This window comes from Carassius auratus, chromosome 14, assembly GCF_003368295.1.
Source record: "Carassius auratus strain Wakin chromosome 14, ASM336829v1, whole genome shotgun sequence".
Lineage (NCBI taxonomy): Eukaryota > Metazoa > Chordata > Actinopteri > Cypriniformes > Cyprinidae > Carassius > Carassius auratus.
Genome location: NC_039256.1, coordinates 13597853 through 13742031, shown reverse-complemented (window position 1 = coordinate 13742031; position 144179 = coordinate 13597853). Strand labels below are relative to the sequence as shown.

The 144179-nt window shown below is 36.6% G+C and overlaps 10 protein-coding genes across 19 annotated transcripts; 4 read left to right on the top strand and 6 right to left on the bottom strand.

The window, feature by feature from the left end:
• Positions 1-10328: 10328 nt before the first annotated feature.
• LOC113114472 (homeobox protein HMX2-like) lies at positions 10329-12371 on the bottom strand. Its single transcript, XM_026281397.1, has 2 exons — positions 11870-12371; positions 10329-11130 (listed from the first exon to the last, which is right to left on the bottom strand). Exons 1-2 carry the CDS (start codon positions 12129-12131, stop codon positions 10583-10585), a joined length of 810 nt encoding a protein of 269 aa, XP_026137182.1. The 5' UTR covers positions 12132-12371; the 3' UTR covers positions 10329-10582.
• A 5919-nt stretch (positions 12372-18290) lies between these two features.
• Positions 18291-20723, bottom strand: LOC113113711 (homeobox protein HMX3). The gene is made up of 2 exons (XM_026280142.1): positions 19841-20723; positions 18291-19415 (listed from the first exon to the last, which is right to left on the bottom strand). Exons 1-2 carry the CDS (start codon positions 20124-20126, stop codon positions 18808-18810), a joined length of 894 nt encoding a protein of 297 aa, XP_026135927.1. The 5' UTR covers positions 20127-20723; the 3' UTR covers positions 18291-18807.
• Positions 20724-37578: 16855 nt separating this feature from the next.
• Positions 37579-42190, top strand: LOC113113710 (zinc finger protein Pegasus). 5 transcript variants are annotated; one of them, XM_026280140.1, is made up of 4 exons: positions 37579-37898; positions 38260-38442; positions 39582-39755; positions 39851-42190. In XM_026280140.1, exons 2-4 carry the CDS (start codon positions 38310-38312, stop codon positions 40798-40800), a joined length of 1257 nt encoding a protein of 418 aa, XP_026135925.1. In that variant the 5' UTR covers positions 37579-37898; positions 38260-38309; the 3' UTR covers positions 40801-42190. The 5 variants fall into 5 exon arrangements, with proteins under 5 accessions (XP_026135925.1, XP_026135921.1, XP_026135924.1 ...); XM_026280136.1 differs by having other exon boundaries at positions 37580-37930; XM_026280139.1 differs by lacking the exon at positions 37579-37898 and adding an exon at positions 37943-38091.
• Positions 42191-42423: 233 nt separating this feature from the next.
• On the bottom strand, positions 42424-50278 carry LOC113113709 (deleted in malignant brain tumors 1 protein-like). 3 transcript variants are annotated; one of them, XM_026280133.1, is made up of 23 exons: positions 50187-50278; positions 49927-50071; positions 49554-49738; positions 48523-48621; positions 48311-48349; positions 48094-48192; positions 47869-47934; positions 47612-47707; positions 47425-47463; positions 46774-46869; positions 46579-46620; positions 46315-46410; positions 46119-46184; positions 45765-45863; positions 45611-45658; positions 45233-45328; positions 45091-45117; positions 44806-44956; positions 44328-44539; positions 43918-44093; positions 43337-43728; positions 42883-43127; positions 42424-42594 (listed from the first exon to the last, which is right to left on the bottom strand). In XM_026280133.1, the coding sequence occupies exons 1-23, from the start codon at positions 50239-50241 to the stop codon at positions 42587-42589; spliced, it is 2577 nt and encodes an 858-aa protein (XP_026135918.1). In that variant the 5' UTR covers positions 50242-50278; the 3' UTR covers positions 42424-42586. The 3 variants fall into 3 exon arrangements, with proteins under 3 accessions (XP_026135918.1, XP_026135919.1, XP_026135920.1); XM_026280134.1 differs by lacking the exons at positions 47425-47463; positions 47612-47707; positions 47869-47934; positions 48094-48192; XM_026280135.1 differs by lacking the exons at positions 45765-45863; positions 46119-46184; positions 46315-46410; ... (1 more) ...; positions 46774-46869; positions 47425-47463.
• Positions 50279-52728: 2450 nt separating this feature from the next.
• On the top strand, positions 52729-70200 carry LOC113113708 (pleckstrin homology domain-containing family A member 1-like). Of its 2 annotated transcripts, XM_026280132.1 has the most exons (13): positions 52729-52854; positions 57116-57306; positions 57379-57435; positions 57533-57578; positions 59082-59179; positions 60880-61002; positions 61784-61924; positions 62020-62088; positions 62595-62659; positions 63289-63352; positions 63585-63674; positions 65702-65772; positions 68256-70200. In XM_026280132.1, exons 2-13 carry the CDS (start codon positions 57166-57168, stop codon positions 68458-68460), a joined length of 1170 nt encoding a protein of 389 aa, XP_026135917.1. In that variant the 5' UTR covers positions 52729-52854; positions 57116-57165; the 3' UTR covers positions 68461-70200. The 2 variants fall into 2 exon arrangements, with proteins under 2 accessions (XP_026135917.1, XP_026135916.1); XM_026280131.1 differs by lacking the exon at positions 65702-65772.
• A 5918-nt stretch (positions 70201-76118) lies between these two features.
• LOC113113707 (serine protease HTRA1A-like) lies at positions 76119-94045 on the top strand. Its single transcript, XM_026280130.1, has 9 exons — positions 76119-76584; positions 84184-84286; positions 84398-84602; positions 90759-90953; positions 91121-91153; positions 91824-91938; positions 92041-92098; positions 92326-92421; positions 93442-94045. Exons 1-9 carry the CDS (start codon positions 76119-76121, stop codon positions 93608-93610), a joined length of 1440 nt encoding a protein of 479 aa, XP_026135915.1. The 3' UTR covers positions 93611-94045.
• A 4721-nt stretch (positions 94046-98766) lies between these two features.
• LOC113113706 (cysteine-rich protein 2-like) lies at positions 98767-106567 on the top strand. The gene is made up of 7 exons (XM_026280129.1): positions 98767-98881; positions 101427-101521; positions 103035-103092; positions 103705-103845; positions 105197-105271; positions 105676-105770; positions 106095-106567. The coding sequence occupies exons 1-7, from the start codon at positions 98839-98841 to the stop codon at positions 106227-106229; spliced, it is 642 nt and encodes a 213-aa protein (XP_026135914.1). The 5' UTR covers positions 98767-98838; the 3' UTR covers positions 106230-106567.
• On the bottom strand, positions 106248-112483 carry LOC113113705 (solute carrier family 22 member 7-like). 2 transcript variants are annotated; one of them, XM_026280126.1, is made up of 10 exons: positions 111971-112483; positions 111390-111511; positions 111102-111256; positions 110840-111008; positions 110610-110733; positions 110404-110510; positions 109690-109904; positions 107285-107393; positions 106935-107141; positions 106248-106719 (listed from the first exon to the last, which is right to left on the bottom strand). In XM_026280126.1, the coding sequence occupies exons 1-10, from the start codon at positions 112349-112351 to the stop codon at positions 106641-106643; spliced, it is 1668 nt and encodes a 555-aa protein (XP_026135911.1). In that variant the 5' UTR covers positions 112352-112483; the 3' UTR covers positions 106248-106640. The 2 variants fall into 2 exon arrangements, with proteins under 2 accessions (XP_026135911.1, XP_026135912.1); XM_026280127.1 differs by having other exon boundaries at positions 111390-111493; positions 111971-112481.
• A 1607-nt stretch (positions 112484-114090) lies between these two features.
• Positions 114091-119502, bottom strand: slc22a7b.1 (solute carrier family 22 member 7b, tandem duplicate 1). The gene is made up of 10 exons (XM_026280125.1): positions 119065-119502; positions 118726-118829; positions 116294-116448; positions 115792-115960; positions 115601-115724; positions 115407-115519; positions 115078-115292; positions 114679-114787; positions 114379-114585; positions 114091-114208 (listed from the first exon to the last, which is right to left on the bottom strand). The coding sequence occupies exons 1-10, from the start codon at positions 119443-119445 to the stop codon at positions 114142-114144; spliced, it is 1644 nt and encodes a 547-aa protein (XP_026135910.1). The 5' UTR covers positions 119446-119502; the 3' UTR covers positions 114091-114141.
• A 3834-nt stretch (positions 119503-123336) lies between these two features.
• On the bottom strand, positions 123337-142883 carry LOC113113703 (tau-tubulin kinase 1-like). 2 transcript variants are annotated; one of them, XM_026280122.1, is made up of 15 exons: positions 142730-142883; positions 140040-140183; positions 139048-139195; positions 138204-138277; positions 137984-138124; positions 137786-137890; positions 136815-136880; positions 136527-136619; positions 136228-136353; positions 135517-135671; positions 135165-135375; positions 134880-135055; positions 133421-133931; positions 126057-127369; positions 123337-125448 (listed from the first exon to the last, which is right to left on the bottom strand). In XM_026280122.1, the coding sequence occupies exons 2-15, from the start codon at positions 140145-140147 to the stop codon at positions 125013-125015; spliced, it is 3663 nt and encodes a 1220-aa protein (XP_026135907.1). In that variant the 5' UTR covers positions 140148-140183; positions 142730-142883; the 3' UTR covers positions 123337-125012. The 2 variants fall into 2 exon arrangements, with proteins under 2 accessions (XP_026135907.1, XP_026135909.1); XM_026280124.1 differs by having other exon boundaries at positions 135168-135375.
• Between the last annotated feature and the right edge of the window lie 1296 nt (positions 142884-144179).

Sequence of the window (144179 nt, the reverse complement as noted above, 5' to 3'; positions counted from 1 at the left end):
AGCAAAATCTGCCAGATTGTGTGTGTGTGTACCTACTTAACCATATTTTGGGGAAAAATTTGTACAAAAACCTGACATAATCACCAACAACCTCAATTTAGGGACGTCCTCATTTGTAAAACTGGTACAAAAATAAAATAAACGTTTTTTTGAAAAGTTTTCTGTGATGGTTAGAGGTAGGGGTGGGTTTAGCTTAAAAAGTGTTTAACTATCTTTATATAAAAACAAATAGAAGTAATGTCCCCATTGCTAAGTAAACGTGTGTGTGTATGTGTGTGTGTGTGTGTGTGTGTGTGTGGACACAAGGACATATATATACTTTACAATATATCTGTTATTTTCTACTCCTATTGATTAGAAGATGTTTGTAATGATCATGAAAAGACATAAACGTAACATTGGCTCAAATAATGTCCTCTCAGTTTGTTTCAATATATATATGGAAGTACTTATGGCAGGACAACAGGTTATTGATTGGAGTTCCCGATCACCCCTATGGCCCAGTCACAACTAATCAATAATTGGCACCTTTTTTCTTCTCCGGAAAGTATGTGTTTGGTTGCTTGTTTGCATTAATTTACACATGTGGCGGTGGAAAAGAGAATGGTAGTTTAACACATTAAGTTGCCGCCAACACCCCTCAAGTATGTGCTCATCCCTGTCAGATGTAACAAACGATTGGCTACCAGCAGTAAAGCATGTGTAAGGTATTTGATTTCATGCCAGAAAAGAGAGCAAGTAAATATATCAAGGGCAGCATGTTCCTATTATGTCTATTATGAAAGAGGACAAGTGGAACTTCTCAGCCTCTCTGAAAGCTAACGGGTGGCGTGAGAACACTTCTTAATGACCGATGGAGAAGTGACATCCAAGACCCATGAGATCACACTGCTCCGAATAAAGGACAGGAGATGCATGTATGACTTTACAGAGTCCGATGAGATCACAGAACAAGATTCATGACCTACGTACATGCTTGAGAAAAGGCTGGATATTTTTTAAACATCTATACAATGAGGGCTACAATTAGCTTGTAAAATGAAATACTTGTAAATTAATATTCAGGTGGAGCATGTTCCTTTAATCCTGTCCATCCCATCAAAGGGGCATTTAAACAGCCACTTCCTGGGGAAATGTTTCTGGCTGTGTTGCAGTTTGATTGTGAGTGATGAGATTTATAATAATAATAATAATAATAATAAATTCAATTAAAATAATAAAAAAATAATCAAAATTAAAAAGAAAAGTGTTTAATTCTAAAAAGCAAATGTCAAGATAAGCTTTGAATGTTGGTTTGACAAAGGCTTATTTGAAAGTTATGAAAAATGACAGAAATGTGTATTATGGGGTCAGTAAAAAAAAAAAAAAAAAAGAAATTAAAAAAATATATATTCAGCAAGGATGTGTTACATTTTGTAATTTTGTTTCCATTCCTTGAGCACCAAATTGGCATAATATAATTATTTCTGAAGGCTTGTGTGCCTGGAGTAATGGATGCCGAAAATTCAACCTTGCCATCACAGGAATACATTTATACTGTTAATTAATATTCATGTTTATATTATATTATATATTTAAATAACATTATATTTCATGATATCTCTATATTATATTTTATTAATTTCCTAGAATTATATTATTACCTCTGTTGAATTTCTTTACATTAAATGTAATCAAATAATTTTTCCCGCCATAGTTGATCTTTTTGTGGAGAACAGCCAACTCAAAGTGCAGCTCATAAATTGAATTGAAGCCAATTATTCAGTTCAGAATTTCATACCTAACTCTGTGAAAACAGAAATAGAAGAGCATCACAGGCTAAAAGTTGACAGAAAGACGGCAAGTGATTGACAGCCATAATGGGGTCCTTTTCAAATGCACCATTTTAAACACACACTGGACAGTCGCCCTCGGCTGTTATGTCTTCTGTCAGGGATACAGTGTTTGAAGAGTAGTATCCCACAAGACATGTGCCCTCTGTGTGTGTGTGATTGAGAACGCGAGAGAGGCTCCGATGAGTGTTCTTTAAGCTGTCAACTGTCAAAAAAAGAGAAAACCATTGAGTTCAGTGGTTCAGACCAAGCATAGAGATGATATATAGACCATATTGATTTCATTTTCCATTAGATCTCTTTTTTAAAAGTAAAAGAAAACGACAAAGTATGGTCTGCCCAGTAGTTCTTTTGTTTACCTTTGAAACAGGGCTAATTTTTTCAGGTTAAAAACTGCACACAACAAATCCCAGAGGCCCACGGGCTCAAGAGTTCTTATTTTTGTTGTTTTTTGTTTTGAAAACAACCCCATCATTAACTTCTTAAGCACTTACCTCCTCAAGGCTAAATATGTCTCATTCCCTGTGTGTGTGGCTACCCGTGGAGAGCAGACTACCAATAACCCAGCACCCCAATAAAGCTTGTAATGGATCTGAAGGTTTTGTTCCCTCTCTCTCTTTCTCTCTCTCTCTTTCTTGTTCATCATCTCTCTCTACAGTCTAATCTGCCCAGGGGTTCTTCGACAGCGAACACGTAACTCAACACTGCTTTAGTTCTGCTTAGCTAACCGTGAATGCTAATTGCAGGAAGGACTTCACTCCCTCTTTTTCCTCCCTTGCTCTATATATCCTCTCTTTCTATTTAGAACCCTTCTATCCATTCATTCTTTGGAAGTTTGAAGGCGCAGTGTAGCAGTTTGCAGTCTTTCAGTGGGGATCACAGAATGGAATGGGTTTGACAGTTACTCTGTCTCACAGGAATATGATTTGATATGTGAGAGGTGTCACAGGCAAGCTGTAAATTTTGCCCATAGCGATCTGTGACAGGTGATGACATCGTAAAGACTTGACCAATCACTCAGCACACTGTTGACTCTAATCCTCCATAAAGCCTTCAGATCTGTTCTCTTTTTCTTTTAGATCTTTTTCTTTGGCTGTGGATCTCCTCCTTTCTCTCGGTGGCTTCAAGCCTCATAGAGATTGATCTCGTTTTGCTGGGCTAATGGCTGCAAAGTGAATTTGGCAAAACCAAGGTTTAACCATGTTATATCACAGTGTGTTTTAATACAGAAAATACTGTTTAAAATGTTAAGATGTTTCAAGCCAAGCTTATTAAAAAAAAAAACAGTTTCATGTAATATTTCGAACAAAAGAAAGATGGATTTAGTTGGAGGGTGGAAGAGAAATAAACACTAGTTCTGATACTGATACTAATCTTAGGTGAAGGTCAAAGATCTGTATTCACTCTGAGATGGCAACTCCAGCTCTGTGTCTGTCTCTGTTCCTCCAAGCCATGAGTCAGAGGTCAGAGGCCTGATCACAGCCTGTGACCTTAGCCAATGAGAGGCCAGAAGCCCACAGGCCGGTCCGGAGCTTTATATGCTTTTTTGTGGTTCTCAAACCTGGTGGTCTGCAAGTATATCAAATGATCCGCAAGTTGATTAGCTGATAATAAAATAATAAGAAAAAAAAAACACACACGCATTCAAAGTGTTATCTCCCAGTAACATAACTGGCCTTACAGTGTAAATTATATATATATATATATGTATGTATGTATGTACAGTAGTCAGCATTTAAAGTGGATCAAAAAAAGTTCATCAAAGTTGATCAAAGACAAAAATGCACTTTGGTTTTAGTTTAGGACAATTTTGATAAAAGGTTCAGAATATATGGTATAAATATCAGTCATTTGTACACTACCTAAAACTGTAAATAACTGTTTTGTTAATTGGCATGCATCCCTGAGCTTTTGTGGTGGGCTCAGTTTTGTTGTTTAAAATGGTCTAAAATCTAAAAGAGGGCCACTTGTCTTAACTAAGATTTAAGAACCAATTTTATCACCTTTACCTGTTGCTCTGAAACTCAATGAGAATAAAGCAGCCTCTACTTCTGTGTCATCATGATGTCATTGTTTCCTTCTTTAGTGGTTGGTTGGCCCTAAATCTGCTTCGTTCCCTGTGGCTTGATTACTATCACATGACCATGGCTTCTCTCTCTCTCTCTCTCTCTTTCTCTCTCTCTCTCCCCAGCAGGCAGAGTGGAGCTTTATTGTAATGAGAGGATTCCGTTACAGAGGTGAGGATCATCCTCTCCTTCTGTGCTTCCCACAGGTCTGTACCTTTGATCTGTGACCTTTCACCTTTCAGGTTAAGCTATGCTCTGCTAATATGATTCTAATATGATAACTGTCTCCTTAACGAGGACTAAGGGTAAGTGGTGACTTCAGCCACTTGGTTTAGTGCGGACCTATGTGTGTGCGTGTGTGTGTGTGTGTGTGTGTGTGTGTGTACTGTTGTACTGTGTGTGTCTTTTTTTACCTCTCAAAGAACCCTCAAGACCCTCAAACACTCTTTGAAGTTAGAAATACAAGCTCTATTTTGCCTAAAAAATCTACTTTGAGTGAAAAAAGGACTGGATGGATAATCTATGGTAGCGTGAATCAGTCCGTGGAGCATTTCTGTATTATTCTTTACCAGGCAGGTAGTTGGACTGAATTAAAACCGTGAGCCAGAGAGAAAGAACAGGGAAATTTGTGTGAGATAAAAAAAAAAAATCACATTTATTCATTAAGACCACACACACCAAAAACTGCACTTAAACAACCACAGATTATCAATTAAAGCAATCAGCCTGACTTTTACTTCAAACGGGTGCTTTCAAAGTCAAGCGCTAATGCCTCAAATTGCCATTTTCCCATTCTGTCAAATTAAATGTACTGAAATGTGAGGGAAGTTTTCCCTTTATAGCATATATCTAAAATGTCACATTTGTTAACCTGTAATTTTTGTTCTGCTTTTAAAAGGCACTTAGTGACTCTCTCACTCTGTGAAACAGAACAAGCCACAGTAAATGTGTTAAATGATTACGAAGACGTGTAAAGACGGTGGTATGACAAGGCTGTCGTCTGCATTTTTTTCTCGTCAAAGACAAAATACTCACATGCTTTTCTTAAAAGGTACTTTGAACTGATGCGAAACAAAAGCAATTGCACACACACTACTTGTGTATGTATTCTGCAGCAGTAGCTTCTGTTGGCTAGCCAGAGAGCTTCTTTGCCCCTAGTGCAGTACTAATTACTTAGTAATGTAACGACACTTCTTTTGAAGAGCTGCTTTCTCTAGCACCAAATCTTCTTAAAAGCCTCCCCAGGGCTCTGTGGGGCCACGGAGAACCACAGCCATGCTGGAGGAAGGGCTCGGGTTACTCTTTATACCCAGAATGATGCATCATCTGCGGGACGAAGAGGCACCAGAGTCTCCTTCCACTAACATGGAGCTTCAGGACACACATATACACTCGGATGATGCTGTTAGCTCAGAGACGACACGAAACATGAAACAGGAGACCCAACTAATGGTTACAAATATGTTCCTAGTGAGAAAAAGATCTCTAGTGGGCCTCCCTAGTACATACACACACTCTCTCACACACACATCTGAACTGTTACTCAGCCGTGGCGCTTTATTCAGAGATGTCTCAAAAACTGAGTTGCTTGTTTACTAAAAACACCATCAGTCAAGTGCTCTCCAGGGCATTTGCAACATAAACCTCATCTTTTTTTGTTAAAGTTAAACACTGCCTAATGCAATACTTAGCAAATACATGTCAAGTTATTTTTAACAAAGAAAAAAAAAAGATATATATGACACTGAATATCCCATATATATATATATATATATATATATATATATATATATATATATATATATATATATAGGGAGAGAGAGAAAGATAGTATTAAGCTTATAAATACATAAATTCACACATAAAAGTTAGATTGCACTCATGTTTCAGTCACATTATCACTCAAACTGCTTCTAAAAAACAGGTGTTTTCACTGTTTTTGTTCCTGACTAGCCTCACACCTGAGTGACCCCTGCCTCCTAGTGTCTATAAATCTCTCTAATCAGGTTTCTCTTTCCATCTACACAGGTGAGTGTGTGGGTTTACTTAGGGGACAAATGTTTTTTAGAGATGGATGCATATTCCTATTCACTAGGAAGAATTTAAGAAAAGTGTCATGTGTGTGTTTGCTTATATATATTCATATTATTGATGTTATATTATTTTTATATTTCATACATTTTTATATATTTAATTTTAATTATATTTATATTTTTTATTTATAAATATAATATTAATTTTATATTAAATGTACTGTTATATATTATAAATATTTTATTGTATATTAAAAGACTATTTATATCATGCATTACTCCTAATTCTAAAATAAGTATATTAATAAGAAGAAGAAAAGCAATTATAACGTGATATTATTAGTCGTATGTATTTAGATAGCTAGGTATGCAATGGCTTGTTTTTGGCATAAAAAAGAGAAAAGAGTAGAGTGTCAAGTTACGTAAAACCACACCTAATCAAATACCTTACCCAGGTATCACATGTAAGTTCATTTCTAGGGAAAGGCTCAATAAGTCATTGTTCAAACAACAAATATTTACTTTTCTCTCTGTTGGTTTATATAGAAATACTCTTAAGTGAGTTAGTGAATGCATAATCAACTTCTACTATACAACATGAATTTCAATGAATGAGTGAGCTTATCTGGGCATGTGGGTGAGAGAAAGAAAAGAGAGCGAGAAAAATCAACAGAGAGCAGAGGGATGGCAGACGGACTGGCTCTACATGCAGTTGTTAGAGCTGTTTAAACGAAGTGATTGAGCACAACTGATTGTGTGTGTATATGAGTGTGATAGACAGTGTTTGTGTGTGTCTGTGTGTACTACTGTTTGGCTGTGGCTGTTTTGCTTAAAGGGGGGGAGTGGGCTCCAGTGAATGGACATGTTCATTTATCCAAACCACAAAAGGGTCTTATGTTAACACCAACCAGCCGCAATGACCTTCAGTTTCCCTCTTTCACAGCATTCGCTTACGAGCTCAGACATACCCCAACCCCCCATGCATCTACTATAAAAAAATATTGTTTTAGTAAACAATAATGAAACAAATTTCCAACACACCATACTAAATACTCTATTCTGTCTGTTCATTGTCAAAGTAACAGCTATATTTGGTTCTTGACAATTGGCCAGATCATTTAGGAAAGACAGTAGCAGCGCTCATGATGGCCCAGTCTTCAACCCCACTGCTCTGCAAACTTCATTTTCCAATTTACAGGAAACACACAATGGCAGGAAACCTCCCCCTTCCAGCTTTCCTCTCGCTTCCATCCCTCCAAGAACCATGGGTAAATATTCCTGAAGAAGCGAGATGCCATGTTGAATTAAGACGTATCTGCATCAGAGACGTTCGGGCCCGCCTCATTACAACTAATTATGGACCAATTAGAAACATCATTTAACTAAATGAGCAAATAATGTTCAGGATATTGAGGGAGGCTGGCTGTGTCTTTGTGGACTGCAGCAAAAGCCATTACTAAAATTGTACCTCTTAAATAGAATAATGACCCCCCACCCCCACCTCTTCTCTTCCAGTACGAAAAAAGCAGGGTCTGAGAGAAAGAGACAAAGAGTAAGATAGTACAGATGAGATGGAGGAGAGAGAAGAGAGAGAGATTAAACAACTGTTGCAGTGGCTGCATCATCTCAATGATATTTCATGTGAGAAAGGAAGCACTTTTTTCTTGCATTTATTTAGTAGTTTAGTAGTTTGAATGCAACGCAACTATTTTTAGGGGGAAAATACCTTTTTATTACCTTATTCTCTACTAAATAATAATAATAATAAAAAAAACTTTTTATTTTGGTTACTTTTATGTTTATTTCTCAAATGGTGTTCCTAAAAAAATCAACAAGTGTTAAAAATATATATATAAAATAATTGTTTTTTAAATATATAATTTTGTCTTTACAAATAATCATTTTTTCAAAATAATAATTCCTGCAACTTTTGTTGTGATACATTTCAGTTTAAAGAAAACATGAGCAATTGTTCTGCACCTATAAAAACAGCTAATCAAGCTTTCATACATCTGCACAATCAATGTAAACTAATGGATTAAATGTGATCACCTTTCATCTCTGAGAGAAGTTCAGCCGTATGAGATACTTTTATACCATGATTATTGATTCTGCTTAATGTATTGGACTTTCTTTCCCAATGAAATAAGTGATCACCCTCACTGGATTGAAGACATTAGGGAAGCGGAGTAGTTTTCATCATCACTTGGGGGAAAAAAAAATTACTTTCAATTTATATACATATATAAATAGGATAAATACACATACACACATACATCATATAATATATATGAGAGAGAGAGAGAGAGTTGTGAATGGTACTCACACTAAGACACTACATCAATTAAATGTTAAACTCTGTCATACAACTGAAAGTTATCCCAGTGTGCATCTGGAAATTACTAAGTGGCTTTCATATTTAGTTATTGTCTGGGGGGATCCAAACATAATTTCCCTTCGGCTCCTCCATTAAGATTTGATATAAACCAGAATCAGTTGAGACTCATGCTCCTCATTTCAGCCATTAGTCTGGAGGTTCAGCCGCTCGTATAGGGTCATAAGTGATACAGATGCCAATTAGAAACCTTGTTATGTTTTTCTTAAATTAATTTAGAGAAAAGCAGCTTCTGTTAGATGCTGTTTGTAGTGAACGACAATCATGGCAAATATCCATCCAAACCTGCAGCACTCCTTCATTATAGAACAGTTAGACATTCAGCTGCTGTTACAACAAAATACAGACACATGCATACTTTAAAACCAAAATATTAGTCCACATATTAGTCACAGTCCACAGACTGCATGCAAACACAGACATCAGTATTATTAAAAATACCTTTTATAAGTATTTTGTCTCAAATGGTGCAGGGGCATGAATGTAGGCAATGCTGAAGGTTTTTTTTTATTATTATTATTATTATTTTTAGCACTGCTTTTGAATTAATAGACCAGTGTCAGTTCTGATATTAGAAGAATGGAAAAACATATCTCTCGATCTCTCTCTCTCTTTGTATTTCTATTGCTCTCTCACTCTCTTTGTCCCTCTCCACTTTATATATAGTGCCCATTACCTTGCTCATAAATTACATCCCAAACTGAATTACTCCTGCTTTATGCTGTGCCTGGCAAGTTTGATGAATCCTGAGGCACAACACATCATCTCAACAAATCTGCTCCACACTGTCTTCCATCTCTTCAAACCAAATCTTTTTCATTGCTGTGCTATTAAAATGTGTAATTCACACCAGCCATTTCACCAACAGATGGGTGTGTGAAGAGGAGAATGGGAGTGTATGTGAAAACACTGAAAGGATGAAATTTACACGGAAAGTCATAAGTCTATGCTCCATGTAAATAATGAGCAGTCTGACCTCTGGTCTGAGCTGTCAATCAAACAGACAGCAACAACAATGTAACTAGCAAGCTAGGAGCTTCTATTCATCCTGCCTTTAGGGAAGTCACTGATGTTTTTTTTTTTTTTTTTTTTTTTTTTTTTGATCATATAAATTACGATGTGCGATTTTTTTCACAGAAATCTAGTCTATAAATCACAATTAAAAATAGAAAAAAAAAATCTGTTTTAAAATATCCACCAACTATGGAAAATAGGTAGGTGTTTACTGATGTTTAAATTATAATCTAACTATATTTTAAATGTTGTGCTTCATATTTAATTGTATTTATTTGTGCGCAACAGCCTTTTTCTCCAGATTCCGTTAAAAAAAATTTGTCTTTTTTAATCTGCAATCATAAATTAACATATTTCGAAATGGCATTTAAACCGTTGTCATCATGTCGGGAAAAAAGTACTTATTTGTGTTGATAATGAACTTTCTCCGTGGCAGGTATAGAGAACATGGAATCAGTGCAACATGAAACCACTACAGCCTTTGTAACTTGACAGCGGGAGCATCTTATCAGATTGCACCGCGAGCATTGTCATTCTTGACTGCGGTTTCTCCGAGGCCCCGCTGCGCTTTTGACGTTCCGCTTGTCTCCGAGAATGTTTGAATGCGTGTTCGTGTGACAAGCAACATGTAATTATCCCTAATTGCGAAAGCATCAACTAGGGACACTTTACATGACCCAGTGTCACTACACAAATGTTTGTCTTGAGCTGATAAACACACGAAACCGAAAGCAGTAGCCATATAAAATGTGCTACTGCAGTTTTTAAGCTTGGATTACTAACGATCATTGTCTATTTAATAGACCTTTTTTCAAATAAATTATTAGCTAATACAATACAGTGCAATATATTATTATTAATAATAATAATAATAATAATAATAATAACATTGTGTTCTTTCCAAATCTTAAATGTTTTCATTAGAGACAGGAATCGAATGATTACATTTTTTATTTCAATGTTTTCACTCCTCATAATGTGTAAGATGGTTAATCGGGGGACAGCAATGTAAATAAAAGTACAAAATAATAATTTTATAGGACATGTACAGAACCGTGTTGCTTTTGTGTTTTACAAATAGACTCGTTTAAATGCTGCATAATAAGAAATATTTATTTTCACCAAATAAAGAGGTATAAATAGACATGAATTTTGTCAAACATAGTTAAATGTGTATTTTGTACGTTTTAGTGTGTGATAATGTGTATTCCTTTAACAAGGAGATTTCGTTGTGGGCAAAAGTTAATATTCAATCTTATTGTAAAGATTGTATAACGGTAAAGCTGGTAAATTACTTCCAGGGTAATACAGTGGGGTAGGAAAAGCAATGGACCTTGGAACCGGCACTCGGAGCAACGAATTTTCTCTGAAAACGAGGGGCATCCCAACCAAAGTCTGCGCCGATGCGTGCGCCATATTCGCAGCTTCCAGTTCCGCAGAGAGCTGCCGTTTCCATTTGTTCCGCCGGTTCTGAAACCACGTTTTCACTTGTGTCTCCGTTAACTGCAAGCTGGAAGCGAGACAAGCTCTCTCGGAGCTGCTCAAATAGCGTTTCATATCGAACGTGGACTCGAGCTGATAAACCTGACTCCGAGAGAAGACGGTGCGTGTTTTCTTCTTGGCGGAGCTGCTCTGTTTGTCCTGGCCATCACGTTGTCTCTCTTCAGAAACGGGAGACATTTGGCCACACGCTCGCTCCTGCTCCTCTTTGTAATCCGGTAGTATGGATGGTGTCAAATGCGGCCGGCGTTCGATCCCATTCTGCACAGGCAGAAGTCCCTTTGTGGCACCTGCATCCAATGCAACACAACAATTTCGTCAAATTGTGCAGTTAAAATGACCCTACAGTCATTTTAATAATTATATAAAGCTTTCTTCTTCCATATCAACAATATGCATTACTAATGTGTGAATTCAATAAATGGCTGCAAACACGTTTATTTTTAGTGTGGCACAAAACGTGCTTTGAATAATCGTCCGTCATCAAATTCACTCTATGTTATTTTTTTATTTATTTTTTTATTAGGCTAAACAAAGCCATTACTCGATGCTTTACACAAGAGTTCATTAAATTTGAACTCTGACTGTTTGATCGACTGTTGAAAGGTTACAAGTGCCCTGTTAAATAAACAATACAGTATGACTAGTACTGGTGCACGGTATTAATTAAATCGTGTTACATTTAACGCTCAATTGACGAAATGCAGCGTTGTCTCTGAAAGCCGGCATAATCAATTAGCAGACTGGATTAAATTCGGTTAATTATTTGACCTTTCCCCTGTTCACTGAGGCGCGATATGTTGGATAAAAACACTACTGGGTTTTTTTTCTAGCGGTTGCAATTGGGACAACATTACAAAATAGTCACAATATTGACAAAAGCAGTTTATGTTTTATACTGGCTGCTTCTGAAGTGAGACGTTCCATAAAAGTGAATTTCTTACTAAACATCATGACATCAGAACATGGTCTATATTGACCTAACGATTGTCTCATAATAATAAAGAAATTGGCGGTATCGTCACTTACTGAGGCAGAAGTTCAGAGGCTGGTGCTGGTTGCAGGACTCTGGTACACCGGGCTCAGAGCAGTAGCAGTCGCCCGAGTCCTCTCCGGCGCTGCAGTCGTCCTCCGATGACACGGACAGCGTCCGCTTCCTCGGCTGCGATTTGGGGCTGTCCTTTCCAGCCGACCGGACTCCCTCGTTGGAGGTGCCCAGAATAGACTGGATCGTGAAGCTTGAAATGGGGGCAGGCGAGCACTTGCTTCCGCTGTCCTCCGAATTATTCATTGTCGCCTCATAACAGTTCAAAATGTTCTAAAAATGACACAATGCCAACGCAGTAATAAGTTCCTCTAAACATAGGTTTGTTTTTCTTATAATTTAAAAATGGTTTGGGAAGTTGTTGGGACGGTAAAAAAAAAAAAAAAAAAAACTTGTTTATCGTGGGCTCAAAAGTGTTCGAATGCATTCCTCTCCACTTCCACGCGCTCTGGTCTCAAGGCGGGTGGAACGTGCCCTCATTTGCATGTAGGTAAGACCGGCGCTGGCCAATCACGCGCTCAAAGCGCGACCGGATATTTCAAATTTTATAAATATTGAGTTAGTCAGTGGCTTACAAGAAGTGCAGAGCGCTCGAAGGAGTGCCTAATAAAAAAAAATAAAAAAATTAAAGTTTAGTTAGTTTTTTTAGTTTTAACTTGAAAAGAATGAAAAATGCATCTGTGCAAATCTGTTCTTTGGCTAACTGTAAGTTTCTTTATTATATAGCTATGGAAAACAATCTTATGTTTGATAGATGTATAATTTTATTGTAAAATATCATAAATAATAAATGTAAAAAAGCATGCATTTACGCATTTATATTATATTTAGCAATATGCTACATTTACTCTAGATTATTATTAAAAAAAAACACACAAGTTAAAAAGTGTCACCTTTTCAGGGAGATTTTTTTTGGGAAAGGGACATTCTCTGAATTCCCTGCGCGAACCGTCATATTTGTTTAGTTTTTATTTATTTTTTTTTTATTTATATGCTTGTTATCAGTTATGCACATTTAAGCATTTTATGTTAATTATACTTTACTGGTGTTTTATTGAGCACAGATGCTGGAGAGACCCATTTTGAAAAGAGATAAATAAATAAAGTGGCCTTCCATTGTTGTGCTACATTTTGCTGTAACAAATGTAATACAAAGAGTTTAAATATGTTGGTATATTAAAATTATATAATTAAAGGACACACAGAGTTAGGAAATGTAAAATATACTGACCAAAACGTCTTCTCATATAGAGCATCTGTGTATTTTGCGCAACAAAATTCATAACTGCCGTTTATTCCACTGTAAATTTACCCCAAATGGTTAACATTGCACTTGTCGCGGTCTAGTTGTAGGATCATCAACATTATTTTGTCATTTTCCCTCGCAACTTGACTACTTGACGGACGTTTGCCTGCAGAATATCACTGTATAACGAGAAATTACAACCAACATTTTAATAGCTTTCTGTGAACTACGGGATGGATAATTATTCATTGTCATATGTGCCTCTGGTTTTCCGCTTTGATAAATTGATATTATTATTGCTTCTAATTTAAGTAATTTCCTGCTACTGCTATATCGACGTAATATTTTTGTATAGGCCTACTGGATAACGTATAGAGGTATAGAAATTAGTCTATTATAATTTATTGATACAAGACTTCGACTTGTATTGGATGCTCAAGTGAACAGGCCTCTGCAATTCAAACAAATGTAACATTTAACTTTAATAACGCTTGTTTGTCAAAAGATTGTCACAATATTTGACCGTGCAATTGAGAGCTTAACTGATCCAGAAGCATTTTTTAAACACATTTCACTGTAGACTGTGGTCCTCACACAAAAGCCCACTGCGCAGACGACCGTGCTGTTGATCCATAGAGGTGTCAAGCACGAGCAATCTCAAGCACATATAGTTCTCAAGTAGCCTACATGCGTACAACAATAACCAACCTCATAATCACAAGTCATCTGAATCCATGGTTTAGTTCAAAATCATATATCTTATTAAACAGTCGTTTTAAATTCCACTAGTCGTGTGCTATGAATGGCAAATTGATAAAATAATCCAACACGCAGTCTAGGAGCTAATAATGGATCCTGTCTAATTTTTCTTGAAAATAAAAAACTCATTCCACGTCCATTATCTCCGTTTAAGAATGAATTTGATCATTATGGTGGGCTAATCTACTGCTCTACGGGCCGGCTGGAGCGGGCAGGACCCTGTTTAATTGATTGACTAATTGATTGGGGGTGTGCGATCGCCCCACCCCTGACTCGTGTCTCGAGGGCAGCTGTGGCTCTGCCACATTAGCTCTCGTTAGCGTTTTCTAAAGGCTGGCGACACTTAACAAATGCTCTGGCTTTGTCGTGGTGACAGATCGCGGACACCTAATGGAGCAGAGGGAGCCAGGGTTGAGCGATCCCGACTACACAATTCAAAGGTCGGCAGTGATGCCCTGCACACATGGGTCTCCCAACCACAGACTAACTGAGCCATACCAATGAAAAACAGCTACATTTTGGTTTAAAATAATTAATAGCAATTATATTTATTATTTTTGTAATGAAAATCTATAGGCCTATACCCCCCCCCCCCCCCCCCCAAAAAAAAAACGAATAAATAAAATCTAATATAGGCTATATGGAGAAAAAAACTTCAGTCAAGAACTTAGAGCCTAAAAATGGTGCTTGTTGAATTAACCACTAAAGAACCTTAATTTTGAAGAGTGTCTGATTAAAGTAGATTAAAGCTAGAACGTAAACATATCAATGGGTTTTAGTTTGATCTAGTAAGCCCCTGGAAGTTGGACACGTGCACTAGTTTGCACACGATGATGGAAACGATGTGGTTGAACTGTCACAATCTGCAACTCTGTTTGGAACGGTTGTTAAAGAGACCTATTGTGAGCGACCATATGGCCACACATATAGCCATTTAGTGCGTAAAATATGAGGGTCTAGTTCACAGCGGCCCTACGATTTATTGCACATTCACATAAGGCGTGAAATCCGCAATGATCGTTAAAGGGCCGCTTTTATACGCTGCGCCTGTCAGCCGAGGCTGGATGGCTTAAAGGCCGTTTAGACATATTAAACAAAAACAAAAGGCTACACCAGAAATGTAGGCCTCTCACAGTATTATATATTCTACGTGTTTGCGGAGGAGGGAGTGGTATTGTCACAACTTTTTGAAGGCTGTTTAAATTGATGAGAAAAAAGCGCGTTTGAGTGTGTGTGTGTGTGTGTGTGTGTGTTATCAAGATGCGTTTAATCCCAAAAGTTGTATTTTTGTTATTGATTATGAGCAATATTATCCCGATGTGTATGTTTTCCCAAACATACACATCGAGCTCTGAAAAAAAAAAATGTTTTCCATTAGAAAGACAGATGAAGTCATGGGCGCATTTGATCTGAAAATCAAGCTTCGATAAATATTAAACAAAGGGCCCCTTTACACGTGTGTATTATGATATATGGCATGTCCAACTTTAAGATAAGGAAATTACCAGAGAAAATGATATCAATAAATTTTCTAAGTATAAACACTGATTATGTTTCGATTTTCATTCAAGATTTGGAGGCTGGTCTTTTCCTCAAATGGTTTTGCAGAGACAGAGAGAGAGAGAGAGAGAGAGAGAAAGAGAGAGAGAGCAGGCGGGAAGCTCAAGCCCTGAAGGTGTACAATTTATGTAATCTACGACTGGGAAATGAATTGGGTAATTTATTGGAAAACAGAAAGTCAAGAAGATTGGATCAGTATAGTTCAACCAAGGGCTTCTATTCATCAAGATCCAATTAACAACCTAACCATTGAGTCTTAATGGGTTTTCAATCTACTGCTCTGATATACTCATCAATCCCTGAGGGAGAAATTAAGCGAATCGACTGCCCCTCGGCGTTGTGGTGTCATTCCTCTCCGAAACTATATGTCAAATTAAAAACACAATTAAAATGTAAACTGTTTCAATCAGAGGCTGCCCCGCAACCTATGTTTCACTTAATATAACTTTGATGGAAATCGGATGCTCGCTTTCAATCACAAAGGCAAATAGACAAGGTGGGTCAAGAAAAGAAGAGATCCCTCTACCTGAATAACACCAAAACATTTTGAGAAAGTAATAAGCAAAGATGGAAGCTCCCTCTCTAGCGTTATACACTCTATTGAGTTCACGTTCTCGTTGTGTATTGTGGGTAAATGTGCTTTGCAGAGCTCTGAAAAACATTTTCCCTACACAGTGAAAGATAATTCAATAGGGCAGATTATAGTCCATTTTGTCATTTCATCCTGTGACGCAGTGAACTGCTATCATTTCCGTTCGAAAATGTGAGGTCGGCTAACTAAACATTGTGTTTGATCGAAATTGTTAAATCATCGTTCCGTCCGTTTTGAATAGCCAGGCTTTGATAAGCTGACAGTCCCGTCATATTCACAAAGAAAACACTATTACGCAAACAGGAATAATTACAGCCAGAAAGAGATGACTTCTGAACAAATTATGTGAGGGGATTGTTTAAATGCACTTTTGTTCAAAGTTTTGTTCTTCTAGTTCTGTCTTCTAATGTGCAAAGAGTAGGCTATTTAATCTGTTTACCCCACCTTCTTCTTTGCATAAAGATATTGTCACATGGTAATTATCGAGTTATAGGCTACATATTTTTTTCTGTTTATGACAGTGGATGAAGGTCATCAGTAAGCCAATAGGAAAAAAGAACTGTTAACAATGCCCTTGATTTGAAACAATATTTTACAGACGTTACCCGATCAATAGGCTACTCGACAGGCGATAATGCCTCTGCGATCTATTAATTCAGCGTAATGGGCTCGCGCTGAGCTTGCATTATATTATATGTCAATAAAGGAGTTATGATTATTAGGCGGCGGTATTTGTGCTCTTGGTTGAGTGCTCAGACCGTACGCAGAGTTGATTTCGACTTTACAGAGGAAGAGTGCAATAGGAAGAACAGTACTTGTCAATGAGTCTGACTGACCCATATTAAAATTCTCTCGACACTGGTCCCTGTTTAAGCGTGTAGTTCTGCATGTTGACTGAAGAACTTCTGTAATTGTTGTGACAAACTAGGCTATTCGGCTTCATTTAATTCATAAAAATTAGTTAATCTGAGCATTTTAGACGGATCGTTACTTTTTTTTTTTCACTCAAGGCTATATAAAGCCATATAGACTTGAGTGGAAAAGTAGGCTTAATGTTTGTAGCTACAGCTAAATGGGTCGTTTTTAAATTTCTGCACGCATTTTACAGCACCAGCAGTAAACTCAATACTTACGTTTTTGACCACGCTTTTACACCTAAAATACAACGCATAACAAATGAGTACGGTTTTTACTCTTCCTTCTCTATCTCTCTCAATCATACAGGCACACACTCTCTCTCTCACACACACACTCTCTCCCTCACACACACACAAAGAGCGGTGAAACTCTTAATGCAATTCCGCCAGCTCTCACCGATAATTATACGGTCTTATTGACAACGTAATTTTGCAAATCATCGCTTGTAGAGTCCGCCAGATTTAAAGGTGCACCTGCTTGTAATTGAAATGGTAATGGGTATTTCATCTTGTTTGGAAGTTAGTGAAACAATTCCGAGTTTGCTGAACCGTTAATTAGCTCATCGTATATACTGAATAAGATATGCTTAAAAAAAAGGATAATTAAAAAAAAAATCTTTAATGTTTAGCAAAGCGCACTAAAAAACATGATTTATTAATAAATAAACTAATTAGCCCACTTAATGATTTAATGAATACATTATATATTAATTTATTAACATCCCTTTAAGCATAGGCTACATTCGTTGTCTTGTAGGTAATACAGAACTATTTCCATATAATTTTAAAATAGTTAGGCTATTATAAAGGCTACATTGTGCCGCCTCTAATTGGGATTAAAATTATTATATAGCGCGATCTTATGTCAGTATTGTCTCCCATGTTAATATCTTATTTTATATATAGGCATAGCTTATATTATTTACTGAAAATCATATTTTATCACTATTCATGCGAGTGCATTAGTCATGCAGCATGTCACACTTGAACATTATAAATTGTGAGACATCAAAGAAGCCTTCTCGTTATGCCTCAAGCAGTCGTGCCACAAAGTCAGGTTAGTCACTCAAGACATGTAGACTTAAAGTCTCCGTTTATTTCACAACAGCAATACAATGTAAAAAAGCTATTACTGTACAAATGACACCTTTCCTCGTTTTGGTCCGTTAAATCTGTACAAGAAAAAATATACATCTGTAAATAATATAGATAAAAGTAAAAGTTTTTATTCTTCGTGTCTGTGTGTCTTCAGTTCAACTGTGGGTTAATTCTGTCAGATATAGCCTATATGATTGTCCATTGAACGCGGAACCAAAATCTTTTTCATCGGGTTTTTTTTTTAAATTAAGAACCTACTCTGTCTTAATATTAAGATCATAGACAGTAGTAGCCTGTTGCACATCCGTGCCAAGCTGTGAGATTTTTCTGTGTTATAAAGAAATTCAACCATGTGTATAAAACCTTTGCTTTGACGTATCAACAAGTTGATTTGAGATAGTCATAGATAAACTGTAGCAGGTGTAATAATAATGTCAATAATAATAATGACAGTAAATGAACAAAGTCATTGTAATTCACCACCAACCAACATCAACATTAGAAATATAGGCCTCTAAACATTCGCCTTATTCATTTGTAGTTTTATGGATAGTTTTTATGCGTTATAAAAAAATGTAGGACTCAAATGCATGATATTGCGTCTTTGTACAATGTTTCTTTTTAAATTATTTTCAAAAAAAATAATTCGTCTCTTGGTTTCATTTGCCCCTGTTCTCTTTCTCTCTTCTCGAGTCTTTGTAAAATAGCTTTAGTCACATAGTTACATAGAAAAAGTAATGTCTAGTCCTCTCAAACCGGTCTGAGGAGGGGCACAGAGGTGACGATGGGATGCGAGTAGTAAACCGGATGAGGGAAGGTCAGCAGCGGTTGGCTTACGGGCACGTTGCCCGCTGTGTTGGAGCTCTCAGATACCGAGTTCTCGTGATACAGGATGGGTACTCTCACAATCCTTTGCGCCGCTGCGTGGCTTAGGTTGGCGGCCTCTAGCTCTGCTGCCAGCTGACGTTTCCATTTGTTTCTGCGGTTTTGAAACCAGATTTTGACTTGGGTCTCTGTGAGGTGAAGCGAGGCAGCAAGGCCCGCGCGCTCTGAGCTGCTGAGGTAGCGTTTCATGTCGAAGGTGGACTCCAGCTGGAACACCTGACTCCGCGAGAACACCGTGCGAGTTTTCTTCTTCCGGCAAGGTTTCTTGTCCGCGCCGTCGTCTCCCTTCTTCCAGTCGTCCACGCCGCCTTCTTTTTTACCCTCTTCAGTGTCGCTCTCCTCGAGGACAATCTCGTCTCCACTTTTGATGTCGTCTTCATCGTCCTTGGCATCCGGGTCTGATTTGAGCACGAGCTCGGGTGAATCTCGGTCATTGCCTGTGATCGGTGAGGAGACCCTCGCTTTTTGTGCTGCTACAGTAGGAGAGCTCAAATTAGCATTCGTTTTCTTTCAGAAACACATTGATATCAAGTTCACAGGTCACGTCACTTTGCCACATGACAGGTGCAAACAAGTGTGGATCGTAGCCTACTGTCCAAATCTCAATGTATTCACATTTAAACATCGTATTTTAAAAATAAGATAATTTCAAAACACCACACTTTCATATTTATAAAGAACGAAAACAGCTCATGTAAATGTGTAACTGTAAGCTTAAATTATTTAGGCTATAACATGTCCAGAAACAGTTTCCAAACTATGGGGTGACTTGCTTCTCATTAACACTGCATTAAGTATGCAACAACATTTGCTAGCAGAGCTACGCTAATATTTACGATAAATCATAACAAATCAATGCACACTACACAAAAAGCTGTTTTGAGAGCTCAAACCTTACCTTCCGCTCTGTGGAGATGCGCAGATGCACTGAGTGTGTACGGGTACCACCACGCCGAGGCACGCTCAAGATAAGCCGGTAACGCAAAGCGCTGGGTCGGAAACTCAAAGCGAGGAAAGTTTAATTCCCCAACCTGAGAGAACGAGAAGCTGCCATCAAGTCCTGCTTTAGTTGATGCCAAAATAGGCTTAGGCTTTGGCGGCTTACTGTCAGAATTTAGAAGATTTTTAATGAAAAATGGAGAGTCTTTCGCCGAAGGACATGTATCCTGGGTTGTTTCGGGCATGCTGGCTTGAAATTCGGGGTTATATTATTTTCTGAAAAAGGCTAAATAATAATAATACAAAAATAAAATAAAATAAAAAATCTAGGGAAAAAAAAGGTTACAGTTTGAAGGTCCTTGGTAAACTCTTCCACTAGTGGGAACTTGTTTACGGTCAGCACTGACGTTAAAACGAAAGACAGTAATGCGGAGCGAGATAAACAATATTAATCTTGCTTATCATCTTCCGAGAGTTCCTTGGTGAAAATGATGCTCACTGCGTCCGTATGGCGCCAGATGCTAATGATGAAATAAAAATGTCACCCGAGTTAAATGCAGAAAGTATACGGCGATTGGGCACGTACAATAGCAAATGGGATGAAGGGAGAGATGGGAAGTGGAGAGTCTGGAGAGAGGAGGGGCCTCCCAGACCCTTCGCGTTGGCTGTTGGGCTGAGAGTTCTCTTCTGTCATTGGTCTTATATAGTCCAATTAGGTGGCAAATGAGGACGAACCATTAACACAAAGGAACAAGGATTTAGCTCAAGCGGTGCGCGGTTGAAGGCAATAGCGAAAAGTAGGCCACGAGCATTGCAAAGTTACAGTTGACTTTATTTTTATTTTTTATCAGTGTATCTAAAAAAAATAGACCTTCTACATTTGGGCATAAAACCTTGATACACAGGTTTAAACTGCAGTTAGGGGCAGATAGATGGAATTGAACCAATGAATAAGAAGAAATTGTGCCAGTGTTGTAAGAAAATTTAATTTTCTTTTCTTTTTTTCGCATAATACATAAGCAAATAAACTAAAGCATAAGTCAAATCCAAGTAGCCTATGTCGAATAGTAGAATTGTTGATGCAAATAATGTACATGTAGCCTAGCTATAGGCTACTTAAACAAGAATTTGTAGTAGCCTAGCTATACTAAAATGTTACAGCATTTTAACATTGTATGAAACCCTTTTGTATATAATACTGTAAACAATATGGAAAGTTATCATTATTTTTGCACAAGTAATTTTTAGGCAAAGTAGGTATTTAAAAAATCATTCTTTCATCAAAATCATCCATCCATCCATTTTTCTAAGCATTACTGTTTTAAACTCAAATATTTAATTTGTTTTCATTGCAATCAATTTAAACGTTCGAACAGGTTTTTGTGATTATGATTATTTTTATTATTTTTAATTTGTAATTATTTGCCATCAATACGTGCAGAGTTCGAAATATTAATACTTTATGGACTTCGCGTTCGTTTGTTTTAAGGTTAAGTATAATTCTACAGTTTAGCACAGTTTAAAATAAAACAAACGAACTAAAAAAAAATAAAGCACAAAATCTCAGCAAATAAAAATTAAACCAGTAGGTCATGAGGTCATACATTTGGTGCTACTAAATGTTGAGTTTGTTTGGCAAGCAGCACAGTGTCACTTAAAAAAAACATGTCATCATAGCCTGTCATCAAGTTGCCAACGTCCATCTTTAATCAAAGCCGTTTTCTTGGTGTCGTCTTATGAAAAAATAATTTTGATTCCATAGTTATTAACAAGAGTGAAATTGACGCCACAAGTCACTAATTGAACGAGACGAGAGCGTCCTCTACGGGTTATAGAGAATTACTGCATGCTTGCAAAACAGACTGTAAGCCAAGTCAGCAAACCAAACAAATCCATCTTGCAGCTGTAAAAAGTACTAAGACAAACTAAGCCATTTGACAATATAGCTAGATCGACAGAGTAATTTAGTCTTGGACATAATAAAACGGCGATTATGATGACAATAGCAGTGTTATTGTTGTTGTTAATCATATAACTGCTAATGATAGTAATAGCACATTTAAAGAGTAAATGCATGGGAGTTACAATTTAATCAGAACTGCTGTCACATCTGATTATGATATTAATGACTGCTGTTAATTTAAGCTGGCACGTGATCCGAATTTTGCTAGTTTAACTGTCAGAAGTGGTGGCATGAAACAAAACAGATAATAGTTTTCTAAATACCAATGTTATTTTTCATGTAAATAGGATTAGTTTTATTTTGTCGAAATAGTCAAATTAGATTGGTGAAGACAAACATTGAGTCAGTTTGACATAGCAGCTAAAAACCCAATTTAGTTTGTAAGAAGCTTAAGTTTTATCATATAAAATTAAATGAAGACCAAGTAAAATATGCCATGCAACAGTTAAAACGGTCTTTTGATCATTTACAAGTGTACTTTCATTGCACATTTATCATCAAAATCAAAGATCAAATAAATCGTTCCCTAGCGCCATCATCAGGTGTTTGGTTGAAAAGTCAATTATGTTACAAATATATGTTATTTCTATGCAAAGTTGCCATAATTTGTAAGATTGTTAATTATCCTAAATTACAAATAATGTAAATATTTCTAAAAAAAAAAAAAAAAAAAAAAAAAGATTTTTGATAGCAGCCACATCTTCAAAATATATCGGCTATGTTTTTAACACCTTGCAATAAAATAAAACAGATGTATTACCAAAAGCACAATGAGATTTAGAAGGTCTAAGGCAGGACTAATTCATTGAGTGTAACTAAACAGCAAACGAATGTTTCATAAAAGAGTTTTATCCGTGAATAATGGACGTTACAAACTAGAGTCAGTGTTCGCTGCATGCCTTTATTAAGGGCTTGTGTCATGTAGACTATGTGTAGATATTTCATATTAGTCTTCGTCACGGCTCTTTGTGTCTCTGCCTGGTGGGAAGACATAATGTTCCATGACTTTTAGATTATTTATTTCAGAGAGTGGCGTTATTGATCATTTTACCGGGAAAATGACGAATGGCAGAACGGAATGACACGGTCAGCAGATTCTATTAAAGAAATTATAGTATTGCTCATGGTTTGTTAAAAGGTCCAGTTTAGATACTTTATAGGTTTACATCCATCATCATCGTCTAACGAGCCCTGGAGATGAGAAAAGCGCGCCGCGCGGTGACAATGACCCAACAACACCGCTAACTTCGCTCTGTAATTGCCCACGTATTATATATAGATTTTTGTTTTGATATCTTGTGTGTTTCTCTCGTCTGGTCGAAATTGTGATAAAAGACATGAGCAGCCTATAAAATCGAAAAGCACCACACGGTGAAAAATCTGCAATGGATGTATTCTAAACCTTTATCTGCTGGATAGTGTATACGCCTGTTGGATCTTATGCCAAAGCTACTATGACATCAATAAAAAGCATTATAATTATTTTAAAGGTCTATTTTGTAAATGGAATTTAAATTTGGGGTACCCAGATTTTCTATGGAGATATAGATATATTTATTGATATAGATCTATTAGACACAGACTGATCTGTGTATTCATATGACCATTATAAGAGAATTAAAAGATGCCATACTAGTAATGTGTATACCCTGAATGCACCTTAAGTTGCTGTGGATAACTGCATATAGGCTTATGCCAAATTCATTAATATGCTAAAACAGTTTTCTAAATAGCATTATCACCCTCACTTTAAAATCTCTTGATTTGTTTAACTGACTTATACAAAATGACCACTGCATGCTCTCTCCCAGTGCATTAATGTCCGCCACTATTGAAACGAGGCATTAAAAGCTTGAAGGTCAGGCTGCTCGTCTCACTGTAATACACACAATGGATTTAAACATGGCATTAAAGTTGTAAAGGACTGACTGTGGCCTGGCCCTGACCTGGCCCACCTTAATTGGAACGGTGAAGCTATTGATTGGCTGAGAAATAGTTAGAGGCTCTGAGTTACAGTGTGATTAGCCAATTAGCCAAGTATCAGCAAGCAGATATTAAATGCTCATTCGGTGTGGAGAAAAGAGCAGAATTCAATGTCACTTTGAGGAAGATCTTGCCAAGTGGGTCACAGGTCAGTTCACGTCAAAAAGCTGGATCACCAGTGGACCATCAGGACCAAGGTTGCCCATCTACGCTCATAGGATACTACTACAGAAAGTGGAAATAAATAAGTGGTCATTTAATTCTAAAACCACTGAGAGCTATGATAGAAATAGTATTCAGTTTAAGTTTTGGTGAACTAGCACTTTAAACTTTGATAAAGAATAGAAAAGGCTCTTTAGTTACATGTTGAATATATGGTTTATGTAATCATGCTTATTGTGCTAATTATGTATGGTATGAGTATCAAGAATGTGGTATCTGACACCTTGTGAACTGTAAATGCTGCTTACAGGTACAGATATGTTCAACAGGTTCCCCTGACCCTGAGTGTCCTACATCGATGCAATGATCTGTTTCTTCCTTGTGCCAACCAAGAGCTAAAAGACCCCATTCATTCTTTCTGACATGGCTGAATTTGTGGAATGGCTTTGGAGCACCTGTCCAGGTTCTCTCTCTCTTTGTCTCTCTCTCTCTCTCTCTCTCTCTCTCTCACACACACACACACACACACACACACACACACACACACAGGTGATTCCTTAGAATAGCCAGGTGTGAGCGTTCTTGGGCCAAGCGTTCTGACCGTGTGTCATTACAGTGCTTTAATCGGGTTGAGGCAGCAGTGGCTTCTCATCAGTGTCTGAAGGGAGATAGAGATATGGGGCCAGTTACAAATGGCCCAAATGCTCAGGCTCTGAAGAAGCCCATCAATAAAGCAATTTCTGGTGTCATAACAGCAGCGCTTTTGCTAAAGCTAACCTTTCAAAAAACTTTTCCCTCTGCAAAGCACTGCAGCCCCGCCATTAGAGTCCTGCCTTGTGAATTTAATGGATTCCGTACAAATAATATTCCACCATAATGGAAAAGGTTGAGGTGGCTGAAGACGGATGAAGTCATAAACACCTATAATTGAGAATCAAAGACCGATAAATTTTAAACTGCTATCCATCCACCCCCACCCCCCAACACCTTTTTTTTCCCAGATGATGATCTATTTCATTCTGGCTGCAGGAAAATGGAGGAGATTATGGGTGGAAATTATAACAATAAATTTTCTAAACATACACCTTGATTATGCTTCGATTTTTGGGGGGAGGAGAGCAGCGAGAGAGAGAGAGCGAGAGACGGTTGGCCTGGTTGGCTGAAAGCTTGCTGGCTAAATGGCACCATAAAATAGCTTCTGTGTGCTGTTTCGCCCGGAGAGGCCAGGCGTGCCTGGAGGTGTCATTTTCTTCCCCTAAATGGGGGGAAATGAATTGTGTAATTTATTGCAAACTGAAGCACAGTGAGATTAGATCAGCATATCCCATCAAAGGCTCAACAATCAATCTGCTCTGCTTTAACAGCTTGAGAAGCATAAAAAAGGGCACCTAATGGCTTTCCAATCTAACAGATTGATAGACTTATCTGCTCCCAGGGGATGTATTAAGAAAATCGGCTACTTTCACACTCTTCCCCACCACTTCTGACAGAACCCACTTTTTCTCTCCCTTTCTTTCCCCACTCACAGTCCTGATTGTAGATATAGAGATATAAATACATTTCTATGAGATGTGGTTTAAAGGAGGGGAGGTCGGAGAGGAGAAAAAGGCAGAAAGGAGAGAGAGCTTGATATTTGTTATTTAGATGAGCGTGGGGGTACATGGGGAGGGGGGAAGTTATTTAATGAGTTGATTATTGCTCGTTGATTGGAGCCGAGATGGTGAGCAGTCACTCAGTGCCACTTATGATCACATATAAATGTGGCCATAGCAACCGACCTTTCTTGAGTAGAAGAAACAGAGACACACGCTGTAATGGGGTGCATTAATCAAACAAACTGAGTACAGTAATTCAAACCGTCATTTATAGGAGCGTTAATTTCATTGTCATGTCCTCAGATACAAGCTTACATATAAATACTTCAACATTATTAATTTTATTATTATCATTAGCTATTAAATATGCATTTTAATTAAACTGAGGACTAATGCTAATAGCAGCTGTCATGCTCCGGAAGGGGTTCCTCGTAGGGAATATCGTGGATTTAAATATCATTATATATATATACAGTATATATATATATATATATATATATATATATATATATATATTAGTGCTGTCAAAATTAGCGCGTTAACGCATTCGATTAATTTGAAATATTTAACGCGTTAAAAAAAAATAACGCAATTAACGCGGTTGCAGTTTTTTTTTATTTCCCGTTGTGGCCTATGTGTGTTCAACATGCAAATAAATATGGATAAGACCAAGGAAGGACTTTTAGACGGAAAGTTTCAGTATAAAACTCTGCCGGATTACTCTTCAGTCTGCCACAAGAAACATTACTCTTCATTTAGTCTGCCACAAGAAACAGCAACATTAAAATCATGAACTCAAATGTCATTGTTTAAAAAAACAACAACAACCAGACCTTTCTGTAACGCTAACGTTAATAAGCTTAAACGAAATAACGAAATAATTATGTAGCGGAGTATTTTTGTACAGTGCCGCGAACTGTCAATCACTCCTGTGCGCGTGCATCACTGTCCTCCTCGCAGCTGCAGCAACTTGCGCTCTCTCTCTTCATCAAGCTTTAAAACAAAAAGGGGACAAAAAGATCATATTGTCTTTGTGCATAGGCTATAGATTAATTAGATAAATGAATATCTAAATTTGTGCCTTGCCGTCTACGGTATTTTTTTAGAACTTAGAAAAAAGATGCTGCAGCCAATGAACAGCCAGCGGGGGCTGCAGGACGACTCAACCTCCGCAGACAGTTTTTAATGTTTATCAGACAATAAATACTCAAGATTTTGCTTTAGTATAACTCACAACGAGTTTCACACACCTTCTCCGGCCACGTTGAGTTGTTGACACTTCACAGTGGGAAAAGCGACACATGCGCTATTCACTTGTATAACTTAAGGGTGAATGGGTAATGTAGTTTCTGCTCTGGGTGGGATGAATTAGGAAGCTTGCATTGTGAAGGGCGCTCTGAAAATCGGCAGTGCAGGTAAAAGATTAAAACCTCTATTAAAACAGATGTCCAAATGAGCGTACCGGTACGCTACAAGCACGTTCTGGGCGCACGGAGAGGTGACGGTGCGCTCAAGAGCTATATTTGGAAGTGACACTGGTGCATACTGGCCCACTTAAAGCACTGGCAATGACTATACTTTGGAATTTTTTTGCATTCCACATAGAATTCAACATGGAAATCATTTTTGTTTTTTATTGGCATTGATTGTTTTGAAATTCAAATGGTACTTACATGCCTGTGTTTTTATTTCTGTAATAAATATGGCTTTCAAGCCAACAGTTAATTTGGAGGATATTGATGGTTTATTGCAGGTATGTTGTTTACATGAGAAAATCTTTGTTACAAGTTAAACAAAAATTCCAATAAACAATCATATTTTGAATTTAAATAGTTTCTTTGTCTTGAGTTTACATTAATTATTTACATTTTACATTTACATATCCAAAAAGTTTCAGTCTTTTAATTGCGATTAATCGCGATTAATCGCGATTAATTTTAAAAAATTGTGTGATTAATTAGTTAATTTTTTTTAATCGATTGACAGCACTAATATATATATATATATATATATACACTAAAATGTGTGTATATAAATAAAGGAATAAAATATATTATTTATATTAATATAGAAAAACATTAAATATCTAATACAGCAAAATATCTTTAAATATTGTATTTTATTATTTTATTTAACAAATTAATTTATTGATGTTTTTACAAGCAACATATTAACTTCATTAGATATTATAGACACATAACGTTTGTCCAGAGCACCAGTACAGATTCCTAGTACAGGTGTAGGATGACTCCTATTTGTTAGCCAGCCTGTCAAGATAAAATCTAACCCTCAAATACAGAGAGTGAATGAGATGCTATCAGCATGGACACAGTGAATAAAGATCTCCTACCTTCCTACATAATTAAGCTGCTACTGCCACCGCTCAAAGGGAGCAATGAGAGGGGGTCGTCTTAGAGGAGAGAAAGAGAGAAATAAAAGACAGTGAAAGACCTCTATGGAAAAGTACTCATGATTGACATTCGCAGGGATTTATTCTAAAAATGAAACTGGCTAAATAAAGCCTACTTCACTTGGACTGCTTAATAGAAAAATCGAATGAGATCCAGAGGAGTATAGAATTCATCTTGAATTACAGATTAAAAGCCCTTGTTAGTGTCACCATCCATTTGAAATTTGATTTGAGAGACTCTTTTTATTCACCTCACATCATATGTTTTTGATGGCCATATTGGATCTCACATCTGAGTTGTACCAGTCCTGGGGGCAGAGGGGCATTTTCTGCCCATAAATATCAGTCTAGCCCTACATGGACCACAAATCAATGGCAACCAAATTTAAATGCTGTTCTCTCCCCTTGCTATAACTATCAAACACACACACACACACACACACACACTGGAGGTCTGTGTGTGTCACTGCCTACAGACATGGGTGTATGAATCAGACACAGGCAATTCTTTTAATTAGCTTAATTTAGAATGGGAATAAATGATGATGATAGCCCTGATAGGTGGTGATTATGATGACTTGCTGGATGATGATGACATAGACGACAATGATGATAAAGTTTGCATTTTCTTACAGTACATGATGCTAAAACAAAAACAAAGCAACAGGAATAATATGTTTAAAATCCCACTGATATGGTTTTCATGAGCCCAAGTGTAAATACAGGTTATATTTTATACTATTTATCTTGCTGTGTGTCAATTTCAAGCTGTCACTGTCTCAAAATGAAAGTGTACTATACAAGGCACAGTCTGTTATGTGGTCAAAAAGAAGCATTGATTACTTGTAAAAACATAAGTGCAAATCAAATCAGAGCTCCTAGGAAAAGATATATGGCCACCCACCTGCACACACATGAGAAGTGAGCCAATAATCGACCGATTGATTTTATGCACGGCACATTTTTCCTCCTGCTTTAATTCTATTCGTTCTTTGGCAGTGGCTATGTCCTATGCTGCCATAAAGCCTTTATTCCCTGGTTCCAAATGAAACCTTTCCTTCAACCTATTATATATTTTGTTCTCTATTTCACTTTAATAGCACTAAAATTGGCTACATATTCTTTTACAGTCCCAAGATGTCATTGCGCCCATGTTGTCATTTGATTATTTATAGAAAACTATTATATACTTACATTAGCGGCTTACTTCCCCCATGTGGCCTACAACATTTATTTTTTTTATTTTTTAGAAAACCACAAAACCAATTTTTTACAGGTCTACAGGCAGGACTGGACCAAAGATCAGGGTGAAGAAAAAGTTGATATCAGGAAGATGTAAAGAAGAAGAAGAAGAGCTGTGAATGTGTAAGGAGTGATAGGATCTAGAAAAGAGAAAGAGACAGTGTTGTGATAGACCCAAAGAAAAACAGAAAAGAAGCCTCACAAAATGCAGAACAAAAAGAAAAGTAGTGAAAGGCATAAACGGAAACAGTGAACAAAACTGATTCTAAAGGCGTATAAATCTGCCAATAAATGTGAAATGTATATATATTTTATGAAAAGTGACATTTAATTTTAGTAGAAACAATTTTCAATCAGAAATTCTTTAAAAACAATTACAAAGATATGTAAACTAACAATTCTGAAGTGTACAAAGGATTTCATTTTCAAATATTTATTTATTTATTTATTTATTTTTTTTGAGGTGCAAATCAGCAAATTGGAATGGTTTCTGAAGGATAATGTGACACTGAAGACTGGAATAACAGCTATAAATGACTGGAAGACAGGAGTGAATTATATTTTAAAATATATTAAATATTTTTATATTGTTGTAATAATAATTGTAATATACGATTTTATATGTGAAGATGAATATGATAAGATGGAGGTCAAATATGTGAGCATTTACTCACTAAAATAATAATAAATAAATAAATAAATAAATAAATAGACAGCTGTGTAAACCAAACTGTTTTTGTGATTATAATCAGGGCCTTTGCTATAGGTTATTCAGTGCTCTTCATAATCTATTCATCACTTCATCAGCCTCCAGATGTCAAACAACTGAGAATTTAGACAGACAGATACATTTATTTATTGGCTTTTGTTTATCTATAGTTCTTTATATATTCTATATATTTTTGCAGCACCTTTATGTGAGCTCCATGTTTGTGTTCATGAACTCTGTGCTGCTCCGTGGTTCGGTAGATTTGTCACTGTTGTACAGGTAAATTTCATGTTAATTAATGATCTCCCCAACTGCACACTGGCATGGTACAATATGTGCTGTTTAAATTCCTCCCCCTATGCAGTGGAACAGAGAGGCCCAGCTGCAGTAGGCCCAGAGATCGATAAGAGGTCAAGGAGGTCGAGGGTCATTCCTCCCTCCCATTAAGACCTGGCCACTCACTTCATATGGTGACTAACAAGGCCTACTGGGTACATCGCAAGATAAGAGCAGAGTTCAGGGAAAGTGAATAATACTAGAGGGGCTATTCTTTCAGAAACAGAACACAGAGGTAATGGAGTACTTCCTTGTTACAGCGTCAACTTGTGTGGAGTATAAATAAAACATACTAACCACTGTGATGTGGAAAGCAACCTGGACCAATTGTATAAAAATTACAGTAGAAAGTGGGCTCCAGAAAACACTGGGCGGTGGGTCATTTCCTTATGGTAAAATATTATATGGCGTTATAGAAATAGTTTGTAAAAGAAACCAAGATTAAAAAAATGAACTGGTTTTGAGGTGCAGAACTTCTGCTTTAGTTTGAAAAAGAGATTGGGAGTCTATTAGACACAGTAATGCCAATGATAAGCTTTAATCAATAATCAATACTCGATTAGATTGGTCTTTTTATTGGCTCTCATTAACCGGAGATGCACTATCTGGATGCGGTCTAATTTTTGTAATACGCACAGTCAACAAGGCAAAACAGCATATGAACACACAATAATTAATTAAGATTTTATATTTACTTACAATAAACTTAAGATTCTGGCTTCATTTACAACTCTTTTAGAGATTATTTTCTATAGCACCACACTATATTTACGTCCTGTAGGAATTTCTTTCTTCTGCACTATCCAAAAGGATACATTTAGAAAACAATTCTCAGTACTATTTTGTCCATATGAATATAACTGGGGTCCAAAATATAAAAATAAAAATGGGTAGCAACTTTTTTTTAAATGAAGAAAATATATATCATTAAATGAAAATGTTATCAAATTACTGAAGTCAGTTTTTATACTAACACACACACACACACACACACATCCATACATACAGTCTTTTACCATAAAAAAAAAGTCATACATGGTTTGGAATGTCATGAGGGTGAGTAAATGATGAACTGTGTGAAAAGTACCTTTAATGTAAGTAAATACAAACATCTATTTAATCTGACAATGTACTTTTCGCCGATGTAAATTTCATAGAGACTGTGTACACTTGTACATAAGCATGTAACCATTTGAGACTAAAGAGACTAAAACTAAACTACACACTATCCAAATTCAGCATTAAATCAACTGATACCAGTACCCCTCTGTGATTTTTTTGAGAATTCAAAAGCCATTTCTAATTAATCTCCCTGGTTCAGTGCCCCAATGTGGCAGCGAGGTGCAGGGTTGGTGTCGTTGGATGCACTCCACTGTGTCCGCTGGCTTGTGTAGAGCTGTGTGTTTTAAAGATTTGACAGAAGATGCTCTAAATTATGTGCCTTCAGACAGTGCCATCCATTAGTTCCCATCTCAGTGCTGAGAAATGTGAGTATTGGGGCAACTGTGAGTTGGGAGATATCATTCAGGACTATGAGCTATGACCAAGCACTGACATTCAGGATAAATGCCCCCACTTTTCAGGCTGTACAAATGGCATTTGGCCACAATATTTCAGCATAGGACAGTTCATTCCACATCCAGACCGACTGGACCCAGTCAAAAGCTATTACAGCATCTTCTTTATTAGTGCCTATGGTTTTGGTTTAGAGATGTTCAGATAAATACGGCTAAAATGCCACTTCACTCAGAAATATTGGCCCTGACTGGGTCCGAATGGTAGCCTGTTTCAGACATTATGAACCTTTCTGAAGTCACACAGCGCTCCTGCCAGCCATCTGTCATGCTATAAGTACCATCATTTGCAGACCAATAGAAGTGATCAGTAGTTTTTCCCCCAGGCTCCAAGCGAGGCATCATAGTCAAAGGAATTGATTATCACTTTATCATTTAAGTATAGCTTGCTTTGAAGAATAATAACTCACGTTTAGGGTGCCAAATGGCTTTGCATATAGCTCAAAACGGCAGCCATTCAAGAATAATTGTGTAATTCGTCATTTGTGACGTTGCTTTATAGTTTTTTTTTGCATCTCGGCGCGGCTAAAGAACTCGACCGAATAAAGCGTGCTGTCACCTGTGACGTTTGAAAATGTCTCCTGCGATGCTTTAATACGTTACCGGGGGACGCGCGCGCGTTCAGACTTCAGAAGGTGACAGCGGTTTTATCGTGCGTCGCCTCGTAAAGTCACGTCATCTGTAGGACGAGCCCGACACTTTTATTAAACAGCTATTCGCCGAGAGATGTTCAAAGATAAATCCTCATGAATAACTGAACTGTTTGAGGATCGGCGTGTCATACTAAAGTCAGAACATGATAGAAGCAGCACACATACTGTACAAGGAGCTAAAATGATAGCTTTCAGGATGTATATGTGACTTCTACTGTGTTATTTAAATTAATACAGGCCACATATTAATATATACGCTGTAGTGGAGATTGAAAGGGGGAACAATTCAATAATTAAACACTGGGTCGTCAGTGTTGCTATTGTATCAGAAACTACAACTTAATATTTTATGAAAATCAAGATCAAATGAAGGTTTTTGACCAGCAAATGACTGAGATCTTCATTTTGTCTGTCAATAGAACAGCTGTATCTGAGACAGCACATGCATTATACGCTTTCATCAACTTTAAAAGGTTGTATAATGTTTATTGTAGCTATATGGGCGCTTAGTTTTTGTTGTTGATTAATACACTTGGACAAAATCGCATGATATAGGCTAAACGATGAAGCACTAAATGCACAGGATATTTAAAACATTCAAAAAGTAGGCCTGTAGCCTATTGGCTACAACTAGACGGCATGGTGAGCATGATTTCACAAAGTACAACATGTTCAATCATAATTTATATCCCAATTATAATTGGTTGATTGGAATGTTGTTCCTTGATCCTAAAAAACATTCCAATCAATCCATCATAATTGAGATATAACTTTCCAGAAAATATCTGTTTAAGGCTTACAGCCAGTGTTAGGTGCTTCACACAACTTGTTAATCAGCTATCATTTCCGACTGATTTTAGGAATAAATTATGGGTAGGGTTAGGGTTAGGTTTAGGGTTAGGGATTGGATTAAGTCTATATTTGTGGACAATAATGTTGATCCAGGATCATCAGAAGATGTTGATTCAGGAATATGTCTTGGCAAAATCGCGGTGACCTACGACATATAGCCTAGGCCTACTTCTTCTCCACCCTTCCAACACACAAAAAACATTAGCCTTTACAGACATAGTGTTTGAGAAAAAAAATTGTTTACTTATTCAAACATCCAGTTTTTTTTATTTACCCTTGCTTCAAAAACAAGCGGTGATCTGTCTCCAGGCTGTGCGTGGCGCGTCAATCTGAATGGAGGCGGGCTGAAGTTATACGAGGTTTCGCTGAAACTTAGAGGATCCAATGGCCTCTTTTTAATGCTTATCATTAGTTAAATATTAGTAAAAACCCTCTGATTTAAAATAATAATAAAAAAATATTATAGAGATATGAAGTTTGTATAATATTTCACGGCACACCTGATTGGGCTAGTAGGATATGGCAACTGCCATCCTCTGCCACACAGAAACGCTGCCCCTAGTCTACACTTTGCTTTTGAATGCTGGCATTTCTTTTATTCCTATTATGCCCAGTACCTATTGATTTGATTTCGGTGCATATTCCAATCTGCCAGATTGAACAAGATTTTTTGAAAATGAGATCTGGCATTAGACTTTCGAGAATTTCCTGTACGGAGACATTCATTGGCTCACACGGGAAATTAATGATAAAAATGCCCTTCTTTGTGTGTGTGGCATGTGTATTGCCGTTAATCTGCACCTTTGTGCAAATGTAACCAGGGCTGCTCTTTGGCAATCGACCGCAACGCCATGGCTTTGAGAAAAAACACTTGTTCTGTCGCATAATTAGAGATCTCTTTGTGAGGGTGGGGGGCATGGGGATGTGGAGGGGCCTTGTTTGCCCATTTAAAGTGTGATTCAGATAATAGTGTTCTCATCAAAGGTAGCAATTACATTCATTACACAGGCGGCAGCGAGGAAATTAAGTGGCAGGAGAATGAAAAGCTTAATATGTACTTCCTTTATCCTATTTCTTATCCTTTCTCTGCTTCTACACACGCCTCGTGTCGCACAAGGGTGGGGGGTGTAAGATAGGGTCTCTCCAGAAATAAATAGTCTTGGGGGCGTGAAGAATAAATCCAGCCGTGGTCCTCCTTCACCCTTTAGCAGTAATGATTTGGCGTTGGGGCAGCCGTTTCTATAGCTGCGCTCTTCAGGCAGGATTAAAAGCCTTTCTTCGGGGGCTAATGTCCACAGCAGCCTTTAAATGACTCCAGCATATGATTGGAGTCTTAAAAAAGTGCTCAGGGGCCTTCTCCAAATTAATACCCAATTCCTTTTCAGGTGAAAATGAATTGTTTCGCGTTCTATAAAACCACAAACAGCACATAAATCAAGCGCTTTGGAGGAGAGAAGGGGGCCCGCTCCTTCAGAGGCTTTTAAATGTGAATTAGGGCAGCGGGGGAACTTGGTCTGACTTACCCCCGAGCAGGTGTAGACGGAGCAGCTTCAGACACTCTGTCAGATGCTAAATTTAAATGGAAAGTGAGAAGGGAGGAAACTGTAAAGCAAATGAACTCGTACTCGTTTGTGATGCATATTATGATATGATCAAATATTTGCATACTATAATTGTTTGTGAAAGAAAGAAAGAAAGAAAGAAAGAAAGAAAGAAAGAAAGAAAGAAAGAAAGAAAGAAAGAAAGAAAGAAAGAAAGAAAGAAAGAAAGAAATATCAGATGTCAGGCATTTTTTGTCATATTGCTACCTTTGGACAGACAGAATAGATAGATAGATAGATAGATAGATAGATAGATAGATAGATAGATAGATAGATAGATAGATAGATAGATAGATAGATAGATAGCAATAAAAATGGAAAGTAAATATATAAATTATTATAGAAAAGAGAAATCTAAGATAGACAGAGAGGTACTATTTTTGATACTTAAGAAGACTTACAGTCTTGTTTAACTGATATTTATGCAACAATTTCTTGCAAATACTGTTGCACCCCAGCTTTGAAAACAACAATGCTTCATGAAAAGAAGCCCACTTGAAACCCCAATTAATCTTTTTCAACTGACAAATTACTGTCACCCTGCTTGAATTATTTAAGGGGAAGTGGCTTCACAGGAAACCTGAGCATAATTAAATAGCTATAAAATAACATTAGTGTGGACAGGCCATTAGGAAGTGTTGTAATTGACTGCTTCAGGGGTCGTAGTTCAACCCCACAAGGTCAGGCTGTCGTGCCTCCCTTTGGATCAGTTTACACCTCTTTTCACTGTAAAACCCACATACTGTAAATACTGCACCTGACGATACCTGTCTGACTTCATTTAGAATTCTCAACCAATAATGCTAATGTAACAGTGCACTTTGAATCAATGGGATGCATTCTCACAAAGAGGTCTTTGCTCATTCATATGCATCAAACAAAACACTGACACGGAACACTCTTATTCTGTATTGTACATAATGCAATGCAAAAGAATGAAAGTAAATTTTGATATAAAAATGCTTAAGGTTGGCTATAAAGGTCTCTCTTAATTCGCCACATGTTCATCACAACATGTCATCCTGCGCCATCTAGTGTCCTAACTGTGAAATGAAGCTGGATCAGCCCAGGACTGGACACACAAAGCAACAACATGTTTGGTTAGAAGAACTATCTCTGTTTGAGATCACAACACAAATGCAGTGTCATTTATGAGTCGGGAATCTTAACAGATTTCAAAAGAACTACAAAATGAAATTTTAGGGCTGGTGTGAAATAATAATCACATAAACATAAACAGTTATATACTGTGTGGGTAAAATCTGATCTTTCCTGCTATAACCCAACTGTTCTTTGAAGGACTAAATGTCTAACTCTGCAATAAGGCTATGAATAGACTGTTTGTTAACATTTTAACCCACAATAGCCTGGTATGTTGTTCTCTGATTATCTGAACCATGAACACAGGCAATGAATTGCTGAGTGTTATACTAGAATCCTCTCATTACAGCTCTGAAGAGTCTCATAAGGATCCAAAGCTCTCGCTCTAACTGGTCATTTGTCACACCATCTTCAATGGTTTTCCTTCAACCCTGACATAAATGGGGCAATACGATCTTCGGCTAACTTCCCCTCTAGTTAAATATTAAATGCTATGAAACATAAATGAGCCAATCCTGCTATTTAAAGTAATGCAATTGGCTCAAGTACTCATCAAATTGTTCATGACATTTGAATATGGAAATTATCCATGTATTTAGCTAATCTGGTAAAAGGTGATGAATTATCAATGTACTTGATGCAAAATACTAAAAGGTTTTTAAAATAATTGGATCATTGCTGTTATGCAGTTATACTGTTATGTCAATGAATATGAGCTGAGTATAAGTTGTAATTTTAAGAAACCATTTAAAATGTCACGCAAAACTTTCAGAAATGTTAACTAAATTATTTATGGAATGACAAGAAAATCAACAGGATGGAATTACAGAGCTAGTTAGTCACTGCTAAATGGGGACTAACAGTGAGCGTATTAAAATTTGATATGTATCTTTTGAAATTTTTATATCACACTGATTTTTGTAATTTTATCAAACATTACAGAACTAATTAAAACCACAAAACGTCAAGTTAAACTCTATTGTAAAAACATATATTTGTGCTGTTGTTTCCCACTAAAATAATGTCCTTTCCTGAAGGATTACATCAGAAAATTGCTTTTTTTCTTTTCTTCTCTTCTCTTTTTTTTTATTTTATAAATTACAAAAGACTAAGAGGATGGAAAGTGATATTTAGAGCGTTGGGAAATCACTTAAAACGAGTGCCAACCACTGATCTATATCTATAAATCTATATTTTATTATATATATTATATATTGTTCTATATTATAGATCAGTGGTGCCAACTGAAATAATATTTCAAAGAAAACATTATTTGATTTGACAACTTTAACAATGATATCCTACATATAACACTTAGAGACATGACAAAAAGACAACATCTCAAATCCCGAATCAAAATATGGAAATTATGTATAGTTCACTCCTATATTCGCTTATATTAGGATACTGTATTAACTAAGATACCTCAATTTTATAAGTCAGGTTTGCACTGTGTGTGTACCCTGACAGTGACACGCAGGAACTAAATGTTTATACATCGCAACGAAGTCGGAATCATTTCAGTGGCGCACTATCTTGGTTGAACTTTCACCCCTACGGTTTCTTTTGTTTTGATGTCTCGGAGCTTTATTTTCACTCACCGAACTCGGGTTTTGACTCTCTGCTAACAAATGACACAGTCTTAAATGACACACAGAATATGTTTCAAATACGTCGATCCAACTGTCGGTCAAATGTAAAGCTCGTTTAAAATCTTTTTTTTTTAAACTCGCTGACTTTAGCTGCCCAGCATCACTATGCAGCTTTTTCCAGTCTGATTTTTCTAATATCTCGTTAAAGAACGGGTCGTCAGTCAGTACATCCGGACAGCCGAGTGTGAGTTTAAATTCTCAGACCCCCTTGAAAAGGTAACTGTTGTTAACCGTTGTTTTAATGATGGCGCAATGTTTGGGAATGTTTAGCAACCTCGACGTTCACTCGCTGTCTTAGCAACGCTTGTCACCTTGTCAACTGGATAACAGCCAGACTAATACAACTGATTAATGTTACAACCGTCAGAAGTTCCACGGTACACTTTGGTTTGTGGATGCATGTCATTGTAGAAGAATCGACTGTATTCACACTTTAAGGATTGATTGTAAATTTGATTTTGCTGTTGTTTGATGCTACAAGCATTTCATTAAGTATGTTGTATTTCAGTTGCTTTTATATGATTTTGTTTCGATCTTATTTACAGTCTGTTTGGTCACGTTTAAGACCGCAGAGGACGACGGTGTAGATCTTTCAATGGGCGAGGAGAAGCCAGAACCACTAGATTTTGTGAAGGACTTTCAGGAGTACCTGAGCCAGCAGACCCAACATGTCAACATGATATCTGGTTCTGTCATCGGAGCCAAAGACAGTGATGATCTCCAAGGAGGTATTGCTTAAGAGAACCATCCTGTGTGTTGTTTTAGACTGGTCTAAAAATGTATAAAATGTGTCTGAATGAATTTTTATTTATTTTTATTTTTTTATGATTTAGTAGTAAAGCACGTTTTTATAAATAATATGTGGTCTTTATAAATATTTCCAGATCTTATTTTTAACTATTTGCTCAAAATCAAATGGAAAACTATGCTAGAATGGATAACAGTGTTGCAGATTCAAAAATTCTAAATTTTAAAAATCTGAGTTCATTTATTTGTGTTTGCTTTAGTAAGCTAATCAAAAATAAATAGATACAAATAAAAGTAATCACTTTAACAGAATCATCATATTGGTCAAAATGATATTATTGTATGTTTTGAGTTGAGAAGTTGAGGACTATATGTTAAATAATAATTTTTGATTGAATAATATATTCTTATTACACAATAGTTTAACGTTTATTAGTTTTAAGAACATGGGATTTATACTTCAAATGTTTTTATTTTTTTATTTTTAAGTACCATATTAATGAACAGAGCCTGCTGATTCATCATATATTAAAGTGTCCCACATATTAAAGGTGCACTAAGGGATTTTTGCCAAATGATGTTGATATCTGAAAGCAGCAAAACAAACACGGCCATACCCCAACAGGATCTCGCCTCTATTTTGATAACTCCGCCCCACACGTACGTTCACAACCCTGGAAGCGACGATGGCTGAATCTGCGATATTCAAGCAAAAGCCAACACAGGTCAGTTGTGTGAAAAAGCAAAATCAACGTAACTCACCTATCAAGAAGAACTCCCCTGTCAGCTTTCCACTGGAAAGCTGCTTCAATATTTGCGTGGGTCCTACCTTTTGCTCTTCTTTTTAATGTTTTGTTCATCCAAAATTTTCCTCCTTTTTAATATACATTTTTTTTTTTACCTACTATCTCTAGTTGATCTGCTAATATCTGTCCTGTGCTCTTACTGAGTGCTCTCTTCTCCCTACTCCCTATTATTACTAGAAACGTCCCTTACTGCTGATTGGCAATGAGTGAATCTTGGTCCGACGCTGTGGTCAAAAGCTTTTTTCAAATATTGCTTAGTGCACCTTTAATATTATTTATATTCTGTTTATTTTATTATTATATTTACCTTACAGAACTTGGTCAGAATGGCCTAGAGCACCCTGCAGTGGACATCTCCTTAGAAGATAGTTCAGGGATGTTGGTGGATGGCTTTGAGAGAACATACGATGGTAAACTCAAGTGCCGCTATTGCAACTATGCCACCAGAGGCACTGCACGTCTGATTGAACACATTCGCATCCACACAGGTAAGACTGAAAACTGATCTTAAAGCTTATTTATACTCTTTGTTCATTTCTTCAGCTTACTAAGATCATAAGATGTTCTCCATCTCCTCCTCCAGGTGAAAAACCCCATAGATGTCACCTGTGTCCATTCGCTTCAGCGTACGAGCGCCACCTGGAGGCACACATGCGTTCTCACACAGGCGAGAAGCCTTACAAGTGTGAGCTCTGCTCCTTCCGCTGCAGCGATCGCAGTAACCTTTCACATCACCGGCGTCGAAGACACAAACTCCTCCCCATGAAGGGTGCACGCTCCGCTCTCTCTCACCGAAAGATGCTCAGTGTTTTGCAGAAGAGAGGAAACTCACTTGGTTATGGCCGCCGGCTGCTCATCAACCTCAGCCCGCCATCCATGGTGTTGCAAAAGCCCAGCTCAGAGCAGCACCACCTGGGTGACTTCTCTCATGATCTCCCTCCCCACGCCCACCTCCATCAGGAGGCCTATAATGGTCTAGGAAAGGATGCACAAGTTAGTGGAGTAATTGGAAGTGGCTCCAGGGAGGAGCAAGACATGGCATTGGACAACCCGCTGAACCAGCTTTCAACTTTGGCCGGTCAGCTTGCCAGCCTACCACCGGAGGCCCAAGGTGCACCGGTGTCTCCCGGAGCAGAATCTCTACCAGACGAAAAACCCACATTCCTCATCCAACAGCCTGTGATGGCACCTGCTGCCGTCTCTGTCAGCACGGCTCAAGCTTCTTCTCCCATCACCCCCGAGCCCAGACCAGCTGCGCACAGCGGCTGTAGCCCTGGAGTTGGACCCTGCAGCGAAAGAACCAGCACTCCCAGTGGTACCAACAGCCAGCCAGGGACGCCAACCCAGGTACAGGACCCCCAGATGCTCCACCACTGCCCCCACTGTCACATATATTTCCCTGACAACATCCTTTACACCATCCACATGGGCTGCCATGGTTATGAGAACCCTTTCCAGTGTAACATATGCGGACACAGGTGCAGAAACAGCTATGATTTTGCCTGTCACTTTGCGAGAGGCCAGCACAAATAAGGACACATGGATATTGATGTCCTCTTCTTTGCCCTCTGTTACATAATAATAAAATTCTATTATCTGGAACATTCCAAAGACAAAATCCCTTCTTTGTAATTATTGTATTTGAACTGTTATCCGTATGTTATGCTGAAGCGAAGACTATAGAATCCAAGACGTGTCACTTGTATAGTTTTGAATGGAGAAAAAATGCAACGCTCATTGTGGCAGCTTTATCGAAGGAAGCCCCGCCTTTTGAGTAAAAGAGCCCATCGCCAATCGGTAAAGTCATCGCATCACTGCAGCTGTCATTATAAGTCCCGGTTGCTATAGAAACAGTAAGCATTTTGAGACGTGGGCATAGGACTGCACATGCGCATTTGCTCGTCTTGAGTGAAAATAAGCTTTTTTTTTAAGGCTATTGGAGCAACAATTATGAGATGGTTGTTTCATTGGTGATTTCAAATATGAAATTTGATTATAAGCTTAGCGAACAGTTTTGGAGAATTTAAAGCTACCCCATTCAAATAGATAGGAGCTGCACTTGCATGCTGAGAGGTGTTTTAAAGATGGCCGCCAAGTGACATGACTTGCCCTAAAGATACTTTGACTGAAGTCAGAAATCCACATTCGGAGTGTAAAACTGGTCTTTGGAAATGTTGATGCTAATGGTGTCCTCACATCAAAAATTAGCATCCCAGATTATTCTAGTTCGAGATCTTGAGAATTTCATCAAATTGTCAGATTTTGTCTCAGCTCTTTCGTATAAGTGCCAGAGTTCAGTAATCAGTGCCTACAGTTATTTTCTGAAAGTTGACCCTTACATTTTTTATTATTTTTATTTTTCACATTTCAAATTCATTGACAGTAAATGTATTGGCTATTCTTACACTTTGGATTTAAATGCAGTATAATGACATTGCTACATTTTTTAATGTATTTTATTTTTATTCATCACAAATGATTCCTCGTTTCTTAAGAGAGCTGCATTATTTAATCCTAACTTAAGTCAACAAGATCGTGATTGAAGATGAAAATCTATAGCACAGCTAAGTTGATTGTTTAGCAGTGAGAAATAGTTTACTGTAGTAGCCTGAAGTCCTTTCTTTACTTAGCACAATCACACATAGCTGTATACACTGTTTTTTTAAAGCAGTGTTGAAGATTATTTTGAGCAGTGAGAGCACACTGTTCTCTCTCTTTCACTTTCTTCCTCATCGCTACCACCAGTGCCATGTTGTAGATGTTATTTGTAAGATTTTTGGAAGCGTCTGTGGTGCTACTATTTAAACATTTCATATAACTGTCTGCATAATGAACTAAATTATCAGATAAGTATTGAATAACATGTTTTGGTGGATTTGATGTTGAATGTCAATAAACCTGACTCATGCGATGTGTACTGAAATGTGCTTGTCCTGTCAGTTAATTCTCAATCAAAAAGGTTATCTATAGGTTATACCTATAAGGTATAAGGCAGCACTTCTTTTATTATACACAAAATAATAAATTTGATCAAATAATTTTTTAATGCAAAGTGTTTTGTGACTCGTTTGGTTCAATAAAAGCAAAATAAAAAATATGTGCTGTATTTCACTGTTATAGACAAGGATGTCTATAAAATGTGCTTCAACAAAGAAGTGCATTTGAAGAAGGATTGCTTTTAATGAACTGATGAAAAATACATTATTAGGAACGATAATGTGAACTGATTAATGATAAAGATCAGAAATAAAGTAGCTGTTGATCCAATCAATCTGCTGACTTCATCTTCTCATGTTGTCTGTGAAAGCATGTCACTGTCCTAGGTTCCTGCAAAATAAAGACAGAGAGTCATAGTTATATTTAGAAAACTAATAACTTGAGCTAGAGATGGCACAGTAAATTCAACCAATATGTACCAACTCATCCATTTAATAACATTAAAATACTATATGTAAAGTGTGGATATTAATACACTTTATAAAACTGTTAGGTCCGGTCTAATTCTTGATGCTGATTGGTCAATAGCCGTTTTATTTACGAAAGCACAGCTATGACCATAGATATGTATAGGAGTAAATAATTGCTTTAACCGTGAGACTCAGAAAGATCTCTGACCTTTGAGTTTGATTGGCCCCAGCGTCACAGTATTGGTGTGGTAGGTGCTGTCAAGGGATCTCTTGCGACGCAAGCGGCAACCTTGGCGGCAGCGAGAATTGTAGTCGTTATCAGGGCAGATGATTACCTTACACTGCAGGTACACATAGGCGTGAGTCCGAAGGAACTTGAAAGCCTGGAAACTGAACTGAGCATAGTAGTGCTGACCATTGGTATAGGAATAATATGTGTTGTCTCTGGAACATCTACGAAAGACAAAAGAAGAGAAATACCATTTGGATACAGTTTGAACTACAGTCAAATGTTTTCACTATTAGTTAAAATGAGTGCAGGAACATATTTAGACTGGGAGCAACAGAATTCTTATTAATGCTGTCTAAGATCCCAGTCGATTCCACTGTCACATTTGATATTATGTAGTGGAGAGTCACATTTAAGAATGAAAAAGTCTTACCCATTACGCAGCAGATCATAGGAGTGATCTTTGAAGTCATTGGGATTTGGAGATGCTACACAGGTGTCCAGGAACAGATCCAGACTGTTGTCAAGCCTGTTTAGCTTGACCTGAACGTAGAGAAGCTGGTTGAGGTTCACCTTATATGGAGAGTCATAAATTTGTTGACTGAAACTGCTGGAGGTGAAGAAAGCTATGCTGGCATTGAAGCGTCCGGTTCCTGTGATGTTGGCACTGACGATCTCCTTGGCCTTGTAGAATATCTGCACCATGGTGTCCGGCTCCATTCTGCAGCCCACGTGTAGTAGGAACTGTGACTGACGAGTGATTTCACCCGACTGAGACTGAGAGGCCCGCACATTGTTGGTGTAGGACACATAACCATTCATCATCTAAGAGAAAAGAGAGAGAGAGAGATTGGGTGATATTGTGGGGTAAACATGTATCTCAATGATGTAAACATTTTGGGTGTCTAACTAATCTGACACAGCAGTATCAAGCATCAAAAGCTGACAAGAAGCTATTAAGAGTGATTTTCACTATTGGCTCTTGGCAGGATCTGCTACACATTTAGATCATACCTCTTTGACAGTTCCACATGTGTCAAGAGGGAATCTGAACACAACTTCAGTACTGCTTATAGTGGGTCTGCAAAGATGGTCATTCACATAAAGGTCATTTTCACTCAACCCGAGTGAGTTAAGGTAAGACCTCTGAATGACAATGACCATGTTGTCTGAGGAACAATCCACACGACCTGCAATGCAAGAGTTTCATTCCCTCAGTGTAATTTTGTGCATTAAAATATATTATGACAGGTTAGACAAAGGCAATTGGTTAAAGGCTACCTGTTTTTAAAGTACATTTAATTTAATTAGGTGAAAATTGAAACCCAAATATGGCCACAGAATGGATAAAATAACTGTTACAACAACTGTTCAATATAGTTATTTCAAGAAATTTTTGAATGTTTTATTTCACAAGACATTACCTTCATCTGCAGTCAGAGAGCTTGTGAAAAGGGCCTTGAAACCATGGCTGACATCAGAGTAGTCGCTCCTGAAGACAACAGTCAAGTATCGTGAAGAAGAGTGAAACACCTGGTGTGTGGTGTCATTAAAACAGACCCTTCCTAGCTGTGGATAACCAGTGGAAGAGCCGTCGTATACGGTGATGTAGTCACAGTTACAGCAGCGCTCAAGTCTGAAAGAACCAAAGATAGAACTTTAACACATACTTTAAACTTTAAACCACCCATATAATTGATTCCACCTAGAGGTCATTAGTGGTACTGCACAAAAAACTTCAATAACATTTCTCTTAACAGTGCACAATTTTGTTTTTCATAATAATATATTAAAGACAGAACAATGTTTTAATCGATAAGATTTGTATGAATACATTTATGGATAGCAAACACTGTTCCACTGGTTTGGCCATAGTTGAATCACAGCTGATCCCTTACTTACTGCACATCAGCAAATGTCAGGAAGATCCTCTGTCCTTGCTGAGCAGAGAGATGCCACACACAGTAGGCATTGTCATGGTAATAGTTTGGGTAGTTTGGACTGGAAAACAGCCCAGCACCATACAGGTGTCCTCCACACTGAGGGTGAGAAACTGGAGATCACATAGAAAGACATTTTAGAGTTACAAACAACTCTCTATAGAATCGGATACAAAAGTTACAGTATATGAATTTATTCTCAGGGATTGCACACACACACACACACACACACAAGGTAAAGCAGTACCTGTTGTTGGGTACAATGGGCAATACCCTGAAAAAAGGAGATAAAACTGAATGAGTATGAAGTAGAAGGGTCATGCTATCTATGCATATTGATATACTGAGCTGTGAATAAGGGCTGTTTCACGTGTTTTTGAGGAACTTACAGTGAAAGTCATAGCAACAGTTGCCATAGTACTGACAGTCGTAGTTGCATGAGCAGCTGCTGAAATTGTATCCACAGTTATACCTGCAGGAGGGATCTGTTATTGTAAAGAGAGGAACAGATTTTACTCAGTCTCATCAACAGGTGTTTTTATATATGTATATATATATATATATATATATATATATATATATATATATATATATATATATATATATATACACTATATTGTGTGTATGTATGTTATTGTGTTAAATATTGGTGTGTATGATTTGCTAAAAAGGCCAATCAGGTCTCATTTCTGCCTTTACATTTCTGATCCATTTCATGCTATTAATACCATCAGTGTCACTTAAAATCAAATGAATGACAGCAATACCTGTTGTTTCTGGCCAGTAAGTAGTGGTAGTTGTTGTTGAGCAGTGACCTGTGTAAAGGTAAGAGATAAAATGAAAGTAGGATTCAGCTAAATCTAATTTTATTACCATATAGTATTTGATTTAAAAGTGTCGGTCTGATTTACAGGAACTCACTGTCATAGTCAGGGCAACAGCTGCCATAGTACTGACAGTCATCATCACAACTACAGAGAGGAAGCCTTTGGCCACAGTTATTCTCACAGGAGTATGCATCTATTGTAGAATGTGTAAATTCAAGTTTGAGAAGGTACTGCACTTGTAAATTGTTGCACAATCAGATAATTCATTGTCATTATAATGAGAGGAACCTTCAGTATGTGTGTGATGTACACATTATTGAATGTATATATATATATATATATATATATATATATATATATATATATATATTGATAGAAGAGCAAAACTGAAATAGTTGCTTTTAAAGTTATCTGGGTCACTTAAATTCATAAATCATGACAGCAGCACCTGCTGTATCTGCCATGTGAGTTGACGTTGTTGTTGTTGTTGGTGTTGTTGTTCTCATGCAGATGTCTGTTTAAACAAAAGGGGAAAAATAAAGGGGAAGAAACATAACAAGTCTTCTCCAATTCAGCAAAATCAATTTCATGACACGAAACACAATGACTCATAAGATTTGTGTATCTGATCAGAAGGAACTCACGCTCATAATCATGACAACAGTCACCAAAGTGCTGGCAGGCTCTGGAGCATGAACAATAACCAAGGTGATACCCACAGTTATACATGCAAGAGGGTGCTAATAGAGACAGAGACAGATTTTACCTATCATTTTATCAAAATATGTGTGATGTACACATTATTGGGTCACTTTATTAATTAAAGTACATTTAGCTACAAAATATATGCATTCAACCAATTCTGATGGCATTATTGTTACTTAAGTTGAACTGAATGGCAGCAGCACCTGTTGGATCATCTGGTGGGTGAATTGTTGCTATACAGAAGCCTGCATGAAGAGAAAAGACCAAATTGAAATGGGAAGAAAAGTAATGCTACAATTATAATTTGATTCAGCAAAATCCATTTCATGGCCCATGTGCTGACCACAGGAAAGTCTGTGTTTGATTTTAAAGTGTCTTTCTGATCAAGAGCAACTCACTTTCAAAGTCAGGGCAACAGTTGTCATAGTACTGACACTCGTTGGAGCATGAGCACAAGTCAAGGTCATATCCACAGGAATACCTGCAGGAGGGAGCTTTTAGAGAGAGACATTACCTATGAAGCCATTATTACATATATGCATGTATGTATGTGATGCATGACTACAGTGAGATCAGCTATGGAAGGTGAACGGGGCCAAAAGTCTTTAAACAGAATATGTGAAATTTGACCAAACGGACAGTTTGTCTGCATAGACGCAGCACGTTTCTTTTTTATGTGTAGATACATGTTCTGGCCTTGTTAAGGCATCAGACACCACTGTCGGGCATCGTTGTCTTTCTCTAGTACACATAAAGTAATAAATGCATATATTATGACAATATTCATGAATAAACATCACATCTGATGTTTGTATATGTGTGTACCAATGTACCATCGCATCACAAATGCAAATACATTCTCAAATACAGCAATTTCATTGGCTTTTGTGTGTATTTTCACATTAACACAGACAAACAGTGTGTGTTGACATGGTCAAATTTCACTCTGTTTAAAGACCTTTGGCCCCGTCAGCCTTCCATTATCAGCTTCCCTTGAAATGCAGGTCACCACAGTACTCTACACTACAGACAAATAAACAAGTTTGCACCTGTTGTAGTTGGCCAAGTGGTTGTCTTTGGGCAGTAGTCTGTATAAAGTGAAAAGTTGAAACTACATGAACAATTCAGAAAATCTGAATTTCTTAATTTATGGAAATACAATGCATAACCATATGTGCAATACTAGTGAGATTAGAGAGTATTTGATATTGAAATGTCTGATCAAGAGGAACTCACTGTCATAGTCAGGGCAACAGTTGCCATAGTACTGACAGTCAGAGGTGCATGAGCAGGTGCCGAGGTGGTATCCACAGTTATACATGCAGGAGGGAGCTAGCAGAGAGGAACAGCTTGATGTCATCATTGAATGTTTAATGTACACATAATTGGGTCACTTGATTAGTGTACACATTTAGTTAGAAGAGCAAAGCTGGACTATTACTGCCTTTACAAAGGTTGTTTAATTTCATTGGTGTCACTTAAATTCAGCTCACAGAATGAAGGAGTATTCATCCAGTAAGTTGTTGCCGTTGTTGCTGCTGTTGTTATTGAGCAGTAGTCTGTGTAAAAAGAAGAGACAGAACTAAATTACAATTTCCCTTTGATTGAGCAAAATCCATTTCATCGCAAGAAATGTAATGACCCATATGTTCACTACATGAAAGATTTGTGTTTTTGTTTATATTGTATTTAAAATGGTCTGATCAAAAGTAACTTACCGGCGTAATCGAGGCAACAGCTGTCATAGTACTGACAGTTAGAGGTGCATGAGCAGCTTCCGAGGTTGTATCCACAGTTATACATGCAGGAGGGGAAATCTAGAAGAGAGAGAAACACATATTATCCATGAAGCCATTAATGCATAAGTGACTACAAAAACAACAGGAAAACCAGGGATAATTCTGGATCTGATAGACAGATGTGATGCAAGTGAACCTGTTGTAGTTGGCCAAGTCGTCGTCAGTGTGCAGTAGCCTGTATAAAGGGAAGAGCATTTCTGTATAAATCTTGTATTTTAAATTTAATGTAACATATATGAACATCAGAAAATTATTTTAATTACATTCTGGAAATTACAGACATGCTCAGAACGAGGGAGATTTGTGTATAATGATTGATCTTGAAATGTCTGATCAAGAGGAACGCACGGTTGTAGTCATAGCAACAGTTCCTGTTGTCCTGACAGGAGTCGTCACACGAACAAGTGCCAAGGGAGTATCCACAGTTATTCCTGCATGAATTGGAATCTAACAAACAGAGAGGAATCACAAAGTAATGGGATCACAATAAACTCCCTGGTTGCAGTTGTTCTTAAGAATTCGGCTTTCTCAATGGTTTTATTAAGATTGTTAAATATTAGAAAAAGAGAAATGCAACTCCATTTCCAAGTGACGAGTTAACGTTGAAAAATTCTTGCAAAAGGTGGGTTTACAAAAAGTTTTTTAAAAGTACTACAATATTAATTTGTAGCTTTAAACATTGCAGTGTTGCATGTAATGCATTAATTAATTCATTACTGTAGCCTAATTTAATGACCTTTTCCTTGAAAAAGTAAGGTAATGGATTACACCTTTTCTGTAATTACAACAATAAAACCATAAAACAATAGTGCATTAAACATCAAAATTGATCATCCAATGTTAAAATATATGGTTTTAATGTAACCACTCTTTAAATGCTTCGGCCAGCTCAAGAATAATTTATGCAATTTTACATAATTTATTTGAAAGAATTAAAAGAGTAGTTTCATGTCTCTCCTTGTATTGTTTAACTTGTCGAGGCTGATATGGGATTTAGAAATTAATAATTACTGCAATAATTTTTAGAGAGAGTAATCAGTACAGTAATTTATTACACAAATGAAGATTAATAGCTAGTAATTAATTACTTTTTTAGAGTAATTTACCTAACACTGCATAGTTACATAAACTAGTTGTTAGCCTTAAATAAATTGTAAGGTGTGTTTCTGATACAATAAAAAAGAAGCGACTTCGGTCTTGCCTTGTCTCTTTGATTCTCTAGAAAAATAACTGCCTCATAAAAACAATGTACTCTAGGGAAATGTACTGAACCGGTCACTAAAATGCATGTGCTAAAAATATTTGCCAGAATCTAACGTTCATACCAGAATTGTTAAAAAAAATTACATTTATTCTATTCATTACATTTAATTGCTTACCTACAAAAACCCACTTTGCATGAAATCCTCTTCTTGATACACTGCCATCGCTGAAGAAAAGCACAGTCAGATCATTGGAGCTGGAGTTGTAGCGTTTGTTCTCATTCTCCCGTATTTCTCCCAATAAAGGGAAGAGGGTAGAAGGACCATTATATACTCTGATGTAATCACAGCATGTTTCCAAACTAATGAAAAGAGAATAGAGAGAAAGAGAGAGAAACAACTTCATGTTTTGTCGCAGAATATTTAAAAACATACATTATATGTTTGCAAAAAAGTTTTTTTTCAAATTAATAAAATACAATTATATTAATTAAATTGCTTTGCAAAAGATTTAGAGCCAAAAATGATAGAGGTGATAAATGTTTCCTACAAAACATCAGTGAAGGTCAATAACACAGTCGTCGTCCCTGTGCTATGAATGGTCCATGTGCACAGTGAGCTATCAGGGTAGTTTTGAGGATACAGAGGACTGAAAAATTCACCCATCCAATCTGTCATAGTGCCACCACATGATGCTTCACATTGAGATGTAACAGAGAATGATCATTAGCAACAACGTAAATGCAGAAAATCACAACTGACAGACAGACAGGCAGGCAAAAAGATTTTGCTGGTTAATTACAATCTTACCCTGAGAGGTTTTAGCCGTTAGAAGCAGACAGAGAAGGAGAGTCAGAGCTTCCATCTTTCTCTGATCTGATCAAGTTTGACTTCAATTATTCAACTACCACTTATATAGTCAAAAGCAGCCTAAGGAGGATTTTTTATGACACATCAATATCCTGGAGCCTCTGATGGAAGAATATCAATAGAGCAGCATAATCGTGGAAAAGCCACAGCTGAATATTATGGAACTTTTATTATTACTCTTGACTCTGTATTAATTTATGAATATGTCTGTTTACACAAAGTTTGCAATTATGGATTGATCATAACACATACTCTTATGCAAAGATATCACCATTACATAACAAAGGTTTTACAAAACTATGTACAGTTAGTTACATTTTTACGAAAATATGAAATTGTGAATATATGAAACAAAAAAGAGCACCGGTTTTAGTTACCTCAATCAAAAAAAAAAGAAAAGAAAAAAAAAAGTGTTTTGAAGCATCATATAACTGCCCACAGTTTTGTTTGAACTACATAAAATGTAGACAATAGTGTCATGAACGTTATCTGTACTGCAATCTCTGATACACCAGACTCACAAACTTTGTGTCAACAGATATAAAATTCATACTGCATCCAGTTGTTTCGTTTCCACAATTATGTAGTTTCAGCCTCCAGGATATTGATCTACAGTACCATAAGGATATCCTCGTTTAACTGTCCTCCTCTGTATGGTTTAAGCTGTTAAAATCTTTCAAAGTAATATATATATATATATATATATATATATATATATATATATATTTTTTTTTTTTTTTTTATTATTATTATTATTTTTTTTTTTTTTCACGGGCAGCAAATTTTCAAATTAATGAAAAACAATAGCAGCAGGGCCATGGCCAATCCATGTCATTCACAGGGGTGTAAAAGTACTAAAAAATCTACACTTCAATGAAAGTATGGATACTGAGTAAGAGTTCTGCTCAATTAAAACTCCACGTATACAGTAGCAAAAACATTTTTCAATGAAAGTAAAAAAATTATAACTTGTGGGTAGAGAGTTTCTGCAAGATTTAGCATGTGGAGTACAACATGTTTTCAATTAAGTCCTGCTCTCAAGGCCTATGGAGTTCCCTGGTTATCCCCCATTTCCTCTCATCCAATGTAGGATTGGATTGCACCACCCTCTGTTGGCCATCTGTTTCTTTAAAATACAGTAAACTTAATGACCACACTGCAAAGCCTATTTCTATTGAATCTATCTGGAATCATGAATTAACAGATTATGATTTATCGGTAAACTGTGAGAGGGTGTGATCTAATCTAACTTTAACTTCTAAAAACTTGGCTCATTGTTTTATCCATTTCAATGTCATCCATATAACATACATAACTCCTTACAAGAGATTTAAAATGAAACTGCAATCGACCTATAACTTTCATATCGTAAGAATGACCATAATATATATACATTTTGTTTTTTTCAGATTGTAAAATGATTGATGTGTCTGTTGCTTCCCCTTTCCTGTTTTGTTTGTTTGAATCTATGTTGTTTCGTTTAATTAAAAGACAATAAAAAAGTTGATCACAATTATATTACTTTTCATTACATTTAGTCTTTTAGCAGACACTTTTATCCAAAGGGACTTAAAAAATGAGGATAATAGAAGCAATCAAAACTGTAAAAGAGCATCAATATGTAAGTGCAAATGACAAGTCTTGGTTAGCTTAAAGCAGTGCATGTAGCAAGGTAATGTAGAAATATTGAAACTAGTGTTTTTCAAATAAAAAGAAGATAAATAGATAATGTAGAATTAAAATATACTGTAATAGAAAGTGCTAGAGTTAGAGGGTCAAATAAAGATGAAACAGATGTGTTTTAGTCATTTCTTGAAGATGGATCGAGTTGGGCAGGCCATTCCACAAGGAGAGAACAGTTAATGAAAAAGTCTGTGAAAATGATATTGTCCCTCTTTAAAATGGCACAATAATGTGTCATTCACTTGCAGAAGTGTGTGTGTGTGTGTGTGTGCGTACGCGTGTGTGTGTGTGAATCATGTGAATTTAAGTTTCAACATCATATGAAAATATAATCTATATAAATAAATATATATTATTTGAGTGAAACAAACACAGAATGTTCAAGTCAGTAGTTGTTATCCATAAACTATACAAGTTTAAAATAATTCCCCATCGTCAATAAATAACAATCTTACCCTGCAAGGCAGTTAGAAGCAAACAGAGAAGGATATTCAGAGCTTCCATCTTTCTCTTCTGATCATGTTTGTCTTAAAACTTTCAGTCATCACTTATATAGTCAAAACCAGGTTAAGAAGGAAAAGGCTTTAGAGCTGCATAATATGCTAGCTTTATATTTAAATTACGAAAATGTGTATTAAAACTTTGCCTTGTGGGTGGGCCACGTTCCTGATTCTCCGCTTATTATTCAACTAAAGGAAAGAGATAAAAAATATAAATATTACTAGTATTTTAAAAGTGCCTATATGAGAGAATGAAAATGAGAGAACAGAAAAAAAGAAGAAGAAAAAAAAAAAGCACATTCAACCTGACGCAATGACGTATCCAGCCACTTCCGCTCCTGCAGGAAAAACACTCGTGAAGTTTGCGAACGGGGACACGAGCAGGAGATGGGCTGAACCGAACCACTTCAGCGGTAATAAACGGAGTGAGTAGTTTGTGAAATGACCCTTATTCCTACATCTGTCTCTGTGTGAGTTCTTTTATGGATGTGGAGTTTTGTCAAATTGTAAACACGGATCCTGCTGTAGATTCATGGCAGGATTAAATGGAGACGGGGCGAGGTTGAGCTTTTCCGCGCTGTTGCTAACTAACAGACGTGGATTTTAGACGCACATCCTAGTAATACAATAACAATGTTTATCCAAATATACTTAATATATCAATATATGATATTTATCTTATAGAGCTAGATTGTACCTGTGAGTGTGCTTCCATCGCCATAAAAATAATATCACATCATAAATATTGAGCTCTTTAAGCAAGGACCGATTTGAGTCTCATATGTGTTGATGGATTGATTGTCAGTTTTGTTCTTATTTCGATTTGATCTCATCTGGCTTTTCTGAATGATCCTATTTAGAATCAGAAAGGGCTTTATTGCCAGCTATGTTTACACATACGAGGCATTTGTTTAGGTGACAGAAGCTCAAACAGATTACAGCAACGAGACACCGAAATACAAAATAAAAAAATAGAATAAGTACTTTAAATAGGATATAATACAAAGCAAATATATACAGAAATACACAATATACAAAATTATACAACAGGTGTTTTTTTTGTGAACATATATATGTACAAATGGAAAGAAATGTTAATAAGAAGAATGATGTTTTATATAAATAAATGTATAGGCTAAATAGAGTTGTGTATTACAGGATTATTGCCAAGTTAATTGTTGATGAGATGGACTGCTTGAGTGTCGTTCTTGGATAGCAGGGGGGGGGTTTGTACCAGTGATTTGCTCTGGAGTATCTGCTGCAATCTTTTAAGGCAGGGGTGTCAAACTCAATTCCTGGAGGGCCGAAACCCTACTGAGTTTTGTTCTGACCCTTCACCAACACGCATACCATTTAGTTATCAAATAAGCCTGAAGGACTTGATTAGTTGTCCACTATCATCTCCACAGTTTTGAGCGTGTTCAGCTCCAGGTTGTTTTAACTGCACCAGTCAGCCAGCTCTTTATCCTCCTGTCTTTAAGCAGACTTTTCACTGTGTTGGATAAGGGTGATAAGTGTGGTGTCATCTGGGAACATCAGGAGCTTGACTGAGGGGTCATTAGAGGTGCAGTCCTTGGTGTTTGGAAACGTTATGGAAGTTGGGTATGAGAACTCAACCATTTAAATCAACCGCTGTGGCAACATCTCTGATGTTGTACTTAGTTATGGTTTTGTATTATTGTCAGTGTTTTTGGCTTGTCTTTACCACAGACCAACCAATTGGACATCTGACCTAAAATGTGCTCAAATGTAGGCTATTGTGTTTGAGGACATCACTTTTTGTTAGTGTGTTTGAAAACGGATGAATGGATTGGTCAGCAAACACTTGGATTTGTTTTAACAATATGTTGACCACATCCAGCATGATCTTTCACTTACACTTTCCATGATCATGTTTTTGTAGATAGAGATGTTGTTAAATATTTTAGTTGACAACATAGAGAGTTGGTTTGTTTAATGCATTTACTTTACGTTCATATGAGAGAAGCATTCTTTGCTTTCAAAATTTGTACCACCTGACTTTAGCCTTCTTTTTATTCCATGATGTTGGTGGAGTTTATCTTATTGTTAGTTGATAAACTAGAAATCAAGGAAAGATATATATATATATATATATATATATATATATATATATATATATATATATATATATATATATATATATATATATATATATATATATATATATATATATATATATATATATATATATATAGGCTATTCACCTATATATTCATATCGGAAAACTAAGCTGTTATTGCAATAAAACTAAACTTAAATGTAAAGTCATGGTGAAAATAAGACTGAAGGCATAGTTTACACAAAAATATTATTATGTCAACAGTTACACAACTTTGTCATTCCAAACCATTCCATCTTCGGAACACAAATGAATATATTTAAATGAAATCTGACAGGTTTCTGTCCATCCACTGAAAGTCTGTTCCATCAAATGTTTTAGCAGTTTAGTCCAAGTCTTCTGAATATATATATCCATATATATATATATAAAACTAACCCTTTAAAATAATGACAAAATTTGAAAATGTAAAAACTGTAATAACTTTAATGTGTCTATGCAAGTTTGCAATTGCTGAAACGAGCTCAAGGGCAAGAGCTTAGTGCAACCTCTCTAACAACCTCACCTGCTTCAAAACCGATGTGTGAGGTGTGCATTCTTGTATGTTTTTCCGGAATCGCTGCACAAATATGCCAACTTTTGATGTACAATAATAATATGAGTGAATTAAGTTGCAGAGAGTATCATGTCTTGTGCCATGCACATGCAAACGCACAGTCCAGGTTAAAGTGGTGTTTCATGTGCCTTAGCTATGACGTTCAGCTTTGTCAGTGAAATGGCAGATTTGTTTTCTAATCAGGGATTCAAATAAGGATATGTGCATGCAAACCAACCTAAACTTGTGTAGTATGTGTCTTCCTGTGTGTGTGTGTGTGTGTGCGCGCGTGTGCTTGTGTTAAATGGCACCAAATAACAAACAAATTATGCTCAACATGTAATACTAACCTTGTCACACACACACGTCAAAGATCCAGAGATCCACACAAAGAAGTTGGACTCTTAACTTCTTTGCGTGTTAATGTGGTTGGTCTAGTCTAAAACAAAATGAATCCTGTCTAGAACGTGTCTAGACCTGTCTTTGAGACTATCTGCCCAATCTAAAATGAATGAGGAGGAGGAGAGTGAGAATACGGGATCTGAATCCTCTCCAGCTGATGCCCTCTTTTTGCAGGCTCTGATAAGCAGCACATCAGCCGATAACAGCTCAGAATGAGAATGTGCGCTTTTGTTCAAACTTCAAACCCAGATGCTCTATACATCATGTTTTGGTTTTTATGGTACAGGCCTGCATGCATTAAAACCTAGAAGAACAGGGCTTCTCTAGAACCTATAGGCCTAAGCATTCCAAAACACAAGGCTGATTCTGTGCTCTGGGACCCAGGGTGGAGCAGAACAAAGCTCCATGCTAATTGGTCAAGTGAGTCATGGTCATTGTTGCCTCTGCGGGACATTGACACAGCAGGCCTTGTCTTCCTTCACAGCCTTTGTCTGTTAATGACTAACACTCATGCCATTAATGCCCCTGCCCTCAGAATACAAGAGGAGAATGGTGGATTTATTCTTGGTTTTGTCAGTCCAACATATTATGTGCCATATTCATGTGTTGTCAGAATCTGTTTGAATGTAATGTAATGCAGCATGAAAGTGCATATTGCAGAAATATGTAGTTATGCACACTACATTTTTTTTATCAGAAATACAATACATCAGTAATATTGTGAAATAATATTGCAATGTAAAATACCTGTTTTCTACTTTATTGTATTTTAAAATGTAATTTATTCCTGTGACGGCAAATCTGAATTTTCAGTAGCCATTACAGTGCCATGTGACCCTTCAGAATGGTTTTATATTATTGTATTACTCAAAAAAAACATTTCTTATTATCAGTTTTTAAAACAGTTGCACTGCTTAATATTTTTTATTGGAATCCATAACACACTTTCTTTTTTTTCTTTCTTTGATAAATAAAAAGTTTGAAAGAGAAGCATTTATTTGAAATAGTGTTTTTATTTTTATTTTTGTAACAATATACAAGTATTTCATCAGGTTAATACCTCCTTGCCAAATAAAAGTTACCATTTCTTTCAATAAAAATATCACACTGATGTATTGTGAATTATGAACTTCTGCTTATCAGTTCAGAATAATTGAGGACAAAACAAATTCCTTTGAATTTACAACAATAATATAATATATATATTTTTAATTGAAAATACATTTATTCAATTTGTCATGTATAGTTTGTTTCATACTTTCTATGTTTTTATTAGGTAATTTACCATGGTTGTACTTTGTCCCTTCCTCCTAATAAAAAATAAAAAAAAAAGAATATATTGTCTTGTCGGTTACTAATGCAAGGCAGTGCTGTGATTCATATCCTCTGCCAAAGACTTTGACACATCAGAGAAATAAAATATTTTTCAACTGAAAAAGCACAAGAAAGGGACCGAAAGGAAGAGAGTCAAGGAGGGAGGGGAATTTTTATAACCACATAACTGCATCAGCTTATTTACTGTTAGTCTGACTAACCTCTCTCACTCTATCCAATCTTTGTATCCAATCTCATGCTCCTCCCTTTCCATCTCTGTCTCTGTTTTCAACAGTTACTGATATCAGAGAGAGAGGGGAATGAGTGGTGTGAAGAGAGGGGGACATGCCTTACGTGGACCGGCAGAACCGCATCTGCGGTTTCCTGGACATCGAAGAATTGGAGAACAGTGGCAAGTTCCTGCGACGATATTTCATCTTGGACACGCAGCAGGGTAGTCTGGTGTGGTACATGGACAACCCACAGGTATGATCTGTCTAAAATTTAAATGGATATTGGGTTTTACTATTTGAGAGTGATTGTTTTTTGGTCTTCTAGAACCTGCCTGTAGGTGCCAAACACGTGGGTTCTCTCAGTCTCGCCTACATATCCAAGGTAAGCTGCCATCTTTTCACACTCACAATAGTTTTCAAACAATCTGCCATTTCATTGCTTTTGAGAAATTGCTACAAGGCCTCCATTCTTTTCTTAGGTCAGTGATGCCACCAAACAGAGGCCAAAAGCTGAGTACTGCTTTGGTAAGACTTTCTCACATATATATACACAAATAATATACCTTTTTATTTATTTATTTATTTATATTTTATACAATTACAATTTTAAAATAGCTTGAAAATGTGAACAACTTTCCGAGAATCAAAATTGCAGTCAGACTACATAAGATATGAAAACAACTTCTACATAAGATGAAAACATACTTCTCACTTAATGTGAACAGGCATTGAAAATATCAGCTCAAGCCTCGGTTCTTGACTGAAGGGTTTGTGGTTTGAATCCTGGCTAGGTGCTGTACAGAAAGCATATAAGTTTGGTTTTAGATCATGTTTTTACTGTAAGCACTGCTTTTGTGCTTCTGCGAATGGATCAAAGCAGTATGTTGATGCAGTGGTGCTCAGCCTAAAATGTTTTCCTGCTCTTCAATTTCACACACACTTTGAGATGATTTTGAGCCCATGCTTGTTCTCACAGCTTATACATGCAAACATTTGTGTTGCTTTGCATGTTCACTTACTGCAGTGCACATGGTAACCTTCTGTGCAACATGAGTGGAAACAGGAAACAGTGGTCTGGTCACTTGATAGATGTGTGCACATGTGCTTCTAGAATCTTGCTCTTTGCAGGATGCTTCTGTAGTAACCTGAACTTCATATTGAAGTGTTTCTGAAATCCTGTTTATTGGTTTAGTTCTTCAAAAATAACCACAAGTACTTCTAACTTTTTAAATGTTGCTTTTAACCAGATATAGCTTAAGGAATAGTTCCCTCGTTATTTGTTACTTATAAGTTATTTATTTATTGTCTTCCATGCCCATATGGCTGTATTTCTTCCATGAAATGCGCAATTACAGAAAAAACAAAACAAGGGTCAGATGAATTAGTTGATTCAGTTCACAAAACCGGTCTGATCTTGTTCTCGGGTTCAACTCACTCAATTATCCATCTGCAACAACTCACTTGAGTTAAAGATTGTCAGTGATTCATGACCTTCATATTGAGTTGAGTCCTGAAAAAACACAAAGCAATCATTTTTAAAATGTCATTATGAGAAAAAATTATATTATATAAACATTTAGAAATGCATGCTATTGGCAAAATTTGAACCATACAATGACATGGAATGGTGTTACTTGCATGAGTGAGAACTGTTGGTAGAAGTCAAAACATTTCTACACAGCTGTGCATAATGGACATTGCACTTGCACAATGGAGTTTAATATGATGCAGTGAATTCTAGCATTTACCTTTTCATCCCAGAAAAACATTGAAAACCACTGAATTAGACATTGCAGGAAAAAAGTTCTGTTTTGCTGTAGCTTTTTAGTCTGAAATTGATTGGCAATGCCTAATTGACTGAGCATGAGCAGATAATCCATAAAGTCGACTGGGCTCTAAAACAGGCTATCTGTGGGATTTTCCTTCTGATACACTGATATTTCTCAGAACTACTCCTAGCACAATTAGAGTTATGGCCATTGCATTATTGGATATGGGTTTAAGCTCTTTCTCTCTGTCTGTGTACAGTCATCAATGCAGGAATGAGGAAATACTTTCTGCAGGCTAATGATGAGCAGGATCTTGTGGAATGGGTCAACGCGCTCAATAATGCAACCAAAATCACAGTGAGTATACACACACAAAATCCACAAGTGTGAGCATGAATATACATCTATATGCAAATAACCCCATACAAAAATGGACCACCCTCAACCCCCCAAATTTCATTAATTTTTAATACAATTTAACAAATAAATAATCAAACGAAGTGCGTATTGTAACCAATCACACATTTAACAGAATTATGAAGTGGGAGTAAAAGGAATAATTTAAATTGTGCTGCCCTAATTCTCATAATAAATCATTTTACTCCATTGCAGTTGAAATGTACTGTAATATAATAATTTATTTACATCAGAATAAATAAACACCGTACATAAGTAAATACTATTATAATGCTTGAAAGAGATGTTTGTATGCACAGCAAGGCTGCATGTGTTTAATCAAAAATACAGTAAAAAGACAAATAAAAACAAATATTATTACAATTATGAATGTTTTCTTTTAAAAATTTTTTATATTTAATTTAATCCTGTCATGAGGTTTTTCACCATTCATTACCCAAATCTTTAGTGTCACATGATCCATGAGAAATTTTAATTTGCTGATTCGATGCTCAAGAAATATTTATTATTATAAATTTTTCAAGATTCTTTGATAAATAGAAAGATGAAAAGAACAGCGGTTATATGAAATATGAAATATATATATATATATATATATATATATATATATATGTTTTTTTTTTTTGTTTTTTGTTTTTTTTTTTTTACAGCGTAGCGTTCTTTACAGTGACTTTTGTGTGTTGAGTTTATTCATCCTTGTGTTCTGTTTCCATTGCATGCAAATATAGATTAAATTAGCTATTCTGTCTCCCTTTCAAGCTTCTTTAAAGTCCTGGATTGTTTGCATAAGTTATCTAGCTTTTAAACAAGCTCACATGCTAATCTGATATCCCAGACTGCTGCGCACAGGAACAGTCAAAGAAACAATGAAAGCATTCAACGAGTTCATTCAGTCAGTGTCAGTGGTTCTGTCAACATTACAGGCTTCTTCACTCGGAGAAAAATTCTGGTTAGTTTTGTCTGGGAGTTTATCTATTAAAGGTAACCCAAATAACAAAGTTCAAGCATTTACAGGCATATTTCAGGAAGAAAACACATCAGTGCAATAAAACATCAACTTTCCTAACTGTGATCATCTTCTCCTCTCTGAGTACGTGTGCCTCTCATACATGCATACACACGGGAAACTGAAAGTTAAAAAAACACCCTCTGTCCTGTTTAAGCTCTGCGTTCCTCATCCTGATGGCGTTTTCCGTTTGCGAGTCACTTGGCTGACTAATGGGAAGTTGTATTGTTTGTACGACCCTCACTTCTGAGTCATCATAGCTTTAGAATGCCCTCACACACACACACACATGCACCCTACAATGTCTCTGTCTCTCTTCTACACTTTTTCACTCTCTCTGTATCACTAATATATCACACTTCCACATGCAATGGCAGGAAAAGCTCTCACTGTAGGCCAGACACTCTTGGAGCGTGGGCTGAAGGATTGAAATGCTACACAATAAGCCGTTGTTGAGTTATCCTGTGAGTCTGACAATTGATGGTTAATTCGTCTGTGCTCCATTCCCGTTTTTTTCCCTCCGTATCTTTGTTGCATTGCTTTGAATTTTCAGTCTTTTGCTGCTGCCTTGATTTTGGGCGTTCTTGAAAACTCCCTCTCATTTTCTTTTTCTAACTTTTGTTGTCTCTCCCAGGTTCCTAAGTCCTCTGATGCTGTTCACTCTGAGAGTCAGAGGTTGGCTTCAAACGGAAGCAAGAAACAGGTCCCATACAAGACTGAGATCATTGCAGGAGTGGCTGTCGTCACACAGACACAGGTAATCTCACTCATGAAGGCTTAAACACAAAATACATACCTGCTTTATCCCTGTCTGTCAGGGTCAGGTAAGACTAGGGTTGTCATGATTAGTCTCTACCAATACCATAAATTGAATGATCGTCTGTAACTATTTTAATACCACATTAATGATACAGTAATGTACTAATGATGCTTAATATCACATTAATATTAATAACCAATGCTTTGTTTATTTATAAAGTTAAATATGAACAAATATTAGATATTATTACATTTCATTAGAATATAATGAAGATAATGCACAAATACAGTATTATATTATTATGAAATGCTACTATTAACAAATTTAAAGCAATGACATGTAACTTTAATACCATAACAAAAAGATATGCTGTTGATGTAAAAAGTTAAAGATTCATAAATGGTATTAATATAATAATGATAATAATAATAATACAGTATCATTATTATTAATGTAAATATTAACAAATTGAATTTAACAATGAAATATGATATTAATACTTTATCAAAAACTAATATGATAATGGTGAAATGGTTTTAAATGTTAAAATGTAATACTACTACTAGTACTATTACTATTACTAATAATAATGGTTATAAATATTAACAAATTAAATGAAAACATTGGTCTGTAGCTTCCCAGTTCTTCTCAATTAGGTAAGCAGTTGTATTAAAATAAAGGACAAATAAATAAAACTAGTTTTGAACTTGCAGAGCTTTGTGCTGTTTCTGCACGTTCTTATGTGTCTGATTTTCTCCTTGCTCCCCTCTTTGAGCAGGATGGAGAGGTGGGACACAGTGTTGGAGGAGAGAAGGTGGGCTTGAGGAAGGCTCAGAACCATCCGCCATATTTGCACACTAGAGCAGGGCAGGATCAGACCGTTATTAAAGCAGGATACTGTGTCAAACAGGGGGCTCTGGTGAGTCTGAGAGACTGTTTTTAGACTAGGTCTTGTGGAACTAGGTTTGTGTGTGTCCAAAGAAATCACTACAGGTTACTATTTTCTTATATCAGATGAAGAACTGGAAGAGGAGATATTTTGTTTTGGAGCAGAACTCAATGAGTTACTTCAAGTCTGATCTGGTATGTTGTGTATTTATTCTTGACTTATGAAGCAGTTACATCTAATAGTTTGTGTTGAATGCTGCTCAAAGCCTTGTACAAGTTCAGGTGTCCAATAAATCATGTTACAATTTTAGAATGAATGGCTACTTTTTCGTGTTATCATGTTGATGTTGACAAGTAAGTTGAAATGTACAAGCAATTTATTAAACAAATAAGCCTCTCTTCTGTTAGAAATGGCCTTAGACTGCGGTTTTATGAAAGAATATGAATTGAATGGTTATTTTCTTTAAAAAAAATGTTTTTTTTTTTTAATCTGAACAAAAGATAACGTGAATACCAGTGCTCTGTCTCAACATGAACAGCACTATACCTGAGAAATTCCAGGCAGCTGCCAGTTGTGTGTGATTCAGCTTCACACTGTATGTGCATTTGTATCTGGCTGAGGATAAATCTTAGTGCAGTTGGGTGGTTCTTGCCTAGAGTAAGCACTCCATTGTATTTTTCTCACTTCATTTCTCTTTCAGGAGAAGGATCCTTTGCGGATTATTCTTCTGAAGGAGGTCCATAAGGTGCAGGAGTGCAAACACAGGTACAAATAGAATGTCTGCCATTCATATGCATTGGAATCTTGTTATTTGACTCAGCATTCATATAAATATATGAAGAAAATATACCAAGAAGAAATAACTGCTTATTTCTGCATTTACACTGCCGTTCAAAATATTTTAATGCCGTTCAAAAAATGTAAAATAACTTTTTTCTTTTTTACAGTTTTTTTACATTTAATTTATAATTTATCTATAAATATTTGTAAAGCTGAATTTTCAGCCATTACTTCAGTCTTCACTGTCAAATGATCCTTCAGAAATCATTCTAATATGCTGATTTGTTGCTCAAGAAACATTTCTTAGTATTATGAATGTTGAAAACTGTTTTGGTTTTGCCGATTTATAGTTTTGTTGAAACCTTGATATATTTTTCCAGGATTTTTTGACTATTTATTTGAGATAGTAACCTTTTGACACTTTAATATATTTTCTGTCACTTTTGATCAATTTAATGCTTTTGTGCTCATTAAAAGGTTGCTATCTAAATTGTTTTATTTGTATTTTTTTTATCTTATTTACCACAAACTTATGAAAGGTAGTGTATATTTAGATTTGCAGGTGTGCATTTATAGTTTTAACAAATTTTTCTCTGCCCTTTTTTTACTTTCAGTGAAATAATGATGCGAGACAACCTCTTTGAAGTTGTCACAACCTCCAGAACATTTTATGTCCAGGTGACAAGTCTTGTCAAGCAGCAACATACAATTCTGTAACTTAACAGTCCAAAGATCTCAAGATTTAATAAAAAGAGTGATTGTAATGGATATTACTGTGTACAGGTCCTACACTATATCTCTGAACCATATATACAGGCTCAGAGCATGAGCTTTTATAACTTTTGTAGTATCTCTTTATGTTTCCTTTAGAATATGTAAAAACTTGACATATTCTACCATTCTGTTACAGGCTGATAGTCCAGAGGAGATGCACAGCTGGATCAAGGCTGTATCAGGAGCCATTGTGGCTCAGAGGGGCCCAGGCCGGTCCGCAGCCTCTGTATGTACACACATGCACACATGCATTTAAAACCAGGCAGTCACTCTGCCTCTGAGCAAAACAATGAAGCATGAATTCATTAGTTAAGACGAGAACATGTGGAAAGCATGTGAATTTGTTCCCAAATAATCCCTGCGTACATATATAGTTTAATCATGTTCCTTTCTTTCTCTTTCTCTCTCTCACATGAACATATGCGCATACATACAAACAAAAGTCAATAATAATATGACTGCAGTGGTTTGGGTTTAAGATTGGTAATGGCTCTGAAGTGTTATTGCACTCTGGAATCAGAGAGTACACTCATTATGTGCGGCCACAATCTGTTCGTTTCATACTTTTTCTCCTACTCCCCTCTGAACCTAGTGACCAACGAAAGTATTTGGAGACTTCAGTCACACTGAATGTATAAAAGTCATAGATCTATTTTGTAGAAATACAATTCAAGTAGCATTTTTTTGAATATGGAAGCATTTCCAAGCTAAACATTTCGATGTGGATGGAAGTAGCAACAAATCTTTTCTTCTGTAATTTGACGTATGTCCAAGTAAAACGGATTATTGATTATTGTTTGGATGAAGGCAGATCTGAATGTTAGCGCTGTCATTTGTAAGAAAAGTCAAGCATACATCTTCCATTTCACTGAAAGTTTGAGTTATAACATTTTGATTAAGGGGGGGGGGGGGGTGAAATGCTCGTTTTCACTCAATATCCTGTTACTCTTGAGTACCTATAGAGTAGTACTGCATCCTTCATAACTCCAAAAAGTCTTTAGTTTTATTATATTCATAAGAGAAAGATAGTCCGTACCGATTTTTCCCAGAAAAACACGACCGGCTGTAGGCGTGACGTGTGGGCGGAGCTAAAGTATCACGAGCGCCAGTAGGCTTTTGCATTGAGAGCGTTTGGAAGCTGTGATATTACCATGAGGAAAAAACATCCAAAACAAACCATGGCTAACAGTCAGATTCAGCGTTTATTTATGAACCAGAATCAGATCCCGAGGCTGAAACTGAACGAGAGCAGCACCAGCAACGACTCGCTCCGAGCGGGGCTCGAACCCGGGTCTCCGGCATGGGAGGCGGACGCACTAACAAGGAGGCAGAGATATTTTAAGCAGTTTTACTCACCGCCTGCGGTTCCAACACACGATCGTGACCCTTTTTCGTTGGGATTGCATAATCCTTAAGAAATAAACGATACGCAAATCCCTTAATGGTCCCTTAATGCTGTTTTTTTTTTTTTTGGTAATCTGTGCAGGGTTGTCTTGCCCTGGCAACCAAAAACACACTTCTTTTGTGTCATTTCGCTCTCGCTCTGATCAGTGATTGTCTGTGCTCAGCCTCTCTCTGCTCTGCTATACGGGAGCGCGCGCTCTTCCGGCAGAAGTGTCCTTAAGACCCATATAAGGAAATTCCGCTCCATTTAACGTCACACAGACCCATACTCGAAAAAAACTTTCCGAAACTTGTGACAAACCGGAAGAGGTATTTTTGGAACAGAAATACTCCTTCAAACGTACAACTTAATTTTTTTAACTTTGTCCATGTTTAGCATGGGAATCCAACTCTTTAACAGTGTAAAAAACTCAGTATGCATGAAATAGCATTTCACCCCCCCTTTAAAAACTACTAGTTTGAAAAAAAAAAAACTAAGTACTAAAAATCATAAGATAATCACAGTGATCATTTACAATAAAATGCATTTAAAATCTTAATGGGGTGAATTTACTTTTCATGCCGACGTCATAAGTCATGAAGTCATAAAAACAATAATGTATTGTTTAAAAGTAAGAATGTTTTTGTTAGTATTTTTATTTTTGCAGATGCCAATTGATTTTACATTTTGTTATATATGTATATGTATATATATATATATATATATATATATATATATATATATATATATATATATATATATATATATATGCAATGACATTCATAGATTAAGTGTCCAAATACTTTTTGGGGCGCCTGTATCTCTTTCTCCCTTACATCCTCTAATGCAGCTTTGCACTGTTGTTTCAGATGCGTCAGGCCAGAAGGCATTCAAGCCCCTGTATTCAGAGATACACACCACGTGTCACTCAAGGCAGCACGTATGTTCTGTATGATCCGCCGCTTGTTTCCTCTTTCTCACTTCGCTTCAGAGGAGGCACTAACGCACATACGCACACAGACGTACTCACCTTGCTTAATCTTTCCCACTTCGCTTTTCCAGAATAACTTCACACATATGCGCACACCTAACAGTTCAATAGTAGAAATAAACTCATTCAACAGTTTATTCCAGAAATACATTGTTTTCCGCTGACCTTGTTTTCTCGCTAATTCTACCCGTTTCTATTCAGCCCCGTGGCGCCCTCATTTGAACTAACAGTTATTACTGACACACTTCTCCGTTTCTAATGCTTCAGCCTCTCTGCCAGCCCACTGCAGTCTCCTGCTACACACCCAAAACGCATGTTTCACACGTTCGATTGCTCATCTGTATTTCATTATTCTTTATTGTCGTGTATAACATGGTTCATAAGTTTGACTTTTATTTGTTGTTGCTTTGTTTTACCATCCTAAATGATGATCCAAACTGGTAATTACTGATTAAAATAAACACAAATTCATATTTATGGCCCATTATTCTTTCATTATGTGATATGCATTAGTGAAATGATATTAGATGAGATGAACATTTTAAATAGAGCTTTATTTTATCCTATGGAAATTGATTGCATAAAAATAAGAGCTTTTGGTAATGTGATATATTTTTTTTGTCATGTTGATTTTAAAACTTTTAGTTGTCTTCTCTATAAAATTATTTTTTAAAGTTATAAACATTTAACTTAGGCACATAAATGCATTACGTTGTTTACACATGTCCAAACCTCACAAATATGTGCATTATTTTGTTCATGTCTAATGATGAGGTTATGTGTGCTTTAGTGTTGAGAGTTGCATTTTGGTGTCGGTTTCATAAAAGTCATCCAAACATTTCAGTCTTGTGAGGTAAACCCTCGAGTCTCGGACATCAGGTCCTCAATCATTGCTGTTATTAGATTAGACATGTCTGCACTTTTCTCACACGATTGTTTGGTCAAATGTTTTGGACGGTCTAAAAGCAATGACTAAGATGCTATTTTATTTTGTTGCAGTTCTCAGACTGATGATAATATTTTTATATCTGTGGATTCAGATTTTTAACTCTTGTAACAGATGCAGTTCCAATCTTGTCTCAATATTTGTCGACTTTTCTTTACTTACATTCTTATATTAATTTTTTCATTCAAACTTTCTCTCACCATTCTTTTTTTCCATTGTTTACCTCTGTTTCTCTCTCCACCTTCTACTTAGGACTGGGTGATGTAGCTTAAAAATAATTTATATTTTTCAGTCTTTGACAATATTTAACACGCATCTTATTATTTTTCTATTTCCTCTATTTTATTTTATTCTCAAAAAAAAGATATATATATTTATTTAAAATTATAGCAACTATAATTCTACAATTGTTGTAGATCCTGAATTTATTTATTTATTTATTTATTTATATGTGTGTGCGTGTGTATTTGAACTGAAATAATAATTGATTTAAAATACGCAATGTATACACCAATATTGCAGGTTTGAGAAAAGAAGTCTCTTATGCTTACCAAGATGGAATTTATTTGATTAAAATTAGTAAAAAAACAGTGATGTACAACAATTTTCATTTATTTTCAAATGTATTTTAACATTTCAGTATCACATGATCCTTCTCAAAATCATTGAGATGCTGATTTGCTGCTCAAACATTTTTAAAATATTATTAATGTTGTAAATGGTTGTGCTCCTTATTAATTTTCTGGAAACTGAAACAGTTTTCAGGATTCTTTGATGAATAGAATGTTTAAAAGAATGTCAGTTATTTGAAAAATAAATATTTTTAAACACTATTAATGTCTTTCTTGTCACTTTAGATTTTTTTTTTTTTTTTATGCACCATGAATGAAAATAAATAAATAATAATAATTAGTCAAAAGTTAACTCAAGGTTAAATTTAAAAATGCTATTAAACCTTGTGTTCTTAATGTGCTTCATGTTCTCATATTTAAAGGGGTCATATGATGTGATTTTCAATTTTTCATTTCTCTTTGGAGTGTTATAAGCTCTTGGTGCATGAAGTAGATCTGTAAAATTACAAAGACTAAAGTCTCAAATCCAAAAAGATATTCTTTATCAAAGTTAAGAATCTGCCACGCCACCCTAAAACTTTTTCTTTTCTTAGTTCCTAGGAGAATCAATTGTTCAGTCCAGCTTCTACCTCTCTCTACTTCTCATGTTTTCTCTCATGTTGTGTTTTCCAGTGAGTGGGACAGCTGGGCTCTCTGAGTACTAACACTTCTGTTCTGGTGCTCTGCTGGCTCTGGTGATCTTCTTTTGCTAAACCCATCTAAAACTTCTAATACATTTTTTGGATGTTCTTACTCACAGCTGAGACTGCTCTCAGTCATTACCACCCTGCATCAGTCTTAAAGGTTTCCTATAAACACTTTATTTAGACCAGAACTTACATAGATGTATTCTCTCCCTCGGTCACCTCATTTAGGAGTTCATTGTTGGCGGCTCCTGTTTCTACCGCCAGCACACGAGTCATGCCATCCCCTGGACGCCCAGCCCTGCCGTGTCAGCAAACCCAGAATGCCATGGTCCCACGAGGCCTGGCATGGGACAGCGAGCACTTCATGAGCCTGCTGCCCTTGCCCCGCCCACACGCCCGCCTGTCACTGCAAGAGACCCGCCTCTCCAAGTGACTCATGAATCGCCATGGCGACGACGTAGCAGCTTTGGAATGTGTGATGCTCCTTTGCTCCACCTTGATCTGGATGGTGCGGATCTTCCTGTCAGTGAGGTCTGACAGTTTTACATTCAACTTTTACAACTGACCCTGAAATATTGAGATGTGTGTGCCGAGTCTAGGTGATGGAAGGATGATTTGGGGATAGATGACCAGGTATTTGGATCCAAACTGGTTTGATCTGAGCTGTTGACCAAATTCTGAACTTTATAACCGATTATGTCGAATAAAAAAAGCTTCAGTCATGTTCATCTAAAACAGGAACACTACCACAGTGATTCAGACACCAAAGATTCTTCAAAGTACCTCCTAACCTTTGAGCATCTGTTGAAAAGTACTGAAAGAAAAGAAACATTTGTGGAATACGGATTAATTATCACCTAAACTGAAATTGTTTCTGGGACTGTGTCAGAGGAAGGGAATATTTGCGCCATCACATGGATTTGAATTTGGAAAAGGCTGTTTGAGTGCTTGTGAGAAGTTAATATCTCTGTTAATATCCGAGAATTCCCCTTCACTGAGCATTACAGAACGTACTTCAGTTTCCTCCTTTTTTTCTGTACAGTTTCCTATTATTATTATATATATATATTTTTTACATTTTTCTATGTGCTGTTAATGCGACTAATTTGACCTTGTGGACTATGCTGGGGTTTATTGTGACTGACATCTTTTATCCACACTTATACATATGGGTGAATTCTTGTAGCTATAATATTATTGTTTGTTTCTTGCTTCGCTGAACGACATCCCTGGCATTCTGGGTATGACTGTACATGTCTGACCATGTGAGTGAAAGTTTGCTGTTGATTGTTCATTTAGTTTTTTTGTGAATTGTTGGGATTTGAATATGACTACTATGATAAAATTCTTTTCAGTGTATTTTTTATCTTTGCACTGATTCATTTTTGTCCTCTGTCTAAAAAAGTGCCTGTCTTTTTCCCTCTAAAGGTCCAGCAGTTTTAACCCTCAGTTTTTGTTTTTGTGCTGTAACCATTTTAATCTTGTTTGTTAGTTATTTATTATATGAAAAAGCAATAAACCAAGTCTGAATTTATGTTTTTGATTTATAAATGTCACATTTTAGCTTTCGATGCAAATAATTTACATATGTGAAATGGTTTCTTTTTTCTGGACTCATCTGGTACCATCATTTATTGAAAACTAAGACTTTGGTGCCCTCTGTTGGACATTTAAATCTAATGTGGAAAACACTGTTAAACTGTTGTAAATAACTTGACACATGACTTGTTAAATCTAATACTGTTTAAATAGATTAGGTAATTTGAGTAAACTATCAAAACCCTTATTCTTGGCCCTATAATATGTCCAGCTGTCAAAATGCAACCATGGTTTTACATGTCCTGTGTGGTGTCCCATGTAATTTTTCACTTCACTAAAACTATCACATTAAGGAAGTGATGTCACCGACTATTAGTCCATGACAGCAAAGGTATCAGCTGGGATAATGCTGGTGAACATTTTGTTGTCAAGTTTTCGCAAGGCCTTTGGGACAACATCGAACACAACAGTCAAATAATAGTTTTAAAAGGAATCGTTCACACAAAAATGGCCCTAAGGCCATGCCAAATCTGAGTCCTGTAACTTTCTGTATGAGATATTTATTTCTTTGGTGAACCATTGTAGCGTAAATGTTAATTAATTGATGCAAAGTTATTGTCACATTATGGAAAAATTTTTTTTACCTCGTGCTCTGTGCATCTTTGTTTTTGCAGAAATGCTTCAGGAATCCAGATTGAGGTTATTGTGAAATTTTATTTTTCAGAATAATTGATAGATTCTGTTGTTGTTTGTTGTTATTGGTTCGTAATTGAATGCAGGTTGTTTAAATTCCTTAACATGAACTAAAGCTTTTTGGAAAATAAAATTAATAAATCAAGAGTCGAAGCTCTTTCAACAATCCCAGTGTTATTGTTAATTAACACGAATATAAACTAATATATATTAACCCTTGTGCACTGTTCAAATTCACTACCCTTTCGTTATGTTTGGGATGAAAACATCAACTCAATTAAACTGCTGTAAAAATGTATCAGATTTTTTTTTTTTTCAACTTTTTTTTTTTTGCATAAATCTTTTAATTAACCTCAGTCCTAATCAAAACTACCAAATGTTTAAAAAACAATTCAAGATTTTAACTCTTTAATTTCCAAGTTCATAAATGATGTCACTGATTTTAGGTGAGAAAACAAACAAAATGACTTCTTTTCAATATAAAAGTAATTGTGGCTGGATATTTTTTTTTACTTTGTATCACAGTCTTGGGCATGTCAAAGATTAGTAACAACATTGGCTTTGATGCATTTTTAGTTTTTGTTCAGCATTAGATTAAAAAAATTTCTCCCTCATTTATTGTTCGTGGCTGTTTTTGCCCCATTGACTTCCATTATAACGACATTTTTTGATTACAAAGCCATGACACCATAAAATTATGCATTCTTGATGGTTGGTGGTTTTCCCTGTTGGGAAGAGGTAAAAATTGTTATTATTACAGTTGATCACTACGTGGGACCATTAACCCTTTAGATAGGCCTGTGAAAAAAAAATTGCTTACTTTCTGGGGCAAAAACAGCCACCAACAATGAATGAGGAAGAAAAATTTTTAATCTAATGCTGAACAAAAACTAACAATGCATCAAAGCCAATGTTGTTAATAATCTTTGACATGCCCAAGACTGTGATAAAAGGAAAACAAATATCCAACGAACATAACGAAAGGGTAGTGAATTTGCCCACAGTGTATTGTTGAGTTTTTGGAAATTTTCAAAGCATTTTCCCAAAATATGAGTCAAAATAAGATTAGTCACCAAAAATCAACTTTACCCCCTAGTGGACGAAAACGTCCCCAACAACGCATAAGGGTTCAAATATTTTTTTGTTAATTGAAATAAAGCTGAAATAAAATATAAATTAAACAAAGTTGAAGTACTGACATGACTAAAACTATAAATAAATAAAAAAAAAGCTATAAAAATGAGAAAAGCACATAAATTTACTAAAACATAAAGTAACATTAAAATGAAAAGTGAAAGTATAAGCTAATTCAAAATAGTAATAAATACAGTATTGTTCAAAATAATAGCAGTACAATGTGACTAACCAGAATAATCAAGGTTTTTCGTATATTTTTTTATTGCTACGTGGCAAACAAGTTACCAGTAGGTTCAGTAGATTCTCAGAAAACAAATGAGACCCAGCATTCATGATATGCACGCTCTTAAGGCTGTGCAATTGGGCAATTAGTTGAATTAGTTGAAAGGGGTGTGTTCAAAAAAATAGCAGTGTGGCATTCAATCACTGAGGTCATCAATTTTGTGAAGAAACAGGTGTGAATCAGGTGGCCCCTATTTAAGGATGAAGCCAACACTTGTTGAACATGCATTTGAAAGCTGAGGAAAATGGGTCGTTCAAGACATTGTTCAGAAGAACAGCGTACTTTGATTAAAAAGTTGATTAGAGAGGGGAAAACCTATAAAGAGGTGCAAAAAAATGATAGGCTGTTCAGCTAAAATGATCTCCAATGCCTTAAAATGGAGAGCAAAACCAGAGAGACGTGGAAGAAAACGGAAGACAACCATCAAAATGGATAGAAGAATAACCAGAATGGCAAAGGCTCAGCCAATGATCACCTCCAGGATGATCAAAGACAGTCTGGAGTTACCTGTAAGTACTGTGACAGTTAGAAGACGTCTGTGTGAAGCTAATCTATTTTCAAGAATCCCCCGCAAAGTCCCTCTGTTAAAAAAAAGGCATGTGCAGAAGAGGTTACAATTTGCCAAAGAACACATCAACTGGCCTAAAGAGAAATGGAGGAACATTTTGTGGACTGATGAGAGTAAAATTGTTCTTTTTGGGTCCAAGGGCCACGGGCAGTTTGTGAGACGACCCCCAAACTCTGAATTCAAGCCACAGTACACAGTGAAGACAGTGAAGCATGGAGGTGCAAGCATCATGATATGGGCATGTTTCTCCTACTATGGTGTTGGGCCTATTTATCGCATACCAGGGATCATGGATCAGTTTGCATATGTTAAAATACTTGAAGAGGTCATGTTGCCCTATGCTGAAGAGGACATGCCCTTGAAATGGTTGTTTCAACAAGACAATGACCCAAAACACACTAGTAAACGGGCAAAGTCTTGGTTCCAAACCAACAAAATTAATGTTATGGAGTGGCCAGCCCAATCTCCAGACCTTAATCCAATTGAGAACTTGTGGGGTGATATCAAAAATGCTGTTTCTGAAGCAAAACCAAGAAATGTGAATGAATTGTGGAATGTTGTTAAAGAATCATGGAGTGGAATAACAGCTGAGAGGTGCCACAAGTTGGTTGACTCCATGCCACACAGATGTCAAGCAGTTTTAAAAAACTGTGGTCATACAACTAAATATTAGTTTAGTGATTCACAGGATTGCTAAATCCCAGAAAAAAAAAAATGTTTGTACAGTCAAAGGTAGACACTGCTATTTTTTTGAACACACCCCTTTCAACTAATTGCCCAATTGCACAGCCTTAAGAGCGTGCATATCATGAATGCTGGGTCTTGTTTGTTTTCTGACAATCTACTGAACCTACTGGTAACTTGTTTGCCACTTAGCAATAAAAAATATACTAAAAACCTTGATTATTCTGGTTAGTCACATTGTACTGCTATTATTTTGAACAATACTGTACACTTCAAAATAGTAATAAATAAACTGGGTAGTTCAAGCACTTTCTGTCATAATTATTTTGAATTCTCATGCATAACAGATGTTAAAACCACTTTAAGTTATTTAACATTTATGTTGCCTGAAAAGTGCTTTTATTGGGATACAGGCAACATTTCTCGTTCACTTGCCATCTTTAGCTGTTTTTTCAAGTTACCTACAGTATAGAGTTTGCTGAGTTTCGGTATTGTTGTCATTGAAATTGAAAAGATAACTAAACCATTAATTAGAACTGTCCAACTTAATAGTCTTTGTTCATAAGGAAAATCATAAAATAGCACTCTTTGAGTTTTTCGGTTCCACTTAACCACAAAAACAACCCAGCCTTATAGACCTCAGGCCAGGGGCCTCTCCCATGGCCAAACCCCTCGTAAAGATGCTAACACAAAAAACAGCCCAAGGGCCTGGACAGTGAAAGTGTTTTGAAGTCAGTATTTAGACAAAAAAAAAATTTTTATATACTTTTTTTTGGCACACAGTATATAGACCTAACAGTAGTATCTCAGACATGTAGTTTGTGTGCAAACAAGCTCTGCGAGACGTATTATAGGCATGTAAAATTCCTGGACTCACTCTCATTCGTAAATGCTGCGCTCCATGTGTTACAACAAAAATGTTTATCAGGCTTAATTCAAGCTCCTGTAAATTATAGCATGAAGCTGAAGCTCAGCCTGCAACAGGATGACAATATTGGTTTAATTAATTTGCTATTTGGAGGATGGAGTCTGTTTACCATTAGGTTCATAAATGTGATAGTTTTCCATAACAACAATGGATACACATAGAAAGAGGTCTGGATACACATTCTTACTGTGTGTTTGTGGTAGATAGGAATTAGTTTATTTTTCTTCCTGTGGGTTTTTTACACATTTAACTACTGGCATCTGAGTCATTTGAATTAAGTCGTTTGAATTAGGCCCTGTTAACATTAGTATATAACTCTTTTTTTATCATTAAACACACAGGTGCTTCTCAATTAATTAGAATGTCGTGAAAAAGTCATTTTGTTTCAGAAATTCATCTCAAATTGTGAAACTTGTGTATTAAATGAATTCAATGCACACAGACTGAAGTAGTTTAAGTCTTAGGTTCTTTTAATTGTGATGATTTGGCCCACATTTAACCCACCAATTCACTATCTCAGCAATTAGAATATGGTGACATGCCAATGAGCTAATCAACTCAAAACACCTGAGTTTTCCTGGGCGTTCAAAATGGTCTCTCAGTTTGGTTCACTAGGCTACACAATCATGGGGAAGACTGCTGATCTGACAGTTGTCCAAAAGACAATCATTGACACCCCTTCACAAGAAGCCAAAAACATTAATTGCCAGAGAAGCTGGCTGTTCACAGAGTGCTGTATCCAAGCATGTTAACATAAAGTTGAGAGGAAGGAAAAAGTGTTGAGGGGAAAAAAAAAGATGCACAACCAACCGAGAGAACTGCAGCCTTATGAGGATTGTCAAGCAAAATCGATTCAAGAATTTGAGTGAACTTCACAAGGAATGTACTGAAGCTGGGGTCAAGGCCTCAAGAGCCACCACAAACAGACGTGTCAAGGAATGTGCTGAACCACAGACAACATCAGGGGTGTCTTACCTGGGCTAAGGAGAGCAAGTTTTGTATTTCATTTGGAAATCAAGGTCGTAGAGTCTGGAGGAAGGGTGGAGAAGCTCATAGCCCAAATTGCTTGAAGTCCAGGGTTAAGTTTCCAAAGTCTGTGATGATTTGGGGTGCAATATCATCTGCTGGTGTTAGTTCATTGTGTTTTTTGGAAAACAAAGTCACTGCACCTGTTTACCAAGAAATTTTGGAGCACATCATGCTTCCTTCTGCTGACCAGCTTTTTGAAGATGCTGATTTTGTTTTCCAGCAGGATTTGGCACCTACCCACACTGCCAAAAACACCAAAAGTTGGTTAAATGACCATGGTGTTGGTATGCTTAACTGGCCAGCAAACTCACCAGACCTGAACCCCATAGAGAATCTATTGTCAAGAGGAAAATGAGAAACAAGAGACCAAACAATGCAGATGAGCTGAAGGCCACTGTCAAAGAAACCTGGGCTTCCATACCACCTCAGCAGTGCCACAAACTGATCACCTCCATGCCACACTGAATTGAGGCAGTAATTAAAGCAAAAGGAGCACCTACCAAGTATTGAGTACATGTACAATAAATGAACATACTTTCTCTAGATAACCGCATAATAATATTATTATTACTGTTATAATAATAATATTTACAGATATTGAAACTGATCTCTGTACTCTGGTCTCCCTTGTGTATTTTCCTTCTTCATAAAACATCTAATTGTTACAACTCTGGTAAAAAGATTAGTTCAACCAACATTTTTGCTCCGTGTTTATAATTAACATAAACATATTTTTTTTCTTCAGTAAAAAAGGCATCTTGTCTGAATCAGGAGAGAAATATGATAATATAATATCTATCTGATTTTTTTTTTTCGTTTACTTATTTTATTTAGGCCCCTTTTTATTTATTTTTTTATTTGTTTGTTTGTTTGTTTTGGTACTAGCTGTGTTTGTAGGTTTCCGCCACAGTTTCAGGAGCTGGATTTTCATCAGAGACCGCTTTGCTCTGATTTAACATAAGGCTGACAGAGTTTTCCCACATCCAAGCGAATCGCAGCGCTTGTTGTCATTGTGGTGAAGTGTGCGCTTGGAATCCGGAGCGCTTTTATAAACGCTGCGCCAGCAGAAACTCAAGAGACGCGCATGGTGCTCGCTCCCGCGGTGCACCATATTTACACAGCTCGGTCCAAAGATTGTTCCCGCTTAGAGGCAGCTCAGTTGCTCTCGTTAGAAATTAAAGACCGCGTAATTGTCAGTTTCCTTTCCTTGTTTATTAAACTTTGATCATCATGATTTGGTTAACTTTGTTCTGCGTCTGCGTCTTGGTAACATCGCTGCAAGCTGATGCGCGCCTCGCTAATCGCTATGTGATCGGCGGATGTCCAAGGCAGTGTGATAAATCCATGTGTCCGTCCATGCCAAAGGACTGTCCGACAGGACAGGTGATGGATCACTGTAACTGCTGCCTGGTGTGCGCGTCCGGGGAGGGAGAGGCGTGCGGCGGGGTGGGTAAGCTGGGGGACCCGGTGTGTGGAGAGGGTTTGGAGTGTTCCGTGACTGGAGGAGTGGGCTACTCCGCTACCGTTAGGAGGAGAGGGAAACACGGTGTCTGCGTGTGTAAAAGCAGCGACCCGGTGTGTGGCAGTGACGGGGTCTCCTATAAGAACATATGCGAACTGAAGCGGTTCAGTAACCAAGCATTGAGTCGGCAGCAGCCGCCGGTGCTCTTCATACAACGGGGAGCGTGTGGGACGGGTGAGTGACTCACCCAAACAAACAGAGCACAGTTTACCTGTTCTTTTACACTCTTTACAGTGGCACAGTCCATGAGTTGTAAATAATAGGCTACTAATAAACAATGTCTATTACTTTCATTCACATACTTTCATAACCTACTGTTTATTTCAAATGTGATAGATATGAGATTAGTTCCATGAAAGGGAGAGGGAGAGTCAGATGTTGACAACAGAAGCAGATGTCATCTTTTCCGAATGGTATATTCATCATTGGCAAAAAAACGCCATTTTTGTCATCTTGTTCCAATGTTGGTTTCTTTAAATACAATTTAACAGCAGACGGGCTGATTTTAGTCATATTTGGTTGATAAACAAATTGGATAAGCATCAATTCTGTCTCTAGAATTGATTCTGCAAATCCTGTCTCTAGCAGTAACAGAAACTCTATTTGTTTGAGTAAAGCATATGTGTTTGTGCCAGTTTCATCGTGTTTATTATGATCATGTATTCTTACATTATTTGGACTGAGATCCACAAGTTTAAACTAAGTGTAAAGTGATCAGTGCCCAACTTCAGCCATGCCTCTTATATACTGCGTAAGACTCTGCACTCAGTCATAATTCATTGTTTTAATTCATTTTGACCCTTGCGTGCAGTTTGGTCATAGCACTTGCTCATCAGATACACAAACACAGTCTGACCCAAAACCACTGTAAATGGACAAAAACCAGAGCAGCTTGTGTGCTCTTTTTGTGGATTTGTGTTTATGCCCTCAGAATATTCAGTTTCACCTCTTAAAATGAAGCCTCCCGCGTCTTTCTTTCTATGTTTGTTTGTATTTGTGAGGTAGGTTAGATGAATTTGAGCAGGTTGCAAAGGGTTTACCTTTATGAAGTCCCTATTTTATATCCTTAAATTAGACGAAATGGGGTCTCTCTTTACCTTGTTCCTCGTTTCTACATTATTCTTACCGAAAGAGCCTCAATGTATTCATTTTGGCAGACACTGGCTCTTAAATTGTGGCTGAAAGTGAAAAGTTGTCTTGTTTTTGATAGTGAATCCTCACACACTTGTTGGCTCACAAAAAATCGTGCTACAATTGCATAAACTCACGTCAGCTATTGAGTATGAACACTTCAAAGCCTGTTCTTTAGAAGCTTAAATATGTAGTATACGTTCGGCGTAACCGTTGACATGTGTCTAGTCTCTGAATATTGGCATAATAAAGGCTCTAAGCAAAGTGCCAAGCTGTGAGAGGTCTGTGGTTTCCAAGTTCTGGCCTCATCTAAAGAAAAACACTGTGCTGCAGCAGAGCCCATGATGTAATTTTCATCTGGATCTGAAGTTCTGCCCGCATCTCTGAACACTTCTCCTTCGCTGGCTGCAGATTTAGGTCATATTGTGAGTCGTATGCATTCATCAGGAAACAGATTTTTACTGAAGCAGAAAGTAAGTCATCCAGGCGCCCTCCTGCAAGATTAGATGCTTTAGTCTGTTTTGGATGATTGTGATTGAAGAAAATGGCCTGCACACCGCTAGATCAAGAAGGTGAATAGAAGTGATGCCACCAAATGCTTTCCAGTCTCACATCACAGCTTGAGCTGTTTATATTAGCACTGTTCTATAAAACCTAGTCGACTGGCCTGCTGTCTACTGGAGCCTGAAGTGACAGGATATGAAACGTTTTGCAGAGGCACCATTTTGATTCATGATCACTAGTCTACAGTACTTTAAACTAATATTTCACTCAGAAGTGAAATGTGGTGAAAATGTAAGCAGGCCATCCAAGATGTAGATGAGCTGCTCTTTATCCGAACTCTTTTGGAGAAATTTTGCATCGCATCAGTTACTCACCAGTGGATCCTCTGCAGGGATAAGTGCAAAGGGCATCTTAAAATGAAGATTTAGCAAAATTGGGCAACTTAGCACTTGCTTCAAATATTTGCTTAACCTAATGAGCTACTTACAAAATGGGTTTTATGTATAAGGAGTGGGGAAAAGATTAAGTAAATGCTTGTGTTTATGTGAATGATTTATTAATATTAATATTGGCTCTTTATCGGTTGTTAAGTGATGACGTAGGAAGCACTGTTTCCAGGTCCAGGCCTCAACTGGTTTCACTTGAGAATACGACCTCAGCAGCCGTTTATGAGCACTGTTTATTCATATTAATAATTTAAGCCAAACGCTTTCAAACTTACGGTATACACTAGTGTCTCAGTGCTCACAGCGTCCCAAACACAAATCACTTTTACATTTTATTTTTATATTTATATTTTCATTGTCTGGCTGTCTGGGATTTCGGTATTGAGTTAAAGGTTAAGATTATAACTTTTTCGCTTGTATTCTATAACATTGTGAGTTTATATTAGCACCTTTAGTTTTTTCTCGTGGTAACTGATAGAGCGTTTGGACACGGAAGCGCTGCTACCTGACGTCACACTTAACAAGCGAATACAGGCTGTGTTTGTATGTATTAAACTTTTAATTGCTCTCTGTAGTGTGCATGTGCAGTGGTTTATGTGCTTTTATCAGGGGTTTTTTTATGTTGTGTGTGGTGTTCATTGGAGCTCAGAGGTTTGTCCCATCCAGACTGCTGCAGATTTAGTTAGTAGCCTTTAAAATGCTGATGAGGCACTCACTATAGCTTCTCTCTTTCTCTTTATATCAAATCATATTTCTCTGCAAAATCAAAAGAAAAAAATATTGCATTTTGACAATATTGCACTCTCATGACAATTAATCCTGTCATTTTACGTATAGTGATTTTTTTTTTTTTATCTGGATGAATTAATGGTAGTGCAATCACAACTGCCATGATGTATAAATACTAAATATCTTCAATAATGCATTTGTTGTTTTTGCATTACATTCATATTTTTTTTTTATTGTTTTGGCTTATAATGAGAATATAGGAGGTGATGTGCTTTAATAATAACACTAAATTCATACAAATTCAAGCTTAACAGGCTTCATTTTCTGAACAATAATAAACAAGTTCAAATATAATTTCATTTTTGTCTCTGGATGGTTGTATTGGGTGAAATATGACCTGGTCATATTTTGTGATGCCTTTCACTCATTCTTTTTTATTCTATTCTTTACACTGTGTTCCTATGCAACATTTTTATATTCCTCATCACTTGCTTCCACCAGTCTGGTCTACATTAAACTGTACCTATTTATTTGTGGATTCTTTCCCTCACATCCTGCTTCTAACTCCAAATGAATCTTTGGTTTGATATGGTTAGGAAAGTATCTCATCCTTTCATTGTCTTTTTGTTTTGATCATTTGTATTGTTTAAATTCTGATTAAGGTTTGTTCTTTGTATATATGTATGTGTGTATATATATATGTGTGTATGTGTGTGTGTGTGTGTGTGTGTGTGTGTGCTATGTTTGTGCAGAAACAGCTATTGTTTAGCTCTCTTCAATTAGCATGTTATGAAAGACGTGTTTGTTTATGAGTGTAGTGAAGTTTTTGAACTCTTCTTACTGATACGAACACATACAAACTCGCACAGATCTACACATGGATGTTCAGTCTAGAAATTAACCATCTACGAGAACAAGAATAGACAGGCACATAAGTATGAATTTATTCTGTTATGAATTATGAAAAGAACAAGAAGGGACTCATTATTTGTTTCATGATTCATCAAATTTCAGCTTCTCCATTCCCTCAAACACTTTCAAATAAATGTTCTCTAAACTTTCTCTGACAGTCACATCTCCTTTAGTTTCTGTTCTTCTGTAGTATAACATAGGTCAGTAAGACTATCCCACAGTAAGGACTCATTTCCTGCTCTCTGCTCACCTACATAGGCCTCGACTGAACTCAAATAAACACACTTCTCTCGTCTGAATCCTTCACAAACCCAGCAGAGAGGCCGCAGACAGAGCTTACACAACTGTAACTGGACACCTATAACTCAGAGCCACAGGCATGACCTGTTGATGTTCACGAGGTTTCATCCCTCACCGATTCTTTTGACTTTAGTGAGGACTGTGCTAGCCAGGAGTGAGCTCTCCCTATGCCAGAAGCTGTTTCAGAATAGAATAGAATATAATAGATCAATTTACCCTTCTCCTCCATCCACTTAGAGTTCCTTTCAAAAGATTTGGGGCTGTCAGATTTTTTTTATTTTTTATGTTTTATTATATATCTTATGCTTAACGCTGCATTCAGAAATAGTTATATATTGTGAAATATTATTATAACTTTATTTTCTATTTGAATATATTTTCAAATTTAATTTATTCCTTTGATGGCAAAGGTGAATTTTCAGCATCATTACTCCAGTCTTCATTTTCACATTTCACAACAATTTTTTATCATTTTCAGTGTTGCACTTCATTAATTAATTTTGTGGAAACATTTGTCTATTGTTTTGATGAATAGAAAAAAGTGAGTTGTTCAAATGCAAAATCTTTGAACATCTGGCTAGAAGATTTATTCTGTTGGACTCTTGCATGAAGATACAATAAAGCTATTGTATCATGCTAAATATATTTTAAAATCAAACTTCTAAGTGGAACCTTTTAGGCAGCATTTAATCTTTTATCCAAAAGTCTTGCCTTTTCCTTTTAAGTTTGCAATGTGAACAGTTACACTAAATAGCAAGATGACATATTTTGGAATCAAACAGAAAAGTATTGCTCATATTGATGGTTAAACCTGCTTTCACAGACTGCATGTCTCCACCTCCCAAGGATCTCTAGGACAAATGTCATGTCATTCTCTCAGACCATATGTTGTAATCTGGCAGTGTTTCAGTTAAAACACAAAAGGCTCATATTTGTGCAGACTAAACGTAGGCTTTGATGTATTTAGTTCAGAGCTGAGCAGATTCTTGGCAGGTTTGGCTGCCAGCCCAGTAGTTCTTTAAAATGAAACTTTACTAAAATTTTACTGAAATAATTAGCCAGGCTGTGCGTTACAGTGGTTAGGTGTGTTCTGAGCTTCATAAATGTTGAATAAATTGTTAAATTAATCATTGATATAAATGAGGACAAACACTTATTCTGTCATGTTATAGTTCATTAGCATAACTGCAGGAAGTTTACGATTGCCAAGCAACCTATCAGCTCATCCAATCAGAATTTAGAGTTGAAAATCTCTATTTTATAATAAGGTGTTTTACATTATTGGATCATTGATGCGATATCTTAATGTAAGAGAATCCTCATGCGAAAGGTATGCTTTGTCCATCTTGACGTTGAGTTTTACTGCTGTTGTTTTTCTCACTTGTTTTGATAGCGTTTCTCAAAACATGTGATTTTAGATTGAATGCCTTGTTTAATGTTGGTCTGGAGCTGGTCAGTCTCACCACACTGGATATTCTGTCGCCTTAAAATAAACTTTTGTTTCATTTTTCCTGTTGGCCTGCAGAGGATGGTTAGTTGTGATGGGTTGAATTATGTGCCCTATACTGTGTATTCAAACATTTCATAAGATGTAATGAGTCAGCAGATGCACAAACCCATGGATGTGTGCATGTCAACAATGATTTTGGTTCTTTCAGGGTTGGCAAAGTGTCAGATGTTGCAATCTTGCAGCTCTGAGAGCAATGGCTACAGAGTCTTAAACCATAAATGCACCAACATTAGCACTGGTTGGTTTTGACGCTTGTAGTTGAAGTGTGCCCGGAATATGCCCTAATAATTCATAAAATGTCCAGAAAGGTTTTGTTCTGTCAGAGATAAGAGGTTATGGATTTGTTTAAATCTTTGTGATCCTCTTGGGTTTCAGTACCTGAGTGCTGGCCAAGATGAGACAAGCGTGTCTGATTCTATTGTCTCTGCCAGTGCATTTGACCTAATCATAGGTCTGTCTTTCAAAGATGAAAAAAAAAACATTACATGGCTAAAGGGAGAATTTGTTTAGAACTTTTTAGAACTATCCCCCTTAAGACATTTTTTGGGGTGTTAAATAACAATACATGGACTACTGCAAACCTTGGTAAATCACCTTGCATGTTCCATTTAAAAACTCTTCTCATATGAATTTTATGTCCAAATTGGAAACTACAAATGCATGTGCAAAAATGTCAGATACAAAAATAACTGTCATGCTGAAATGATGTTCACTGTGTCTTTAGAAAATCCTGACAGTAGAGGGTTGCACTGGTGCAAGCTGCTATTAAATTTGGCCCTAATATTTTATGCAGCAAGGACACATTAAATTGGTCAAAAGTACAGTAAAGACATAATGTTACAAAATATTTCTATTGCCACAACAATATTAAGCAGCACAACAGTTTTCAGCATTAATAATAAAGACTTTCTTTGAGAACCAGATCAGCATATAAGAATGATTTCTGAAGGGCCATGTAATACTTAAGATTGGAGTAACGGCTGCTGAAAATCCAGCCTTACATGTAAATATATTCAAATATTCAATTGTAATATTATTTGACAATATTGCTGTTTTTTAATCAAATAAATGCAGCATTGGCAACCATAAGACACTTCTTTCAAAAGTATATAAAAAATCATACAGACTATTGTACAATGCATTTATTACCATATACAGTATATTTATTCACACCAGAAAGCTAATGGTTTAGAGTAAGGTTGTAAAATGGATGAGGAAAGTGATCCGGAACATTTTCTTCCACAAAACTTTTTTGGTGTTAAAACTATAATTAGGTTGAATTATTCTGGTCAGAATGCAAGCCAGCGCCAAGCTGGATTTGACTTTAATTACACTTGGGAACTTACATGCTTTCCGACACCAGGTCTTCTTGGGGTCCCTGTGATCGTGTATAATTAAAAGGGCTCCTCCATCATTGCAGTGATTGTAATTTGATACATTTGATTGGATCAAATGACAGCAGCTACCGTCTGTGCATTTGAGTCTGTGGTTGCTTACCAAAACAGTCTGACCCTTAGGTTGATGAAACAAAAGGGTACAATTATGGACAAGTTGTGGTCTAGTGGTTAGAGAGTTTGATTCTTAACCCTAAGGTTGTGGGTTCGAATCTTGGACTGGCAATACCACGACTTAGGTGCCCTTGAGCAAGGCACTGAACCCCCAACTGCTCCCCGGGCGCCGCAGCATAAATGGCTGCCCACTGCTCCGTGTGTGTGTTTGTGTGCACTATGGATGGGTTAAATGCAGAGCATGAATTCTGAGTATGGGTCACCGTACTTGGCTGAGTGTAACGTCACTCACTAAAAGAGCAATTTTCATACACTTTATGTAAATTATGAACTTTTGATTTCTGACAATAAACTCCCTTTGGTTGAAAGGGAAAAAATATCTCTCACTCCTTTTCCTTCATGGTGAAATTACAGAGGACGAGAGTCAACATTTCCAGACACGTCCTCCAAGAGACTCCTCATTTCATAGCACTAACGTGTCTCTCTCTGTATGTGTGTGTGTGTGTGTGTGTGTGATGCTGACTTACGTAAGCAACAGAAGTCCCATATATATATTTACACAGAAAATCCCACCACTTGTCTTTTTTTAGTTAACGACTAGACTCTTTTTCCTCTCTGTATCCTGTTTGAGGGATGTAATTTGATATTTTCAGATGTTTGTCCTCTACGGTCAATTTCTTGCGTTATACATTCTCATTACATCTTATTTTGTTTGTTTTTTTGTTTGTTTCAGCTATCCATGATAACCCCAATAGCCTGAGATACAGGTACAATTTCATTGCAGATGTTGTAGAGAAGATCGCCCCTGCCGTGGTTCATATTGAACTGTATCGCAAGTAAGTTTCTAGCGTTATCTATAGTCTATATTAAAGAGGAATATTTCACCAAATGTCTCATTCTTTACCTCTGATTCAATCTCTCTTTCATGCTCTTTGTGTCTTGTTTAGGATGGTGTACTCACAGCGTCAGATGGCTGTGGCGAGCGGATCAGGGTTTGTGGTGTCTGACGACGGCCTTATTGTGACAAACGCCCATGTGATAGCCAATAAAAACCGAGTGAAGGTGGAGCTTAAAAACGGAGCCTCGTATGATGCTAATATAAAATATGTTGATGAAAAAGCAGATATTGCCCTCATAAAGATCAATCCAGCGGTAAGAGAAAACAACAAAGCCCTGCTGCTGCCCTTAGCATTAGACATTGCATTCATTTAGATTTCACTAAGACAAATACTTACAAAACATTTGTGTGGCTCGTGTACTGAGGTGGACAGACTGAACAGTTTTATGAAGCCGCCTCACCATGGTTTATAAATGGAAACTGAGGTTTTATTTTTGATCTTGATTGTTTATGCTGAAGAGGTTCAAGCCTGAATACGAACAGCAGTCCACCAAACACGCCAGGCTCTATTTTAGGATATAGTTACTATTAGTGCAATATCAAAAACCAAGTCCAAATAACCTAAGAGTGTTTCATTAACAGAAAAAAAAAATAGATGGCCAAACTAAAGATTGCAGGAACTCAAACTTGGCATCTATATTTCAGCAATTACTGCATTCACACAGCACTGTAATATTTGGAAAAGAGACTTTTCATGTAACCAAAATAGGAACATTACTGACCCCGTGAATACAGAATGACCAAAACAATCCTTTTAAGGCATCTTAGGCGAAATTTACTATTACCCACAACCCCCTCACTCACTCAGGTTAGTGCAGTGCACTGTGCAAATTCTTAAAATATATGTCATGCTGGCTGATAGACACCAGGCAGCATGTTTGGCTGACAATCCTAACCTCACAATCACTCAAGCTCTTAAACATATGGTCTCCCGAGAAATAAAGCACACACAAGCCCCAGACTGCAAGTTTGAGCCGATGTTCTCAAAGAATACATACTGCTCCAAGATCAGATTCCTCGATTGATTCTTATCCTGGTTCCTGTAGTATCCCTGTAATACCCCTGTAGTTTTATGTAGCTCTCTCTCTCTCTCTCTCTCTCTCTGGTGTTTCTGATGCTTCTGGATTATATCAGTGGGCTCTTTAACGCCCAGCTGCTAAAGAATTTGCCCCAGTTTGAGTGAGTGATCTTGAACGACATCATGTGGTTTGCAATATTGAGAGAGTTAAATAGGAACAATTCAGACTTGTCTCTGATGTAAGACTTGCCTCTAACTAACAGGGCATTTGGGATAAGTAATAAAAAGGCATTGGTTTAAATGGCTCAAGTGAGTTGGAGATCATACTCTGCAAGAGGATCAGGTACAGCAAAGACTCTGGGGAGACCCTGAGTGTGTGTGTGTGTGTGTGTGTGTGTGTTTGAGAGAACTTGTGTGTGCCTGTATCCCTGTAAGTAATTACTGCAATTTCTTCCCTTTTCTGATGCATGTTGAGAGGTTTGAAGTAGGTCAGTAACTGTTAAACTTTCATTAAGTGCATATGTTCACAGTTATAATCAAGTTTTTTAATAATCCAGCTACAGTGCGAGCTGTCTGAGTCTGATTTTCATGAATACATGATGGATGATTCTGAGCTACAATTGCATAATTTAGGTCTGGTAAAAAATGATTCTGGATCTTTCACAGTCAGAGTAAAACAAGTAAAGCATTTTAAGAAGATAAATTATTGTTTTGGTCCGACTGAAATAGAACATTTAAAGTGTATGGAAACACTTATTGTTACTTTAAAACTATTTCTAAGTATTTTGCATTGTGTTACAAGGTAATTGTCAGTTCATGCATTCTCTGGGAATTGAACATTGGCCTTGGTGTTTCTAGCGCCATGTTGTACTATTTAAGGTACAGGAATGCTTCAGTAGTTGTACGCTAGTAGTAAGTAGTTAACTACTACAGTAAACACACACTTTTGAAAAATACAACTTGTAAAACAGTGCTCCTGTGGCTCAAGTGGTAGAGGATTGTGTTAGCAGCACAAGGTTGTAGGTTTGATTCCCAGGAAACACATGTTAGGTAAAAACTGTTAACCTGAATGCACTGTAAGTCGCTTTGGATAAAAGGGTCTGTAAATGCATACATTTAATTTAAAATTAGAAACAGTGTAATTTCAATACATAAGTGGAAAACATAGTGAAAAACAGCAGAATTATTCGAAATTATTGCCATGCTGCTCTGATTTTTGTTGATTTATTCGTAGTTAAAAAAGTTACTCCCCAAAGCTGCAAACCTCACTGTCTAAACTCAAATTCACTCAGACGCACTATGCTCATGCCTTGAACTGATGAGGAAGGAATAATTGTACAATATGTATCACACAATAGAATTTCACTCATGCAGAAAATGGACACCACATGTTGGATGCATTGAGAAGGGAATCGTAGAGCAGATTATTTATTTTCTTCTCAATCTTTTGTCTTTTACACTGTTTCTTCATCCTTCTCTCTCCCTTTATTGGTAGCTGTCTGTCTCTAGGGAAAAGAAGGGAAATGGTTTTCCCTCTCAGAGAGTGTGTGTGTGAGAGAGAGAGAGGAAATGTGGTTACTGACTGGAAATGAATGGATTGGGAGCTCTTGAGGGTCCCACTTCCATGATCTGTTGAACTTCCCATCATTTCAGTTCCCGAGCTCAAAAGCTACAGGAAAAAATTATAATTTTCACGTCTCAGCCCATTACACATTTAGTCAACTCATTTGTAAATCTCCTAAGTCTTTCAGAGAAAGTTTCCAGTTTATGTTAAGAGCTTTAAGGCTAATACATAGCTTGCATACAAACACACACACACACAGAAAGAGAGAGAGAGAGAGAGAGAGAGGTTTTCTTTGGATTATCTATGTTCCAGTGGCCTAAAATACAGTCCAGACTGAGTAATGTGACTAATGTGACTGACTGCTGGTTGGGCCAAAAGGAGTCATTTAATATTACAGGGTAAGATGTGAATCACACGTAGGAACAGAGAAGCAGTTTTGGCCATGAGGAGCAAGAGTGGAAGTGCAAATGCGAAGAGGATATACATGATATAAACTACCATTTGGGACAGTGGCATCAAAATATGTCACTAAATGTCCCCATTCCCCCCAAACACACCCTCAGAAACTTTAAGTTTAAACTCATCTTAAGTTTGAATTATATGGTATTATTCCAAGTTCCAGGCAGATTTTTCCAGCTGTTCTGTGATTGAATAAAACAAGAACACATAGGAAGGAAGAAAAAAAGTCTATTTAATCTCTCAACTGTTTCTTTCAAAATGCAACAAGTGCAGCAAATTTGAACCAAGATCAAAAATATTTTTTTCCCCCTAAAAAGGGTCCTGGTAAGTGTATACAGTTGTAAATTAAATATCAAGCATAAACTTTCCAAGATAAATATCACAATGCATTAATGAATATTTAAAGCATTTAAATACACATTTTGAGTTACTTCTGACTTTAATAGCAATCACGCCAGTTGCAACCTGATTAACTTGCTGGAGGAAGATGATTTACAATTGAGTTATTAATCTGTTAGTTTTTACAGATAACAGGCAGGTTTGATTTCAGATGGACTAAAGTATATACATGGCATTTTATAATACACATTATTATTTTATTTTGATTGTTTTAGCATGCATGAAAATACACTTAATATCACCTCAGACATGAGCACAAAAACTAGACAAAAACTAAATTTCCATCCGAACAAAAGTTTGATTCAAACATTTCTCATCATATCCTTCCAGGATCAAATTGAGAGAGTGAGCCTATGTGAGAGAAGTTCTCTGCATTTATTTTATAGCTGTTTACTGTTTGTCAATAATTGTCTTATCTCTTTTTATTACTCGTAAGAAATTTTCAGAGAAATCCCCAAGACAGGGATTAGGCTATACCTAAATGAAACTTAACTGAGAACTCTATTAAGTCTTCCTTTGGGAAGAACCTTCAATACCTCACTCATTGAAAATAACTTACAGCCATATTCACCACAAACCCACCGAGTGGAGAACTTAGAGCTTGCAATTAAACTGGTGCTTACCTTTGAAGTCACTCACAGCGCAGTAATTAAAGGCATAAAATGAGGTGCCTACTGATGGGCACAATGATGACAGAGTGGGATGCTGATCTCAGTAACTCGTTCCTTTTTACTGCATGTCTTTTGAATTCTGCTTTTGTTCAGATTGTGACTAACTGCAAACTTATGTTTAAAGGCAGACACACATTTTTAGTAGTGCATGGGAATGTCAACCTGAGGAAACTCTGTAGCTCCACAACAACCTTATAATAATAATCCAAACATTCGACTGACTGTGTTACCCATTTTGTACCTGCAAGTGCTTTAACTACTGGAATGGCCTAAGGCAGGGGAAATATCTGTTTCAGCTCTAAAAAATGCTTTTTGATTATAATCACCTCGAACGGAAATTAAAATCACCTAAAGGAATAAAGTAGATCACTACCAATTTTATAGGTGAAGAAATGTTCAGTATTATTTCTCCACATAACATAAAGGTTTGAGAAGTTCCCTAACACTTAACAGGAAATCAAGTGCTGTTTGTTTTCATTGTTGTTTTTGTTTATTTTTTATTTTTTGTCTGGATGGTATGTTTATATAGTATATCTCTGTTGAAAGTAGATGCAATCTTGTTTTGGCATTTTTTTGCCTTGTGACACGTCTTCTACCTCTCTTTGAAGATCCCTATCCTAGCCTTATCTTGGAAGTCTTATGGGAATGAAAAATTCTTTCTCAAAGTTCTTCTTGTGTTTCATTGGCATTTGGTGAGGGTGAGACTGTTTTTACATGTCCAATATTGACTGGTATTTTCAGACTGCAGTAACATTAACAAAGACACCTGGGTAAGTGTCGTGCTTTTATTGGCCAGATGGATGCAGGTGCTTCTGCTGGTAAACTATTATAGTAAGGATCTGCTCACCTGTAGTCTCACATAGCAGAGCTTTATTAGACTTCATGGCCGGTAACATACTGTGATCACAGGGATATTGCATCTGTGGGATTCTTGATTAGGGCGGATTGCATAGAACTGGAATGAAATAGATTAAGGGTTTAGTTCATGGTTTTTGATATCAATTACAACTGTAAAAGTGCTATAAACATTTATAAACTACATTTAATAGAGGAAAATTACTGTTTTTGACAATTTTATTTTAGCCTATTACTACAAATTTTGGACCCTAGGGAGAAAGAAGTCATAGATTGTTTTGTCTAGTTTGCCAGTCATCGTCATCTTTATCCTCTTCTATCTTAAAACGCTTTTAGCACAGGTCGAGTTCGCTGAGAGTTCACCTCGTGATAAAAGCTCGGGATCAGTTTACAGCTCTGGACTTAGTTTTCTTCCTCTCCATTAGGCAGGTACAGCTTGAGTATCTATGGAGAAACCATACCTCAACAAAGGTTGCAATTATTTATTTGTCATTTTTTAAATATTTAGATTTTTAGTTATTGTGTATGCTGTTTGTTCAGATATAACAACAAAGATTCATCCAGCCTAAGATGTCCTAAGGTAAGATAGCGGTACATTTGTAGAACACCTTCCTATAATCTTTAAATCATGCCTTAGAGAGTTCAGACAGACATTACAACCTCCAAACCATCTAACACTGAAGATGTCATCGACTGTTTCCCTCATTAACCTTTCATCCGATGCTTTCTTAGAAAATACAGACTCACACTGTTGTCATCTGAATCTGTAAAATACAGAGCCCATACATGCACGCGAAATGAGAATGTAAGTGCGTCTAGTGTGTTTATGTAGCTCAGCGTGTCTGCTATCCACTCTCTGACTCTATTTTTACTGTCAGTAAACAAAATAGACACCAGTGCAGTGGCTAAACACGCATATTCTGTTGTTACAATGACCGTTCTAATCAAGCCCCTGTGTTGAGAGGGGAGATTCCATAAATGATTCCCCACAGGAAAACAGCATTCCGATTCGTCCTGTCCTGTCCTAAGTGCCTACTTTTCCGTGATGTCATAAAGGTTGCATGGCGATAAGGTTTCAGAGATCTGAATTTAATATGCAAACTCCTGTTTGACAGACAGTTGATAGCGGCTGCACAGAGGTGTTAGAATAGAACTGTGTGGCAGTTCTGGACTCTTCAGGAAATTGAAGGGTAGAGTTATGGAATGCCTGGATACAAGCATTTATCACATGACTGACTTTGCAATGTCATAAAGTTGCAAGAATGTCTAAGCAGTTGTGTTGTGTGGCCAGTATTGGATATCAATTAAAGTTCCTTTATAAACTTTTGCAGGCTTTAGGATTGTGAAGTGTTGGGATATTTCTGACTTACGAGCAGATACTGAAATAAAGGCTGCATTCCTTATATAATAAACATGTCTTTTTCTCTCTCTTTCTGCCCAACAGAGTAAGCTTCCCGTGCTTCTCCTCGGCCGATCGGCTGACCTCAGACCAGGAGAATTTGTGGTTGCTATCGGCAGCCCGTTTTCACTCCAGAATACAGTTACCACAGGAATAGTAAGCACCACACAGAGAGGCGGGAAAGAGTTGGGTCTACGAAACTCGGATATGGATTACATTCAGACCGATGCCATTATTAATGTGAGCAAATTATTACAACTGCACATTTTATTTATTACTCTATATTTATTGCATATTTATTATTTGTTATTTTAATGTGTGTCTCATGAGGCTCAAACATCCATGCACACACAAATCAAGCCATAAAACACAAGCGTGTTTTAACACATGAAATGTCTTTTTTACAGTTTGGCAACTCAGGAGGACCATTAGTCAATCTGGTGAGCATTTCCTAATTCCAAAACTGCTGAATAATATGATCCTGCAAATAAACTACTAATATTTACACAGAGCATGACTGTGTGGTAATCATCAGGGCCTATTTTCCCAGAATGCAAGTGTCAGTGTTACAGTAATGTTACCCCAATGAGAAATTTAAAAAAATATATATATTTTATTTAAATTTTAGATTTAGTAATTTTAGTACTTCAGCCTAACCTTGATTTACTTCAGTTAGCTGCCAAGGCAACATTTCTAATTTTCATTTAGGTTTTACATGTAATATCTGTAATTATTTTTTATTTGAGCTTTATTTTAATTACCAAAAATAATGTAACAGTGTTAATGCTCATTAAGAGTAATTACATTGATTTGATTTTAAGTGATTATATTTTATTTTATTATATTCTGTAAGAACTGAACTGAATAGAATAGAATAGAATAAGTCGATACAGGCATGAAAGATCATGTGATGTGTCCTTGATAGAAGTCATTTAATATTTGACCAGTATTGTCAGTTTTTCCCAGCCATATTAAATAATGTATTTGATTTATGTATTTGACCACATGATGACATGATAAGGACTTTCACATAATTCTTTATGAAAGTCAATGAACATCAGTACTGCCTTGCAGGGTAATTGTGTCCATACCTTATTCTTTTTCCTAAAGGATGGTGAAGTGATTGGGATCAACACATTAAAAGTGACAGCTGGAATCTCCTTTGCTATTCCATCAGACAAGATACGACAGTTTCTCGCTGAGTCGTATGACAGACTGGCCAGAGGTACGACAGTACATTCATATCCAGAAGTGATATACGAGATAGAGCATGTTACCTAATTATTAGTGGACTAACTCTCATTGAGTTCTTCTGGCTGTTTTACAGGTCGAGTAGTGACTAAGAAAAGATACGTTGGTATTCGTATGATGACCCTCACTCCGGAGTAAATACATTAACATGCATCAAATTAATGAATACCTTCTTTAATATGGTTGCTATCATGACCTTATGGAAGATCTTACATGATTATGTAATTCTGTGTGATTTATAGTGCCAAGTTATAATTTGAGGCTGTTATTCTTCTTTTTCTTTTTTGGATGGCAAAATATTTTACTGCATTAATTATTTGATGAAATCATCTGATGTAACTATGTTCAATTCTGCTCACAGACTGTCCAGAGAGCTCAGAGGTCGACTGCCAGACTTCCCTGACATCATGTCAGGAGTCTATGTGATTGAGGTCATCTCTAAATCTCCAGCTGCAGCGTGAGTCCCCAAAACTCAAAGTCCCATAATGCCAAGCAGGTCAACTCGTTTGGCAGCACTCACATGTTGTTTTTACTGGCCACATGCTTTCTGCTTTCATACTTGGAAGGGTATAGTCTTAGTCTACATCTGTCTCCACATTGACCCTCACCTATCAAAACACTCAAAACCTGCTGATGTTCATCATTTCATCCCATTGTTTATATTGACTCACACAAAAACCTGTTCCTCTGTATTGTTTGAAACCGTTTCGTGCGTAAGAGAGAGGATGTAGGGTGCTGAAAATGCATTTAAATTAACGGGACAGTTCACTTAAAAATTAAAGTTCTGTTGTCTTTTATGCACCCTAATGTCATTCCAAGACTTTCAAGTCAAACAGGTTTGGAACCACATAAGGGTGACTAATGATTTCTTGTTAGTCACCCACATCCAATGACTCAGGTCTCACTGCCACATCATATCCATTAACATTTTTAAGGAGTCTTGTCTTTGTTATGCTTGTTAAAAGACAAAGGCAAATACAGCATGTACGCAAAGTCAAATGTAAGGGAGATTCACTTTCAACGTTGTTTTAACATGATTCCACAACCACAGTCCAATCCGCTGCCCACCACATCCTCATCAAGGACATTTTTAGTTTTCCTGAAAGCTTGAACAATCTCAGATGGCGCCCAGACACACAAACAACTGCTTCTTTCCTCTCGGCGTGACACCATTACACTTATGATTCACTGTTGAATAACAGATGATCACCAAATGTTGCACAAACAGGAAGTACTTGTGAAGTCTAGTATATAAACAGGGTGGTTAAACTGTGAGGGCGTTGTGAATGTGTTTAGTTTGATCTAATATAGATGTAGGTGCATGTTTCTGAAATATAATTTAAAAAGCCATTTAAAGTAATGCGGTCTGAATTATAGAGCCATTACACTTTTAATGTTGATGTTTTGATGAATTATTTTATTCCTCTTCAGTCCTCCTCATCAAATGCTTTTCCCCTCTTCTCTGTCTCTTCTTTAGAGGTGGACTTAAAGAACATGACGTCATCATTTCTATCAATGGTCAGCGGGTCTCCACTGCAACAGATGTAAGCGCAGCCATCAAAAAGGACACCAGTTTACGCATAGTGGTTCGACGTGGCAACGAGGACATTATCCTGACTGTCATTCCTATGGAGATTGACCCTTGACTCTGAACAGAGCTGGTGTTCTACGACCCCACCAATGAACTTACCGGATGTGTCTTCTGCCCCGCCCCTACAAGTGGCTTCTAGCCAATTGTCCATGTTCTTGAAATGACGGGCAGGGTTAAAGCTCAGCCTGAGATTTTAGACGGTACAGTGCACAGTGATGTAGTTTCACATTTATTAATGTTCTTATTTTAATCATAATGAGTGATTTAGAGGATGCTACTACTGTTTACTGTTCAACATATTAGGACTTGATTAGATTTTCCAGAATATAGATTTTCTCTTTCATTATCCAACAAATTTAGTGCACAGCAGCTTGAGGAGTTCTTCAGAATTTGATTGGAATTTCTAACCTTTTTTTTTTTTTTGCGCTTTTCTAGAGCAAAAATGTTTTAAATGTGTCTCTTTTTTTTAAATAAAAGATTATTTGATACATTTGTGAAGACTACACCACAAACAAATAAATAAAAAAAAATAAAAAAAAAAATACATTACACAATGACAAAACATGGTGGTATGTTACCAAGACATTATTGGGAGTTAATGGTGGTACAGTACTTTTTACATCACAAAATTGGATTTTCTTGAAGTTTTCTGTTAAACTTTATATTCATTAAATAATACGGGGAAAAAAGTGAATGACAGTTTCCACAAAATTGTTTTCAACATCGATAATAATAAGAAATATTCATTGAGCATCAACTCAGCATATTATAATGATTTCTGAAGGATCATGTGACAATAAAGACTAGAGTAATGGCTCCTGAAAATTCAGCTTTGCCATCTTAGAAATAAATGACATTTTAAAATGTATTCCAGTATATTTAATATATACTGTATTTTTGATCCAATAAATGCAGCATTTTGAAAATGACTTCTTTCAAACACAAGAAAATAATCTTGCCAACCCCAAACTTTTGGACATGGTGCATATGTATTTTGACATCTGGTATAAGCAAAGGAAAAAACAAACACATTCTTTATGCACAGATAGAATCAATTTTATTTAGTAACTTTATTGAAGAATATTTATTTTATTTAGTAACTTTATTGAAGAATATTTATTTTTATCATTTAGTAGTTCAAAGTAGCTCAAACTGTGCAAACAAGATAAAATGACAAACAATCAAATGTTCATTTTCTGAACACCTGACAGAATGAGCTAAAAAATGTAAGCCATACATGGCACGCAGCCTTCAGCTGGCACTAACATATGCCAAAAACAAACAAACAAACAAACAAACTCAGGAATCGGTCCTATTATGCAAAAGTCCAGAACCTTTGCCAGTATTGCCAGAATGTTCATTGCTGTACAGCATGATCAAATACTTGAAAGTTTTAAGGGTTCAGTTTGTGTTATAACAATCACACTTGTAGTTAGTTAACACCCTGGAAACATTCTAAATAGGCAAGTGTTGTAAAAAGTGTAAAAAGTGAGAAATCAAAGATTTTATTCACTAATGAACCAAATGAAGCAGAGACGGTGGTGTTGGCTTGATTGTCTGTATTTAGTAAACTCTGGTGAACGCTGTTACCATCTAGTGGTGATAGGCTGTAACAACATTCACATAAACAACTACATATTAAAAGTAATTGTTCATGCCAGTTTATTTACAGGAGTTTAGAAATATATTTTTGTGATGAACATCAAACAAAATAATTTCAATAATTAAAAACAGTTTAATTAGCCTAATCCAAGCACAAAAGGACATAAAATACAAAATAATATAAAAATAATGAAAAGGTCAAAACTAAGACAAATAAGCTGAAAGGTAAAACATTAACCTAAGGTAAAAAGAACGAACAACAACAAATAAGAAGAAATACATGCATCCAGTGCATAATATTTCACGCAAGTAGGGGGCGCTATAATACAGTGAAACACAAGAGAAGGCAACAACAGAGGCTCATGCAGAGTACCAGTGTCTTCTTCCCACTGCCTACCGCCGATCAATCCATTCAGTGATGTCATAATGATATCACAGTGATGTCAGATCAAAGGAGATGTGTTTCAGTGAGTGAATGTTAAGTGAACAGTATTTTAGCATAACATCGATCTTTCTCAGTTATAGCCTATACCTTGCTTCCCTGTGGATATTTTAACTAAGACTGTTCTTAAGAAGTGTGTTGTAGCTGGTGAATTTTCTACTTAAAGATTAATTATTAAAAGTCTATTTTTAAAAGATCACATACAGCAAAGAAAGAAAGAAATAGCCTACTTTTACCGGTATTTAACAAGGATTCATTCAAATGATCAAACGACACAGTAAAGATTATTTTTGTTACAAAATATTTCTATTTCAAATAAATAATATCAAATGTATTTTCTATTCATCAAAGAATACTGAAAATGTATCACAGTTTACAACAATGATAATAATATAAAACACAAAGCAAGTTAAACGGAGATAAATTACACTATTATACAATATATTATTTGTTTAATACTGTAATACTGATGGCTATTAACACTACATTTCAGGGTACCTGAAGGTCCATGGACAGTATTATGTAATACACTATGTGAGAGTTGTGTTTAAAACAGTTGGTACCATGGATTGCTGTCTCTCATGAGGTGACCTATGACCCCATCTAAGGATGCAAGAATGAGATCATCTATTATCTCATTGGTGATGCCAGGAGCTGAAAGTGCATTTACTGTCATTCAAATGCATCTATTTAGACTGCACTAATTACATTATTGTTACAGTAAACACTAAGAAGAATGAACGAGAGTGGCGATGGTTTTTGCTTCAATAAACATTAGCATAACAAAGTTTTAGTTTTCCAGAGTTCATCCATAAATTAAAATTCTGCCATTATTTATTTATCCCTATGTTGTTTCAAACCCATATGTCTTTCTTTGTTTTTTGGAACACAAAAGGAGATATTAAGTGGAATAACAACCTTTCACAGAATGACAGTATTCACTGTATGAAAAAAAAGGAGCAAAGAAATGGTATTGCCTGCGGCGGTCAGTCTGCCTAACATCTCCTTTTGTTTTGCATGGAAGAAAGTAAGTCATACATGTTTGGAAGTTGGAACAACATGACAGTGAAATGGTGTGTGCTTCATTTAAATAAATAAAAATAAAAAAGACAACTTTTGAAAAACTTTTTTGAACGTAATTCATCAAGACACTAATTAATTAACAAATTTCACCATGGTTAGTAACAGTGCATTAAGGGTCATGAACTAAATTTGCACATGTACTAATTTAATGTGAACAAATTTGAATACATTTCCAGAACAGAAATCTAAACATTGGATAAAGCCAGGTTTCATTCTTGCTGTTTCATAAAATGTTATATAAATGATACAACCCCTCTGTAAAATCCTTCAGAAAATAGAATAGGTAGGAATACAACTGGAAACTCATTTTTAGAAAACATAATTTAAAGATATGTATTGTAAAATCTACACATGCATAAAGTGTGATAAAATAAGCACTTGTGTGTGTATTTTGGATGTTTTCTGAAGGAAGGCATTGCATGAAAGAAAAATAACCCAAAACCTAAAAATTTACCAGTTACGGTGTTAAGGACTGTCAGTGCTGTGGTTTTGATCTGAAACACCATGTGTCAATATAAAACCCTATTGCAGTGATGAAAACAAAATGAAAATCAAATCAAATTCTTACAGCCTTTAATGATTTTCAAACATTTTAAGACTGCTTTGTTTTAATTCTTGAGGCATAAACTTACATTTACATTACATTTAGTCATTTAGCAGATGCTTTTATCCAAAGCGACTTACAAATGAGGACAATGGAAGCAATCAAAAACAACAAAAGAGCAATGATACACAAGTGCAATAACAAGTCTCAGTTAGCTTAAATGCAGTACACGTAGCAGGGGCTTTTAAATAATTGTTATGTATGTCACAGTAACGAACTTCAGGATATCAACCTGCGTGCTTTCAACTCTCTTTATTAACAGTTTACTTTTACTTCTTCATACCACTTCTCCATACCATCTCACTATACCACAATAATATAATTAATAAAAAGAAAACAGATATAATATAATATATATATAGAATTAGAATAGTGAGTGCTAAAGTTAGAGGGTCAAATAAAATATGGAAGAGATTCCGATTCTTGAAGATGGCTAAGGACTCAGCTGCTCGGATTGAGTTGGGGAGGCCATTCTACCAGGAGGGAACATTTAATTTAAAAGTCCGTAAAAGTGACTTTGTGCTTCTTTCGGATGGCACAATCAAGCGACGTTCACTTGCAGAACACAAGCTTCTAGAGGGGACACAGGAGTCTGAAGTAATGAATTAAGGTAAATGGGTGCAGAGCCAGTGGTGGTTTTGTAGGCAAACATCAATTCCTTGAACTTTATGCGAGCAGCTATTGCAAATTGATAAACAGAGGTGTGACGTGTATTCTTTTCGACTCATTAAAAGTTGATCTTGCTGGCGTGTTCTGGATTAATTGTAAAGGTTTGATAGAACTGGCTGGCTGCCAAGAGAGCATTGCAATAGTCCAGCCTGGACAGAACAAGAGCTTGAATAAGGACTTGTGCAGCAAGTTCCGAAAGAAAGGGCCTGATCTTCTTGAAGTTGAATAAAGCAAATCTGCAGGACTGGACTGATTTAGCAATGTGGTCTGAGAAAGTCAGCTGATCATCAATCATAACTCCAAGGTTTCTGGCTGTTTTTGAAGGAGTTATGGTTGACGTGCCTAAATGGATGGTGAAATTGTAATGAAACGATGGGTTTGTTGGAACCACAAGCAGTTCTGTCAAGGTTGAGTTAAAGGTGATGGTCCTTCATCCAGTAAAAAATGTCTGAGATGCGAGCAGCTACCGTCGGATCATCAGGATGGAATGATAGGTAGAGTTGAGTGTCATCAGCATATGATGACATGTAGACAGAGAAGAGAGTGTTTTTGTTTTAATTAACGTATGAAATTATAAACATTATTCATTAGTCAAGGCAAAGGCTTGGTGTAACAGTGCCAAGAGAATCCCATTATGGCGAAGGCTATGAATATTAACAACGTCAAACTGACGTTGCTTGGTAGCCTTGGGGCGTCCAGCAGCGTTTCCTAATTAATATTTACAAGCCAAGCCTTCAGGATTCGTTACCTTTCAGTCACTCAGAGTTTACTGGTCGAACGTCACGCAACGTATTTAATATTCATGAGACAAGCAGTGTGCAGCGCCGCTGAGACAGACAACGAGCAGAACCGAACCTGCGCAGCAACAAGACTCTTCTAGAGAATGACGTCCATTTGTCCAAGATGCGACGAGACTGTGTTTTTCGGTGAGAGTTTTTCCACTAGAATCATCACTCAGCAGAATCACAAGCCAAACTCATTTGATTGGAATTGTATTATTGGACTTTACTAATAAATTGCATAGTATGTGGTCAGGGGTAATTTATTTTTTTAAATAAACTGTTAATAAACTTCTGCAAATCTTGACAGTGTTACAAAGCAAGAGTTTGAAAAGATTATTCGTTTGTTTTGGAGCCATTCGGTTATAAGCAGTGTGATTTGAACACTTATGTTTTCTTTTGGTGGTCTTAAATAGGCTACCCCATATGTAGTTAAGTAGTACAAAAACACTTTGGACTGATATTTGATTTGTGTGTGTTTGTGTGTGTGTGTGTGTGTGTGTGTGTGTGTGTGTGTGTGTGTGTGTGTGTGTGCGTGTGTATGCTTTATAACAAAAGTCCACCTTGGATGTTGTTATTCTGTTTGGGTTCTCAGAGATTTATAGGAATAAACGCAATTAATCTACATATACTAATATTCGCTGCTGTACACATCTTTACTCAATAGTGTATTGGTATTTGATTTAATGTATTTTTTCACAAATGTGGTCTTGCTGTCCTTCATAAACATGAAAAGGGTCTTTGTAAAAAGGTTAAATTAATCTGTCTAGTGAATTTAACTGGGTCAGAGAAAATGATGTACTGTAGGGTAAAATAATAAGTTACCTTTCCTACCTATAGCATAGATATCTCTGGGACCCCAAACTGCCAGTCTCAAGAAGAAGAAGAGGGTCAATTGTGAATCAGCCTGTGCAAAACTAAGTATTGTTATTGATAGGTCACAAGTGACCCCCACAACAGCATTGGAGGATGCTCTCTAGTCTGTCCTGTTATTGTCAGCTCCTGTTTAGTATTCTGTTCCGGCATCCAGTATCCACTGGGCTAGTAAATGCTATAGCCCGTGAAAAGAGAATTGGGTGACCGTGTTACGTAAGAATTTGGCAAGGGACTCTTGAATTAAGTGAGTGGATCTGTTGTGCTACTGTTGCAGGTTAGGGGATGGAGTAACTATCTTTCTGACTGTGTTAAAGAGGATCTTGATGATTTGATATGCCCACTGGGCCTAGACTTCTGAATAGTCAATGTGATTTCTGTTTGACCAGACAAATTTTGTGTGATGGCATGTGTGTGTGTGTGTGTGTGTGAGAGAGAGAGACAGACCCTAGGAATGTCGGCTAGTAGGCATATAGGGCATTGGGGAGGTGGGTTTATTTGCCCACATGCACAATGCACAATGTCAACCTGGAAAATGTTTTTATATCATATCATAGCTCTTCAGTTAGGTATATTATAATTACAGAAAGTAGGCTTGTTGATTGATTGTTTGTGGCATGATGACCAATGTGTTTTTCTCTGAATAGCTTGCATTTCTCACTACTGTGCTCCAAAGTCCATGACTGTTTACTGTGTTTGCTCATAGCAAACTATAGATTTTCTGATATTATTATTCAAGAGCTGATTGTGTAAATGTAGTTAAAACATTCAAGCAGTTTTTTTTGTGAAAAGTTGTAAAACATTTTTAAAGTAGACCGGATCTGGCTGAAAATCAGTATACAATACCGTTCAATAATTTGGGGTGGGCAAGAGATTGCGTTATTTTTAATTGTTTAATTTAATTTAATTACATTTTAATATTTTAACTTTATTCGTAATATTGTGAAATACAGTTCACAGTAAAAACACTGTTTTCTGCTTGCATACATTTTAAAATGCCATTTATCTGTGTGATGGCAAAGCTGAATTTTTTAACAGCAGTTACTCCAGTCTTTAGTGTCACATGATCCTTCGGAAATCATTCTAATATGCTATAATATTGCTGCTCAAGGAACATTTCTGATTATTTTCAACGTTGGAAACAGTTCTGCTTATTATTTTTTGAAAAACCATCTTTTTTTCAGGATTCGTTGATGAACAGAAAGTTCAAAAGAACCAAATGATTGTGCACAGAACCTGCTTGTAAAGCTCTGCTCAAGAAACATTTATTCTTATTATTAATGAAAATTATTAATAAAACAGTTATAGCTTTCCTTTACAGATTAAGGAAAGTTCAAAAGAACAGAGCTTATTTGAAAAAGTAAAGACACTTGTAATATTACAAAAGGTCTATAATTTTGTATCTATTTAATGCATCCGTACTAAATAGAAGTATTAATTAACATTTTTTTTAAACTAAAATAATTCACATTTAACTTTTAAATAGTTGTGCTTGCTTGATATTTCTATTTTTCTTGCTTTCTTTCAGTTCAGAGACATAGAACAAGAAGACCATGTGATGCTAGTCATACAAAGTTAGGTTTATTACTAACATATTTGGTTCAATTAGCAGCTTTTACTGGCTAAAAACCACCCACTTAGAATAGAAGAGGCCATTTGACTGAAATAAAAAGCAGCCAACCAGAAATGTATCACTACAGGACAATTGCAATCTCTTTAAATGTGTGTAATTTAGATATAGATTACTGCAGTTAAGGTGGTCATCCTCAGCGTTATATAGCACACATACTGATCAGATAACACTCTCTCCCTGTTCTAGCTGAGAAAGTGAGCTCTTTGGGGAAAAACTGGCACCGTTTCTGTCTGAAATGTGAACGATGTAGTAAGATTCTGTCTCCTGGAAGCCATGCGGAGGTAAGCAGAACTAAAGTCCATACTGCACTGAGATAGACTGTGATGCTGGATGTCCTGTTTCTTGGTCTGTATGTAACAGCAGAGTTTCTCAGTGTGCTTCACATCCACAGTGTCATAGTTTAGCAGGCGGCCACACACTCAATCCATTGAGCTGACACTGATTTGTAGGTCATCCCTGTCCACTTCTATTTGGGTGCCCCTCATTGTTCTTTTTTCTTTATTCTTTGTTTCCTTTCTCCTTTATACTGAACTGACATGTGTGAGAGTCCTGTCTGATACGTTAGGAGACATTTTCTAGTTCAGTGATCTTGTTTCCCTGTTTGGGTTAAATGATCGTTCATCCCCTTTGTTAGTCTATTTTTCACCTGTAGACTTGTCACTCATCACGAGTAGATGTTTATGGAGGAATTGAAATCCCACAATGACTGTAAACACACAGAATTAATATTTAAAGTAACCTCATTAGATCTGTCTGGAATGCTCTCAGACTGTCAGGGAGAGATTCCAATTACGGATATATTCATTATTTAACTGTTTAATATTGGATGGAACATTTAAGCATGTTTGTTTCCTTAAAAATGTCACAAAAAGCCATTTTCAGTCTGGTACAGCTAGTTCAAGTCATTTTACTGTACAAGTAGGTATATCTGTAAGCAGATGCTCTTTCTCTCCCACACTCAAAGTTACTGTTGTCTTTACCAGAACAATTACATGGACAATGGAGGGGCAAAGATAAGAGTTAATTCAACCAGAAAGCAATTGTCTTTCTTTCTTTCTTTCTTTCTTTCTTTCTTTCTTTCTTTCTTTCTCTCTGAACACACTCACACTTGCATGAACACAAAGAGTTTCCCTTTCTTTTGGAAACAAAACACAAACAGTTATTTTAGCTCACAACAGAGATACTGAGAAAGATGCTTTTAATATATAAAGTTTACAATAAAAAAAATATATAATAAATGGAATAATAATCAAATAAATACTTTCCTAATATGTATTTATTCATTTTAGCATGATATTTTGGCTTCTATTTTTTCAGGAGCACAAGCGCGCTAAAATGCATACACACTAAAATAGAGGTGTGTGTGTGTTTGTGTGTATGTTAGGAGGCTTGAATTTCAGTCCAGTTTGAGCCTGACTGGGTCTTTTTATGCAGTCTGGAAGGAGCAGGATGTAACAATGACCTCTCTTTCATTCTGTCTTCCACACACACTTCTGATCATTTTACCTTGCCTGAAAATACAGGTTTTAGTAGTAGAATGCCTGGAACAAATTTTAATATTAAGAAATAGACATTTATACGGAAAAATAATTGGTATTGTTAAGCCAGAATAGTTCTGTTTATACTGTATCAGCGCTTAAACTGAATTGGGAAAAATATTCTCTATATTTCATTAGTTTAGTTTGTTTTATTGAAATTTTTGTTAGCAAAGCTACTTAACATACAATAAGAAATTCTTCTAATTAAGTAAAATAAAGTTAAAACGGACTAATAAAGATTCTCTCTCACACACAGCATGATGGATTGCCTTACTGTCATAAGCCCTGCTATGGAACCCTCTTTGGACCAAAAGGTGTGTACAATAAGTTGTTACTGCAGTTTGTAAGACATGTTGTGAGTGTGTGTGCAAGTTCTGTGTGAGATACTTTACACAGAAAAATAGAATGTGTTTTCATACAAAGCTAAATGAGAATCTTGGGGGTGATAGGTTTTTCATGTGTATTTGGAGAAACTTAAAAAAGGCCCAGGTAAAAAGCTTTTGTAAGATAAAAAAAAAAAAGGTTGCATTTCATATTTCTGAAATTAAAAAAAAAAAAGTTTAAAAATAGCTCAGTCCTTACATAACAGTGGATACTCTATAGTGGCTGACTGTCTGAGGTTTGTGTGTGTGTGTGTTTAGAAGTAGGAAAATATTGTGTTTAGTAAGATGCTAGGTTTCAGTGTAAAGCTTATGCTAATGCACACTCAGACATTAGAATATGCTTGTTTCAGGTTGTAATATACAAGTGAGTGCGCAGTTCAGGAGAGATACATTTAATTAGGACCCAGAGAGGATATTTTTGGTTTGGTATTTTTGTTTAATGCTATTTGCATTAGGAGAGTCTGAACACTTAGATATGAGCTTTATCCACCACTAACACTCATTCATGCAGTACTACTCACTGTTCTGTCCTCTCATTGGTAGGTGTAAATATTGGAGGGGCAGGATCTTACATATATGACACACCTCCTCAAACGCCGGTCAACAAATCATGTAACAGCCCTTCAGACGGATCGCCCACCACACCTTGGACCAACTCACAGATCAGCTATAATCAACGTAAAGGTACTGTCATTTAGACTGTTTCTATTTAAACTCCTGTTTAAACGTTTGGGGTCAGTAAGAAACTTATTCAGCAAGAACATATTACATTTAAAAAAGTGACAGTAAATGTATTAAAAGTATTCAAATAGATTTTTGTTTTGAATAAATGTTATTCTTTGGAACTTTCTATTCATCAGTGAATCGGGATAGCTAAATATTTATCACTGTTTCCACAAAAATATTAAGCAGCACAACTGTTTCTACATCGCTAATACTAAGACTGTTTCTTGAGCAGCAAACCAAAAACACATATTTCAAACACATATTTCAAGATTTTTTAAAAAGAATTGTTTGTTTGGTTTGAAATAATAATAAAAAATTTATACCACGAATTTCAAAAGCAAAAAAATAATTACATAGTAATTAAATAGTTTAAAATCTGAAAAAAAAAATAATAATCTTGTGAGAAAAAAAGTGGCACTTGTGAGATGTTTTAAAATGAAATTCAGTTATATTAAAGTGTGACTTAAGTGTCCATGTGCTGTTTTTAGCCACTGTATTTATATAGACACACTTTGAGTTGCATTGTATCAAACATGTCCTTGTACAACACTTCCTCAGCACTTTTTAATACACACATACACAGATTCCTACACTGAGTGGGAGACAGAAATACTTAAACGTGTGTGTTGTAATAGAGAAGTGGGAGGATGCTTTTCCAAAGTGACCCCCTTGGGATTTTATGTGGTGGAATTTTAATGGTCTTCGATGAATGACTCCTTTCCTGAAATATTTCCCCTTAATAAGTGTTTTCTGACAGGCGGGACATTGCAGGAATGTTAGAGGAGGGTTTTAAAGGACCATTTTGGAAACGTCTGGAGAAATGCATCGGGTGTTTCCTATACCCGTGAGCCAAGCACCATGGGTTCGCTTTGATAAAATGAACACAGGAAAATGCATTAGGATCTAAGATTGGTAACAGTCTGTCATCACTGATATGAGACAGAAGTGTTGATTTAGGATAGAAGGCAGGTTTGTGAACAGAAGTGACACAGATCCTTATCAAAGCACATCGTACAGCACAGCTTTAATCGCACCAGCCTGGATCTGGCCTTCAGAAGCATCAAACCAGATGTTATTAAAATGTTTTGGGAACAGATCTAGATTAATAACTTGCTAATTGATGTCATAGACATCGTATACTAAGAGACACAAGTCAAAAAAGTGCCTATATGTAATTTTGAATGAATTATGGTCCTCCTTGGCTGAATTACAGTTATAGTTCAGCAACTTTTAACATGCACACAGAAATGAATATAAAAGCAAGAAAAATTTACATACAGATACATCAAGGTTTTGCTCTTGTTTATAGCTTCCACTGCACCTACACGAATGTTTGCCGGAGAGACTTGTCTGTGTCCTGGCTGTGGAAAGGCCGTTTATTTCGGTGAGTCCAGTGAATCAAAACTATGACTTTACAGACATTTGAGAACTTTCATTTTGACCATTTTGAGTCCATTTAAAGAGGACCAGCAAAAATTCCAATAAATAATAAATAAATACTAATGTTTTTAAAATATAAAGGTAAAATGTTTTTAAAGTTTTAGGTAAAAGTCAAAGGTGAGTGTTGTTTACGACGGTTACTCATCATTTAGACTTGAGTGTAACATTTAAGGACTTTGTAGTTCTTTTCTAGGCATATACAGTCATGTACGTATAATTTTCATGTTTTTAATGAATACCTTCTTTGTTTTACATTTTCTGAATTAATTTTTTTTTATATGTAATCATTAAAAACAGCACTGTGTTTAATTAATGTGATGTGATGTCATTCATGGTCTAATGCTGCAGCTGAGAAGGTGATGTCACTGGGTCGCGACTGGCACAGGCCTTGTCTTCGCTGTGTTAGGTGCAAGAAAACACTGACCCCTGGTGGCCACGCAGAGGTACTTCACAACCTACTGCTTCTAATTTGCAGTTAATGCGTCTTCACTACTTCAGCTTTCATACTCTGATAGATATGTTTGCTGTATTTTTGAATCCATTTTTTATTTTGTCAGTTTTTGTTTTTAAATAATATTGTTTTTATATTTTTTGGGTTTATGAAATATTAAATTCCACAATAACAGCTATATCTGAAATGTAAATCTTATATGTAATGTAAATGGTTTATTGTGTCATATTTTTTTAGAATATCTATATGATGATGATGGCTTTATCATTGATTCAGGCTCCCTTTTAATGTGCTTTATTTTCTCTCTTCTCTGCAGCATGAGGGCAGCCCATACTGCCATGTGCCCTGCTACGGGTACCTTTTTGGACCGAAAGGTGTGAATATTGGAAAGGTGGGCTGTTACATTTATGAGAAAGAAAACGCAGAGAATGAAATGCCAAGTGAACATTAAATCACAAAGGAAAAGCTCTTTTTTTAATTTTTACAAAAATATTTTTTACAAGTTAATAAAATTGTAAGGTATAAAGATTTTTTTTTTCACATAGATATATGCAGATGTCGTCGCATAATGCATGTATTCTGATAACCAAAGATGGCCATTGGCATCTTAAAAAAAAGAAAGTCACACATCGGCATTTCTCTAATTTTTTCTGTTTCTCTCTTTCACAAGCACAAACTCAGATATGTATTTATTCATTCATGGCTCCATTTTAAATATCTGTAATTATTACATGGCACTGGAGAAAGTTGTAAATCCTTGTGTTACTAATAAAACATACTTTAAAAGAACTTTGGATTGTTCTTTTAATTGAATTGTTTTTATTTGTTTTCACATTTACAGGGATCTATAAACATGACAATCTCAGAGCTCCTCCTTGTGTTCATTCATTGTCATTTTCTCCTCATCCTCCTGCTTGTCTTGATCTTTAATGAGATTTTTCCTATTCAATATCATAAAAAAAAATAAAAAATAACTTGGTTAATGAACACACAATATCAACTTTCCAGATTTTTTTAGATTTAACATACTGTACCTACATCTGTTTTGGTTTTTATATTACATCCTTGACTCAACAGAATTACTCAGGTGTTTAGCAGTGTGTTAATACAAACCTTCTACACTTGCCTTAACAAAATATTATAGGTCATGACTTACCCAGTACCCTCAACATCCTCTATAGTCTCAGGTAGACACCTGTCTCGTGTCTCAGGTAACTGCCAGGCCACCAGAGAAGCAATGAGTGCCACAGAGCACAGGATGGTCTGAGAGAAGTGGCCCCAGAAACTGTCCAATAGCAGGACTAGAGGGGCCACAGACACACCCAGCCGGGCCAGGAACGAGTTATAGCCCATCCCATTTTGCCTGAACGATCCAGTCAAAAAAATAATTGTTAAATACTGTGCACTGCTATGTAATGAGGAAATCTATGAGGGAAGAGACTGTAAATATAAGTGTATGCGTTTATTTTACATTTATATAAAATATAAAAATCATGTTAACAATACCTGAGGACAGTCGGGTAAAGCTCCGAGCTGTATAATACAATTGTACAAAAAGCAGCAACTGCAAAACCTTTACCCAGTACTGCCACCACAGTACGACCAACCCACTGATCTGAATGTGAAAGAGAGAATAATGAAAACAGTAAGACTGAATAAACAAATTAAATGTATCCTCTTGTGCCATTCCGGTAAGATCAGGTTGTACTGAGCTTATGCCATCTGTATAATATGCATTGAACAAATACAGTAAAAATTAAAAATAATTTTTTTATGTATTTTTCTATTCTACCCTATTACATTCTATCTTGGTCTACGAATCTACTCGAGCAAGCAGCATCTCACGGTTAGAATTTAAGTGATTGCTTCTGCAGTTAACTCATTCCGTCAGCAGGTAAGGCCATATCTCGGACCTCCCACCCTGGAAAAACTCAGGGAGGTAGCATTAATTTCAATAGCGTTAAAACCAAAGATGACAGCTGTACTCTTTAATCAGTTTCAGTTGATTTATTTCTTGCTCGATTGTAGGCTGTGTTACCTGGGTTAGGTTATTAACTGAATCTCAATAAACTGTTACTAGATAAGGTCTCTGAGTGATATTGAGTATTATCATGATTGCATATTAATAATTATGGCAAAAATGGCTTTAATGTTCTCCAAATTCACTCTGGTGATGTCTAATCTCTTTTATGTAGTAGAAGTAGTCTGACATAAACAGCAACAGTCATACAGCACCATGGGCGTAGGTTTGGTCGCAGCTTTGGTGGGGACACCCTCATAACCTGATAAATTATTATGTACATTAGTATTTACACTAACAAAAAATATTCTGCCACAAGGAAACAAATCTAAATAAGCAAATATAATAACCTTTTTCTTCTATAAACACTATTTACCCTCCAGTACACTCATGTTTATGTTGACTGCAAGATTCTAAATTAAGGTACAGGCTAATTGACATTCAGTTACGTGCTAACGTAGCATTCTATCATCCTGGGTAATACTATCACCAGTTAATACTATTTTCCACAGAATCTGCATTTGAAAGCCTGGTCAGTCACTACTGCCAATTTTTTTTTTTTTTTTTTTTTTTTGTGGCTAGCTAGTTATTTTGCCTACTTACACTCTGACTCTGCTTTATGAAAAAGCTTCTTATGTCCCCTTTCTTCTTCTTTGGTGGCATCTACAAAGTACAAAAAGGGGCAAAAAAAAAAAAAAAAAACCCGGAATATTAAAATGTTTTTTTGTATTTGGCAGAGAGACAGCCCTTGTAACTTGCCGTCGTCAACATGCGCTCGCGCGCGCACACACGCACATCAGCCGCTCGCTGCTAGTGCAAGCACAAAAGTAGTCCCGGCCCGCGCTTGTAGCCTGTCAGATACCCTGCCGCCAATCAAATTGCGGCGTTTCTTGTACTGTCGTCGTCCTGGCCGTTAGAATCGATCCAAATAGCAGTGCAAAGATCCAAATAGCAGTTCAAAGGAGCTTGCTAAATACTGGTGGGGACAAATTTGTCATCTCAAAATATTGATAGGGACTAGTACCTAGCGTCCCCCCCAAACCTACGCCCATGTACAGCACAGTCATCAAATCTGTTACCTGTTTCTATTTCAGACACAATGTATTTAATATCACCCTGGTGGCTTTAATGCTTCCCTAATTTACTCTGGTGATGTTTAAACTTCTCTCTTCTCCATTTTTTGGTCCGAAATGAACAATAATGGACATTCACAGTCACCAAATCCGACAAGGCAGTATTCAAAGTTATCTCCTTCTGTTTGTCACAGAATGGTTTTAATATTATCCAAATACACTCTGGTGAAGTTTAAACACCTATAATGCCTTGGTTTGATGAACAGCAACAGACACACAGCAGGGTCACCAAATCTGACATGGCAGCATAACAGGTTAATTCAATCTCTTATACCCCCCACCCTCCACTCCCCAGTTCTGTATATATTTACACTCAGAGTTCAGTCGGCACATCTGTTTCTCCACAGCATGCCAAGTGACGGTTATAAATCCTCAATAATATGCATGTTCTTGTGCGAACATTTAATGAACAGTAACCTCCAGTTGCAGAATTGTCTAAGTCACCGATGTTTGAACATAGGCTGTTTGTGAACTGAACTCACATGTGTAATAAAGTTCAAACTCCACAGTGACAACGGGGCCTACCATGGTCACAGAATTTGGCATAACATTGTGATATTGCGTATAATTTGCAGAAACTGGGGAGAAACTATCAATATGCAGTAGACAGGAGGGATGTCTGCAGTCTTAACATCTTATAAATCTGTTACAAAAGTAATCATGCTGTTTTTTTGTGAGATATTCAGTAGCAACAGCACTCTTGCACATGTAATCATAATCATCACTGGATAATCATAGGTTGGTTTTGCCAGTCTCACCTCTGGGTATGAATATGTTAATCATAAGGCTGATTGCGGCCAACAGCTGAGCTCCTGCTTCAGTTTTACGCCTGCCAATCTTCTCCAGCAGGTAATATACCATCAGTTTAGAGGGAACCTCAATGGCTCCATACACAAACTGAGTGAGGTACATATTTAGTCCAAAGCCTGTGATGTTGAGACTTATACCATAGGTCATAGTGGCAACACAAAACCTGTATGAAGTGAAAAATTGTTAATAGATTATTTATTATTCAAACATTCAAGTCCTTGTTCTGTAATCTAGAGCCACTGGAGACTATAGTGCAGCCAACAACACTTGTTTTTTTTTTTTAATAACTGTATTTAATAGCAGGAATCTGCAGGAGAAACTACATTACCCATGATTCTCCAATGATCTTTTCACAAATAAGAGAATCGAAACATCGAAAATGCTCTGTACTCTGAATATACACGTATTTTACAATAAATAAATACAAATGTAAGCTGTTAAGCACAGTCTTGCAATTTAGAATTTGGTCTGATTTTGCTTTAAATCAAAGTTTGTAATGTTGTGATTCACCTAATAGCTGGTTGTTTGGTTCATGGCTTTTAACACTTTAACAAAGTTTTTTTTGTTAAATCATATTGGAAAATTTAACGGGAAAAGTACTTTGGAACCAAGGCCACTGAAAAAGTGGCCATGCTCTGTTGAACTGTGGTTCATTTACACACCATATGGTCCCTGTGAGCAGAGCCAATCTCCTCATCTTAGGGGTTCTGACGAGGTCCAGGTACGAATAATTTTTCTTTCCCCCATCTGTAACTATTATAGAGAGAGCCTATAAAAGTAATGCAAAGATGTATTTAGCCTACAGATTTTTTTATTTTTTTATTTTTTTAAAGTGATCAATCCAATGTTATATATTGTTTTCTCTCACCTCAGGTTTGATTCTTGAGATAACGTCCTCCTTGTGGTTCATGACAGCACATTTATGCAGATAATAATGAGCTTTTTCAGCCTTGCCATTAGCTATCAGCCACCGAGCTGACTCTGGAACCCACCTACATCAGAAACATTTGCTCTGTGTAACATTCTCACCCTTAATTGACTACCGTAATTTCTGTAATGCTGTGATTTTAATTTGACAGAATATGCAAGGTCCATTACCACCAGAGGACTGTGGATAGCAGTAAAGGTGAAGTGACAGCCACTGTTAGCCATCTCCAGTCTCTGATACAGAACGCAATAAGAGACAATGAGGTGCTCCCAACAGCCCACGCCATACTGTCAATTATACATACAAGCCTCCTGTGCTGAATGTCCACCCACTCCACATCTGAGGAAAGACACGCATATACAGTAAAGCCATTTTACTTTGTTTTATATTCACATTCAATGATAACCTTGGGACCTGAGATAGGGGTCTTACTGAGTACGGTTGAGACGATAACGATGCCGGTGATGGTGAATCCACTAAAGAATCTCAGCACTGCAAACATGATGAAGGAGGAAGAAAAGATGCTGGCCAGTGTAAAAGCCATTCCTGATATATAGGACACCAACAGCATCGGCTTACGGCCAAATCTACACGCCAAACAGAAGATAGGTTTATTCATACAGAACATTTCATGCTTGTGGCTGTCTTCATAAAATGCTAATCGTTCTTAATATTTATCTTAATGTACAGTTCTGTTTTTTTTTTTTTTTTTAACATCACCTGTCACTCATGCCTCCAAAAAAAGCTGCTCCAAACATCACTCCGACAAAGAAGATGGTGGCCACAGCTTTATTCAGACCTTTGTTATCACATACCAGATCCCACTTTAAAATAAAAAGATACTGAAAATAAATTGTCTTAAGAAATTCTGATGAACTTTTAAAACCAGATGAATTAAATATATATATATTTTTGTGGATGTGAAAATGACAAACAACATATTTACTGACACTGTAAAACCTAATAGTAAAAATTTACTAAATGAAGCAAATCATTTGAGTACTAGTACTAGTTTATTTTTCAGTTTATTTGGCATTTTTAAGTTATCATTGTGAAAATATGGTTTATGTTGAGGATGAGCCGTTGACTGAAATTTTTTTTACTTTATTTGGAAAAGCTTTAACTGCACATGCAGTAATGTTTTTTATTGAAATGTGCAGAATTGCTAGCTAACAATTAACTCAATAGACTTGCTAATTTAGGATTAATTTTATGTTTCAATATTTAGTTAAACAATGTATTCAAGTATAGTTTATAGTGATTCAAATGAAAAGGCAGCACCTTCTTCACTGAAATCTCACCTGTGTGGCGAGAGTGCTGATGAACGTTCTGTTGTCATACTCCCATCCATTCTGACACTCCACTACTGGAAGTTCTGCGCTGCTGGAGGAGTTTGTCAACAGATGAAACTGAGGATAAGAGAACATGTGGCAAGAAGCAGGAGTCCCACCATCCTGAGCTGGAATACTGACAGTCAGTTTCTGCTCCCGACTCAGATTCCCCAAGATTCCCTGAACATCCAGAGAGCTGATATCACAGTGGTGAGATGGGATGGCGGCGATGAAGTTGCTTAGTAAAAAGTGACACGGTATAGTGAATCGTCCTACAAAACTGATGCAAAGAATCATCTTCTGGAACCTGCCGAAGCCATTGATCTCCGTAATTAGATCTTCAAACTTCATGGTTTTTGTTGATACACAGACTTTCCTCAGTGTCTTCCCACAAAATCCCTGGTTTACATTGTGAGCTTTTATGGGGTATCAAAGGTTAAAGTAACTGGAAGTCGGACACATATTGTACTTTGGTCATTAAAAAAACTGCTGTTGTTTCATGTCTGTGTTTAATGTGTGTGTGTGTGTGTGTGTGTGTGTCCATATCTTCAAACAAGCTGCTACCCATAGTATCTTGTCAGCAGGGGTGAATGATTTGTGATTTGGCTGTTAATTCCTGTAAAAGAGTGTCTCGTTGGGTGCAATTCACGTGGTTAATGCATATGGACATTGACACATTTCCTGACCATACAGATGATCTCTTGTCACACTAGGACACTTTGGCTATATACAGTACATTATTTGCTCATACATAAATGTATCATAAACAGTTTCAGTCCCTTTTTGATAAATTTTCTCTTGTTATTTTATAATGGCTTAATTTCTGGAGTTTGCAGATAAAAGGCAAACTTCTTCTGATCATGTAATACATCTTTCGTCAGAGTTGTCATGTTGAGTTGTTGGCTAATATTAAGAAGGATTTTCTTAGATAAAACTAGAATGGTTTATTTGTCATAAACGTTTGACACAAAATTGCTAAATATGGCATCTAAATGCCTATTGATTTGTTTAGAAATGGAGTAAAAAAGTAGAAACACATTCTGAGCTGATGCTGACACATTGGGTTTTTGTATGGACATTTGCACAGATTAACTTTTGTCTTCATCAAAACACAAACATCAGCACTGATCCGGGCTTAGAAAACCTTTCAGGCAGCTGTTATTCAACAAGCTCATTGTGCAAGGCTTTGTGGTTCACAAAACTTCTATATCAAGAGGATTGAATCAAAGTTAAGGCCTTTAATTTGAAGCTTTACGTTGTGTGCATAGCCCAAAGAAAAAAATAACTTTATTCATATCCTTCTCCATAGACATAAAAACTTACACTCTGCATTTTACAGACACTTAAGAAGCACTAGGGCAAGATTCCAGATTAAACCTGGTTGAGGATCAGTTTAACCTGGCTCATTTGTTTATACTTGACAGTCATAACACTCTAAAGGAGGGAAACGGTTAACAGAGGGACTGTCTAAAGCTTTGTGGAACATTTGTAAAAATTAAACCCTTTGGTTGAAACTTTACATTGGTGGTTTCACAATAGAAATCCATTCTTGCTTTGTCATTCTGAGATTATCATAACTTTGCCCTCAAGGCAGCCACAGTCTGTTGATTTGAAACATGAATGGGACATGAATTATGACTTTACAGTAATGTCTGGTTTAAAAGAAATTTCAGAATAAAAGAAAATCACATTTAAATTCAGCAAGTATTCAACTGTGTCACTAAAGGCATTTAAAATGTTACAAAAGATTTCGGTTTAAAATACATGCTGTTCTTCCATGAAAAAAAAACAACAAAAAAAAAACAACAACTGCAGAATATTTTAAATGATAGCACCAAATCATCAACATCATCGGAATGATTTCTGAAGGATCATGTGACACGAAAGTAATGGCTGCTGGACATTCAGCTTCACAGGAATAAAAATTGTTATTATAAATTGTAAAAATATTTTACAACACCATTGTTTTCATTATACTTTTGATCAAATAAATGCAGAGCATAAGAGACTTATTGCAAAAGCATCAAAAATAAATAAACTAATGACCAAGAGTGTCACAAGAGTAAGTTGCTAAATAAAGACCAAGACAATTCAATGATGAATTTTATTTTTATTAGATTCATCTTCTCTACAATTTAGATTCACTTTGTCTGCTTGTAGGACTCCGTTCCAAGCTGATATTCATGTTGTGAACACACTGATCTTTTCCTGAGTAAATCAAACAAAAATATTTTATCAAATTCCTTGAGAACACTGCAATATATTTTATGAGTCAGAATTATATTGCGACTCTCAATTTAATTATCTTAAATATGACATGTTTAATTGAGCAATTAAACAAAAGTTTCTTGCAGTAGAACTAGTAAAGGATTATTCACCTAGTTTTCTCAATGTCCTCAATAGTCTCCGGAAGCCGCACATTGTGGGTCTCAGAGAGGAGCAGCGCAAGGAGACCTGCACTGACGGCTACAATGCAAAACAGGACCTGTGGCAGAGGAAGCCAGACCTCGTCCAGGAGGCTTACAAGAGGTGCAAGAGAAACACCAACACGACCCACAAATGAGCTATAGCCCAGTCCATTCTGCCTATAAATTGAGAGAATGTTAACAACCCCTTTTTAGTCCATTTTTCATTTAATGTTCAAACACAAGTATATTTGCAAATGATAAACAACTGACCGTAACACAGTTGGGTAGAGTTCAGTGGTATAGAGGAAAACACATGTGAAGGAGGCCTCAGAGAATCCTTTACCCAGCACAGAAATGATTGTACGGGGCAGCCACAAATCTAAAGACAGGACCAAAGGCATCACCTGAGCCATACATTAAATGACTGAAATGCATGAGTAACATGTGATTAATATCTCAAGATCCACAGGAAATAGGATTTTATACTTACCCACTTTATTAAGTAAGTATTTTATTTGATACTTAGCCATTTAGTTGGCTTTTCATATTAAACTGGGATAAGGTGTATTTTAATTGGAAAAAAATAAACACAGATTTTTACTTCAAAAAAACATTTTAAAATTTCACATTTTAGGATGACATACAGCAGTATACTGATTTGTCATTTACCTCTGGGAATGAGGACAGTGATGCCAATGCAGACCCCTGTTGTAATCAGCGTGCCCACCTGGCTGTACCTGCGGCCCAGCCTATCAAGAGACAAATAGGCCACCAATTTTGATGGCAGCTCTATGGCCCCATAAATAAACTGGGTCAGGTACAAATTCAGCCCAAAACCACTGATATTCAAACTGATGCCATAGTAAGTGAATGCCACTCCAAACCTGCAAAAACAATTTACTTCAATATCTTACTTAACCAGGTTCTGCCTTGATTTCGAAGAGCAAATTATAATTTTAGCCATTATAAAGTTTATTCTCTGAACAAAACATTCCCACCAGGTGATCCCAGTAAGTAGAGCCAGTTTTCTCATCTTAGGAGACCTCACAAGATCCAGATACGAGTACTTCCTGTCACCTTTGCCCTCAGCAATTATAATGTTGGCAAGGGTCTGAAAGATCATGTTCTCAAAAGCTTTAGGGAAATGCAGAAAATGTGATTGCTTTCTCAAAATCACATATTAAAATGTTACCTCTGGTTTGATATCTCTGAGGTTTTGTTGTCTGTTATTGGCTGAGGCACATTTGCTCAGGTAAAAATGGGCCTCTTCCAGTCGTCCATTGGCTATGAGCCATCGTGCTGACTCTGGGATCCATCTAGAAGACAGGAATGTAGGTGATCTGGGAAAATTGGACATTTGAGTCAATCATAGTAACATCTTACCTCCACGTAATCACTGCCAGTCCGAGAGGAGCGGTTACTGTGATGACCAGACTCCTCCAGTCGTTGACAAGATAAGCAATGCCAGGCAATATCATAGTGCTGAGTGACCAATCAAAACTGATTATGACGCCAGCAATCGTCCTGTGTGCAATATCAGCCCATTCTACACCTGATGAATTACAATAATGTTTTATTATTTCAAATCGATTGTCAGTCTGTGCATTATTGACAGGGATTTTTAAGTGACTTTCTGCAAGTTAAATTATGATAGTCAAGTGACTTTATGACTGAGTCATTCAATCATTCATTCAATCAGTTGAAATTTTTGATTCATGCAGAAATGTCATGAGTCAATGAATCATTCAACTAGTTAATTTAAACTAAACAAGCGTTGAGCTGTGTTTGTAAAATCTGTCTACTAAAAACTATGTTGGGTTTTAATCATATTAATTATAAAATACATTTTAATTAGTCAACCTTAGGTATGTAAGAAAGCACTCACACAGGACGATGGAGATGATGCTGATGCCTGTAATGCCCATTCCAGTGAAGAACCTCATTATGGCAAACATGATAAAGGACTGAGACATTGCACTGGCCACCCCAAACAAAATGGTAATTAGGTAAGACACCATCAGCATTCGTTTCCTACCAAACCTGGAATAAAGAGAACTGTAGTGTTACGGATAACTAACAACAAGTGACACACCAATTACGTTTTTAAGTAGTGTCACAGGAGTTCAGCTGTTTTCAAAGTAGTTTAGCTTTTTTTTTTAGTTTAGCTTTTTTTTAGCATTTTTTTTTTTTTAGTTTTGCAAACAACTTTTTAATGTCTTTAAAAGAACAATCCTGTCTCCTAAACCGTTCTTTGTGACAGTAAATCAGTTTGTCCTATATGATCCTCTCTCCCTCAAAAGTATGCAGTGTTGTCTGCTTCATTATAGTGAACTGATTCATCCTAAACGATTAAAAAAGGAATGGAATAATTTACAAATCTCATAAACTTATATTTTATGCACAATAGAATATAGATAACATATCAAATGTTGAAAGTGAGACATTTTGAAATGTCATGCCAAATATTTTAAAGCTATACATTCTAAAAAAGTTTGGAAGGTAGCAATAAGAGGCCGGAAAAGTAAAATGTACATATAAGGAACAGCTGGAGGACCAATTTGCTACTTATTAGGTCAATTGGCAACATGATTGGGTATAAAAGGAGCCTCTTAAAGTGACAGTGTCTCTCAGAAGTCAAGATGGGCAGAGGATCACCAATTCCCCCAATGCTGCGGTGAAAAATAGTGGAGCAATATCAAAAAGGAGTTTCTCAGAGATAAATTGCAAAGAGTTTGAAGTTATCATCATCTAAAGTGCATAATATCATCCAAAGATTCAGAGATTCTGGAACAATCTCTGTGCGTAAGAGTCAAGGCCGGAAAACCATACTGGTTGCCTGTGATCTTCGGGCCCATAGACGCCACTGCATCACATACAGGAATGCTACTTTAATGGAAATCACAACATGGGCTTAGGAATACTTCCAGAAAACATTGTCGGTGAACACAATCTACATTGCCGTTGCTGGCTAAAACTCTATAGGTCAAAAAAGAACCCATATCTAAACATGATCCAGAAGCGCAGGTGTTTTCTCTGGGCCAAGCCTCATTTAAAATGGACTCTGGCAAAGTGGAAACTGTTCTGTGGTCAGACAAATCAAAATTTGAAGTTCTTTTTGGAAAACTGGGATGCCATGTCATCCGGACTAAAGAGGACAAGGACAACCCAAGTTGTTATCAGTGCTCAGTTCAGAAGCCTGCATTTCTGATGGTATGGGGTTGTATGAGTGTGTGTGACATGGACAGCTTACACATCTGGAAAGGCACCATCAATGCTGAAAGGTATATCCAACTTCTAGAACAACATATGCTCCCATCCAGACGTCATCTCTTTCAGGGAAGACCTTGCATTTTCCAACATGACAATGCCAGACCACATACTGCATCAATAACAACATCATGGCTGTGTAGAAGAAGGATTTGGGTACTGAAATGGCCAGCCTGCAGTCCAGATCTTTCCCCCATAGAAAACATTTAGCACATCATACAGAGGAAGATGCGACAAAGAAGACCTAAGACAGTCGAGCAACTAGAAGCCAGTATTAGACAAGAATGGGACAACATTCCTATTCCTAAACTTGAGTAACTTGTCTCCTCATTCCCCAGACGTTTGCAGACTGTTATAAGAAAAGAGGGGATGCCACACAATGGTAAACATGGCCTTGTCCCAACTTTTTTTAAATGTGTTGATGCCATGAAATTTAAAACCAACTTATTTTTCCCTTAAAATTATACGTTTTCTCAGTTAAAATATTTGATATGTCATCTATGTTGTATTCTGAATGAAATATAGAAATTTGAAACTTCCACATCATTGCATTCTGTTTTTATTCACAATTTGTACAGTTTCCCAACTTTTTTGGAATCGGGTTTGTATAAGCATGTAATAGAGTTGGAAACTAGTTCATTCTAGTGAATCTATTCATCCTAAATAGTTATTTTATTTGCATGCAGTGTTGGAAAGGTTGATTTATTGTAGTGAATTGCTCCAAAAATCCAAACAGTCCCTGTTCTATATTTAGACTTTTGACCCAGTTATGTACATTAAAGTGTTTTTGCTCTATATAACATTAATTTATATTTTCCAATGGATACTTTAACTAATACTGAGATATGTTTTTATTCAAAACCAGTCCCTTATATGACATCATTGTGTGTGTGTGTGTGTGTGTGTGTGTGTGTGTGTGTGTGTGTGTGGTGTAGATAAATAATATTATACTTTACTTATATTTCAACTTATGATTAGCTTATACATTGTAGCATCACTGCTCACTGTATCTCATGAAGGCTCAGATGCATATCTTACATAAAGTCTCACCTGTCACTCAGCCAGCCAAAAATGGCAGCTCCTAACATCACACCAAGAAAGAAGATGGTGGCTGTGGCTTTATTCAGACCTTTCCTGTCACACACCAAATCAAACTGAAAGAGGAACACATACATTATTGGAGAGATGTCCTTTTTCTTTTGATCAGGAATGTACGTCTAAATTAAGAAGAACTACAACTATGCTTTATATATATAACTTCAGCTTTAACATTTATTTGGGCAAAGTACTTGGACAAGAAGTACTGTGGAGACCATATTTAACAGTCTTAAAATGTGATTAAATAGTTATAAAAATGTTTTTGAATGAAGGACAAATAAATTGAATTACCTCAGTGGCCAAGGCTGATTTAAACGTACTGTTGTCATACTCCCATCCATTCTGACACTCCACTACTGGAAGTTCTGTGCTGCTGGAAGAGTTTGTCAACAGGTGGAACTGAAGATAAGAGAACATGTGACAAGAAGCAGGACTCCCATCTTCCTCTGCAGGAATACTGACAGTCAGTCTCTCTTCTTGACTCAGATTCCCAAGGATCCCGTCAGCATCCAGAGAGCTGATATCACAATGATGAGATGGGATGGCAGCAATGAAGTTGTTTAACAAGAAGTGAAACGGCAGTGTGACTCTTGGAATCACCAAAAGGGCGATGATACTGATCTGGTATTTTCCAAACCCCCCAACCTCAGCCAACAGGTTCTCAAACTTCATCTTTGCTGATCAAATCTTCTGATGTGGCTCAAAAGAAGCAGGGAGGGCGATAAGGACTTGAGTTTGTCCAATCATAAGTGTACATACACATTCACTGCTATTATGTAGATGATTAACCTCTCATATACTGACATTAAATATTCATACATATTCTTTTTCTCCTTTATCTCTTTTTCTCAAACACAAACTCACACATACACACACAAATAAAGTATGTTGACTTAATGTAACTTCACACACTTAAAGTAACATAAATACACTGAAAAAACAGTTGATGTAATTCACAAATAGACATGGACAGACACTCTGCAATGAAAGATTGTACATAAGTGATTTTTTTTTTTTTTTTTTAGTAAATTAACATCTAACACAGAGAGTGTTGAAACCACAGTGGATGCCTGACCTTCTACTAGTCAGTTGTCATACCTCTTGCTTAATAAATGACAGCAGTGTTGTACAGTTCATAGTCAAACTGGGGATACAGGCAGTTCAGAAAATACTTACAGTACATTGGGACATTTTGAACTAAAACATTTAATTATTATTGAATTTATTATTACAATTTAAAACAACTGTTTTCTATTTTAATATATATTTAAAAAAATATTTATTCATGTAATGTCAAAGCTGAATTTGTCACATGATTCTTTAGAAATCATTCTAATATACTGTTGTGATTTGTTGTTCTTGTATTCTCAATGTTAACAACAGTTGTGCAGCTTAACATTTTTGTGGAAACCATGATCAAATTAATATCAGGATGCTTTGAAGAAAAGAAAGGTTCAAAATAACAGCATTTATTTAATATATATAGTATATAACACATAGAAGTCCTTACTATCACTTTGACCAATTTAATGCATCCTGACTGAATAAAAGCATTTATTTAATGATGTAGCACCAGTTAAATCAAGATTTGATCTCTTTGACAAAACTGCAGACAGGAAGGAGTTAAAAACTTTTGAGTCTCACTTAAAGAATAACCACTCTTTCTCCAAAATCAGTCACTACTGCCATCTAGAGTTTCTGTAACATGGTACCATTATTAGGGACTGAACATGTGACAACAGAAACTTGCATCAATTATTTGCAGGTCAAATTGAGATTTTTAAACATAGAAAGCTGGAGGTACTGTAGAAAAGTGAAACACTTTCCTCTCTTACTCACACCCAGTATCTATTAAAACTACTTATATAACTGCATATGGGATCCATTGTTGGCCCGCTATCTTGTTGAACACAAATAGTGTGTCTGCTTACATTCAAGCCTTCTCTTTTCGGTATTCTCAATTCGATATTTACCACAGAATCACTTGGGATAATGTTTAGATAATAAGCAAAACTTGTTACAAAAACTTGTTTCTGAATGAGACATGGCACATTCATTTTGTGTACAAGTCAGAATGATACAGAATATGTTTTTAACTAATGTCTCTGATTGGATATATGAGCTGTGTTCAGTCTGTGTAATAACTTACAATATGACTCAGCCAATCAAAAGTCAGTTACTCATTGTATTATCATATTTGCTGTGAATAAAATAATTTGAAGAGAATATGTGTGATATACTGGTTTGTTGTCAATCATGGGAGAAGCATTCCACAGCTCATTAACAGAGGTAAGACTCAGGTAATGTGGAGCTGTCCATGGTGCTGTCAAACAGAGCCCAGTTACTAAAGCTAGTGCTGTCCATGGTCCTGTGTGCAGGAAAAAAAAAACACTTAAAGAGAGAGAGATTAACTACAGAGATTAACTAAATATGTATCTATTATTAGGTTAAGTATGAGCAAAAATACTGAATCTCGATTTCTTTAATCTTAAGAATGCAAGTAAATCAGTACACTAAGACTCCATGAATCAATAGTTTTATTGGTTATATACTTAAGGCAGGTTCTGATGCCAAGTACAGCTTCTGAGTATTGTCCCTATGGCAGGATGAAGGATTGTTGTGCTTGTGAAGTGATTTGCATATCACTGCATTGGGTCTGCAGAGATGGGCAACTTTAAAGGGACATTACTCTGATCCTCTGTTGTGAAATAAATACAGTAGGTTTCTTTCTGGTCAGTGTGAACCCGGTCAGGAAGTAGAAGGCAGCAAACATGACGTAGGTGCTTGAGAAAGCACTAACAACACTGAACACTATAGATGACACATAGGACACCAGCCACATGCTCGTTGAGGTACTACTGTTTAGGGATAAAGGTAGAAAGTAATCTTTGGTTTTAAGAGTATGAAAGTTGCTAAATGAAGTTTATTTACTTATCACAAAGTACTACAAAGAACACAGCTCCAGGCATGACACCAACAAACAATATGGTGGCTGATGCGTTGGCCAGTCCCCTCTTCTCACAGACTAAATCAAACTGATAGAGAAAACAAAGACAGAGAAACTGGAAAAAGTGTGAGTGGTGAGTGGCTCAGATTCCCAAAGATTCCCTCAGAGCTCAGAGAGCTGATGTTACAATGGTGAGATGGGATGGTGGCGATAAAGTTGTTCAACAGGAAGTGACATGGGATTGTGATGTGAGGTAAAAACAGCAGCAAGAACAGTGCAATCTGGTATCGCCTGAAACTATTCGTCTCTTCCAGAATACTCTCAAACTTCACTGTCACCTGGAATGTCATAATAAATCATCAAATAAAACATCAAAATTACTTAAATGATATAAAGTTATATCAAGTGATTTGATGACATTTACACTACAGTTCAAAAGTTAAGCTGTTGATTTTTTTTACACTATTAGAAACACTATGATACAATTCAAACACAGTTAACACAAATTCCAAGAGTGAATAGACATTCACCTCTGCTTTAGTTTGATTATTGAAGTGTGCGGATGATTTTTGTTGAGTGCTGTGATGGTGAACAGCTTCAACAAGCAGAGTCAAAGATAGACAGAAGGTTATTGGAGGATACGAATGACCAGCACTTCATAAATAAGACTGAATGAAGCCCCTTCCCAAACACCATCCATATTTCCTCCCTCTCTGCCTTCTTCAGCCATAGAGAGAGTTGCTGCTTTTGAATCAGAGTTTAGAATCAAAGCTTTTGTTGTACAATCCTCAGAGGAAATGGGATGAGATATTTCACCATGGGCATTCACTGTAGAAACCCTCCACAAAAAATTCCAATCAGAAAGGAGTATGATGACGAGCAGTTAATCTGAAATTGCTGTAATGACCATTAACAGGAATTATACAATCAGATTATTACACAAAACCACTTCAGCAACATGAACCGACAAGTTAAATGATCTCAATGGCAGAGCATGTTTGACTATACAACATTTTTTTTTATCTCAGTCCTCAGTTAGTCTCAATCATGCAGATAGAACTTGTAGAGGTAAGATTAGACAGTTTATTTAGTTTTTTAACGCTCCAATCCCATCTTGACAACTGTTTGTGCTGGAATAAGTTATTCTGTCGAGATTAGACTTTAAAATTACATTTTGCAGTGAATGAGTGGATCGGGAGAGATTGAACACTGGAGTAATGACTGAAAATTCAGCTTTGCCATCACAGGAAAAAAAATGACATTTTAAGATATATTAAAATAAAGAAGGGTTACTGTTTTTACACAGTTTCTGATCAAATTAATGCAGTCTTGGTAAGCAAAAGAATTAGTAAAAAAAAAATCTGCTTTTTTATTCCCACCATTATTAATGAGCTTTAGGGTCGCATGGGTAACAAAAACATCCAGCTCTGAAATAGCCTGAAGGACACTAAGATGTAAGATGATGCGATTCTCTGTTATTGCCCCATTTTTACACAGATGATACTTAATTCCTCTCACTTTTACCACAGCCAGGACATGCAGATTCCCTATATGCAGAACATTCACTGAGATTTTCTGGAAAGAAAGACACAAAACATCATCCAAAACAGTGATGGAACTTGTGTTTATTGAATGGCATCTTTGATAATTTGCAATAATTTTTAATTGTATAACTCAGGAAGTTTGCTCTGTAGTATAAGTAAGTCAATCAAGATTCATGAGGCGTATTCATGCAAATTCTCTCTCAAGCAACACACTGAAGAGAGATGACCAACCAGGAGGAGGTGCCGTTCCTCGAATCTTGTCAGTATTAAGAGCAGAGAGAGTCTTCAGGGTTTTCCGCAGATGGAAAATTCTGGAAAATACCACAGAGAGTATTTTCCTGTGATTTCATCCAAACAACAGCATGCAATGGTTCTGCAGTGGGCATGGTCCAAATTAAGCACTCCCTTTAAGTTAACACACAAATAACACTGGCTAGTGTGCACTAAGGACAATTTTCTCTTCCACTGATTTGACAGTCTTCATGGATGTTTGGGTTTTAATCCAAGCATAGGACAGAAAAAAACACCAATGACTAGAGCAGACATGATAGCACCTTAGTCATCTGAAATCTACATCCGACATGCTGCTTTAACACACATTATCGGTTCCTGCTGCTTTATTCTCCTTGATGTGTCAGATTTTTGAGAAGCTTTCATGTTCTCTTTGACCTTCATTCAGCTTTCTCAAGCATTCTTTGAACTCTAAAGTTGGCATACAGAATAGAATGGTTAGTACTATTTTATCCATTAATCTTTTTTGTTGACTACGTTGTTTTTTTGGAACAAAAATATAACTTTATTTTTCAAAAGTAGTGCTTACATTATCTACAGTTTTGCAAAAGATAAACAGAAGCGGACTAGCATTTCCAAATGGATGCCACTGGTCCGGGATCTGGTTACAAATAAATTTACCAGATGAGTGTCACAGATAGATTGACCCAATCAGAAACAGTAGGTGGGGCCAAGATGATTGTATGATTGACATCAAACTGTAGCAGCAACGTTAGTCATTTTAGTTCTTTGTAGAGATTAAATTTGGGTATTCATACCAGACTTATGATTTATTTCTACATGTTCTGCACAGAACCACAGAGTTTTTGTGCAAATTACTATTATTATTATTTGAGATAAATACAAATCTTAAAACACACAAATTGACGGCAGAAGTTGATAGAAAAAGTCTGTCCTAAACACCAACTAGCTGAGTAATCCAAATATTTGGGACTTTTTTTTTTTAGTTTCGATAAAGCTATATTTTCCCAATTCTGATATTGAGATGTTGGTTCAAAATGTATGTTTCGGAACTGATATTAAATTAAAATAAATAGCATGTAGTGTAATGTATTTAAAAGCTTTAAGCCGCAGTAGAATCTTATAATGTGTACAATGTGATTGGTTGTATTATTGAACATGATCATGGCATTTGCGGGGTGAACAGGAGGATAAAGCCTGTGGAAGCTTTGTTGTGATGGTAGCAGTTATTTCCTTTGCAGGTTTAAGGCATATGAGGTGTGTTCATCTGTCCAACACACTTCATTAATGACAACTCTCCCTCACACACACTGAGTGTAAATGTCAGAGGTTCTCCTCGTTAGAGGTATTTCATAGCTGCTGAATAATGAACACATCCATCCATTTTGTCTGGTTGAACTTGTTGTTTAATGAGAAGTACAGTCCAACACTGATGATTCAGAGAGTGATTGCGATGATGCTGAAAATGAAGATCACCTGCAGGAATGAAGTCTTAATTATCTTGTTTTAGTCTTTGATTCTATTGGATCTTTCTTTGCCATTTGCGATGAGGTTGATGGTTGGGTTTTGCTCTTTTTGGGGGTGGAATCCTGAGGTTTGGATTTGGACTGCGACGGGCAAGGAGGTTTGGGCTGTCGTTGCATTTCATTGGCTGCAGGCTGTCGACGAATGCGCTGAGGCGAAGGGCTGTCGGTGCGAGAGGTGGCGTGGCTCCGAGGAGAGGTGCTGCTGCTCCGAGTGGCATAAAGTGCTGAGGTACGGGTAATGGTACGTGTGGCGGTCCGACTTGCTTGTGAGTGGGAGGGGCCTGAAGATGGTGTACGGGGTGGAAGTGTTTTAGAGGGACGGAGCTGAGGTTTAGGTGGCTGCTGATGGATATTTGTGTGCAGACTTGCAGACTTTTGAATCTTGGGATTGATAGAACTGTTGGTTCTGTTGGCGAGAGGAAAGAATGAGTCATATCAATCAGAGGTATTACAGGATCCTCTTTTATGAATTTCTTTATATAGTTTGTCAGTAATGGTGGCAAGCAAAATTCAATATTCAATATAGATTCAATATCGCAATTTTACATCAAGAAAATTTTATAATAAACACCCAAATCTTCACCAAACATATATATGTCAGCTGAACTAAAAACCAAAATCTATATGGTTTAATTAAATATGTAATAGAGCATGTTTCAGAGTGAACTGGAACACTGTGTTTATTTTCACACAAGGGCCTCATGATCCAGCGTTTTTTAGTTCCTCAAAATGGAGCCATTCACAGAAAATGCTGCACACTCTATCTTTGTATGTGCTGTGAGTTCAACATGCATTTCTGTCTTAGAGATATAACAAGAAAAAGAATATGAATAACATAAAATTACCATTATTATTATTAGTATTATTATTATTTTAAAACAATTTGACTCCCTAAAAAAAAAATATATATATTTTTTTTTAATCTTAAGAAACAAATTCAGTGTGTCCAAATTTTGACAGGTAGAGCAGATTTTAAAAAAAATTACATTTAAGTTGAAATTCTGCTCCACCCACCTGTACTGAATGAAAGACACAGATCTCTGGGTTTGTGGAAGGGTCGTGGCACCTAGTTGGTCAGATGTCCCCATGATAGGTGTGACTGGACGAGGGATCCTGCTCCTAATCCTCCCATCTGCTCCTCTATCTCCTCTCGCTGCGTCGTCTGATTGGTGGGTTTCATCTTCAGATGCAGTGGTTGATTGTGTCGTGGAGTGCGAGGAAGCGGAGCGAGAACGATTCAGGTGGGTTTGTTTACGTTCCAGGACAAGACGGGCCAGCTGATGTTGTCGACTTTTGCGAGTTCGCTGCAACTGCTCTTGACTCATCTGCGAAGATTTATCTGAGCCTGTTTCCTCCTCCGACATAAGCACAGGGATACGGCTCCGCCTCTGCTGGAGTGGCTTTCTATCAGGTGACTCCGCCTCTGGTGGAGACATGTCCTTCTCATCCTCCACCTCTGGATCTCTGTGTTGTTCAGGTGTTTCTGACGGTCTCTCTTTCTGCTCCTGTTCCCTTTGCTTCTCTACTTCTGGTGCAAACCCATCTGGTCTGCCTTCCATTTTGGCTTCTCTGGAGACTTCTTCTACCTCAATTACTGTAGTCTCTGGCTGGTCATGTGACAAAGCCTCTGCCTTCTCTATGTCATTCATATTTACTTTTTCTTCCGCTTCATCCTCTTCCTTTTCCCCCTCATCCTCTTCTCTCTTTGATGAAATCCCCTCACTTTCCCTTTGCTCTCGTTCAGTGACACTTTCCCTCTCCTCTTTCTTTCCACCCATCTCCTTCACATGTTCAGTAGACATCAGCTCATCCAGGCCAGGTGGACGGTGTCTGGCCATCATGACATTGAGATGCGTCGTCTCAGCAATGTGAATAAAAGTGCGTTCCACCTTGGTGAATGGCGGTGAGGAAGAACTGCTGGTGATAACAGCTGCAGTTGTCATGATGATAGGTCTGGGCTCTGACTTAACGAAGGAGGAGAGAGGACCAGGTTCGGATTCATCCGGCAAGGGTCGCTCTCCCTGCGGTGTCATCGCGGCGAGAGTTCCCTGCCCATCTCCAGGTGAAACCTGCCCGTTTCCGGCAGACACAAGCACCAGCGTGCGTGAGCCCTCTTCTTGGTCGTGGTCCCGGTGGGCCGGGGCGAGTAGAGTGGATGCAGCACCCTCTGGGCTTCCCTCACTACTCCGAGGGCTTCCATCACTGGTGGAGCCTCCAGTCTTCGGACCCTCTTCTCTTAGTTCGTCAAACATCAACACACCAGACACAAAGTCGACTCGCTTCAGACGTGTCTGAGAGGAAGAAGGCGAAGGTTCAGCCACTGCGGCCTCCGGTAGCAATGCAAGAAAAAGAGAAAAGAAATTAGTGAAGTAATGATGAAAGAGTTGGAGAGGTTAAAATAAATTTGTTGTTAGGTTTTCAGGTTTGTAGGTTGTACAAGCTAAGGCTGCACAAGAACACTTGTAATGTAATAAAAAGCACACCTAGACCACATTGTGAGAGAAAAGTCCACTCTTTAGTCATTTTTCAAATTATTTACTTGTGATTTGGTTGTATACAAGCTTTGCAGGATTGTCTTTTTAGAATGACATACATGGTTGAAAAGGCACAAAAGTCAATTTTACAGTGTAATAATTTATCACTATTTGTTTTTAATGATTTAGCTCATTTGTGATTTCAAGTGTAGATTCAAAGACAGTGCTCAGCTAACAGTATGTACAGCAGTGGACACACAGAGCAATGAGAAATGTCCAGAGACTTGCAATTTTACAAAAGCTTAAAATACATGCTTGTACATATTACAAGTCTACTATACACCCCCTATGGTGTTTATTGCACTAGCTATTTTGTGAAAGCCTCCTGTTTAATGCTGACCCTGATTCACACATGTAATGTTTATGTAAGCAGGTCTGGGATCAGCTGATGAGTAACATTTTTCAGCAATAAAAAGTCAGAGGTACGATATAAATTTTGACTCATAAAATTCCTTAAAATTGATTCATAATACTGATCTGTGAGAAGCCACCTACATGGTTTTAGGCTTTTCTCAATACATTATTAAATACATAAAAGAATAAATTTTAATATTTTTCTACTCAAACAGATCAAGGTTTGTCTCTGGAGAGTTCTGCCAAGCTCAAATTTGACCCGGTTAGAGGCAGAGAATGTGAGAGGTAAAGGATGTTGATTGGCATGAAGCTGAAAAGCCGTTTGGCTTGAATGAATATTGGGTTTAGCATAAAATATGGTACTACATGGAACACCATATGGATTCAGAAGAAATGGACAACATTATTTTTAATCTCTCAGTAAAGCAGTGATGACATATGTTAAACTTCCTCTAACCGTCTTCAAACTATCTGAACAAGTCACCTCACATTATGCAAACGGGCATTTTTAATCTTCACCAGCTTGAAAACACATTTCCTGGGAAATTATTTTCTTCATAAGAAATTTTTAAAATGTATACCAATATACCAATGAAAAGATATTTGTCTTTTCAAGATTTGAATATGACATAATGTGTGAATACACTACTTTTCAAAAGTTTGGGGTCATTAAGAAATATTTTCTTGAAGTTAATATTTTTATTCAGCAAAGGTTTATTAAATTGATTAAAAGTGACATTAAAGACATTTATAATGTCTTTAAAATACATTGATAATGTTATAAAAGGTTTCTATTTTTTATAAATTTTCTATTAATCAAAAAATAATATATAATAAGAATAATAAAAAGAAAAACCTTCAAAGATCAAATCAGCATATCAGAATAATTTCTAAAGGATCGTGTGACACTAAAGACAGGAGTAAAATGCTGAAAATTCAGCTTTGCCATCACCGGAATCAATTACAATTTACAGTTTATTCAAATAGAAAAAAAAAAATATTTTTAATTGTAATAATGTTTCACAATATTATTGTTTTTATTGTGTTTTTGATTAACTAAATGAGTCCTTAGTGAGCATAAGAGAAAAAAAAATCACATACCCCAGAATTTTGTATAGTACAAAAGCAATTTACAATCTTTGGGATGCAGAAATCTATTTGCTTAATATTATCCTGCATTAAAAAAAAATACAGCCAAACTGTAAAAAATTAGTTACAGCCAAGCTTTTGTGTCTATATGTAGGGTCATTCAGTCTGTGCCCATCTTCTCCGTTAGGAAGACATTTGGATCAGCTGTCTTACACAGATCAGATACAAACTCTTCTGAACATACACTTTACAGTACATTGGTTATTTCAGATAAACAGTGATTGGTGTGAATTGCATTAAAACACCCAAAGCAGCAAAGACACCAGGAGCCAACTGCTATGAATGCTGAGTTCCCAGCGAAACAAATTATAGTTTAAAAAGAAACTGCATTTTTAGCAAGATTCACATATGCGCTGTGTCCAGAGCCTCGAGTCATATAGCATTTTTATAGCACAAATTTCAAGTGAAAAATTAACTCGCCTACAAACAATCAATCTTAATTTCCCCCCACAGATATGTGTATATCTCAACTGAATTGAAGCTGAAGGACTTTACAATACAGATAACAGAAATAAAAACTATGTAATCAAAAAATTTTGTGGCTACTGTTGTCTAGCACAAAAACGCTTGTCATTTTATTCCATTATGCCTGGTTATGACACAATGTGTAGTCTAATTTCTATGACAACAATGCTGCACTTCTGGTTTCAAAAACTTATTTATGCATGATTTCTATGCCCAGGAACAAAAAATGGCAACATTCATTTGCTGAATAAGCTATAATCAAGTTCAAATATCTGCATACATATATCAAACCACTGATGCATGTGTGACAAAACCAAAGAAAGAGGCTTGGTCTTGCTTTTACACACCTATTGCCTTAAGCTCTATTGCACTTCATTATATAATAATGTATTTAATACATCTCTATTCCAGAACTTTAATCAATTTTCAACTCCCTATTAGACAAATGTCTTTACATCTAGGATGTTGTGTTTATGACATTCTTGCCATCTGATAAACATTGCTCACTGTTCACATGGTACCTACTATCATCAGAAAGCAATATGTATTTGTTTCAGTAGTACTGAAAGATAATAATTATGGTAGAGAAAATTATCTTCAAATATATTTTTATAGCTAATATGGAAGACAAAATCATAGTTGCAGTTAAACTACATGACCAAAAGTATGTAAAGACACACCAACCTCACATTAATTAGTTAAGTAAATATATATTTTTTAAACTATATTAACTATTATATTAGTAAATATGTATATATATATTTTTTCCTTAAGGCCATTCACCTAAAAATGTCTAAGGAGGCTGCATATGGCTGTATAGTTGATTTTACTGCATCCTTTTAGTAAAGGAATTAGCTGAAACAGCCAAATTCATTACATAGAAATGTGTGTCTACATAATTTTAGTCATGCAATACAGGCCTAATACTCACACCTTGGAAATGTGTACACACAACTCATTCTATCTGTCTTTGCTCACTGTTTTTCTCTTCTATACAGCAAAAATATTTTCCTTGAAATGTAAGAGGTACAAACCCTGTGAGGATTCACACATTGTAAGTGGTTAATGTCATGCTTTCTCTTGGCTACAAAAGATGCCTATAAGATTCTATATAAAGAGATCCAACATTCATTGTAATTCAATGACATTCATCCCTGAAAACATAATCACACTATCCAGCCTGCATCACAACTGTTCTCTTACACAGAAGATGACAGTGCTGATGGGAATCTAAGAAGCCTAAGCCAAAAACACCATATTCTACAAAAACAATATTCTCGTCACTTCAGTCAAAGTGCCTGTCCCACCAAACACCAGCAGTTCTGCTTGAAACACCCCTGATGGAGGTAACAATGTGTTTTTTGTGTTTGTGTGTCTCTTTTTTTTTCTTTTCTTATAAATAAAATAAATAATAAAATAAATAAATAAATAAGTGATGTGACATACAGCCAAGTATGGTGACCCATACTCAGAATTCATGCTCTGTATGTAACCCATCCAAAGTGCACACACACAGCAGTGAACACACACACACACACACTGTGAACACACACCCGGAGCAGTTGGCAGCCATTTATGCTGCGGCGCCCGGGGAGCAGTTGGGGGTTCAGTGCCTTGCTCAAGGGCACCTCAGTCGTGGTATTGCCGGCCCAAGGCTCAAACCCACAACCTCAGGTTTAGGAGTCAAACTCTCTAACCATGGATTTAAATTCACTTTAGCTGGAGAGCGTCTCATATCTTGCACACACACACACACACACACACACACACAAATATCTCAGAATCACAAACCCAAGTTTATTGCCCATACTAAACTTTGTTCATCTATGGGCAAAAAAGTGTGCACTCGTGCTCTCCTTCAATTAAACGGCATCACACATATGTGTCTGTGTACACTGATGGCGGGGGAATCATGTCTTGTTCATAAGTTTGGCCAGCATTTGCTGAATGTGTAGACGTGGGAGGTTTAGTACAGAATTCCGTGCTCTGGGGTTGCCTGGCAACAGGGGCGTGTGTCTGCGGTGGGCGTGGCGGTGGGCGGGGCTGCTTTCAGCCGAGCGGCTGCGCTGAATGGCCGCTCCCCCGAGTTCATGGGGATAGGGCTCCGGGTCCATGGTAGCAGAGGAAAACACGTACGACGCCAGTCTTCTCAAATGGGCGGGCCTCGGGAATGAGTGATGTGGGTGTGGCCTGTCCTCCTCCAACTGAAAAAGACCAATAAGAGTGGAGGAAAAGAGGAATCAGGCTGAGGAAAAAACTTAAACGCGAAGTATTGAAAAAAGCGTGTTTTTTTTGTCTAAGATTGTGTGTGATGCACACACAAAAACACACCAATGAAAAACAAGAGATAAACGAAACATTATATCAAATGGGTGGTACAAACACATAGATGTGCCGTAACTCGTTCAGAGGACAAGACCAGCCCACATCTGTCTCACACTAAAGACAGGCTTGTTTAAGCTTATGTACGGGTGAATGTATGTTCTATATGTTGTGAAGGAGCCAACGTGTGCACACAGACCCCTGTATGACCAATGAGCAAACTAAGCTTGGCTGTGAATTAATTGTGATGTGCACAAACACACACACACACACACACACACACAACCACAAAACCCTAAACATGCAGCTCAACACAAATGCATAAGCTTATTTAACACACGTACAGTACATCGAGGCTGTATACAAACAACATATGTTTACTGTCTTGCAGTACAAGTTATCAGATGCTTAAATGATCCTTTCTTGTACTGATGTCATTATGTAAAAAATAGAATAGCAGCTTGCAAACAAATGCTAGTAGGCATAACATTACAGCCATAACATGACCTAAACACAGAGATATAATAGCGCCTACTGATGTCAGAAACTTCATCTTATTTAAGTAAGGTTCAATTTGTTCAAATTAGTCAATGCATTAGGTATATAAACAACACTACTCTTACTCCATTTATTCAGTAATACAACTTGAAATGTTAAAAACTTTACCCTTTTAAAAATGTTACACTACCATTCAAAACTTTGAGGTCAGTATGATTTAAAAAAAAATATGCAGCATTTTATTATGTCTTGAGTACTAAATCCACATATTAGGTTGATTTCTAAAGGCTTATGTCATAGTAATAGTAGTGAAAATTAAAATTGTTATAGCAAACAGTTAGAAAACTGTTATTTAAAATTGTAATATTACCTTTTTATTATTAAATAAATAAATGCAGCCCTAGGAACTTTTTTTTTCAAACTTTTGAACTGTAGCATAGAAAATGTAATCTATGTGTCTGTTCACATAAATGAAAAAAAAAAAAAACCACAGTAATTCAGTCATCAACATGTAACATCATTTCAACAATTATATCTATGCCAGTGTACAGACGTAAATTACACACAGTGTTGCATTCTTAGAAGAAAGAAGTCCAAAGCCAACATGAAATCAAAATTGATCATATTTACTTTCTTAATTGATGCTTCTGGTTTTATTGTAAACTATTCATCTGTGTTTGTTATTTATAACATTATTATTTAAGCTTTTTTTATTAAAAAAAAAAAAAATGCTTAAATAATCAGCAATAAATTTTAATTTGCTCTTCCTTTTATCTAGCTTGCTATGGTCCTTTTTTGCTGTTGAATGTCCCATTTCACTCAGAAATGTGATATAACAGAAATCAAATGAATTGCCTATTAAAATTCACACAGACTTTGATGATAAAAATGCACTCACATTCTACTGGTGTTTGATAAAATGTGAAATTATATTTCAAAATAGATTTAAACGTTTTAGAAAGCTGTTATGATGGAGCTAGAGTTCATCAAACATATTAAGTAATCAGGATAACCCATACACACATGCCCACACATACACACTCAGGTGTGCCTTACCGGTCCTTCATGTCCAAATGGCTCTGACTCACTCCTTCTTGGGCAGGTATGAGGCAACGAGTGACAAGGTGAATGGGCGGGGCTCGGTCCCGCCCCCTCGTCCTCTGCTACAATCAACATCCCACGTTGCGTTTTGGGTCGTACCACAGCCTCAGCTCCACCATGCACATGTCCTTTCCTTCTCCTCTCCTCGTGGTCCTCAAGGGGGCGCAATTCCTCTGGTTCCTCATCCGTGGTGCCTGAGGTGGTGGGCTCTGCGCCAGGATGGAAGTCTTTTAACTCTGTTTCTTTGTCAATCATCACCCATTCCCTGCTGTCAAAGTCCTCCTCCTCTGCCAGCGGGACTGAGCGGATGAAGGCATTGCTGTGGGCTTCCTGGTCACCATCTGCAGAGACATCATTGTGGCCACCGGCCAATCGTTCTCCTTGTCCAGCTTCTAAAGAGAACATTTGAGCAGGCTGGGAAGAGTAGACGTGCCTGGATGGAGAACCCAGCATGTCCAAACGAGAGCTGCCAAAAAACACACAAAGGCCATGACACAGAATCAACTGGATAACAACTATTTAACTAGACTTTAATTTACAGGACCATTACAGTTCAAAACTATGGGGTCAGTAAAAGTGGGATACTTTTATGCAGCAAGGATGAATTCAAATTTAAATAGCATTTAATCAAAAGTGACAGTAAAAACATCTATAATGTTGCTAAAAAATCTATTTCAAATAAATGCTGTTCTTTTGAACTTTCTCTCACTCAAAGTATCTTTTAAAAAATCACCAAAGTATTAAGCAGCACAGCTGTTTTCCACAGAAGAAATTTTTCTTGAGTACCAAATCTGCATATAAGAATGATACATGTGACTAATTTATTTATTAAATGTAATAATTAGTTTGAAACTAATAAATATGGTCATATATTAAATATAAACAAATATTATATTAATAATACTTATAATTACTTCATAGCTTTATTAGAATTACTTATTTATAATTACTAATAATCGTGATCTGATTAGTCCAAATTAGTCCAAAGAGATCATTTAATAATTATTTAATTAACAAAATATTAGATAATCAGAAATTTCTACAATACAAAATTGGATATCTAAACATCTAAACATTATATCCAATAAAAACTGTTTCTGACTTTCATTTTAATCTGTTCCTAATATAAAAGGCTTCTTTAGTGTGCCAAACCATTTTGATCATAAAAATTGCCATACATTACCATGATAATAACAGTATGCACTTCACTTTTATTAAATTCACAGATGCCATCCAAAATGTCAGAGCAAAATATTGCTGTACGAAACAAAAACTTTACAACCTTTCTTATCAGGAAGTCACTTTTGCATGCTTTCCTCACGAACAAGACACATGCAGACAAATGACCTTTAGAAAAGCTAAATGTCAGCCAGAAGAACAGTCTGAAGAATTTTCAAGCACACCCTCTCCTCACCGTTTATCTGCGGCATCGCCTCTATCCTCTGCAGCAGACAGGCGGTCAGATTCTGGACTATTGACTCTACGGTATCTTGGAGGACGGGCCTGAGGTTCTTCTTCTCCACCCCTCGCTGGGGAAACGGACCTCCCTCCTACTAAATGCTCCACCCCATCCTCTACTGCTACTTGTGTCTGAGAAGAAATGCAGTATTAAAGACTCAAGTGATCTAAAATCATGTTTCATACTAATTACATTCAAATTAATGTGACAATTTTGGCATAATACATTCAAAATACTTACTACCTTACTGATGCTGATCCTGAGTTTGTTACGGTTGAAGTCAGTTTCATCCCATCCTTCACCAGCAGGTGGGGCTGGAGGAGGTTCGCTCGGCCTGCTGGGTATTAAAGCAGGTGGAGCGTTCTCTTGGTTACTCAGGTGTTCATCTTGCAGAACATCACCAATGCTTTCCCTCGGTAATTCACCAGGTACTGGTGTCACATTCACCACCCTGAGAGAGACAATTCAGAGCCATATCAGTTTAACATCAGTCTTTTTAAAATCACTCTAGAGTAACTTCAGAATTCAGAATCTCTTCCCACTGTGCAAAAGTTCTGATACTGTTTAAGAGTGTGTGTGTTCATATTCTTACCCTATGATGCCAGCAGTTTGCCGTGTGTTTTGTTGTGGTGGCGTGTGTGTGCTGGTGGGGAGGGCTGTATCTATTCCAGATTTTTCCCAGTCATAAGGCTCATTTTCTGTTATCACCCTCTCTTTCATGCTGTTCTCAAATACCGTCATTAGCAACTAGACCAGAGGAAGGTAAAGGAAAGAAATGAATTTTTCACTCGAAACTGTTGCACTAAATAATACATTTGTATTTAATGTTTATATACATTTTATGTATGTTTATAATGTATATTACTGTATATTTTAAGTATATATATATAAATATGTATAAATATATACATTTACTGTTCAACAAGGCTGCATTTATTTGATAAAAAAAACAGTAATATTGTGAATGAATGCAATTTAAAATAAATGTTTTTTTATTATTATAAAATGTAAGTTATTCCTGCAAAGCTAAATTTTCACCAGCCAAGACTCCAGTCTTCATTAACTAACATTTCTTATTATCAATGTTGAAAACAGTATATAATATTTATGATTAAACCATGACACATTTATTTCAGGATTCTTTGCTGAAAGTTTAAAACAAATGCATTTATTTGAAGTAAAAATACATTTATTGGCAATATTATAAATGTATATACTGTCACTATTGATCCAGTTAAATCATTCTTGTTGAAAAACAAAAGTGGGAAGAATGGGTGTTTGGAGGCGTGTCTGTATAGTTTACCTGATAATCTGGTTTGGTGAAGTAATCTAAATCCAGCACATGGTCATAAAAGATATGAAACTCAGCAGGCATGTGTTTCAACAGATTCCTGTGCTCATAGCGCTCTTTAATCTGTCCTACCTGCTCCTGTTTATCAGATGCACATTACAGACATGATTAACAGCAAAAACAACCCTGAAAGGTCTTAAATATTTATATCAAATGCTCTTAAAACTGAGTACAACAAGGATTAATGCACTCAATACAGCTCCATTATGTTCATGTGGACTGGCTAATGTGGAGTGATATAAGTGTCTTACCTTATCTTTTATCTTACGCCATGGTAACTGTCCAACAGTAAACTCTACCAGCATATAAAACAATGACCACAGATCATCATGACGACCCATTTCCTGTTAAAAAGATTAAAAAGATTTAAAAAGCGTGCTCTTCCTTAAAAATAAAATGGTTCTTAATGTAGTAATTCTGGCCAAGAATCACCCACTTAAGATTCATTAAAGCCAATAAACAGGCAAATACAGCCAACACATTTTTCGTGCATTATATGCTTTAGACAGTTAGTGAATTGAAGCTGAGACTACATTTACCTTGTTTTTATGAGCGTTAACAGAAGCGTAGCGTACTGTCCCTCTGAACCCAGCCACTGTCCTGGGCTAAAGCAGAACATTTATAAGAGTCTTTTAACAAAAACTCATATAACTTTCATTTTATACTTTAACACTTAGGTTGGAATAAGTAAATGAATAATCGAAACAAAGCAAACATGGGAAGGAAATATAAGGAAGGGTGGAGCGAAAGGATTTATGTTTTTTTCCTATACTGCTTGAGCACAATTCATTGAACACACGTACAGAACGTTTCTTACATAGAGGAGGATGTAGGATATGGGTATGAGACAGTACAGCAGGGGTGTTGATATGTCCAAAGGGGGCGTGCTTCAGGATTTAGCATTTAGGGCACGACCATTAGAGAAGACTAGGTGACTTCTAAGGGCCTTCAAAGGGTAAGGAAGGAATCTTTTCAAGATTTTGGAAAACTCACAATATGACTGTCGCTATGGTAACAGGGACAAACATCTTTGGCGGGGGAGCATGCGATTCAACATGAGTGCCAAAAAAGAACTGCAAAACAAAACTGAGAAAAGTGAAACATAAAAATGAAGTCAAATACACAAATTATAAAAATTCATTAGTAAATAAAAACTTAAATAAATCGGGATTCATGATACTGTAAGTACCGTATCGGTTAATTTCCTATGCTTGTACATTTAGATTACCCTTGTCACTACTGTATACAATACTCACTAAAAGTCTTAAAAAATAAAACTGAATAACCCTTTTAATTTAAATGTGATCTTTAGCAAATCTCAAAATGAACTCTGTAAATGTAAAAACTGCACATGCACGAAACACAAATGTGAAAAATGCTGCTTATTGGGCTTTTTTCTTCTTCTTCTTTTTTTGGTTATTTCCATTAAAAAAAAAATTTTTTAATTAAACAGACAGAATATAAGAAGGAAGAAGACTGTATCAGAAAATTAAGCAAAAGTAATACTTACAGGTCGCACCTCCCCATTTGTGTTAGTGTACTGTCGTGCCAAACCAAAGTCCAGCATGTAACACTTCCTACAGGTAGACGGCAATTGGCCCATGGCAAAATTAGACTACGGATAGGAGAGAGACCAGTATCAGCTGACAGGAGCCAGGTAATTGGATTGGAAGAGAAAAGAGATCATATCATCAACAGTAAGACATACAGGTTTAATGTCTCTGTGCAGGAAGCCCACAGAGTGAATGGCATCAATAGACTCCAGAATCTGTTTCCCCAACCGTAGAGTCGTGCTCATACTGAACGTCCCTCTAGGCTGACTCCTCCTGAGATCAGCGAGATTCCTTCCCTACAGAAAGAAAGAATCAGCTGCAGTTGTTTTACACTCACACAAACGCATAAAAACTGAAGAAAAAAAAATACTGTACCTGCAGCTGCATGACCACGTAATTGAACTTGTCATTTCTTCCACATCCAATAAATTTGCAAACGTGATTCTTTCCTGCACAAGAAATGAAAGCAGTAATGTCACTGATAATACTTAGAAGTCACACATATTACAGCTGACATTTTTCTTTCTGCATGGACATGTGGAGACACACACACACACAAACTCACACATACAAAACACATTCAGCAAGCAGGTAGAGACAGAGGCAGTGACATTTGGAATTCCAGTGTGTCCTTCATGAAGGTTATAAAGACATAAGAGAGCAGCAAAAAATAGACAGGGAGAGAGAAAAGTGCGGTAATCCCACTTTCCTTCAGTTCTACACGCTCATTACCCTTACAGACTCCCAGTTGTATGTCTGAACTACAGCTGAGGCAAACTGCCTTGACAGGCATTAAAGCCACAGTGCGTCTCTGTGTGCATTTAATATGAGCACATCAAAAAAAAAAAAAGATTATGGCGGGTATATTAACAGATAAATTATCCCATATCTCTACACACCATCCTGCTTGCTGCCTCAATATGTCAAGACAAATATGTACTGTACACTACCCTTCAAAATGTTCTAATATGTTTATTTTGGTGCTAATTTTTTTTTAATTATTACTATTATCAATGTTGAAAACAGTTATGCTTCTTAATATTTTTTATATAATTTTATAAATCCAAAATGATATTGTCAAGAGACATATTATATGAGAGTAAAAATTAACTTTGACAAGTACATAGAACAATCTCGAAAACTTTAGAAGCAACAGCATTACCACATAATGTCTTTTGATAAACGATAAAATATATTAATATCCTATCCATCTCCTCACCTTGTAGTTTCTTTAGCACAGCAACCTCCATCTTTAGCACTTGTTTTGGCTGTTGAGCGGATTCCACCTTAAGAGCCACATTCTCCCGTGTCAACAGGTCATTGGCCTCATAGATTTCCCCGAACCCTCCACCCCCAATCTTCTTCAGCTGAACACACCAACGATAGCAAGGTCAGTCATGGCAGAGCATTGATTTAACCAGTTTCATCTATTCCACACGCTTTCGACTCAGAGCTGGTTTCGCACATGCTAAAAATGCTTCCAAAGGATCCAAAATGGTGTTTTTGGAGCAATGACATAGAAGAATCATTTTGGGATCCTCAAAGAACCTTTCAGTTAACATTTCTTAATAAGGAATCAGCATAAACCTTTAAGAACGTACTGTACATCATGAATAAACATAATTTAAGATCTGAGAAAGCCCCATAGCTAAAAAGGACAAATACATCAGCTATGTTCACAGAAAAGCTTTTCTGGCTAGATTTGTTTGACAGGCAATAAATAGTACGACAAAATTAGATTTGGCTGAGTTACTTTAGCTGCTCTAATAACATAGCATATTTTTTAACATGAAAGACTGAATTAAATTCCATGCAGTTCAGTTCTAGTAGCATGAACTAAGCATATTGATTAGTATTGGCTTAAACATGCTTTATCACATGAGTTATGAAATAATTAAGCTCAAGTCAGTCACTAATGAGTCAGATTCTGTTTTAAGGACAGCCACAATCCCATTCAAAGATACCATTAAACTAAAACAGTAACAAATCATTTCTGAGGACATCTGCTTGAAGGAGAAATGCTGTGAACTGGCCCACAATCAAATGGTTTGGGCGCATTTTGGAGAGAAGCCAAACTGAGTTGATTTGAAAGCATCTGTTGGGCATATGTGGGGCATTTTGTTCTGTGTGATGAGGCAACAAAGGCAACAGACAATTTTGGCATCTTTATTCCACTAACACACTCTCACCTAAATATAGACACACACTTACCACTTTCCAGCGCTCCTTTACCAAGCAGTTGGAGGGCAGGATGTCGACCTGCTCCCCCGCCCCGTTCATGTTTTCGTCGACGTGGACACCTGGCCCTACGCACTGCATCGGCTGGCCAGCACTTTACCAAACCCTGCCATTTACCTGCAACACAGTGATTGACACAGCTGCTAAACTTGTAAGCTAAGATACTGAAGTGGGGTCAAATACAATTATTTACTTTATTAATTTTTATTTGAGCGAACATTTGAACAAAAAAAAATATAATCGAAAAATAAAATAGATTTGAGAATGCTGGTTGCTTATATTTGATTACTTTTTAACATTAGTTACAGTGTGATCATGAAGAATCTTAAATATTGTTTATATTCTTAAATATAGGCCTATGTCATTATTATTTAAATAATATTATGTTTTTTTAAAGGTTAAAGGTATTATAAAGTATTTTTGGGATTAAATACAGTATTAAAATTATAAGATTTTTAATATAAACAATTATTTCTTAAACATGCAACAAAAAACGTTCACCCCCATTAAATAATAATAAACATTCAGAAAAACTAATTGAATGAAAAAAAAAAAAAAAAAATAGGAAGCATTCAAGCTCTACAAATAATTATCCACAAAACCAACACAAGACAATACAAGTGACAAACTGACAACAAAAACAGCATTGTCTCCATCAGCTTGAAGAATACAATACAGACGCCAAAAGGAATAGACATATGTTTCTCTGAAGGTGATTATCTGGGGCTAAGCTATTTTCTATACTCAATGATCCCATTTTCTGGTCATACATTACAAAGGCATCCACTGCAAAAATCTGCAGGAACTGCATACATTTTATGCATTTCAACAGTCTTAAACCATTGCTGAAAAGACTGTTTACAAAAACACAATTCTGAAAACAATTACAAAACACTGATTGTCTTAAAATTATTCAAAGTAAATCATCTATAGCTGTTTTGAGATTCCTGTAATGTCTGCAGAGTATCAGGTATCCACAAGAGCCGGTCAGACACAGAGCCCTTTCTCTCAGAACTGAACTACACCCTGAAGCATCCTCTCATGTTACAGTCACTTATTAACCTCAGTAAAATGGAAACATAGGAGGTAATTTTTCACATGAGTGTGTCTATATTTGCAGGCTCCGTGTGTGCTTAACTTATATCCTTAAAAGACTTCAAATTTGTATTTCTGTGTACCTTTATAAAGCACAATCACTCTCATTTTCTAAAATGAATCTGCTCTCTAAGGAATGCAATGGGTTATAAATGGATGTAATTAATAAAACTGATTAAACATTATAAGACATTCGCCTTAACACTTCTGTCACCTTCATCGAGCTGATGCAGAGACACATAAGATATTTCAGGAGATTGCAGGGAATTCCTCCTCTCATTCTACACTCTTCTCATTCTAAAACAGGGACAGAGCAAGGAAGGCATCTCAGCATTCATAATTATGCCATAAACCATCAACGCACAAAGCTTCTTTAATATGATGTGTTCTGTTCACACACATTTTTACTGCAAATTGCACACTAATGTATTAACAAATGTAATGTTTTATTGAATGTGGAGACTCTCAACAAACTTTGGGAGCCCCAAAATACTGTATATAAAAAGCTAGATTTTAATGACTTCTTCCTTTTTTTTTTTCCTTTTTTTTTTACATACCTTACAATACAATAGATGTATAACTGATGCCATTTTAGTGGCTTTATTTAAATAATCTTACTTTTCACTAATAAAACCATAATTGTAACAATATGTTACTGCACAAATATAACTTTGTTTTATATAATATACATATTTTTATAATTTTGTTTGTTTGTTTACAGTATTGTACAATAAAACGACAAAGCACTGTTTATTAAAATATTAAAACTTTATTAGATCAAGCGCATGGACCAAAAAAATAAACCTCGCCTGTAAACAGGCTCTTCGCCTGTTTGCATCTTAAACTAGTACACTTTAACAAAATTATAGTGAGATTCTGATTGCATAAAGCATTTGCTGAGAGCAGCTTCATTATTCTGACTTAACTAAATGTCAAGAGCTCAGGACTGCGTGGGCTCAGTCTCCTCACATCCTTTCTCCGCAGTGCCAAAAGGACCAGCCTGAACGGACCCCACCCAAACACACTCTGCTCCAATGAGCAGGCCTAAAGACTAAGTCCCACCCCCAAACCATCGTTTGGTCACCGTCCATTGGGGCAATGCATAACAATCAGCAGAACGTTCCCCTGCTCGAGCCTGGAGCGAAAAGCACTTTGGGATATGTCGTTCATCAATGAGACAACAGACATAAACTGCATTGGACATTGTCACCTCTGAAAAACTACAACTCCCACTGATGGGCCACGTGAGCTGTTGACGTACAGCTGCATTATGTGGCATGTATTGTAAATTATTCATGATTTTCCTTAACCATGAATAATATATATACTAATAGGTAAGTTTCTATTTTTGACTCAGGCCCAAGTGCCTTATAGTTTGTCAAGATCGTGACAGATTTTGCTTTCGCGTGCTCGGTTGGGCACCTGCACGCGCATAAATGGAAACCTGCGGCTTGCGCCAGCGCAGCATCAATATTGACAAGGTGCCAACATACACGGGACAAGAGTATTGCCACGGTAACGCTTTGTTTAAAGAAAATCACTTGGCGAACAAAACCCAGTTTACTGACCTGTTCTTCTGTCGACAGAGTAAAATCTCAAAGTGAGAGTTTAATGAGTGCCGCATAGTTCCGTTGGCGCGACCGCTGCGCCTCTTCGCCTTGTTGATGCTGCACCATTTTCAGCCTCCTCCGCTCCTGCACTGATTCAGCATCACTCGGATACTCCCACTATGCACCGCGCACATGCGTGACAGCAGACGGCTGTTGCGTAGCAACCAGAAAGGCGTGAATCCCCTTCATCAGCTATTGAGGAAATTCCTTCAGATAGCCTACGTCATATTAATAACACTAATTATGAACGAGATGAAAGAGTAATAGCCGTTGTTAAAGAATAAATAAATGCCATGGAATTTAATATATTAGTTGATGTACAATCAGCGCTGGGTAGATTACTTACAGATTGTAGTCCGTTGCTGATTGCAAATTACATGACAAAAAAATATTAAATATATTATTTGTTTACCTTCACGTCATGTGACCATTAATCAACATCAGAGAAACTTGAACATGTAAATGCGTTACTAAATATTAATTTAAAATATCAGGGAGACTTCAAGTAAATATATTAGGTGAAAAATCTAAATTTAAAGATAAAAAAGAATAAGGGAAAATCCATAGATTATGAATAATTTATTGCTGTTGTGTGAATAATAGGTTGAATCAGTAAAAAAAAACTGTAACTGTAATCTAATTACGAGTTTTTAAAAGTAATATAATCTAATTTTAAGTAGCTACTTAATTTTTTTTAATCTGATTACATAATACAGATTAAATGTAATCAATTACTACCCACTGTGTACAATGGCACATTGTTTAACTTGCTATTGATAGGTGATGCTTAAAAATGGTCCTTATATTAATTAACAGTAGGCAAGAAAAATGTGTTAGCGATTGATTACATCTTGAATATGAAGAGAAAAACAAATTTAACAGTCGTAAATAATTTTAATAGGTCATGCTTAAACATCTATCTTCACTGTTCTCAGCAAAGAAAAAATAATGAAACATAAGATCTAATGTGGTAGCTTGGGGTACACTTCTGATGGCACTTGACTTTATTTTCTAACTATGCTGGTTACTTGTGGTCTTTATCTAGTCCAATCTTATCTAGCAAGCTGACTGAGATCAAGCTGGTTAGGGCTGTCAGAATATCTTGGATCAGCAACAACCTCTATTCCCCAAAACCCACCTGAAGCTGTTTTATTTTTATTTTTTTAATAAACTTTTGCTGATTTTAGAAACTTTTGCACTTTATGTTCATTCCTAATTATTAATGCATCCGTATTGTTTCAATAGATTTTGGGGTGGTCGCCTTAAAAAAATCACACAAATGATAACAGAATTTAATTTTTAGAAGTCCCCCATCACAAAAACTGTCTCACTTTTGCAGTTCACCTCTACTAGCCATGTCTCTTATCTCTTTTCCTCAGAGAGAGCAAAGGCTCAGACGTTACACAAC

Bases quoted from the DNA above. Each gene is read 5' to 3' on its own strand.
- LOC113114472 (XM_026281397.1), bottom strand. From the start codon at position 12,131: ATGAATAATTCGGAGGACAGCGGAAGCAAGTGCTCGCCTGCCCCCATT. The intron at 11,131-11,869 runs GTAAGTGACGAT...CATTGGATGCAG, and splicing joins GCCTCTGAACTTCTGCCTCA to GTGCCACAAAGGGACTTCTG.
- LOC113113711 (XM_026280142.1), bottom strand. From the start codon at position 20,126: ATGCCCGAAACAACCCAGGATACATGTCCTTCGGCGAAAGACTCTCCA. The intron at 19,416-19,840 runs GTAAGGTTTGAG...CTCCTACTGTAG, and splicing joins GCATCTCCACAGAGCGGAAG to CAGCACAAAAAGCGAGGGTC.
- LOC113113710 (XM_026280140.1), top strand. From the start codon at position 38,310: ATGGGCGAGGAGAAGCCAGAACCACTAGATTTTGTGAAGGACTTTCAG. The intron at 38,443-39,581 runs GTATTGCTTAAG...TTTACCTTACAG, and splicing joins CAGTGATGATCTCCAAGGAG to AACTTGGTCAGAATGGCCTA. The intron at 39,756-39,850 runs GTAAGACTGAAA...CTCCTCCTCCAG, and splicing joins ACACATTCGCATCCACACAG to GTGAAAAACCCCATAGATGT.
- LOC113113709 (XM_026280133.1), bottom strand. From the start codon at position 50,241: ATGGAAGCTCTGACTCTCCTTCTCTGTCTGCTTCTAACGGCTAAAACC. The intron at 48,350-48,522 runs GTGCGTTCCTCT...CCCTTTATACAG, and splicing joins CTGTTGCTATGACTACAACC to GCTACTGCACACTGACGACG. The intron at 46,870-47,424 runs GTGCAAACTTGT...TCTCTCTAAAAG, and splicing joins CACTTGGCCAACTACAACAG to CTCCCTCCTGCAGGTATTCC.
- LOC113113708 (XM_026280131.1), top strand. From the start codon at position 57,166: ATGCCTTACGTGGACCGGCAGAACCGCATCTGCGGTTTCCTGGACATC. The intron at 59,180-60,879 runs GTGAGTATACAC...TGTCTCTCCCAG, and splicing joins ATAATGCAACCAAAATCACA to GTTCCTAAGTCCTCTGATGC. The intron at 63,675-68,255 runs GTATGTACACAC...CACCTCATTTAG, and splicing joins CAGGCCGGTCCGCAGCCTCT to GAGTTCATTGTTGGCGGCTC.
- LOC113113707 (XM_026280130.1), top strand. From the start codon at position 76,119: ATGATTTGGTTAACTTTGTTCTGCGTCTGCGTCTTGGTAACATCGCTG. The intron at 91,154-91,823 runs GTGAGCATTTCC...TTTTTCCTAAAG, and splicing joins GAGGACCATTAGTCAATCTG to GATGGTGAAGTGATTGGGAT. The intron at 92,422-93,441 runs GTGAGTCCCCAA...TCTCTTCTTTAG, and splicing joins TCTAAATCTCCAGCTGCAGC to AGGTGGACTTAAAGAACATG.
- LOC113113706 (XM_026280129.1), top strand. From the start codon at position 98,839: ATGACGTCCATTTGTCCAAGATGCGACGAGACTGTGTTTTTCG. The intron at 103,846-105,196 runs GTACTGTCATTT...TCTTGTTTATAG, and splicing joins CAGCTATAATCAACGTAAAG to CTTCCACTGCACCTACACGA. The intron at 105,272-105,675 runs GTGAGTCCAGTG...CTAATGCTGCAG, and splicing joins TGGAAAGGCCGTTTATTTCG to CTGAGAAGGTGATGTCACTG.
- LOC113113705 (XM_026280126.1), bottom strand. From the start codon at position 112,351: ATGAAGTTTGAAGATCTAATTACGGAGATCAATGGCTTCGGCAGGTTC. The intron at 107,394-109,689 runs GTGAGACTGGCA...TTTCACATTCAG, and splicing joins TAACATATTCATACCCAGAG to ATCAGTGGGTTGGTCGTACT. The intron at 106,720-106,934 runs GTAAGTCATGAC...GATATTGAATAG, and splicing joins GAGGATGTTGAGGGTACTGG to GAAAAATCTCATTAAAGATC.
- slc22a7b.1 (XM_026280125.1), bottom strand. From the start codon at position 119,445: ATGAAGTTTGAGAACCTGTTGGCTGAGGTTGGGGGGTTTGGAAAATAC. The intron at 118,830-119,064 runs GTAATTCAATTT...TTCCTCTTTCAG, and splicing joins AATCAGCCTTGGCCACTGAG to TTTGATTTGGTGTGTGACAG. The intron at 115,725-115,791 runs GTAAGATGTTAC...CCTGTCTTCTAG, and splicing joins CTGGCAGTGATTACGTGGAG to ATGGATCCCAGAGTCAGCAC.
- LOC113113703 (XM_026280122.1), bottom strand. From the start codon at position 140,147: ATGCAGTGCGTAGGGCCAGGTGTCCACGTCGACGAAAACATGAACGGG. The intron at 137,891-137,983 runs GTATGTCTTACT...TCCTATCCGTAG, and splicing joins TGCACAGAGACATTAAACCT to TCTAATTTTGCCATGGGCCA. The intron at 125,449-126,056 runs GTGGGTGGAGCA...TCTCGCCAACAG, and splicing joins GTGTCTTTCATTCAGTACAG to AACCAACAGTTCTATCAATC.